The sequence below is a fragment of the Microtus oregoni genome, unplaced genomic scaffold, assembly GCF_018167655.1.
Source record: "Microtus oregoni isolate MIOR12 unplaced genomic scaffold, Mior012 000001F_ref0000356, whole genome shotgun sequence".
NCBI lineage: Eukaryota > Metazoa > Chordata > Mammalia > Rodentia > Cricetidae > Microtus > Microtus oregoni.
Genome location: NW_024543060.1, coordinates 19,536,047 through 19,680,225, shown reverse-complemented (window position 1 = coordinate 19,680,225; position 144,179 = coordinate 19,536,047). Strand labels below are relative to the sequence as shown.

The following is a 144,179-nucleotide window of genomic DNA, read 5'->3' as shown; positions in this document are numbered from 1 at the left end:
GTTCCTAAATATGGACCCGGAGGTCTTTTGCCCTCTGACAGTATGGACAAGCAGATAGCCAATGCATTACATGGTTGCCACTGGCCATTAATTTTCCCTGCTAGGATAACCAAGTGTCTGGCCCATTCTGAAGGCCAGGTCACCATCAGGTCTAAATTTAGGGTTTCTTATGGCTTTCCTATTAACTTCGGGTCTGTAAGTTAGCCCACACCAGAGGTATCCAGCTGAGTGGACAAAGTAAAAACCATGGGCTTTCCCAGGTAAGCTAAAGGCTATTTGTGTGTGTGTGTGTGTGTAATGGTTGAGCAACCGGAATTGAAATAAATGAAAAGAATAATATGAGGTCATTGGTAGACTAGAGGGCAAGGTCCCACATCCTGTGGAGAAGAAAGGGCCAAAGTTCAAGTAGATAGAATAATTTTATGGTGGCATGACATCAGCGTGAGATGAGAGGGAAGAGGGGAGAGCAGAAAAGCAAGAAGGGGGAGGGAAGAAGAAGGGGAAGTGGGCAAGGAGAGCTCCTTTCTGTACTGCACTGCCTGTGTGCCATCTGGAGCAGGGGCACACGTGGGCATTCTGATGTCATGCTTGACCTTATTATCTGCCAGTATAATAACAATAAAATGATTTTCAAATGAACATTGTAATTCCTAATAATTCTACATATACAGTAGACTCAATGGCAGTAAAGAGCTTCTATACTATACATCTTGATCCTAACATGCGTTTTGGAATGGAAGCGTCTTCCATGTTATGTTTGTCAAAATAAATACACTAATATTGATATATTAATACCAAGCCTAGGCAGGGCAATAACACATACAAGCAAAATCAAGCACTTGCAAACCCACAATGAATAAGCAAAATTGTCCAAAACAACCTGTCAGCAGATCCAAAGCATGGTGACTAATGAAACGTAATCCTAGCCAACCATAACATGCCAGCAGTGACCACCAATTTCAAAAGGACCAACCAAAAACTTTACTATGGCAACTTAATTTTCCTAACCATATTAAAAGAAAAAACTGACCCTTTTACAACAAAGATCTTTTATGTTGGATTCATTTGGAGTCAATGTCATCACCTTCATGTGACCTGCCTCCCCACCCTCCACCCCCGGGAAATGGGGATTGCACAACCGGCAGCAACAACAACCCCACAACAACTACAGCAAGTAAACTGCAGACCTTTCAGATATCATCAGTTTTCCTTGAATGCCCTTCTGCCACTCATATTCAGTCTTTAACAGCAGAGAATGATAAACATTTTATTTTTGAATCAGAGAATCACTTATTAATTCAAAATTATATTCTGTACCTAAAGAATGGGGAAAATATTCTCTAACTTCAAAGATACTGTGACAAAAGAGACAAAAGTTATCAGGGCTGAAGGGATGTTTTGGCTATTAAGCCAAATAGTGGGTACTTCTCATTGAAGATCTGAGTTTGGTTCCCCATACTCATGTCAGGCAGCTCAGAACTCTAGCTCCAAGGCACCCACACTCCCATATAAAATAAACACATATGATGGTTTACTTTAATTATTAGATGAGAAGTTAGTCACTGGAGTCAAAGATGCTAGTGAAAGACGCAAATATCTGGATCAGAGATAAAGAATATTTTATTAGAGAAGCAACAATAGTGAGAATGTTAAACTAAGTCGATTTCCCAACTTGAAAAACAAAATAGAGAAGCCCAGACACAAAGTCAGTGGATAGAATCACCAGGAAAATAAAACAATGAACCTAGTGAACTGAATTTTTTAAAATATACGTCTTCTTTGCTATAGCTAGAGACATTCTCTTTATTGTACTTGACCCGAAGAACCATCCAACCCTTGATTCTAAAGAATACTTCATAACCATCAGGCTAATTATTATCTAAATAGTCTTTCAAAGATGATTTCAGAGCAAAAGTATCAATGCATTACTCATAAGAAATTCAAAGACATAAGATCCATGGAGAATTGCCATCCTATAATAATCTTTGCCTGCTGTTTTACTTAATTCTCAAATGCATAAACATATAAATACATAAGCATATATGTGTATATATATATATATATTCCACACACAGTTAAAAGTAAAACAAATCATTTTAAAAATAAATAAATAGCAAAACGTTATCACTGTAGTAATGTGTGATCAATGTGATTGTGAGAGAAGACAGATTGTGCTGTAAGAGCAAATTCAAGCTGCCTACTTAAGGATATAACCATTGTCTGAAACTTCATAGTGGACAGTCTGAGCTAAGAGACAAGTGACTACAGTTGGAGAAGCTGTTCCAGTCCGTGGAAAGGATTTTAGATGAAGAATATTACTAAACATCATTCACATAGGTTAAAAATCTGACCTGGTTCAGTTTCTTAGAAACTATCAAATGTTTTCTCTTCTACTTATGAAAATTCTTCTTTCATTAACCATGGTAGAACTGTTAGTTGGTTTACTCAGTCATGGATATTCTCTTGTCTGCTGTCTCTAAACCACTAATGTGATTGCAGAGTTCTTGTCTGAGTTTCTGTCCTTCCCAGTCCTTGTTCTGCCCAGTTCCCAAAGTCGTTAAGTCCCAAAGAAATCACACAGAAGTCTACATTAGTTAAAAACTGATAGGCCCATTAGCTCAGGCTTCTTATTAACTCTTATAACTTACATTAGCCCATTATTTTTATCTGTGTTAGCCACATGTACCTTTTTCAGCAGCATAGTCACATCTTACTTCTTCTGTGTCTGGATGGAAATGAAGAGGGAGCTTCTCTCTTCCCAGAATTTTCCTGTTCTCATTGACCTGCCTCTATTTTCTGTCTGGTTATCTCGTCTATACTTCCTGCCTGGCTACTGGCCAACCAGCATTTATTTAAAACATAATTGACAGAAAATAGACAATTGTCCCATACCACAGAGTCCTCTGTTATTTAACATGTTTATGTAGTCTTCAAATGTTAATTTCATCACAACAATTTCAAAGATAATTGTAGAAACCTTGTGCACAATAATCTATTGGATATATGCAAGAGACTGATTTAGTTCTGTATATTAGTGATCTTTCATGAACACTATTTAGGTGGCAAGATTTCCCTGTTTCACAAGCATGTTTGCATGTAGTAGAGAAGAGAGAGAGGGAAAGAGGGGGGAGGGAGACACAGAGCAAAGAAGCAAGAGAGGGCTTTATATTCTATTTTTTCTTTGCTCTTCATTTATTTTTTTTAAAAAGCCTACAATATATAGTGACTCAAAAGACAGAATGTGAGTTGATTTAATGGAAAGTTGAAAGAAATTAAGGTCTTGTTCGTGTGCTGCCTTATTAAAGATTCCATGGTTCTATTTAACAAGTTCAAAAGTCAATGAAGCTACATATGGAAAACTTAAGAAGCCATAAGCCTAACTGATATTAGAATGATGCTGTAGTGAAAACACACACATAAAAATTAGACAGATGTACTTCAATAATCTCAAATAACAGCTTATGCATGCATCAGCTAGTCAACAGATATGAACAATTCTCATTTCTCTCCCCTTTGTCTTCATTTCCCATGACAGCTCTACCTATTTGAAGAAATAAACTATCAACAATTCCAACACATATGATGGTTTACTTTAATTATTATTGCCATCCTATAATAATCTTTGCTTGCTGTTTCACTTAATTCTCAAATGCATAAACACAATACTCTCTCTCTGAAAAGGCATATTCCTAAAATCAATGGAAGTGGGCAGGGATCAAAACCTGTGTCCTTTTAGAAGTATATGTATGAGAGGTATTGGGGATTAGTCTAGATATATTCATAGATTGTAATTTTGTATATTTCACAGAGAAGACAAAGTCAACCATTAGAAAGCAGCAGTATTAGATTGTTTCTATTCAAAATTTGGTAACAAAATTGTAATAGTTTTCAAAAACCTCTTAAAATGTTTTGTCTATCAATAACATTGCATATGCATGTAGTTAAAACATCACAGGCATCCATCATCATAACCTTTCAAGGATAGAATGGACTAAAACAGGTAGTATGTTTAGAACCACATCTGTCTAGACACATTAGCTGGCTGTCTCCAAGGATACATCATTCCCATAAATTTGACTTCATCTAATGCCCTCCTATACTACCAGTACATTTTTCTATATTGTTTTTCAGAAATTAGAGATTTTATATGTGTGTGTGCATATATATATGCACACACACACACACACACACACACACACACACGCACACACACATATCAGAACTCAAAAGCCCAGGGAGTAGGGAGTTTGGTTCCTGGAAAGCAAATGTAAAATATATTTGTAAAAGTAAATATAGTATTTGTGATATGTGCCATTCTTTAAAAGAACAACCATCTGCCACAAAAAGAGAAACGAGGTGTTTCAATTTAAACATAAGTGCTGTTTTCTCAGTAATTTGAAAATCTTATTTCTTAATTTAACACAAACTGTTTAAGGTAACTTTAATCATACAGAAAATTATAGTCAATAAAAAAAAACTTTCACCCCACTTGAACAAATATCCAGAGAGTCAATGCTGCTTCATCTATATGCCAAGCTACTTGCCTGCACTATTAATTACATTAAAAATAGAACTGCCACCTGACCCAGCTAAACTACTTCTGGATAGGTAACTAAGGAATCTATGTCAACACACCACAGAAATTCTTGCTTATCCATACTTACTGAAGCCTCATCCAAAATAGCCAAAGAAACTGTCAACTTAATGTGTTGTGTTTTTTTGATACTCATGGGATACCTGCTCTTTCCTAAACAGAAATGGATGAGGAGTGGCTTGGAGTGTGAGAACAAAGTGGGGGATGTGGTAAAACTGTGAGCAGAAACTGTGTCCAGACTGTAAAATACATATATGCGTACATGCATACGTACATACGTACATACATACATACATTCTGTAGGAATTCCTATAGCCAGTAGCCTTGAAGTTACCCACCCACTTTGGCAGCCTCTTATACTATAAATGTAAAGCATGCATCCAACGTCTCTTCTGGTAGCGTGATTTGGTTCCTGTTCCCTGTTCATGCAGAGAATTGTGATCTGTGAGTCTACCCCTAAATAAATAACCTATTATACTCAGTTTTGAGCTAGTGTGGGATTTCTTTGTAGTGTCCTTCTTCATCTGGCATACTTATGGACTGGGACGCCACACCTACTGGGTGAACTGCATTAAAGACCTAACTGGTCCACAACCCAGAAAGTCTCACACCCCTGCCTGCTTGGCTTGCTTTTACCGATGCGGTTTTTGGTGAAAACCTTGCCACAGCAGAGCTATCTGTGTGTGGCGACTTGGAAATTTCCCAAGCTCACGGCACATCCCGTCCCCCCACTGCCCCATTCCCTGCCAAGTGTCAACTTGCACAGATTCCAGTTTGTGATTTCTGCCTCTGAGTTCTGGCCTTCGTGCTCCCTGTACGGAATTGATTTAATTGCTTTTAATTTGTCAAGTGAACCACATTTCTCAGTATTTAACCAGCACCAAGGCGGGGAAACCAAAGTGAATCAGGACTGTCTATCGCACCAGTTTGTGCTGCTAGTTGTGACTCTGCAATCGCGACACCTGTTGGACAATAAAGATTATTACACCTAAAACAATTTACCAGACCTCATACCAGGTAAATATTTTATTAGTTAATAAATCAATAAACTTGAAAGTTATATAATGGCAGACAATATTACAATAGAGAGTTTTAGTAACTTTTTTTCTAATACTATGGATTGTATTCTGCAAGGCTTATATAAAGAGGTACAGAGAGTCATAAAGTTAATGCTTTTAAAAATGGGTAATGTCTTTAAAGGACAGAGTAATAGTAATATAATAATAAATAATAATATAATAATAAATTAAAAAAATAAGCCATGTAAAGATTGAGTCTGGATTATGTATATTATAGTGGTTTTTTTGAAGTTTTTGAATTTGAAGGAGATAAGTACAAACAGACATTTTATTATATTGAATTCTAAGCGAAACCAGCATGTATATTATAAACATATCATGACTTCCAAATTTGAGTCTAAGGATATGTTACTTTGGAAAAAAAGGTTCTTCTTTTGTTTCCACAGAAGATAAGAACCTGTGGATTGCTTCCAGACCAATATGGTTTGATGAAACAAGAACCCCTGAAAGGTTGCTGTGAACACCCCCATAAAGAAACTGTCTTGGCCTGATAGGATAGAACTTAGGTAGGTGGGGAGAACTGGAATGAATGCAGGGAGAAAGAAGGTGGAGTCAGGAGAGATGCCATTGAGCCACTGGAGACAGACACCGGAAATTTTAGCTGGCAAGCCACTGCCACATGGTGATATATAGTTTAATAGAAATGGGATAAATTAAGATGTAAGAGTTAGTCAATAAGAAGTTAGAGCTAATGGGCCAAGCAATGATTTAATTAATACAGATTCTCTGTAATTATTTTTGGGCTGAGCAGCCAGGAACTAGCAAGCGGGCCCCTTCTCTAATATATATATATATATATATATATATATATATATATATATATATATATATATGAATATATAGAGCTGGTTTTGGGGTTGGACAATGACTCTGTCCTTCTTCAAATCCAAGCATGTTGTTAAAATGAAAATTCGCAGTTTCTGTCCCATGTCAGGACCCATGGTAGGGGACAAAAAGAATAAAGAATTTAGAAACACAATTTACTTTTTTTCATACCTATTTTTGTCTTTATTGTACCTTTTATTGAATATATTACTGTATAAATAAAGTTTAAGTTTTACACAATGAACAATGAATTTTCGTGAAGTAATATTTGAAGTTTCCAGGAAGAAGATGGGGCCCCACAACAACTTTACCAGGTTGATATGATGTTATGAGGTTGATAATGCTACTATAAGACCTGTTTTGGGTACCAGCTGCTCAATATGGTTGCAACATTGTTAGCTGAAATGGTGAACTTTTTTACAATGTTCTTGCCAGAACTCCCAATAAGATACTCAGAAAAACCCTACTAAATACTCAAAAAACTATTTGCAATTATATCAGGTTCTTTAGATACATAGAAATTGTATTCTGCATATACATTTGTAATATTCAACCACTTCAAAGAGCTGTAGAATATGGCATTTAAATTACTTAGGTTTCTGTTTGACATGAGACACAATTGCTCCTGTTGGCACTAATCTATTCCCAAGAGAATGTTGAGCACAGAAGACACTACACTTCAAGCTTGTTTTCTTCTTCATAAAACTGAACTTTGGGCAAGGAACAGTCCATGCATAGACCACTGACAAAATGCACTATGTCTGGACAGGACAAGTAGGATACAAGAAAAAAGCCTATCAAATCTTGCCAAGACATGGTAAAACAGGTTTTAAAAATTTCCTGCCTCTGAAAATGGTCTATAGTTACACTAGGCCTTAGCCAAATTTGGTTGCTCCAATGCTGCAAATGAGACTTTGTTTGATTACCCAAATAGCCAGTTTTTCCCTGTCATTTGTTGCACATTTTAGGAGTTGCTTGATTGCACTTCCTGCTTACTCAAGTAATATTATTCCCTTCTCAAGATTTCGATGGGTTTAAGAACTAGAAAGTTGTAGTTACTTTCCTCTCATGACTTGGCCAAATTATTTATAATACAAGACTTAAACTCCTTAGGATAAGATAATTATTGAAACATTTATCACATGTTTCTTGCTTGATATTGTTTATGCAGGTTGTAATTCTAATTTTTATACCTGATATTTGTTCTTATTGTATATAATTTTGTATTAGGCTTAGAACTTTCCTATTTAAACAAAAGGGGGAGTGCTATAGGAATTCCTACAACCAGTAGCCTTTAAGTTACCCACCCACTTGTGTGTGGTTTCTTATACCATAAATGCTTATGTAAAGTGTGTGTCCAGCCTCTCTTCTGGTGGTGTGATTTGGTTCCTGTTCCCATTCCTGCAGAGGATTGCAATCAGTGAGTTTACTAAATAAATAACCCTTTATTATGCTCAATTCTGGGCGAGTGTGTGACTTTTTTTTTAGTGTCTTTCTTCTCATACATACAAAAAATAAATTTATCCAAAAAAAAAGAAAGAATGAAAAGAAATTTTCAGCTTAATGGTATCTAGAATAACCAGAAAAACAGGTGACAGCTGGCATGCTTATGGGAAATTATGTTGATTAGATTAGTTGAGATGAGAAAACCCATTCTAAAAGTAGGAAGCCTCATTCCAATGGGTCTTCTAACGGACTGAATAAAACAGAAATTGTAAGTGAAACACAAGATTCTCCCATTGTCTCCTTTGTGGCTATCCATGAAATGTGATCAAGTACCCCTGTTATTGGGACTTGCTTACTACCCTGATGGACTTTAACCTCAAGTTTTTTGCCAAAATAAATCTTTTCTCCCCAAGGCTGTTTTTTAGGGTGTATAATCACAGCAATGATAAAACTAACTGGAACAGTGTCAATCAACAAACAAAAAATATTGTTGTATATAGAATGGACTTTTATTCATCCATAAGATTGCAAAGAATGTACACAAATAAATATAAAGTTTCATTGTTATATTCTTTGTTTGTAATTTCTCTATTATATTTTGCTTTCTAGTAGCATTTATTTTTCATTCTGTCAAATATAGTTCAGAAAAAGAGCAAAGCACAAGGATAAGATGTGATTATTGCATGATATTCTTATAGGGTACATACAGTCCATTGAGTTGAATTACCCATTCATGGTGTGTGAGTTAAAAATATGTTTTCCCCTTTGATTATACATTCTCACAAAACTAAGTCCAAACAGAATCTGCATAACAACTTATAAAATATAATGTTGTAATGAGTGCTAAGAGTATAAGAAGTAATGGTCAGTTCACAGAAGAGAATAATAAGGCATTTTGCCTTTGTTTGAGAATAGCTTGAACAAGAAGCTACTTAGGAAATGAAAGAAGTACAAAGAACATTATGCACACTGGGTTCTGGGAACTATAGTCTTTCATGTTCTGCTCTATGAACACAAAAGGGATAGAGCCTGCCTAGGCTACAACTGCTCACTGCAGGAAACACAAGTTTAAGTAAATGTATGGGAAGTGCTAGCAGCTAGCTACTAAGCAAACATTAATTCTTAGGAAAGATAATATTCAAGAATAAACATAAAGAGGTGAGAGAAAGAGATACAACTTAAAATATTGATATGTTTCTGGAGAAATGGCTCAGTGTCTAAGTAAATGCCAAGCATATGCAAAATGTTGGGTTCAATTTTAGCACTGGGAAAGCATTACATGTATATAATGCACGTATATGGAAAGATAGATGATAGATAGATAGGTAGATAGATGATAGATAGATAGATAGATAGATAATAGACAGATAGAGATAGATGATAGATACATACATACATTCATACATACATGACAAAGATAGATATAAGTCAATATAGATAAGACAGATAAAAGACAGACAGAGATAGATTATAAATGATAGATCTCTAAATATAACTGCTGAATTGAACATAAAATTTATACTGAACTTTAGAAATATTTTATGTATGGTCTTACTGCTGAAACTGAGGAGCTTCATTAGATCTACAAGAGTCAGGTGCTGATAAAGATAGCACAATGATGCAAGATGTCCTCTGACCTCCATGTGCATGCCATCATATGTGTGCACCCATGGACACACAGAGAGAAAAAAATAAATAAATTTAAATTATAACTTTGTGAGTGTGTATGTTGGTTTGTGTGTGTGTGTGTGTGTGTGTGTGTGTGTGTGTGCCTGCGTGCATGCGTGTGTGAGTAAAATATACAAGTATTCTGGAGGTAGTGGCATTTGTTTCTACAGAGAATGGCATTTTTAAGGACATCTTTGTAAAAATTTGGTAAGGATGTTATATAAAATGAATAGATTCTTTAAATTTCTAAACATGTGACTAGAGAGCTGGCTCAATAATTAGGCATTCTGGATGCTCTTCCAGGGGACCCAGGTTCAATTCCTTGCACCCACGTGGCACAGCATAATTGTTTGTACCTCTAGATCTAAAGAATCTGACATCCTCACACAAACATATATGCAGGCAAAACATCAATCAAAATAAAATCAAAATAGCTAAATCATTAAAAACAGAAGTAAAAACTTAAAAAAAAGTCTTAACAAGAACAAGCAGCATAATAAGTAAAGAAAGAAGAACTAAAACCACAATGAAACTCTCTTCATAGGATATCAGACAATGCCGGGTGATAGCAGAGCACACACACGCAAGAGCACAGGAGAAAACAATGCAAGTAATCACAGAGTACAAAAAGAGCATTTGATAAAGTAGAAAAGAGTTTTAGTTTTATATGATAAACTTTTAATCTGATTAAGCCAATGAATCAAATGACCAAACAGAAGTTTTCCTTATAAAATTTTAAAATTAAAAATTATCAAGATAGGCAAAATAAATAGAAAATAAAAATCACTAGGTAGGCTCCAAAATAAAATTTGTCTCAAAATAAAATATGCCCTATAATTGTTATTTATAATGTTAATTTTTATAAAGAAAGCATTGGTCCTAGAAATTGTTTGACAGTACTTTTTTCATAGTGCTTTTAAAATATTTTCAATACAAGTAGTTCAAGTCAATCTTTCTCTTTCTGTTTTTTTAATTGTTTTTATTAAGCTAATTATTTTTCTCCACTCCCCTCTTCTCCTGCCCTCTCTTATGGTCCCCATGTTCCCAATTTACTCAGGAGATTATTGTATTTCCATGTACATTAGATCTATGTATGTCTCTCTTAGGATTCTCTTTGTTGTCTAGGTTCTCTGTGATTGTTAATTCTACGCTGGTTTATTTTATTTTATTTTTGCTTTATGTCTAACCCACTTATGAGTGAGTACATGATCATATTTCTCTTTCTGGGTCTGGATTACCTCACTCTTGATGTTTTATAATCAATTTGCCTGCAAATTTCAAGATGTCATTTTTTTTTCTGCTGTGTCATACTCCACTGTGTAAATGTACCACATTTTTCTTATCCATTCTTCAATAGAATTGTTTAGGTTGTTTCCAGGTTCTGGCTATGACAGACAATGCTGCTATAAACATAGTTGAGTACATGTCTTTGTGGTATAATTGAGCATCCTTTGGGTATATACTAAAAGGTAGTATTGCTGGGTCTTGAGGAAGGTTGTTTCCTAATTTTTTGGAAAATCATCATACTGATATCCAACAAGGCTGTACCAGTTTGCTTTTCCACGAGCAATAGAGGAGTGTTCTGTAACTTCACATCCTCTTCAGCATAAGCTGGTTTTGACCTTGGTGGTCATTCTTACAAGTGTAAGATGAAATCAAAGAGTTGTTTTGATTTGCATTTCTCTAATGACTAAGGATGTTGAGCATTTCCTTAACTGTCTTTCAGCCATTTTAGATTCCTCTGTTGAGAGCTCTCTGTTTAGGTGCATACTCCATTTTTTTATTGGATGATTTGTTCTTTTGGTGACCAATTTCTTTAGTTATTAATATATTTTGCAGATCAGCCCTCTGTTTGATGTGGGTTTGGTGAAGATCGTTTCCCATTCTGTAAGCTGCTGCTTTGCTTGTTAACCACATCCTTTGTTAAGCCAATCTTAATAATTTGTATTATGCATCAAAGAATAAAGAAAAAGTTTACTCACTTCCAACATTGTATGGTCACTTGGTGTCTTACAAGAAGGGAATCAGTATTCACTGTGGATGTTTTATTAAATTATACAAACATCAAACATAAATATATTAGATGTTTAGATAGAAGGGGGGCAGGGAGAAAAGAAGAGGGAGAAGGAACTTGGGATAGATAGAGGGATAATGATATTGACCGAGGTGTATGTGTGTGTGTGTGTGTGTGTGTGTGTGTGTGTGTGTGATTGTGTGTGTGTATGAGTAGGTGGATGGAGATGGATGGATGGATAAATGGGTAGATGAATAGTGAATGTGTAGAACAACCAGAAAAGAAACAGGACTTTTTCATAACCTCACATAGCATTTATTAATCAAAAGCACTGCTTTAAACACTGCAAAATGATCTCTATATTATTCTGGATGTATTATTAAGCATCCTCTAAAATAAATTTATAAATATGCTATCAGTTTGTTTCACGATATTAAACTGTACAAAGTGTATCATTCATTTAACAGTTACATGTTTCATGATAACAGAACATTTGAGTCAAATGTTATAAACTAAAAGGTCACATCAACTCAGAGTACTAACACTTCTATGGAAAATCAACAAAAATAATAAATATGTAAAGTGCAAATATTACACAAATTCTTCAGAGAATATCTCCCAAGTCTACAAAAAGAAGCAAGAACTGTTGCATTAAGAACATAAAAACAAAAGGGTTACACATACAAGGCTAGTGTAAGAGGACCAAATGATTACAAATAAATCTTTAATGTTAAAATATAGCACATAATATAGACTTATTTACTTACTAAATCAGTTGTTTTACAATGTTAATTTCTCCTTTATATTAAGAAAACACACAACTCAACAAATAATGATTTTAAATGGTGTCAGCAACATGAGATTAATAAATTATCATCTCATAAGTTTATACTGTCCATGAAGATAATACATAGAGTTAAAATTCAAATATTACAATAAACAGACTTCTATAAATGCCAATATTATTGATTAATGAGAAATCAGGTGGCTGAACTTTCCATAACATGCAGAATAAAGGTAATTTACAGAAGGGCTGAATAGAACAAATGAAGATAGGGTTGTGAAAGACACAATTTTTCAAAGCCACATGGCAGTGGATAAATATTCTGGGGATTGCTCTTCTCAATGTAATTTAGACTCCATTCACAAATGTAAACAAATGTTTAAAGCAATGTGCATATATTTTCCACTTTAGAATCAGTTTACAGCTTAAAGATATGTGTGCTCTGAGTTTTGATTCTATAAGTGGGGAAATATCAAAGTTAAGTAATAGAGCCAAAGTCATATGTCACTTTGTTGGGTCATATATTGGTGGGAGTGGAATTGGTCACATTGGTGGAGAATGGTAAATATGAACAAAATGCATTGCCTAAAATTATTAAGAAATGAATAAAAATACCATTAAAAAGAAATTAGATAATGTCTTGGCAAAGATGATATTGCCTTTCAAGTAACTCTACATACTACTCCAGTGTCCTACTGTAGGGTGTTCTCTTACCATCTAGCAATTTAAGAATGGAGTCCATGTATTTACTTGAATAGACTTGGAGAACTACATGAGAGACCACAGGAAATCTAACTAATGTTCATACTTGTTATTGTGGTGATATTTTCTTTGTGCTCTAACAAATAAAACTTGTCTGAAGATTAGAGCGCAGAGCTAGTTACTAACTGACCATAGAAGCACACACTTTTAATCCAAGCACATGGGAGGAGGAGAAAACATAAAATGATTTGGCTGGGCAGAGAAAGGAAGTGATAAGGCAGGGAGGAGATAGGAGATTGGCCCCTTTATGATTGAGAGGTTGGGGAGGTAAGAGGTGGATTTGGCTTGCTCCTTTGTTTCTCTAATCTTTCAAAATTTATTTGGTATCTGACTATGGTGGAATAATGCTCTTGAACAAATCTGTAAAGATTTGTCACAAGTATTAGTTCCATAAAAGTGATTGGCTAGTAGCCAGGCAGGAAGTATAGGAGGAGCAACCAGAATAAGATAATTCTGAGGAGAGGAAAGGTAGAGATGGAGTTGTAATCTAGAGGCAGAGGAAGCAAGATGAGAATACCTTACTGAGAAAAGGTACCAACCTGTATGGTTAATCATAGGTAAGAATTATGGGTTAATTTAAGTTGTAAGAGGCAGTTAGTAATAAGCCTAAACAATATGCCAAACAGTTTATACTTAATGTAAGCCTCTATTTGTTTATTTGGGACTGAATGGCTGTGAGACCATGTGGGATAAAAACTTCTCTCAACAAATGATCCCCAAAAGTATGGCAAGGATTTCTACATAAAGCCTGAGAAAGTTTAATAAAAATGATTCTTAAAAGACAAAAACAGAAGTACGTTACTGTCTTTTCTTTGGTAGGCTCTGATTGCTGAGAGCAAGCACAGGTTTGACTCCTTAAAGAGAGGCCTCCTTAACTAACTCAATGTTAGTGGCAAGAGACTTACAGCTCTTTTAAAAGGCCCTGCAACCAAACACTTAAATGGTGTTTATGAATAGCTAATAGCATGCTTCATGATGGAGGCATGGACCTAGAAACTCCACAGCAATTTGGCAATAAATGCAGGTTCCACCAGTACCTCTGTCATGAAGCTAGACTCTTGGAAAAGTACGGAATGGGGCAGAGCCAGCCACCAAAGCCACAGCTTTAATCTAGGCATGAAACTTAGCAAATTAAAGATTCGTGTGATAGAAATAGATAGATATATACAGTAAAAATAGATCCAGATGGGTAAAAAAAAAACTCTAAATGACTTACAGTATTTTAAAAAATATACATAGGCTTGGAGGAGAAAAGAAAAAGGATAGAGAACGTCCTTTAAAGAAGAAGTAGAGTAACAGGGCTTGGTAGCACACACCTTTTACCCCACCACTTGGAAGTCAGAGGCAGGCAGATCTCTGTTTGTTTGAGGTATGTGTGGTCTACATAGTGAGTTCCAAAACAGCCAAAGATACCCAAAAAAACCCTGTCTCAAAAAAGAAAATTAAAAAATAAAAAATAGAAAAAAGTTACATAACAATAGAAAATACAGAGAATATGGATACTGTATGTTATGTTGTTGTCTTTGAATTGTTTAACTGCTGAGAAAAGAGCAGCAACTGCAAAAATACATTTGATTATGAATGTTACTGGATTACTCTAACCTATATATTTTGAAAATGCCTTACTTCAAAAATTAAGCCAAAAAGTATGTTAATTTGGAAAAGAGATTTTTCTTTTATTTCCACAAGAAATGAGAGGCTCTGGAGTCATTCATGGTTAAGAAAAATCAGGTGTGATAGAGAAAGAAAGCCTGAAATATTTGTAGTGAGAGGGCCTGCTTATTGGTTCCTGACCACCCAGCTAGCTTGGACCTGAAATAGTAACACAAAAACTGTATTAATTAAATAACTCCTTGACTCATTAACTCTAGCTTTTTATTGGATAACACTTACATATTAATTTAAGCCATTTCTATTAATCTGTGCATTACCATGAGGTTGTGGCCTACCAACAAAGTTTCAGCATGTCTGTCTCTGGCAGCTCCATGGCTTCTCTCTGAATTTGCCTCCTTTCTCTCAGCATGATATTTAGTTTTCCTTGCCTATCTAAGTATTGCCCTATCAACAAGCCAAGGCAGTTTCTTTTATTCATTAATGGTAATCACATCATACAGAGGGGACTCCCACATCACCTCCCATTTTCTGTTTAAATAAAAAAGAAGACTTTATATTCAACATAGTAAAATTACATATAACAAAACAGGTACCAAGTTAGAATTACAGTTACAATATTTATATCTACTTTATCTATTATCATACCTAAGGAAAACTATAGCCATCAATTCTTCAACTCCATCAAAAACTCCAGACGGTTATAATATTACCTAAGTAAACAGGAAGTGCATTATAAACAACTTACAAATCTCAAGAATTGACAGAGACATCTCACTGCTTGGACAGTAACCCAATGTTCTTTTGTATCATTGGGGTATCCATCTTCAGCCTAAAGGTCATAGTATCCAGCAGACTTTTCCATGAAGCAGGAAATTTCAAAGACAGTTCTGCCTATATCGGCAGGTTTTTAGTAACATTATCTGTGTCCTACAGAATGTATAGCAGACTCTTTCATGAAGCAGGAACCCGAAAGTATTGTGACACCTTTAGGCACGTTTGTCAGTCATTTCTCTATGGGTCCTACTTGTCCCACTTGTTAAGAAGTCCAGGCAGGAGAAGTTTTTTTGCCCAAATCACTAGCAAAATTCCATAAGGACCTTCTTCAATGCCCATCTTCCTCTTGAAGTAGCTATGTGTTGCCAGGAGCAGGTGTGTCTCATTGTCATGAAAAGTCCTAAGCTATTAACATTTTAAATGTCATATTTTGGAGTCTTTGAAAGGTTTGGAGAATAACTACCTATCTGAAATACATCTCTGTCCACCTAAAAAAAATTTTAACATGACTACAAGTTTGACTATTAGAGATGATTATCTATTAACCTATATTTCTTAATTATACAGTACATTTTTAAATGAATTACACAATCACAATACCTTAATCAAGAGCAGAAATATACGTATAACAAAATTGGCCTTAAATTTGTATCAATAAACCAAGATCTATACCAATGCAAAGTATTAATCTCTATAGCATATCCCCATTTAAATGTAAAGAAACATTTATAAAAAATATTTGGGAATATGAGCATAGTTTCTCAAAACTGCTTCCTGCTGTTTATTAGGCAAAGTATTTGGGCGGGGGGTTCAGAGAAACCATTCAGGGGTTCTTGGTCCATCAAACCATATTGGTCTGTAAACAATTCACAGGTTCTTTTCTTCTGTGGAAAGAAGAGAAGAACTTCTTTTCCTAAGTAACATATCCTTAGACCCAAATGCAGCTAAACTTTGTCTTTTAGTGTGTAGAATTCCTTTGCAAGCCCTCTCAGGTTTTGAAGTGGAATTAGTTCACCACATTGGCATGCCAAATGTAGTGGGACTTGTTGGTTCCCAGCCACCTGGCTAGCTTAGACCTAAAATAATCATGCAGAAATTGTCTTAATTAAATCACTGGCTTGGCCCATTAACTCTAGCTTCTTATTGGCTAACTCTTACATATTAATTTAAGCCATTTCTTTTAATCTGTGAATCACCATGAGGTTGTGGCCTACCAGAAAAATTCAGCATGTCTATCTCCAGTAGCTCCACAGCTTCTCTCTGACTTTGTCTCCTTTCTCCCAGAATGCCATTTATTTTACCCTGCCTACCTAAGTTCTGCCCTATCAACAGGCCAAGGCATTTTTTATTCATTAATGGTAATCACAGCATACAGAATGGACTTCCACAAAAATCTCCAGTGGAAATGGCAGATGATCCAACGTTTCAAAGAACCTATGTTGCAGTTTCCTCTGAGTTTTGCATGCAGAACTGCTTTAAGGCTTTTGGGCTGAAATGATCAAATCTCATTGAATACTCCAATGAGGACATGACCATAATCTTTAATTTTCTTTGTGTTCCCATAGGATTATCACTACTGCCAATCAGCAAGAGATAACTTTAAAAATTGCATCCACATTCCCAAAAAATAAATTATGGATGTTTGTCTTTGTTTAGAGTGTCAATTATAAGTTGTTATGGTTAATAGTCAGGAAAAAGACTAAACAAAAGAAGGTTAGATTCAGGTTTTTGAAAACAGAAATAAGAAAATGTTGTGAAATGTTCTTGAGCACTGTAAAGGTTTGTCACTCATGTTAGTTTAATAAAACACTGATTTGTCAGTAGCCAGGAAAGAAGTATAGGTGGGGTGACCAGACTATGATAATTATGGGAAAAGGAAAGGCAGAGTAAGTCACCAGTAAGATGAGAGTGTCATACTGAGAAAAGGTACCAAGCCATGTGGCTAATCATAGATAACAATTATGGTTTAATTTAAGTGGTAGAGGTAGTAAGTAATAAGCCTAAACAAAGGTCAAACAGATTATAATTAATACAAGCCTCTGTGTGTTTTCTTGGGACTGAATGACTGTGGAACTAGGCAGGGAAGAAATTTCTATCTACATCTGCCTCTAGGTTTTTTATTATTAAAACCAATTAGAATTCAGGCTACATGTTACCATTCTCAAACTTACAATCCTGAAATGCTATGATATCCCTGAAAGCTAGTTGGATCAACACTTTCTTAGGGTAAGAGTTAGAACACCAGAATATCAAAATGTCTATTTTCTGGATACCTGGGCATGCTTTGGTGTCTTTCCATTCATACTCACCACCAAATGACCTTCCAAAAAGCATCATGGTGGTACCTATAAGTAACCATTCACCACATTCATATAATTCAACTCTCAGCAATTTGTTCTAGGATGCCCCTATACAGTTACTGAGAAGAAATGCTGATAGTATATGGAGACATTCTCCATTAAATAGGGTCATTGTAAAAGAAATTTCATAATCAAGAAAATACTAAGAAAGGAAACCCTATAACATCTCTTTCAAATCACTGATTATATGATATACTATCTGTCCTGTAGAACAATAAAAATTTTACCCTTGGGCACACTTGGAAATACATCTACATATATCACTGCCATAATTTTACAGAGAGTAGCAACTGTACAAGCTGTGACCAGCTCAACATGCCAAGGGATTTATGTGATATATGACCAGACTCATTGAACTGGACTGCTTTATTGCATTTTCCAGTACCAGCATGGCTTCTTGTCAGGGGCTGACACTGTGTTAAAGATACTTTAAGCATAAAAGCAGGAAGAAGAAATAGAGTAAAACCTTTATTTAGCCCAGATTGCCTATTTCTTTGTGGTCTATCTGCATACTCCAGTGTACCTTGCTATTAAATTTTTATTCATTGTATCTTTTACTCATTTAATTTGGTTACAGACCAACCCTTCTTTTAACCTGGTTGTAAAGATTTCATTACTACTTTGCAAGATGATTCTTTATCTTTTGTAACACAATGGTTTTATTTTCTCATAATTTACACTTACATTGTTCAGAAACAACAAATATTATGAATATGTCGTACAATAATTACAGGTACTCCCATTCTTAGTATCCTTGAGCTGAACTTTGTACTGATAAGGACTTTATCTTTCTAAATAACACAATTATTGGGATATTTCTTGTCTTTTCTTTAATTAGTATCTGATGAACTTTCTCTGGAAGCCATGGGTTTTGTCGTTTTTCTAACTACTCTTCCTCAAATACAGATCCCTTTTCCTTAACCATTAATGGAGTTAAGTGTTTGGAACATCAATATGAATACATATGGTTATTCTGTTCTTATGATGCTTGCTTTTCTTGGTATATAATTTTTTCATTATTACATAGAACGATTTTCTATACCACAGATATATATATATATAGATATATATATATATCACTATATTATATATTAAATCACTATAGAAAGTGTGTGGTACCATATATACTTTCTATAGTGATTTTCAAATAACTCTCCTTCCAATGCTCTGTGCTCCATATTTTATACAACACTGATGCTTTAGATACTTCTTCCCTGCATTCTACTGTGTAAACAAGCATGCTTCCCAAAGCCCTGTACCCCATCCTGCTCCAACTTACCTAGCATATCTAGCATCCAAAATGTATTTCTGTCAAATTCTCTCTTCTTTCTATTATCTGTATTTATATTCATATCATATATATACATATATATGTATGTATACATATATAAAGCAGTGTATATACAAACAAAGAGATCTACGATTCCTATAAAGTGGAAATCTCGAGAATACTTATGATTTAATTTTAATTAAACAGCTTCAGCCAGTACAAAGCCCCCATATCTCATACAATATGGCCATATGTATGATGAGACTTGGATTGGGAATGTTTCAACAACAATACCAACATAACTACAGCAGAGTTTAGCTTGCTATTTCTTTATTTTGCATGACTATGTTACTTATGCAAGAAATAGAAAATAATTTGCTTTAGTCTTCATAATAATTAAGGGCATAATTTAAAAAATAAATGAAAAAATAGTCATATAATTAAACAACGATTTGCTTTTATTTTATCTTATTTTGTTTTTACTATTATTTTAGATGCCTATTTTCATAATAGGAAAGAGAAAGAGAGTGAATTTGAGTGTTGTGGGGAGGTGCAGAGGATCTTGGCGTAGTTCAGGGAGAAGAAATCATAATCAGAATATATTCTATGAAAATAATCTATTTTCAACAAAAATAAAAGAAATTTACAATGGAAAGACAAGTTTAATAAACGTAGTTACAGCAATCCTATAGCTGAAATCAAATTAAAAGCAGAATAACTCTAAGCAACCCCAATAAAATTGGGAATGAGACAAGGTTCTCCTCTCTCCATACCAATTCAATATAGTACATGAACTCTTAGCTACAGCAATACAATGGCTAAAGGAAATCAAGTAGATACAAATTAGAAAGAAAGAAGTCAAAGTATCATTATTTGCAGATGATATGATAGTATACATAAGTGAGCCCAAAACCTTGACCAGGAAACATCTACAGCTGCTAAACACTTTGAAAAAAAGTAGTGTGATACTGTGGAAGAATATTAATAGGTTCATATTTATCACCCTTCACATAACTCATCTTGAAGCAGATCAAAGGCTTCAACCCAAAACCAGATATATTGACCCTGATAGAAGAAAGAGTGGGGAATAGTCTTGGATGTATCAGCATAACAAATGACTTTCTGAACAGAAAAATAGTAGCACAGGCACTAAGATGAACAATTAATAAATGTAATCACACAAAACTGAAAAGCTTCTGTACAGCAAAGGACACTTGTCATTCAATCAAAATGGCAGCCTACGGAATGGAAAGAGATTTTTACCAACTACACATGATAGAGGGACAATGTCCAAAATACAGAGTTCAAAAAAATACCCACTACATGCAAAGAAAACACCTAATCATATTTTTTAAATGGGGTACAGATCTAAATGGAAAATTCTCAAAAGAGAAAACTCAGATACCTGAGAAATATTTTAAGAAATGTTCAACATTCTTAGTCATCAGAGAGATTCCTTTTACAGCCATCAGAATGGTTAAGATCAATAAAACAAATAACAGCTCATGCTGGTGAGAATGTGGAACACGTGGGGGACACTCAGACATTGCTGATAAGTGTGCTGTCACTAGGAGTGGACTTTGAGGTTTCAAAAGCCAATGCCAGACCTAGTCTCCCTCATGTCTCTATCTGGTTGTTTCTCTGTCTCTGCCTCTCTGTCATCTGCCTGTCTCTCTCTCATTCTCTGTCTGTCTGTCTGTCTGTCTTCCACCTTCCTGTGGATCAGATTGCAAAGCTTTCAGTTATTTCTACAGCCCAAGCCTGCTTGCCTGCCTAATCCTGTGCTCCTCACCATGATGAAAAGTAACTTACCTCTAAAACTGTAAGCAAGCCCTCTATCAAATGCTTTCTTTAATAAGAGTGCCTCAGTCATGGAGTCTATTCACAGAAATAAAATAGTAGGTAAAGGACTAAGATAGTAGGTAAAGTATTTGACTTGCAAGCAAACAGAAGGGCATTTCTTCAACCAATGATATATTTAATGTCACTATTAACAGTATACATATTAATATTTTATATTAAATAATTTATGTGAGAAATACACGATCAGTTTTGTCTTGGTTTTTTAACATATTTAAGCAACAGTTACAGTAGTTGGAATGGTTGTAAAATTCTGAGCTGTACAATAGGAAGTGAATTACGTAGCTGTCCATCTCACTTTGTTCATCTGTAAATTGGGGTTGGTAACTTCCCTCTCCAGTGCTGTCAAGTATAAGAAGTTAATCTTCCATGATCGGCAATTACCACACATGTAGAAAGCACAGCTGTTTCCTGAACTCCTGGCAAACAAGCGGGAGTTCTGAAAGGGAGGTGTTGTTTTGTACTCATGGAATTCACAGAGTGCACACCAACCCAGCTCTCACGGTTCCCAGAGAAAGATGCCAGAGATGTTCTAAAAGCATAAGAAAAACGGAATAAAAAATATCTTTGAAAGAGAATCACAGTCTCCTTATCATCTTCGAAAATTGAGGACTGTGGGGAGTATTGGATTTAAAATTTGAGAGACTCCTAGTCTTTATATTTCAAAAGATATTAGAAATTATAATAAACTCCAGGGGTATTATTCAAATATTATCTGAAAATCCCTTTTTTTAACTATACCTGAGGAAAAAAAAACAACAGAAATTACTATATATAGACAAGTGTATAAAACAAGACAATATAGACATATAAGGGAATATTATTTGACCATGAGATAAAAATCCATCAATATGTGAAAATATGGGTGAACTTTAAGGAAATTAAGGTAATTAAAACAAGTCAGTAGAAGGAGATAGTACTGTATGTATCCATTTTAATAGATGATCAGAAGTAGTTAAGTTCATAGGATAACACAAATTCGCATACTGAAACGAAGTTTTTCAATGCCAGAAGGACAACAAACAGGAAGTTGTTGTGAAATGGTATTTTAAGATGTGCAAGATTTGTTTATGCCGTGGAACATTTATTTCATGATTTAAAAATGTGTTGTATTCTTTTATGTTGCATTTGTTTAACTCTGTGAAGCTCTGTTACACTGCCTGTCTAATCCTCCTGATTGGACTAATAAAGGGCTGAATGGCCAATAGTGAGGCAGGAGAAAGGATAGGCCAGGCTGGCAGGCAGAAAGAATAAAAAGGAGAAAATATCTGGGAAGATAGATCTAGGAGGAAGACGGGGAGGAGGACTCCAGACACTGGCCACCCAGCTACAAAATAAGACATGGAGTTACAAATAAAAAAAAAAAAGTATAAAGGATAAAGATAAAAGCCCAGAGGCAAAAGTTAGACAAGATAAGTTCAGCTGAAAAAATATGGCTAGAAATAAGCCAAGCTAAAACCAGGCATTAATAAGTAATAAGTGTGTGTGTGTGTGTGTGTGTGTGTGTGTGTGTGTGTGTGTGTATTTATTCAGGAGGTGGGTGGCAGGAAACCGGAAAACCCCAAAGAGTCAAAAAGTAAAAGCAATAACAACATTTTGGCATTCTAAGGTGAGGTTCTTGAACATCCCAAGGGCCAGAAAAGTTTAAAAAAAAAAAAAAAGATATGGTTCCTTTATGAGTTTCTGCCTTACAGCAAGCCCTTGAGCAGTCAATACAACAACAACAACAACAACAACAACAACAATAATAATAATAATAACACAAACAAAAAGCCAAGTAGAAAACACCTGCCACCGTGCATGGCAGGACACAGTCCTTCCATAACTGGGTGGTTGATTGCAGTTCTTGGTTAAAGGTGCCTTCAACAGGGCTTCCAGCTTTAGGCTTAGCTCTAACAGGCTGAGAAGCAGGCAGAGCCAGTCAATAGAGCTGCAAGGAGGACCTTGTGCTACTTAGCCATTTAAAGTTTGCTTGCACAGTCAAAAAAGACTAAAAGATGGGCGGTAAAAGAGGTTCAGCTGGGAAAAGACTCTAAACAGGTTCCAGTGTGTTTTACAATGTGCATAAGATCAAGAAAGTAAGGAAAGGGGATATGGACAGCCATAGAAAGAAAGGAATAGTTTTAAAAACAATAAAGTTTTAAAAGAAAGTAAAAATAATATAAAAGAAAAAAATCACAGAATGAGGGAGTCCAGATCTTGTATTGTCATGTGCTGATAATGAATCTTTAAATGCTGATGAGGAAATGGCAGCTGCTGACAGACATGGCATTGAGAGCAGGACTGCACAACTGAACCAACCTAGAAACTTTAGGGCAATCTTACCTTGAAAAAAAGAAGTTAAAAAAAAGTATTTGTCAAATGGAAGTCAAAAATGCTTTGGAAAAGAGGTTTTACTTTTGTTTCCATAGGAAATAAGAGATCGTGGATTCCTTCCAGGTTAACAAGGATAAGGTTTGATAAAGGGAGAAGTCCTGAAACCTGACAGGTGATATCTATCAACAAAGTTTATAGCTTGTCTTCCTAGGACTTGTTCATTATCTCAGATTTTCTGAGGGATCCTTAAATATGCCTCTGCCCACAGACATCAGGAGGCAGTCTAGAGAAAATAACAACACATTTCCAAGAGTTGGTATGTGGAAGGATTTTGGTTATCTGGTGGATCATGGATATTTGTTATAATTTAGGAGAACTTAGGATAAAGAACAACTATTAATTTTAGATATTTTGCATGGGCAGGGATTTTGGTATATTGACACAATACACCAAATTAAAGTTAATTTTAAATACACTGTATATATGTTTCTACTCTTGTTTGGGGTATTGTACTTAATTGAGCTCATTTAAAAGTGCAGTATGTAAATAAGAAATTAAGTTAGTAGTTAATCTACAATAACCAAATTTGTACTCGTATTAGGGATGTTTTCAAAGTTAAATGGATACATTTTAGACAGACAGACAATTTTAAAACACATCAAAGACCTACAGAGTATGGCATTTTAAATGCTTAATACCCTAAGGATTTTCATGACAATGAGACACATCTGCTCCTAGAAGTACCAATTTACTTCATAAAAGGATGATGGACATCAAAAAAACTCTATCTAGAGTTTGCTTTCACTGTGGCCAGGCTAGTCATTTGGGGGAAAAAAAAAACCTGCTTTGCCTTGATTGCTGACAGTATGCTATATAAAGTGGGCTTGAAGGGCCCACAGGAAAATGACTCTTGATTTTTTTTTTTTTTTTTTTTTGCCAAAGCAAGGCAGGAGAGTCCTTCAAATTTCCTGATTCACTGAAAAGTCAGTCAGACACTCTAGGTCTGTAGGTTAAAGATGCATGTCCCAACACTGCTGAGAAACTTTGGGTGGCTGTTGAGGCACCCAGATGTCTTTGTTGGTAGGTAATATTACATCTTTCTGGCATCTTTGATGGAGTTAAAAGCTAAATAGTTAAGAATTATGGCTTTCCTTAGTTATGATAAAAAATAAATTATTATAGAACTTTGGAATCACTAAGATAAGATAGACAATGTAGTATTTACTCTGAATTTTCTAAATACAAATAGAATGAATACTGTATATGGAATCCTTACTTGACAATTGTTCTTATATAATTTTGATATCTTAAAGTTAAAAAACATATTTTTCATTTAGACAAAAAGGGAAAATATGGTGGAATATTATTTTAAGGTGTGTTACATTTGTTTATGCTGTAGAACATTTGTTTGTTTATTGATGCAAAGATATGTTGCATTCTTTTATGATTGATTTGTTTAACTCTGTAAAGTTGTGTTAGTTTGCATTTCAAAAATATGATTGCTTTAATAAAAATCTGAACGAGCAATAGTGAGTCAAGAAAAAGGATTGGTAGGGTTGGCAGACAAGAGGGAATAAATAGGAGAAAACTGAGAAGAGGAGATAGAGAGGGAGAAAAGAAGGGGTCTTCTGCCCAGTTACACAGCCAAACATGGAATAAGAAGGAAAGAACAGGTATACAAAAATAGAGAAAGATAAAAGCCCAGAGACAAGAGGTAGATGGGATAATCTAAGTTTAAAAAAGCTGGCTAGAAACAAGCCGAGCTAAGGCCAGGCATTTAGAAGCAAGAATAAGTCTCTATGTGTGTATTTTTTGGGAGCTGGGTACCACTCCTCCAAAAAGCAAGGAGCCAAAAGAGTAAAGAGTTACACAGAAAAGACCAACAACAGGAAGTACTCATCCAAGAGTGTGAAGTTTCAGTCAAACAAATGAATATGATCTAGGAATGTTGTACAGTAATATAACTACATGGTAGAGCTAGGTTAAATACTCACATTCGTGAAAAACAGAACTCATCATGTCAGGGCTCTTGCAAAAGTACAGGAAAGGTAATAGCAAGATAAATACTTCATGGGGTCTGAAATATAAATACAACTTTTATTATACCTAGAAGTTTTTAGGCACGTATCACATCATTATGAGTCCATGTTTAATTTACAACTATTGTCTTTCTGAATTCGTTGGTCTTTTGTTGCTCATTTTTGAAAATGTGTATTTTTGCCATGTAGGATTTTCCTGTTTCTGAAGGCTGTTGTTATGCTACCTTTAACAAAATTTTACCTTGCTGTTTCCACAAACTGGAGTATCTCTTCTACTGTACTGCCTAGTTTTTTTTTTTTTTTGTCAACTTGACACAAGCTAGAGTCGGTATACAGAACCACAATATAGAAAAATCTTCTACTAGAATGACCTATTAGCAAGGCTGTGGTGCAGTTCTTTGATTTATGATTGATTTGGGAGGCCCCAGTTCACTGTGTGAAGAACCACCACTAGGTATGGCCTGGGAACTATAAGAAAGCAGGTTGAGCAAGTCATGAGGAACGAGCCAGAAAGCAGCACACCTACACTATCTACATTCTATGTCCATGATACTCTAATGGTCTATGTTTTCTGTCAAACCATAATTATTAAGAATTGACTAAAGTAACCACCTGACTGGTTTCTCCTTTGTAATTCTACTCATGAGAACATTGTTTAATATTACGTCCTACCACTGAGCCCATCTCGGTGGATATTTAAGAAGAATGAATGATTGCTTACGAAAACCACCTAGCTTAGGGCTTAGCCCTGTTTAGTCTCAAAACAGCATACTCATATTTATAACAATCAGTATGGTGAGTTGGAAATAACTTAGTAGAACAAAATCCTCCCCGCTCTTTTTTTTTCTATTCTATATAATCTCCTGAAAAATTTGCCCATTGTCATCCAGGTTTGTTTATATTCCCCCTTCACATTCTGTCAAAATTTACAGAAAGAGAAAGAAAACTTCTTGTTATTAGAGAAGTCAAGATGTTCTTCTAGCTGAGAGTAATTTGATCTGTTCTTGAAGATTCTTGAGGTAAAGAAGAGTAAGTAGAAATAAAATTACATTTTTTTAAGAAATGGGAATGAGGGGAACTCTGTACCCTGTAAAACTTCTTCAAAGTTCCAAGGATCTCTTATATAACAAAAGCCACCTGCTCCGTGACCCCCTTTCCTGAATGCCGATCTGACTGCACTGTGGAAGTTTGCTCCTTACTGGTTCTGAAGAGAGAAGTCATTGGCTCCCACACTTAAGCTATTGTCGTCACATTCTCCATTCCTGTGAACAAGCAGATGGACCTCTGGGATTTATTTTAGACATCATTTTAAAAGGTGGACTTAACAAAACTATAAAGCCAATACCTAATCATTAGAGCACTTACCAAAATGAGGGCAGGATTTTCATCTGACAAAATGAATATGAATTCCAGAGCTGTCACTGTAAAACAAAGTTGGTTTTATGATTTTCAACACACTCAAAGAAAATCTTACCATTAAAGTCTAATTTCCTTACCTGAAATTAGCATATTATTAAAAATACAAGACAGGATCAATCTTCTGTTGATTTATATAATTAAGTTACCTTATCTCATTTAATATGAGAGTTTTATGTTCATTTCTAGGGAATATCTTTGAGACGGAAAAAGAATTTTGAACTTACCATAAACGACAATCTCCATCTGCCTGACTATTCTTTACTGTTTACATTTTTTCTTTTATCTCTCTCTTTCTCTTTCTGTCTGTTTGGGTGTATCTGTTTGTCATTCTTTCATAAGCTTTAAGCCGTGAAATCTTAGCAAAAACAGCCAAATTCCTTTTGTTTCTCTCTCTCTTCTCTTGTTCTCCTGTGTGCTCTAGAATACCTGTCAATCAAAAGCTTCTGTCTTAATATACTCTGAAAACATACTTGGTGCTTCCTGAGAGAGTATTTCCTTGTCTGCTACCAAGGAAAATGAATAAACATTAGTAAAAGCCAAACCTCATGAGGTTTAGACAAAGGCAGAAACAATGTTATAGATTGTGTTTAAATCTCTTGGGCCGCAAATTGGTCTGAAACCTTCCTTTTCAATGCTTTATTAGGGTCTGCAAGTAACAGACAGTTTGCTATGGGAGTTTGGCTTGTGGATCTAACCTAAAGTGAGATATATCAGAAATATGAACTAAATTAGATTGAAAGGTTAAACACACTAATTTTAATAATCATAGAATAGATTGTTCCATTTTATTTTCTTGCTTATCATCCAGCACTTGTGGAGAATAGACAATAAAAAGGTAATGAGGCTGACACTTTCACTGCCTAGAGAGCAAACAAATTAAATAGATTAGAGACTTAAAGCAGACTTCTTGGGCTCCCAGATGTGTGCGTCTTTGGGGCAGTAGGAAGAGACGTACATTTGCAGGGAATGGCTGTTTCCTCTGTTACTAGGGAGACTGTTTTATTTTTACGTCACAGTTGGATTCACCACTTTTAACTCACCCACAAGAAAGACAGAGATAAAGCAAAACTATTAAGAATGTTGAAAATCCAACATCCAAGCTTTTGAAATAAATATTTCTGGCACAATAGAGAGGCGAGACTGTGCTGTTCTGGCACAGGGCAAATAATAAGCACCGAGGTAATTTTCTTAAAAACGAAAAAAGGGAGGAGACATCCTGAATTTTGAAATGGTTTGTCTAAAACACACAGAGATCATATAAAATATTTTTTAAAAACAATCTTAAGGTGTTTTAATGCATAATGTGATGAAAGATTCTTAAAAATAAGGCAATTTCAAGGCAATAAGCATATTTCTTAATGATTTGAAATGAGAAATGCTCAAAGTTACTCAATTAATGCAAAAGAACCATAAACCTTGCCAACTATAGTAATGCCTAGCCTGGCAAAACGTGCCACTGGCCCCTGCTGACTTCCATACTAGATTTCAGTGCCGATTGTGCATTGAACAAAAGAATTAACACAAGAACCAACAGCTGACAGACATTTATAGAGTATTGAGAAAGACAGGGTGGAGAGCAGATGACAAACACAATCCTTCTCTGAACAGATAGATGTCCACACATTCTGAGTATACTGCTAAAATGTTTCATCATTATTTAAAATTGGTCATTTTTGTCTTCTCACATTTTCACGACTTGGGTACTTTCTGCAAGATAAAAGGAGGATGGGGAGAGCTTCTGATGAAAAGTCAGGCACGCGTACCTTAAAGGTGCTTTTGGAAGGAGGCTCATTTGAACAGGCAGAAAGCAAGTGAGTGACACTCTGCATGAGGGATTTGAAAGTCAAGGCTTCCCCGTGCCATTCATTAGAAGCCCTATTAGAATAACTGACAGTCGTACCCAGCAGATGCACCAGAGAGATGTTGTGCCAATTCCTTTCCTAAAGAAACATTAAATATTGTGAATTTTAATATGAAATATTCGTCAGCCGAAACTTGTGCTGCTGTCTCTTGTTGACGAGGTAAGAACTTGGCATCAACGCGCGTTTCCAAACTCGTAAAGGTTACCAGTGATGAAAAACATATCAAAGAGTCACAAACCAGATCATTGGAAAACGGAACAGAATGAAGCATTTAAAAGCACATGAGTCCTTTCATTGTAGAAGAACTTCGATGTGAGGAACACACCTTGAAATCAGATTTTAACTTTTACATAAGATTCTTGAAAATGAAAACGTTTTTTTCTTTAACAAAGTGTTGGACTTCTAAAGAACACACAAATATTTCAAATCCACTGTTTCATAAAAAGCATTTACTTCGTTTCAAACACGGAAAGAGTAAAACAAGAAAAAAGTATTTAATCCCTCCCTTACTCACTGGAGTAAAAAATAAATAAATAAATACACTATGCTGAGATGGAGGGAGGAAACCGTAGAGTGAATTTGAAGCAAACAATTTATACATCCTCTGTGATCCATACATTATCATTTCACTCATTTCTACGGTCCACTCACTCAATACTGACAGTCTCTGTGGCTTTGAAGGAGAGTATTTTCAAGAAAAGCCTTTCAAATGTACTGAGCACTAACCTTCTTGAGGAAGGCAGACATGTTGAGCACTGGTACAGCAACAGACGACAGGGAGAGGAGCTTCACTGTTAAGACACACGGCAGCTCTCTTCCATGTGCAACTGCTCTGAGGAGGGCACCCCAAACAGCACCAGGCACTCGAGAGGTTCAGTTAACAAAATTAATGAATGCAGCATAGAATGCCATGCTTTATGCAGAAGTGGGGTGACTGGCTACTATGGCACTTCATTTTTAAGGAAACAGTGTCTTAGGGAAGCAGGGTGGGTGCTAAAACACAGATTTTGCCTTCTATATCTTCTCCACCTAAATGGGTTCCTCGTCCCACCGCAGGGCTCGTGTGTGTGGAATATAAAGTTCTGACTTAATATCATTTCCCATTTGCAGGTACCGATGCATGGATGAGCATCTGCAAGGTCAGTTCATTTTCATTTCATAAGTCCACACAAATGCAGAAAGACAAAAAGAATTCAGAGGCCCTTGTGAGAGCAGTAATTTAAATTGATCCCAGTGATATTGGGAGGAAGGAGTTAGCTAAGGATGACAGCTAGCCTCTCATCTAATTGCAAAAGCCTTTCTGAATGTCTCATTGTGGTTTCCACCTAATGGCTTATTGAAGCCATTATACTCAGGATAAGAATCCTGAGATACTGGCCTCTGGAACATAAGCCTAGAAGGCATGGCTCCTATTGATTCACTGATGAATTAATTAATCCAAAGAGCCTGTGTTCTTTACTAAAGATGTATGTGTCTAGGTTTAGGGGCTGAGTATTTGAAAACAGTAGTAATAAAATTCATCCATTTTACTCCCTGCAAACCTCACTTACAGAGACAAAAACATAAGCTCTTTGCCACAAGATGAAGTAGAGGTGATTTTGAGAACTTCCTTAGGAGCTTAGCTGCTCCCCCATCTGCAAGCCACTTTTTTGGTTAGGGAATTACCTTACAATAGCCCTAATTAATGCTAATTTATGCCCATTGAGTGACCATAAAGATATGTCACCAAACATAATTTCATGGGGAGGGTAGGTAAAGAATTAGTGTGTCATTTACTAAAGAGACCTTTAGGAACAATAAAGACCATCTGCCCTGCCAATCTACATCTCAGGAGACAGCACTACACCTTAGAAATCTAATGATAAATAAAGTTCCCCACCATAGCACTGAGGGTAAATGTTGTCCTTCTTCATTATTCGTGTCAAAATGGGGTAGAAGGGACTTTTCAGGAGACAGCTTACACAAGTGCTGACTGCTCATTTTAAAATTAAGTTTTCCTGGTAGCGGAGAATTTTTTATAGAACAAAGGTGACATCTATTATCCACTTAGGTCTCAAGAGTATATTTTTCATAGGTTGTTAATTAAATAGTTCAGAAGGCAGATTCTGAAATATAGCAGGTGAGTTCTTTATTTATGTATGCCCCAGATTCCCAATATTCATGTACTTAAATGAGAATTCCACGTCAGTAGATTTTGCCGACTGTGGCAATGCTATTTCTGGATATCACCTAAACTTTCCTTTATATTTAACATTCTTGTCTTCACTAGCAACTGACTTCAATATATAACAAGGCTTCAAGACAATTCAGAGGCAATAAAGAGCGCCTTTGGTTCCTTGGAGTCTGGTAAGGAGCCTGACACATGGTGAGGGCTCAATAAATATTTCCCGAGTGAATAAATAAATGGGTCTTATCATCTGCAAGTATGGTTGCAGTAATGACCACCTTTAATTCCTGACAATGTGAAAATTCCTCTTCCAGTTTCCATTAATGTAGGGAAAAGTAACCAATAAAATTTTTAATTAATAACAACTATGTCCAAAAATCTGGTGCGACTTCCAATTAATTCACACTTCAGTTTTATGAAATTGCTATTTTTTTTAGAATACTCACTCTGAGAAGTTTTTATTCTTGGAGTAATTTTTAGTAATTTGTGAATCCCTTTGAGCAACAGCTGAGAGATCCAGCAAATTTCAGATACATAGCCCTAGCCCATAGCCCACTTTGCCCAGTCCAAGTTTCTTAAATACCTTCTCTTGCTCCTATCTCACCAAAATCACTAACTGCAAAAACAGAACTAAAAATGTCCAGCTGAGGATCTTTTCCCAGCCTCCATTATACATCTCTTCTCCTATCTGGGAACCACAGTCTGTACTGGAAAATGTTGAGTCAGGGGAAGTAGGCTTGAAAGCCAGGGTTGTACTTTCAAAGCACAGAAAACAACCGTGCTGTTTCATGCTGGTGTTAGTGACGTCTAATCACAATCTCATCACAGACTGCTTAGGAAATAACTTGCATGGATGTGGAATCAACCATGGAGTCCAAGAAAGGAAAGATAGTGCCTGAACAGCAAGGGCACTAAACCTTTGTGGGGAAGATTTCCAAAGAATAATGAAGACTGAATAACAAAGTTTATTAAAGTATCGTGGATCCAGAGAGATGGCTCAGTGAGTAACATACTTGCTAAACAAGCATGAGTACTGAGTTTGTATCCCCACCTTCCACATGCAAGCCAGACAAGGCAACAAATCTTTGTAACCCCAGAACTGGAGGAGGGGAGCACAGATAGGTAGATCTTTAGATCTCACTTATCAGGGACTCTAGCAAACTGGTGTGTTTCAGGTACAATGAGAGGCCACCCTAAAAAAATATGGAGGAGAATATAAAGGAGAATATTGGAAGTTAACCTCTGGTCTCCTGGCCAGAGTACACTGATCCATACGCACATGCACACACATGCATGCACCACACTTGCAAACATATAAACCAAAGAGATAGTGTACAAATAATATGATGCTCATCCTTGAATAATCTTTCTACCTAAATTCTCCCTACCTGTAGACAAATGCGTGTGAGAGAGAATGTTTTAATTGAAGAAGAAACGACCTTGTACTTCACTGCACACTTGCCCGGCATCACTCCCCTCAGAAACACTAAGTTGTATAGAATCAAGCATGCTTGTGTTTGTTTATATTATATGTTAAGTTCTACTAATTCAGAAAACATTTTTGAAAGCCCTCAAGTTGTGTCATTATTAATCTATTTTTTGGAATGTCAGTCCCACTAATACCAATGCTAAAGCAGGAGCGCTTGTCAAAGGCTAGGGTAAAACCCGTTATTTTCTACAAATGTCTCTGAACCAATGTCTCTTATTTGAGCTCTTTGACACCTGGGCATTTATCAAATGTGCTTTTTTCTAACCATTAAATGTTTGAAACAGACCAGCACCACCAAGTCTGTATAGAAATAAGATTAGAACTATTTTCTCCTTCTCCAGACTTGAATTAATAAAATGGCACAATTGACCGCAGGGATTTTCAGGCCACTTAGTCCATTGTACTGAATCCCTGCAGTTCCACGGAAGCATCAAAAAGATGGCAGAAGCAGAAAATGAATAGGGTGAAACAAAACATGACCAAAGGGATCTCAAAAATAGAAGAGGAAAAGAAAACAAAAGAAAGATTTTCTTTCTGCTTTTAACCAAATTCCCTTGGGCCGAGTCTTCAATGCTTTCCAAGGTCTTAGGAAGGAAGCAAGGTTATGTTATTGGCATGAGGAATGCTATCCTGTGGATTTCATTACAGCGGAAGGAAGAAAGAAGCCCCGATTCTCCATTTCCATCCAGCTCAGGGTCACCTCTGCCTGTGATGTTCGCTATGCTTCAACTGGATCATATAAACATATGGCATCTCAAACTATTTTTGTTAGTTAAGACCACAGATAAAGCTTGGAACATTAAATAGTGAACCTCATACCTAACTGAGTTAGTGAACTACTTAGAGCACATTTCACTCACTTACCTCTTACTCGTAAAATAAAATATTTTCTCTAGATCCATAAAATATTGTTTACCAGTACTCTGATGGCTGATTTTCATTCTATTGTATCTGACCTAAGGTCAGACAATATACTATTTCTCATAAAAAATGAAACAATTCTTCCTTATATATGAAGGGTATAATTAAAATGCATCAAGATATGTCACAGTGAACTTTAAAACACTCAAGCACTGCCTGCCAAGTACCAAACCTAATCTACTCATGAGGAGAGTGACAACTGGGATTTCACAGTTGCGAGCACACAGAGATGGTGCCAAGATGCATGCGAGAATGTGTGTAAGAAAGGAATGACGGGGACTGAGCCTCTGAGCTGAGGCATTCACATAGCTTTCGATTTCTGAAACAGAAATCATATTCATGCCAATATGTTTTTGTGGCTTGAAGGGCATTACTTATGCACTCGTGTCTAATGATGGCATTGGATACAAATACTTGGAAAATTACTTTTGGGCTTCTGAAATTAAAATCGCAAGAAAAAGAAACACCACTAATTGTGTGATGTTGGAGAAGTTTCAACTGGAGAGAGGAAAGGTTATAAAACAGACTGGAATGGCTGTTTAAATGAAAAACAGTCTAAAATTTAAACATGGGCTGGTTCACCTCATGGTGGACTTCACACATTTGGAGCAAAAGTGGATGAAGCAATAGGAAGACACAGCTCAGATTATCTCACCTGACCAGAATGCTAACAGCAGAAAGAAACAATGGGAAGAATCAGTCAAAGACAGGCTATATTGAGCCAAACTATCAAAAATAACAGGTAGGTAGCACAGCCAGATACTAGGAAATACGCCAGGACAGGAAAGAAAAAAGTGTGTATACTAGTTTCTTCTGTATTTCCTTACAGGGCAGTTTACTGATAAAGTCTAATTAACTCATCCAGCTCCCATTCCCTTAGTGCCCATCTCTGTCACAAATGCATACACAATAAAAACAACAACCAAGTAAGAATTAATTATTGTCTTATGTTTCAGTCTACAGATGGTAGAAGTGGAGCAGGTTTGACCCCTAGCAAGTAAAATAAAAAGAAACCAGTAAAGCTCTTCAAAATATTTCAATATGCAGAGCATAAATAGTTCATTCTAAATTAGCATAATAATTCCAAACTTTGATTATGCACAAAGTAAAATTTGAGTTTGTTCAAAAATGCTGTTTCATTATTATTTTAGCATATGTTTCAGGTCTGCAATAAAAGACTCGATGATAAACTTTGGTATCAGGTAAGGCTTAAAAGGAGCAAGGCACATTTTTCCGTCTCTTGTCAAAACCTTTTAGCAACTAAATGTATATAAGAAAACAAAATATCACCTCTCTGATAATACTGTCAAACAACATAAAAAAAAGGCCTTTTATTTCTTTTTGTAACTCTAACTGTTCCTGGGAAGAGCATAATACAGTAACATTTCAAAGATTTGTCCTGCTAGGAGTCAGGCTGGGAAAATAGAAAAGTGACACATAAATGTTAGTTTAGGAAGAATAGCTGATCCTGCCATGAATAAAGCATTATGGTTTTTCATTTTTACTGACCGGGGACTACCACCAACAGATGTATAACAATAAAGATATTATTGGGGTTGTCAAGAACTTCAAACCAGGTAAAGGATTAAGATCATAAATCATTATGTAAGGGAGGAAGCAAGATAAAAGCTAAAATGTAGCCTTCAATTGTAGATATAAAACATATATACAAAGATATAAACTGATCTTAACAAGTAGAGATTAACACAGGGAAGGAGAAGCCCAGCAAAAATATAGGCTGCAGAATGCGTGACAAATTATTAAAAGTCCATGCCGAGAAAAGCCATTGTAATGCATGAGGAAATGGCAGGTAAAAACTCTTACAGTAGACCCGATCATACTGAAGGATCCTATGACAAAAATAACCTCTGCTTTTTTCATATTTCCCTGGCTCCTTACATGTTCGGTTCTCGATTATTTTCTGATTTCCACAAAGTTATTTCCCAGGTTTAATACTCAGGACTTTATAAAGACATAATTTGCTTCATCATTCATGCAAATAAGCTAAAAACCTAATGACCTTTAAATATATTTCAAGTGCCAGGAACCCTGTCCCAAATACCAGAAATCCAAAAGCTTCTCAAATATCCTTGTAAGTATTCTCAAACCAATATCTTGTCACTTGTTTCCTTTCTAGATCTAATACATGATGCTATCAATTTCCTCGTTATCTTTATTGACTATAAATAAACTATTAAGTAGAAAAAATATTTTGGAAAAGGAACATTTATTAAGAAAATGTATCAGACAAAGAAAACAAACCCAAAAGTCATGGTCCTACAGAAGCCAGACAATAATGAAGACCCTAAGAGAGACATACATAGATCTAATCTACATGGGAAGTAGAAAAAGACAAGATCTCCTGAGTAAACTGGGAGCATGCGGACCATGGAAGAGAGCTGAAGGGGAGGGGAGAGGCAAGGAGGTGAGCAGAGAAAAATGTAGAGCTCAATAAATATCAATAAAAAATATATATATGGGTTTGGAGAGAGGGAAGGGTAGGGGGAAAATATTAAATAAGAAACAAATAATTGTCAAATATAGAGGAAAGAAATGAAAGATAAAGCAGTCTGAGCAAGTCACAGAAAGCTGGCCAGTAAGCAGTAATTCCCTATAGCCTCCACTTCACTCCTGCATCCAGGTTCCTGCCTAGAGTTCCTGCTATGATTTCCCTCAGTGATGGAGTATTACCTGAGAGTTATAAGTTAAGCCCTTGCTTCCAAAAGTTGCTTTGGGTGATGGTGTTTCATCACAGCAATAGAGACATGAAGTTTTTATTAAACACACTCTTTGCACAATGACAGAGATCAATGTATTATTTATCCCCATTTATTAATCATGAAAAATCATCTGTATATTGATGTCTCTCACCTCTGAGGGGTGGTGAAACTGATGATTGTCTGATCTAAGATGAGGTGGTCTTCAATCTTCACAGTTACCTATGAGGAGGGCTGAAAAGGCACAGAGAAAGTAAGAATAATATTGACCCAGACAAATAGATGTCCTCACAGGAAGCAGGACTTGTCGTGTGAAGAGTGCCAAGTAATGTCATAAGCAGTGCCAAGAGTCAAGCTGTGGAAGAATACCTGAGATTTGTTAAAGCAACTCACTGAAGTCAGATAAAGTAGTTGTTACAATCTACTACATGTCCGTGAGTGCAGGACAAAGCCAGCTATTCAATAGGAATTGAAAGGGAGTGTGACATCTTCATTTTGAAAGAAATTATATGGCCACTTGTAACAAATTCTAATTGCTCTTCATAATAAAAACTAGCTGGCCATCTGGACAGTCACCCAAGATTCCTCTGCAATGTTCAGCATCCATCTTCATCCTAAAGGCCTAGAATATTTGACAGACTTTTTTATAAAGCAGGATTTTTGAAGGACCATCCTGCCTTGTCTTGATGAGATTTGACAGTCATTCTCTTTTATGTCCTACCTGTATAATTAGGACAGTATACTGTCAGCAGTCAATGCAAGGGCATTTTCTTACCCAGTGGCTTACTTTTGCCACAAAGAAAGTAAACTCCATGTTTACACCTGATGTAAAATATTTAAACTAGAAGTTAATTTTTAAAAGTGGATTCAATAATCTATCTTTTTTATCTTATCATGCATATTTTTCCTTTTTCCTTTTCAGAGTAGAGCGTGAGATTCTTAACCTCATGGTTGTGTGTTTGAGCCCCACATTAGGCACCAGATATAGAATGAATTATAATTAGTCTTATTTAAAAAAAACAGAGTTAGATATAGGGGTTAATACTGAAAGATCAGAGAAGCAGATCAATCAACCACTAGAAACTTCTTACCTCTACCAATGGTCAGACCGAAGAAATGATACTGTCCCTGTGTATTCTGAGACTGAATGCTCAGACTGAATCCTCAGTCTGTATCTGTCTCCTCCTGCCTTATATTCCTGTAAATGGAGGTTGCATGTTGGTTTTCTAGATGCCCAGACCCGAATAATCCCACAGAAATTGTATTAATTAAATGACTGCTTGGCCCATTAGCTCTAGCTTCATATTGGCTAACTCTTAAATCTTAATTTAATATTATCTCCATTAATCTGTGCATCAACACAAGGTCTTGGCCTACCAGCAAAGTTTCAGCACATCTATCTCCAGCAGCAGTTTTATGGCATCTCTCTAACTCCATCTTCCTTCTCTCATGCTATAGGCCAAGCCAGTTTTCTTTATTCATTAACCAATAAAATCAATATATAGACAGAAGGACCTCTCACACTACTCTTATATATTCAATTAACCCATTTATATTAGTCTATGTATTACCATGGAAGGTTGTGGCCTACCAGTAAGATTCCAGAGTCTTTCTCTTTCAGCAGCTACTTAGACTCTCCACAACTCTGCGTACTCTATATATCTTTGTTTGGATTTACTGCTTGTCTTTATTCTGCCCTGCCATAGGCCAAGGAAGCTTCTTTATTAACCAATGGTAATAAAACAAATTCACAGAATACAGAGGGGAATCACGCATTCCTCTCTCCACCCAGTCATATTACTTGTCTCCACCTTTCTAGTGCTGGATTAAAGGCATGTGATCCCAAATGGTAGGATCATCTTTGTGTTAGCTCTGTTTCTTTTTTAGACAGAATCAATCTCATGTACCCAAGGGGGCCCTTGAACTCACAGAGATCCATTTGCCTCTGTCTTCCGAGTATCGGGATTAAAGGTGTATGCCACTGCTGACTGGCCTCCAAGGGTTGCAGTCTCTTAGCTCTGCACTGTCATCTCCAGGCAAGTTTTATTTGTTAGATTACAAACAAAATATTGCTATATCCACTAGAATGCTTGGATTTAATAAGCATAAGTTTGATAAAGGAAGACTAGGAGGAATGGATACTAAATGAGAGAAAAGAATTCTTGAGGATCTGATCTAACATAAGAATCAATACTGGACTAGTTAATATGGTGGAAGTCTTTCAAAACCATTGGAAATCTTGTTCCAACTTGTGTCAATTTCATTTTATTCCCTATTCAATTATTTAAATTACCATGCTTTCGATTTGGTATAGAGACACAAATTTGATCCTTTATTTGTGAAATGAAATAAAATGTTTTTTTTTCAGTTTCATGGTTGTTACTGTTATTAAAATGTAGAAGAGAGAAGGTAGAAGAAGGAAAATGAGGAGGAAAAGAAGGGGTGAGGAGCAGGATAAAGAAGGAAGCAGAAAAATGGAGGAAGGATACAAAAGGACAAGATAAAAGAGTAAAGATACCAATATTGTAGAGGAGATGATGATATTCTTAACAAGGGAAACTAAAGATTTAAATTTGGTAATTAAATTAAATTAATTCATAAAATGTTAACAAATTTTATGTATGTCAGTGTAGCCAAAGAGTGCAATGAAAGACAATATACACACTGCATTTCTGACCTAAGAGCCTGGATAGGTGATGGATAGTTGCCACAAGTTGAACTATTGAAGAGCAGTAAAAGATGGTAATCTTGACATGATAAAAAGAGTTCAGAGAGAAACACCACATGCTTTCTGAGTTCATGGTACCTCCCAGAAAATTAAATTAACAGATGCAGCACAATATTTGAACTTGTTTTAGCTTTGGAAAAGTACTCTAAATATTGCTTTCTCTTGATGCAAGTGCCCCTTTGCAATCTCCTTCCATATTTGATCAGTTCTGGACTGCAAGAAATGATTATGTGTCACTTGAGCCAGAAGATCAAAAAGTTCAGGTGAGTCCCCCACTTTGCTATACACTCCAGAAAAAAAACTATAGCTAAATTTTAAGGGTCCCCAGGAAGCCCCAATAAGAGGTCATATCAAAAGTTTTTATTTTAGAAGTAACCTAACAGTGATTCTAACTCTTGATCCGGAAGCAGTGAACACTTACTTAAAGATCACATACACAGCTAAAGACTTATTTTATCAATGGAAAAGATGTCTGGAATATTGGCTTCAGTGAAGAAATCAACAAAATATATCAGGATGACAAAGACCGTGAATATGTATACACAAAGTTTTGAATTGTAGTAAATTGTTTCAGTAAGTACTGACTAGTAAATATTTCAGTAAAATTTCAAAGATGGAATACAAAAAAATACAAAAGGTTAAAACTAGAGTGGGCCAAAACTGAAAGAGAACTTTAGAAGTCATACTGTGTTGAAACGTGAAAGATAACATATAAAACATTTTTTCTTCCATAATAAAATAGATGAAATATGTAGGGAACAGAATTGAATCAGAGAAATGAAGTGAGAAGTGAACTAGCCATGGAAGAAAATAATATATGACAGCAAGGAAGCTGCAGGTCACCGGGAACATGACTGTAAATGATACTGGGGCGAGTATACCTTACATGGGGGAAGATTAAAGGGCAATAATACTTCATATTACAAAAAAATCAAGCAAAGAAAAGCATACTGAACAATGACTGCATGCTAGGTACTACTTGGATCAAGAATTTAGTGAAGCAAGACTTTACTCATATACACCCTGTATTTCTTCTTCCCTTGCCTTAGTTTTCTATCTCTACATTAAACCGATACTTAGTGATTATTATCTGCTAGGCGGTGTTTGTCAAATGGCTGCAGTCTCCATAGCATACAGAACAGTGCTCCTACAATGCAAATCAGATTACATGTTCCATTAATAAGTACTCTCTTTGGAATTAAATAACACTCTATAATATAAAAGATTAAGTACCTTCTATAACCAAGGGTTTTGGTATTGTTATATTAAATACACAATACCTTGCGTGTTTTACTATTTTAAGTAAACTGCAGGCATTGTTTTCACTTTCTTTCCCCTTCAATGAATTTGTTTTATAATTTATTCCGCCACGGGATATAACACTACAGTCAACTGGGTTCTTACAAACAGATATTTCTCACACATATTAGATATATTGTTACTATTGCCTGTTTCACAGAGTACAGAGATAACTCCACCTGACTTTTTATACTGTCTTGTACTTTAAAAGTTAGTTTTGCCAACGGTATCTTAATGGGTGTACTAGTGCCCTTAAGACTATGTCCAATTGTCCAATAGTAGATGGCCAATAATATTTTTGTAAACTTTTATCCCCTGTTACTTTACCTGAGCCTTTTAAATATTTGAATATTTATTTATGTATTTATGGTTTCTTTGTGGGGTTTTGTTTGTTTGTTTATTTTTGTTTTGAGATAAGGTTTCTCTGTGTAGAATTGGCTGTTCTGGAACTACTTCTGTAGACTAGGCTGGCCTCAAACTCTCAGAAACCCATCAGTCTTCATCTCCCTAGCCCTATGATTAAAGGATGTGCCACTACTTCCCATTACTTAAATCATTTTTGTGTATGTGTTATTGGCCTTTTATTTGTATATTATGGTTTCTGATTTTGTATTTTTATGAATTGGCTGTCTTTCTTGTGTGTGTTTGTGTGTTTGTGTATGTGTGTGTGTATGTGTGTATTTTCCTGTTTATTTCCTATAGACTGAAGGAAATTAATGTCCTGGAGCTGGGGGAGTATGGCAGTGGGGAGGATCTTGGAGAAGTTAGTGAAGAGAAAAGTACAATTTAGATATATTGTATCAAAACTTTTAATTAAAAAAAAGAAATAAAGAAAGGTTGGCTGTAGTGACACATACTTGTAACTGAAGCCCTTGACAGGCAGAGGCTGGAAGACCATGAGTTTGATACCAGCCTGAGTTATAGAGAGTAAGTTGGAAGCCAGGCAGAATTGCATAATTTTTTCTCAAGATAAACAACACAACCACAGATAGCCCGCATTTACTTTCCTGCCTTTACTCTAAAACGCAAGCCTTGGGACCAGACCATATTACTCAGCTCCAGTGTCATGACAATATAAACATTCCAGATATAATAAAAATATTCCTAAAAACCTGTTATCCCAAATGTAACAAATGGCATATTAACTGATTAATTAAAATTATCCAAAAATCATAGCTGGTTTAGATTTGTTAGTGTTGCATTAAAGAACATTACAGGCAAGTGACTATCCAAAGTTCCAGAATAAAGGTATGAAACAAATTTTAATGGCAGCCTTTGACACTGTCTCGTGCCATGACACTCTGGCAAACTTAGCAGATACTCCGCAAGCAAAGAGCTGAGTACCAGAGGATGACAGGTTCTGTTTCCGTGACTATTTCCACGGCTGTTTCTTATTTGATTTGTTTTGTCCTGACAAATTGCAAATTCATGCATACTGATTCCTTACAGATAAAGGGGTTCTGATTGGAAGACTCCATTGAACTATGACTTGTCCCTACAGAAAATTTGCCTTGTTGATGAATTTATCAATTTCTTCTTATGTGCCTTGCAAACACTGCCCCACCCCACCCCAAACTGGGTTTCTAGGAAAAGCAGCAGGCTAGATTCCATTACTGTCCTACAGTAAGTCTCACTTACTTAAATGTAACTGCTTACCTCTGACAACCCCACATATATCTCAAATGGAAGCCATGACAATCAAGAATCAAGCTCAGAGCTACGCTCTGCCTCTGGAACCAGCACAGTTCTATAGCTAAATAGAACTCTCCACTGATCCCATCTGAATCAGTCTGTATTAAATTTGAAAAGTTCTGTGTGATTCAAAGGTGCAACATAAAGTAAAAGACAGCCCCGAGTGGAGAAAAAAAAATAAGGTAACAGAATTAAAGGAGTCTACTCCACTTACTCAAAACTCTCAAATGCCATGAAAAAGTAAATCAAAGAGCCTCGGCAGCACTTCAGTAGACATCAGTGCTTCGGTGTCTTGGCAGCTCAGTTTATCAAAAACAGAGCGATAATGAGGCCTGCTGCGTAGTCCTGAGTGGACCATTTACTTTGGCCGTGCTCCAAGGCCATGGGCTTCACCCCTAACCCAAATCAGTAGCTGTGAAGCATGTGCTGTCAGTTACAGAGGAAACTGCAAGAGAGTTTGACGGAGCAGTGCAAATCCATCACTACTCACTGAAAAGTCAGGTCAAGGTCCAGGTGCTACTGACGGCACAGCAGAGGTTGAGAGATTCATTTTAGGATAGAAACAGTGCTACACGGCTGAAGATTTATCAATTGCTGTGTTTCCCTTACTGTTCTGTGCTGCTCTCGCTCTCTTTATTAATTCAACAGCTAACGTGGCCAGAAGAAGGTCAATGGTAGTCACGAGAGACTTGGCTGACTCAGCCCAGGTCAAAGGAGGCTTGGGGTCTGAATGACCCACAGAAAGTAAGCCATCCTAAATATGTAACCAACCATTGCACATTGTTGCAAATTATTTTTATAATGCCATGATTCTGCTATAAATGGAATTATAATATAAGCTGAATATATAGGTACACTATATGGAAATTATTTTTTGCATTCTTCTTACAAAAAGTGCTTTGATTAAGATTATGATTATGATGTTTTGTGGAGGGTTTTCTGTGAGCTTAATGACCATTTTTCTCAGGTCATTTATATTCCATAAGCCAGACTTCAAATTCTCATTGATTTATTCTTAATTTTTTAACTATTGACAAACAATAATTGTGCAGATTTATGTGATCCAATTTATTTTATAATGTAGAAATTATTAACCCATGGTATAGAACAAATCTATAACCTGACATTCATTTATGTAGTAAAAGATTTACTTTCAATAAAAAGATAATCTTAAATATATTCATTTATAATTTGAAATATACAAAGCATTATTGTTTGTTATAATCATCACATTTTATTTAAAAATGCAAAATCATGAAACATTTCTAATGTCTAAAACTTTGCTTTTACCCTCATTTCTTTTTCCAAGTCTCCCGCATTCCACCACCTGGTAGTCATGGTCCTATTCTTCATTTTTATTAGTTCATCATTTCTAAATTTGATTTAGAGAGATTGTTTACTATTGGATTTTCTGTACCTAGCATATTTACTCAATATAGTGTCCCCAAATTCACCAACATCTTTAAAATGACAATAAACACCTCAGTCCTTCTTAAGAACTGAATGCATTTTGTTGCTCCTATGTCACATTTCCTTTATTGGATTCCATGAACTAAATTGTTTCTAATTTTTTTGTGAATTGTAAATGATGATTTGGTCAACATGAAATTGTAGATAAATGTTTGCCATACTGATGTAAGTTATTTTAGATGCATACCCAGAAATGAACATCAACCACAGTGTATTCTATAGCTACGTTGATTTCCATTCCTTCGGTAGCAACACAATTCCCTTTACTGAACACATCATCAAAGCTGGCTGACTTTCTCTTATAGAAATGGGATGATGTCTCGTCATGATTTCTTTTGCCTGATTAATAATAATGGACAATTTTCATCTATTTGTTGTCATTTTTGAGTCTCCTTTTGAAGTATCAATTGCTTTGAAGTAGTGGATTTCATCTGCCAGTGACCTAAATATAGAATGAAACCTCCATCTACTGACACCTACGACAATTCCAAGCACTGACCACCAAATGCCACCAAGAAAAACATGCATCAAGGACAGGAAGGCAAGCAATGAAAATTACCATTATTGGGTCTCGTAATCATGATCAGTTTGACAGTAACAAATATTGAGCTATGAGTATAAATTAGAAAACGATTATAAATTATGAGATGCCTTAGTTGCAACAAAAGCAATAATGGAAGGATGGAGAAAATTATCATCAACAACTAATTTCTCAACAATTAATTTATTAAAATTTTTTAATAAAACACTAATGGACATGTTTAGATATTTAAAAAAATATACCAGGGGAATTTACAAAATAAAAACGTTTAAGTTTTACATGCAGGATTTGCTTCATGGATAATTAGTCATGCCAACTTGCTTGATTACTGCAGTAGCAAATGCTTGACAAAGAAGCACGTAAGTTAGAAAACAGTGTCATCATTAAGTAAATTATCCAGGCATTTGTTTGAATATAACAAATGATCTCATGAAATAATGTGTAGGCTCAACAAAAATCCTGATTTTTAAGTCAGCAAATATAGATGAAAGTTTATTCACTGTAAACATAAAAAAATCAAGTTAATTGGACAGTAAAACTACCCAGGTAATTAATCTTGATTGATAATTAATGTTAACATATATTAGAAAAATATGGAAACAAAATTAGGAACATTTGGAATACTCAATATTGGGAAAGAAAAAGGCATTCTCAGCAAAAGAACAACAGAAGCAAAAGTGATAGAGTAAGGTATTTATAATAACAAATTTTTAAAAATGGGGAATTCCCAGAAAGACTGTTTGACATTAGGCTCATGACAATAAAAACGATGCTGAATAACTCTGAGAAGGGAACGTGTATAAGGGTAAAATTTTACTTTATCTATTCATATCTTTAATAAAGCTTTTAATCATTTTCAGAACATGTGCTCATAAGAATGTAAGATCCGTTCATTATGCTTTCTGTGAACAGGGGCTGAGAAATATCTCAGTCGGTGAAGGTCTTGCCTTGAGGGCATGAGGCTGAGTTCAGAACTCCAGTTCCTAAATCAAAAGATCACATGGATGAGCGTAGGGGTTCGAGAGGTAGGGAGTGACGACAGATAAAGTCAGGGGGGCTTCCTGATCAACGAATCAGCGAGCTCTGAATTCAGTGAGAGACCTCATTTTGAAAATAAAAATTACAGAGTGATAAAGGAAGATTCCTTCTTGCCAGCCTCCCTCTCCACACACGTGTACACATGTGCACACGCACCTGCTCACACACCCATGCACGGCATAGACATTACATGACTATATTTTTGAAAAAGATAAGAATAAAAATGATTTCTGTGAACAGTCTGAAAAGGTGAAACTCTTAATGTGGGTTAGCATCAAATCCACAGAGAACTAAACTTTCAAAACAATAAAAGCAATAGTTCTTAGGATTGTTCTATTTTACTAAGCAGGTAAGACAATGACTTGGGCAGATTTTGTTCACCCCTTTTATTTCTTCACATGAAGATGCAGTTTGCTCATATTCTTTATGGGAATTCTATATAGACAAAATTGGGGGCAACATTTTTTTTCTGGTTTGTCTCAGGGTCTCTAAGATCACAGTCATCCCTACTCATCCCTTCCTGACAGCCTGAGACCAATGCCTAAGAGCCCCAACCTACCTTCTTAACACAGAAAATGTTACCCTATATGAACTGGTTTTTACAAGGGAGACGCAGGCTATCAGAGAGTTTATGAGACACCATTGCTGCAGTTTGTATGATCCCTTTAGAAGCTGAGCTAAAAGTATTCTGGAAGAACAAGAGTTTTGAATCAGGGCCAGATCCTCTGAGCACCAAGCATCCCTTTATTGAGTCTGGAGGGAAGGATTAAAGCCAGATGGGTGCTGCTAAGAGCAGGTGTGCAGGAGGAGGTGCCTGTTCAGCACTTTAGAATGAAAAGTTATTGGCCTAGGGGCTCCACAGCAACATTTTTAGAACAGCAGAGCCACCGTAAAGTACCACCGATCTGCACTAAGTTCATCCTGTGTGATTTCTCTGCAAACCATGTGAAAGCGACCTACCCCTTTGTTTGATCCCATACTTTGTAATTCTGCCGTTTCCACCTTTCTTTCCAAGTATATTAAAACTCAGTTCACTCTCCTTCGATTTGTGTAAAGATGAGACTGGGATAGAAGTGCCACATAGCTGACAGGTCATACTTTAAATTAAGTTTCCCAAATAAGAATTTAATCTAGTTTCAATAAAAGAGTTATTAACTCCTTTTAATTAGGGAAAGCAAGGCTGAATGAGGGGCACTTTCCTCAGCCTCCCAACGCAAAGAGCTAATCACTAGTCTGTGATTGCAGGGCTTGTCTTCCAAGGCTGTTACACAGAAGACAGAAAATAAATCCCAATGAGAGAAAGGGCCTGTAGTGTATTTGTCTGGGCATATTCCATGGTTTCCTTTTGACTTGACTTACAAAGGCTTTACCATGTTATCAACAAATAGGAAGGCTCTTACTAAATTGATCAAAACCTTTGACATTTACAAAATTAAATCAAGCAAGAACTACATGCCTGGGTATTAGCAAACTAGAAATGCTGTGACCTATTAATTTTAGTTTTCCTTGATATGCAATGACTTGTGCTTCTGAGATAATGGTGTGCCGGAAGCCATCCCTGGCAGTGGGAAGCTCCCAGAAGAGGACATAAGGAGTTGGCAAAGGAAGGAAGTGAGCCAGACCGTGATGGTCAGGAGAATCTTCCAGCCTGACTGACTAACAGCCAGAGTGCTTCTTTATATACAGAGCTTAGTAAATAGGGATACATCTCTGTTGTTCCAAAACATCGTCCATATCAATTTTGTTTTTGTACATGTGTTTCACTTACTCTTTCTCACCTTCTATTCATCATTAATAAACTATGACAGAACAGAGTTATCATTTCTCATCATTTTCCCTCAAGTTTTAACATCATGGATAAACAGAGTTATCATTGTTACTCATTAACCCAATTTTTTAAGAATCTAGAGGCATATGACAGCCTTTTTTCTCAGACTGGTAGCTTTTGTGCTTACAAGGACACTAGATGAAAACAAAATCTCCAAGCTAGTCTGGGCAGTTTGCCATGCCCAAAGCCGTGTGTTATTAACTCTTAAGGGTCAGAGTGCCCAAGAAATTTCCTCACACCAAAACTGCTGCAGTTATTACTCAAATTCAGGCATAATATAATGTTCACATGTATGTCTTTATAGAATTTGTCTATATATCTAATCCTGGTATTCTTTTGTTCTTTAGCGAAATGAAACCATAGTGGCTCTAAGTTAGCACGTGCTAGCTTTTCTAAGAGAGAGAGGTCCTGACATCTCATTCTTTTATCCCCGTTCTACAATCATCCTTTGTTCATCAATATAAGTCTCTGTGTCAGGCAGAGGTATATGCCACATAATTGCCTGAGTGTATCGTGGGAAGCGGCTTACAATCTGATCTATGGCCAACCCCTCAAGCCCATTAAATTTTATTGACCTTTTTAATTTGACTTTGTTTTGACTTGTTCCTGAGTATGTAGAGGGACAGATCTTTCAAGAATATCTCATAGTCTCATAAAGAGACCTTTGTTTTTTTTATGTGTGACACAGCCTTGAAGGAATAAGAAGGACTTTGATCTTAAGGCAGGCTGTCTGAGGACCAGCAACTTTTCTTTCTCTCACTGTAAACTTGTCCCAAAACCCAAAAGGTTAACCAATGAGATCCAGAAATGAGTGAGACCATTTATCAGTAATGGACACATGGGTACTTATCTAATCTCCACATTTCATACAACTTCAGAATGTGCTGTCAGATTAAATAGAGAGAGAATTTAAGACAAATAAAACAGCTAATTTACTTCATGAAAGAGCTTGTAGACCAACAAGAAACTCAATAAAGTTACCATGGTGGCTACTTAAATTGAAGGAAAGAGTGAAGCCCAGGCATTCGTGTTTTAATATTTTCTGTCAGGGAGATGTCACAAACTAAAGAAAGACATCAAGTGGCATGGTCTGTTTGTTCAAAAAATTATATTATACTTTTTGTTGAAACTTTCATATACTAATACAGTGATAAGTGGTCATATCAATCCCCATTCTCCTCCTCCATCTCCCCCATGTATCTCCCAAACATTCCCTCCCTCTCCATTTTGTCTTACTTCTTTTCTTCCTCTTTCTTCAACAGAAGATAAATTTCAAAATAGATCAAAATTTCAAATATGATGTGTTTATCTTCTATGTTTCTACGCATGTAAAAAGATGGTTATAATATCTAAAAGGTAAAGGGAACTGAAAACTGACAGTTTTCTTTGCTCAAGGACTTCATAACAATGACTGTTCTCTTTTAGGATTAAAGGTGATAGTGAAAGTAGGCAAACTGAATTAAAATAAAAGGATAAGTTCCTGCACTCCATAAAGAGCAACAAGAGAAAAGAAGGACCATGGGACTGAAAGCAAGTGTTACAATCCACATATATGTTAGAGGGAATAGGGAATGCTATCAAGGAAAAAAAACTATAATTCTATATAGGATGACAATGAAGAGCCCAATCAAACTGGTACAAAATTCACAAGGAGACCCTGATTACTTTCTAGACATGCCTAGGAGCTTCAGATTTACCTCTTCATCTTCTGACTCTGTAATTTCCTCCACAGGTACTTTGAGAAGGAGACTGCTCATTTGTTTCCCGGCCACACAGACCCATATAATCACAAAAAAACTATATTAATTACAACGCTGTTTGGCCTGTTAGCTCAAGCTTCTTATTAACTAACTCTTATATTCTAAATTAACCCATTTTTATTAATCTGTGTGTCACCACGAGACTCTGGCTTACTGGGTAAGGTTCTGTTCTATCTTTCTTCTTTGGCAGCTACATGGTGTAGTTTTGACTCTGTCTACACTCTCTCTCTATTCTTCCAGTCTGGCTATATTCTACCCTGCCATAGGTCAAGGAAGCTTCTTTATTAACCAACCATAATAAAGCATATTCATGACATACAGAAAGGAATCTCACATCAGATACTAGGTGTAATCTACTAAGCCCTGAAACACACTAAAGAAAATGATGAGATTTTTGAAGACTAATTTCAAAGCTTGCCCCCCAAGGAAAACTATTAACGTTAGTTGAAAAAAAAAAGCTAAACAACAACAACAACAACAAAAACACCACTTTTTGGAGTTGTTCATTTTACTTTTACTTGATTTCCTTGGTAGTTCATAGTTTCTGCCTAAACGATAGGCAATCAATTTTTTTTGCCCCATTCTCTGACCTAATCATTCATAACAATAACTGTTGCTCCCTGTCATTCATGTCAGCCTTAAAGTAACCATCTTTGTTGGCTTTTTGTTTACAATAGAAAAGAAAGTTAGAGTCCTCAGAAGATTCATGTCTCTGTCCCTTGGGTCTTCTTTGAGGTAGAGGCACACGCTTAGGTACCAGAGAAGCTGGCCAGAATCAGTTCGGGCCATGTCATTACTTTGTAGCTCATTAATACAAAACCATAATTTAGCAATTTGCAATTTAAGAAAATAATTTGTTCATAGCAGCATTGTTTGTCACAGCCAGAACCTGGAAACAACCTAGATGCCCTTCAATGGAAGAATGGATGAAGAAAGTATGTAATATATACATATTAGAGTATTACTCAGCAGTAAGAAACAAGGACTTCTTGAATTTTGCATACAAATGGATGGAAATAGAAAACACTATCCTGAGTGAGGTAAGCCAGACCCAAAAAGAGGAACATGGGATGTACTCACTCATATTTGGTTTCTAGCCATAAACCAAGGACATTGAGCCTATAATTAGTGATCCTAGAGAAGCTAAATAAGGAGAACCCAAAGAAAATAATTTAAAGGAAGGCTAAAAAGCATATTCATATAACAATTCAATAACAACCTTGACAGATAATTAATTGTTTATTAATTAAAAAGAATTATAAGATCATGAAGATGAACAACAAACTAATACTTTAAATAGTACTTGTATTGCTAAAATATAATTTTGGTTTAAAAATATTGAAGACTATATAGAAACTCTAAATTAAGTATATAATTTCAACAATAATTACATAGTAACACTCTAGGAATAAATATCAATTAGAAAAAAAATAAAAAATGATACATGTGCAAAATTTGAAATCAATAGCCATAAAAGAATAGCTATCCCCCCCCCGCAAATACTTGGAGACAACCACTCATAAAAAATAAATGAATATTCATGCTTCAAACCAATAGATGAAATGAAATAAGATAAAAGGAAATGACAGAAACCAAAAAGGCACAAATCAAACACAGACAAAGCATATCCATTTTCCTAATAGCCCCAAATTAATTTTAGAAGCCACACTAAAAGTACAGATTCTCAGAGTGTGGTCAAAAATAAATAAATAAATCCTAACCCTGTGCTCTACAAAATGCATACCTAGAATAAGCTGACAAATAAGCTTCATTTGCAAAATAAATGAGGTGCTTGAGTGCTTAGCATAGTGAAATTGGTAATGATAAGTTCTTCTACTCAGTTTGAATAAATCTATAGGACCATGTGAAATAAAGTCATTTCTACATGGAGAGATATTGTTTTTAGCCTAGAATTGAGATTTCAGGTTGCTACAAATACTTCAAAAGGAGATTAAAGCATGACACAGATTTTCTCACCTTTCATAAGTATTTGTATTCCCAGTTTTATTTGGGTTGAGGAGCTAAGGATAACTTAAGACTACTTTCAATATTCTACTTATCTATAAATATATTTACAAAATGACTTATTTTAGCGAATAAAGCTAAAGTGAAGGCACAAACAGAAATCTGTCATTTCATAAAGTAAGAAAGTGCCCAGATAAAATCTCCATATTGAATGATTTTCTTTCTCTTCTGATGACCACTGCTTCAAAGAGAACACACATTAAGGTTTTATTTAGAGGTTTATAGGTTCTGTTTTCATTTCCTTTCTTTTACATTAATGTTATACTTAGCCACTAAAAGTGAATGAAATTGAATAAAGGCAAATTTGAAATATGCAACAGCACACACAAAACAGTTTAAGAGGAACCTTAGAAATTGCTTTGCATAAAAATAAGATGGAACACCTAATTGTCTCTTGCCTCTTAATGTGCAGTTTGTACTATTAAAGTCAATTGTTCCTTATACTCTTGATAAAAACAGAAACGTTGCTTTCTGTTCTCCAAACACAAATCTAATAAAAATTTTCTAACCTTAGAATTCTTTATACCTTTACATTTCATCTTCATAAACCATGTTAGCACTTGCTGCATAAAAGAAATAACAACAAAACAGAATACTAAATCTTTACCAGGCTCTGAAAAGTTCCTGTCCTTGTGTTATTCAAAACACACAGGTGGTGAAGAGAAAAGACAATTCAAAGAAGATAAACAAAGTGATCAAATTAAAAATCTCTCTTCTGCCTAAGACAATGCTGGGAATTAACAAGATAATTGTCTAAATGCTCAGATTTACATGAAACATGTATTATACAATAATTTTCTAGGAGACTTGAAATTCATATGCCCACCTTGTATCATGAAATTTATATCCATCACCAATATTTGCATGAATTAGGATTTCCATTTTCTATTTCCAGCTTTGCATCCCGTGTACAAAAGGATAATTGTTCTAATTGGCCGCACATCTAGGCACATGCGCTCTCTGCCCATCTAAGCCTTTGTCTGTTTTCCTGTTTTCTCAAGCCACTTCATTTTCTCCCTTCTAATTTATGATTACTCTGTAGTTAGAGAATATATTGTCTAAGTGTAAAGTATTCTGCTTAATTGGATTGAGTCTCTCTCTCCAGAGAGGTATAAATTGGGAAGGAAAGACCCACCCTGATTGTGATAGGATCGATCCTATATGTATGGGAGCCAGGATGAATAACAAAGACAAAGGAGACAGCCAGATGAGCACCACCCTTTCTCTCTTCCAGGTCATGATCAAAGACCATGCACTTCTACTCCATGCCTTCTTTATCAGTACAGACTGTTTGTCTCCTTATAAGTAAATTATTTTGCTATATGTTCTTTCTTCATGGGTTATTTGTCAGTAATGAGAAAAGTAACCAAGAATTTACTGTTTTTCATACTCACTGAGATTTGCCTGATGGAAAAACGTTATTGCGTATCTTGTCAAGTGTTTCACGTGATTTGAAACTACTGCTCATTATAAAACCATTGGTGTACTGAGTACAGTGGTTGGATGTCATTCTTTCTAAATGTCTGCTAAGATGCTACTAAATTGGTCTGTCAAATACTGAGCGCGAGATAGTGAAGTCTCAAAAGATGATTTTCCATTTGTCTCTTTCTCTGAGCTCTGTCAGTTTTTGCCTCATCTATTTGAAGCACTCTTAGAAATGAGGAAATGTAAAAGATATCAGTTTTGATATTAGTATATTCACTCTAGCTATTCTATCCTTAATTTGCATGTATGTACTCCAAATCCATATTGATATGATTATTTTTATGCCTACCAAATTTCTGCTTTTAATCCCCATTATAAAGAATATATATTTATTTTCTATTTGTTCTTGAGTCTACACCTTCACTAGGAATATAGAAAATTTATTGAAGGCATAAATAGAAGATACTTGAAATCTTGATGAAACAAATTTCTGAGAGTTTCTATTGGAACATTTTCTAGATACAAATTTGGGGCTTTATAATTTTAAAAAAAGTATTTATTTGAATATATCTGTATGTTGGAGTGCACAAGCCTGCTCGGAAGCCCACTGAGGACAGTGTAAAATCTCATGCAGTTGGAATTCCATGTGCTTGTAATGCACCAGATATAGTACAGGGAACTGAATTTGTATCTTTGATAAGGCAGCAAGCTTTCTTCATTGGCTAGGCAAGTTCTTAGTTATTTCTTCCTCCTCTGCCTTATAACTTTGATTGATTGGCAATTAACCGTGTCAATAACACATTATATTAGCTAAATTCTGTTTCATCCCGAGTATATAAAAATTATTGTAGTGCTGTAGAGATGGTTCAGCCCATTAGAGTTCCTGCTTAAGACTTTAAGGCTCTAGTAGGGTGGCCTGTAACTACAGTTCCAGACATCTAATTCCTTTTTTTCTGGCTGGCTTCTGTGTGTACCTTCACTCCCTTACAAGTAGTCCCAAACAGTCTCCTATACCGACGTATGATTTAAAATAAAAACTATAGCCAATAGTTATTAAAATTAAAAGTTTTCACTCTCGCTCTGTGTACAGCTGTGGAAACATCTAACCTCTCCCTTTGATTTCCATTGCGGCAGTCTTGATATAAGCTCCAGTTTGTTCCTCATCTGCCTAGAATATTCGGCAATCTCCTGTGGAGAGGGGAAGAAATACGACCAAATATTTCCTCCTGATAATATCTAACAATAACTTCCCCATTTCCCAGTTTCTACTGTGACATTTCCAGCTATCAGGCCTCTCTTTTATTCTACTTAGTTGTATACCATAACAAATATAAGAAAAGCAAGAAACCGTACATGTTTCTGGGCAACTTGACCTTCGAATAATCAAGTATTTCCTCTTTCCTCCCTGCTTTTACTTTTATTTTAAATGTAACTCCTATTGAATATTTGCACCCAAATATTTGAAAAGTGTGTTAAGTATGACCTTCCTTGTAATGCTACTATGAAAACTTCATCAAACGTTCATGAGGCTGGAACATGGAACGTGGGGTAATCTAAGACTACATTCCCAGATGAAACTCATATTTGGTTCCACAATGATCTGTCTCTTATCCCTCCTAAGATAACAGTTATTTTCTACAATGATAATGGTGAGTCTGTGTCTTTTATGAAACATATTTTCATTAGGTTTAACCTGGAACTTGGATCACTACTTACACACTGTGCCCATGCTCTTTACCCTTCAACTGCAGATGTTTGAAATTAAACTTTCCTTTGCTGTTGTTTGCTTTGGAAGAGTTTCCAACTATCAAATACCCATATTCCTAATCCATTTGTTAATCTGTCCCTACTGATTTCTAGTAGTGTTTACCTTGTTCTGCTAAAGCAAACCCCTCCCAGCTAGATTTCCATACACTATGTTTTCCAGAATACTACAGCTGCAGAAAACTTGATATCTTGCACCTGCAAAGTATCATACAATTTTTAGTGCTACTCTTACCATTGTGAAATATTATGAAGACTCATAACAAAGAATTTTATTCCAAACTTCACTTTGGAAAATGACCCTGAATTGTAAAACACAACTTAGCCTGGCATGACCTTTTACTGAAGTGTTCTTTTCCTGATTTTTTAGAATGAGGGCTGCTCATAGAAAGAATATCTGAGATGTCTTAAGTAGGTTTAATAGCATCTTTCTTTCAAATACTTACATTCCAGTAAGAATGCCCAACTTTCTTCCCCCAAAAGTGAATATCTTGCATTCAAGACATATGATGTGCCGAAAAGTCAGATGCAGAATTTGATCAAAGACATCCACGGAGAGTATATATGTGATTGCTATCATCTGTATTTGTTCATAGCCTTGTATCATGAGGATGGAGTTGGATTGCCCTACCCAGATAAGGCAGTGTGAGTTTTAGGAGATATATGTGCCTTGGCAGATCACAAACATCTGCACTTAGATTCCAGACCGAAGAGAATTCTTATCAGTTTCCCACTACCATTTCACACTTAACTCTACATTTTCTTTGTCTGTTGGGGACTAGTTACTCCTTTACTAATAGTTGGTAATTTAGAGCAAAAAGAGAATGGAGAAAAAGAAAAACTTAAAAAGGTTGAGGACACAAGAACTTCGAGAACCAGGCCATCTCAAGTCCTTCAGAGTTTGAGCTGAGGAAAGGTGATGACTGGAATAGGTGCAGCTGACATCAGAAACCAAATCTCCTGTGCCGGTTTTATCTCTGCTTCTCTCAGATATTGTATGAAATTTTGTGCATTTTCTCCATTTCCTTCTTTACTGCTCAGATACATAATCATTAAGTTGCTAACGAGAACATCTTTCACCATATCCTCTGTGGCATATATTCTTCTAGAATTATCCTTTAAATTAACCACAAAGGAGGTATAGAAATTTACTCTAATGCTCTACAGGCAAAAGCCATGTGTCCTATCAGAGAACTGAACTAGCCGTCTGCCTGCGTTCACAGGAAACCGTAACATACATGTGAACAAATATCTGCTAATTGAGTAACAGATTTAGAGGTAAGAATCATGTCTTAAAACATTAGTTAGGTATTTTCTTATTGAGATCACTACTATTTACAAATACAGTCACAATTTTTTTAAAGTTAGACAGCATGATTTACACTCCAATTTAATTGGAATTTTTTTCTCAAAATGTAGAGTAATGTCATTTTATTGCTTTCGGTTTACTTGTCTGCTTATTCTTTTATACTTACTTATATCATGCTCTATTATGTAAGACTTTGTAAAACAAAGGCATATTATAAAAATGTGAGAAGCCATTACCATGTACTTACTATGCAAGACTATACAATGCCCAGAGCCCTGAAGGAAAGGGAATTCTCAATGCAGAGCATTTTTTTTTTTTGCTTCTGCAGATACATTTCTCAAATCACAATCATTTCCATGGTAACAGACTGTGATATCTAAGAGACAGTCACTGTCTTCTAAGACAAGGAGAAAAATAATTTGTCTCTGAATGCAGAAGCTGCTTAGTCAAACACAAATATTATCAATAATTAGCAATAACAGCAAGGGAAATTCAATTACAGGCAAAGCAGTTTGTTTTTTATTTAAATATTCTCTCCTTGGTGCATTCCACTCTGAAAATCCCTCTTTAAATTGGGGAAAGCGTGTGTAACCTCAAAACCTCCATTGAGGGTTGTAGCAATGTATGGAGCTGTAATATTTGGCTAAGTGTTTAGAGGCTTATCATATAACTACTACTATAGGTACATTGAAGTGACAGACATGAATAGTAATTTAGATAATTAAATGTATCCTAGCTTTATTTCAATTGTCTTCAGCTTTAAAATTTGTCTATGCTAGCTTAATGGATTTGAATGTAGGCTATGTAAATTTAAATACAATCATATACGCTCTACAGTCATTATCAAAACAGGTTGGGCTATCTCCATTTCATTTTCAAATGCTTTTTAACCTTCTGGAAAAATCCAACAAATGTTTTACTAGAAAAGAGCTGAGAAAACTCATCTCATTTTGGTTCCTGTCAGTTGGGTTTAATTTTTGCAGTAGGTACCATTTTAGTGAAAACAGTAGATAGAGGAAATGCAAAGAATTTATGAGCAGGAACCATGGCATCTGGAGGAAAAACTCAAGATGTTCACCCTTCAGTAAGCTCATTAAAGTGATGAGAATAAAATAATTCAATTTGGGCAACCTGGGAAAATATGCCTTAAGGTCAAAGTTTATCAGCTGATAAGAACTCTTCATTATATACAGCTATGCGTCTCTTCCCAAAACAAGTTGCATCCCTGAAAATGGCTGTTCTGCCCACTGACTTGTTACTTGGCACAGACGTGTGGATGTGCAAATTAGATCACTAACAGAGCTGAGATTGCAAACTACTGGGAAAATAGATTCTATAAGCAACTTTATTCTCTGAAGTGTAAACTCCAATGCTTGCCCTCCATCCACTGCAGAATAACACACTTCCAGCTGATTTAATATATGACCATCCGTCATTGGTCTGTGGCCACATCACAGGCAGTTTTCAGATATGCACTATAAGCACTAAGGCATTTTACATATTTACCTCTGTTATTATAGATTATCCCTGTTTCAACAAGTATAATGATTGTTTTCAAGGGTAGAAAAATGTTACTGAAAAAATTAGTTCTGTAGTGTTCAGTTCTTTATATACAATATTAAAAATGTATGCTAACTAAAAGCTGCCTGCTGATGGCTAGCTACTCCCACCAGAGGAAGTGAAATCCAGTCTCTCTCTCCTCAAAACGGGACTTGAATTTGTGACTTGTTTAAATAATGGCAGGTAAAACATGTGTGAAGCCCTAAAGTTTATGAAGCTTGGCCATAAATAATATTGTATCCTATGTCTCTTGACCCACTGACTTTACCTGTTGTCCTTTACTACAAAGCTTTATCGGTTTAAGAGACGTGCACTGCACTCCTTTTTCCAGCCTGGACTAATTATTAACAGTCTCTGTTTAATTTCACTTCTTCTGCATTCAAAAGTCATAACCAGAAAAAGTTAGAAAACTTCTTTTACCATACAAATGAAAGGGTTTAGAATACACATAAAGATCCCTGAATACATCTTCAAAGTCATAGAAAAGAGAAAGAGATCTTGGAAAAGACAACTGTAAATGGGATGTTTCCATCAAGTTCCTCCCCTCAGAGCTCAGGGACCTTGTGGAAGAGGAAGCAAAGAAAGAGCCCGAGGGAACAGAGGACACTAGGAGAACAAGGCTCTCTGAATCAACTGAGCAAGGTTCATATGAACTCACAGAAACCAAAGCAGTGAGCGCAAGGCCAGCACAGGTCTACACCAGGTCCCCTAAGTATATATTACAGCTTTCAATAAAATGTTTTATGAACTCCTGCATATATAAATCAGTCTCTGATTCTTGTGTCTTCACTTAGGAATCTTTCTGTCTTTTGGTTTGCTTTGATCAACTTTGATATGATGATTTTTGTTTTATATTATTATATTTTATTTTGTTATGTCATCTCACGGAATCCTGTTTTGCTAATGATAGGCAAAAAGGGAATTGCTTCGGAAGGGAGTGGAAATGGGGAGGAATTGAGAGTGTACACGGAGAGGCAAGTCTAATTAGGATATGTTGTATGAAAAGAATCATTTTTCAATAAAAAAGGAAAAATACAAAAAATGCTCTTATGTTTTGTAAGGCTAAATTTTGTTTGGTTAGAGAGTTATAGTGATAAATTTTTAGTCTATTAATGGGCTCTGTCCTTTGAGATAACACATACTTATATCAAAATATATTATAGTTTACAATAAAAATCAAAATAGACTATAGCTTGAAATCATAAAATGAAAGTCAAACAATACTAAAGTGTATAACTGTGAATTCCAGATGACGGTAGATGTGGAAGTGCATAGTCCCTGCAGCAGTGCAGGACACACCATTTTGCACGTGCATTTGCTCACTCATGACTTAGAGGATTAAGGTGCTCTAGACTGAAGGAGAAGTTTTCTAGCACACCATCTAAAAAAGTATTGAGATGTTTAAGAGAAGCACAATTAGAATCAAAAGAAATGAAGAATATATGATAAATAAAGAGCATAAGTAGAGAAAGTGATGCCACCCCTGCTATAACTACAGGAAAATAGCTCTCTAAAAGAAGAGGTGTGGATTTTGGAAAACAGGGAGAACCTGTTTTCCTTGTAACAAAATAGGAGCTGACCATAGAAACAAAAATACAAATAACCATTTGAGATTGTAACACGATGAGTCATAGTTCTACACATGGCTGAGCATCTTGGGCAGTCAGAGAGAAAACAATAAAAATGAATAAACAAACAAACAAACATAAATTGATGGCAAAGTGACACAATTTCAATCTTAGTTTGTCCAATTATCATATGCAAGATGCAGATCAAACTTTAAAACCTTCATGCAATTCAATATTAATTACTACCTCCAAAATGTCAATACTTACTAATTAGTATTATTAATTTTATTAGACATTAATTTTATTATTACTGATTAAACTAATTTAGAATTAATATGTATCTGAGATGGATGGGTGCCTAATGGTACATTAATTCCATTTCCTTTTTTTTTTTTTTTTTTTTGTTTTTGGTTTTTCGAGACAGGGTTTCTCTGTAGCTGAACTACCTCCAAACATGACTTACTCCAGTGCCAAAGTAAACATTTTTTTTAATCCTGAAGAAATTAAATAGAAAAATATGTCTAACTCTTCAAATCAAATTCTATTAGTTTTTTTTCTGCTTGTTCACGTGTCAAAAGGAAAACAAAACAATAGCTTCTATTCGGTATGCATTTACATCTTTAGATTTAATGAGAGTATGAATGATGTTTTTCTTCTTTCAGAAAAAATGCATGACTTTGTGAAGCAATAGAAAATATTCTACATAATCATATGCTCCTATCTTCGAAGGGATGGCTCTAACATTTGTTTTTCAGGAAAGAGGACTTAATTAAATAAGAGACATGAGGAGCAAGATTTTGAGATAGAATAACCAGACATAAAGTAAATATAGCTTTACAGATATCAACAGGTAGAATTAAAGCAGAATTAAAAACAAAGCATTTCTAGTTAATTCTTATGATGATAAATGAATATATCATTAGAAATTGAAATATTAAGTATATAATTTATTATAATTATATTGATTATGATTAAACACTTAAAATAAGGAATTACTTTTTAAAATCAAGACTTACTTCATAATTATTCAATTTTGAGAGTCAGTCTAGAAACTGGGCACTGTTATTATGTCATTTCCTAAAGCAACAAACTGTATTGCTCAGACACTTATTGATGTATCCAAGGCTGTAGAGCTAGATAAAAAAGAATATGAAATTTTCAGGTTGGAAAGTGAAAACATCCCATACATTTTTCTCTGTTTGATGACATGGCACATTAGGTAGAAATGACAAAAACATCCAATTGCAAGGCAACCGCAGAAAATCAGCTTTCTGCTCAAACGTATGTTCCCATTTGATCTTAGCTGAGCACTTTCTCATCCCTACAGTTATGCTTCTAGGAATGACTGAAGTCAGACAAAGTTGTAGATTATTGCATCGTGGCTACAGTTACTTTTAATGTAATTCAGCAGCACTGAAGGTGACATCTGTCACTTGTCTGCTTAGAAGCAAACCACTGTCTCTAATCAGTGTGTTCGTGTTTCTCTTTGTAAAACCACACAACTACTTTCTCAACTCTGTAGCAGTTAGATGGAAATCAGTTCATTAGTTATAGACTGACTTGGAGATATATTACAATAAGAATCCAAGTAATTAAAATAAAGACCCTATTTTCTCATAGGTCCTCAGAAAGAGGCTGTGTCTTTCCCTGACTGGTCACATATGACTTCTGTTTGACAGGTATTCATCTGACATGGGAAAAGCTGGGAGCCCTGTAATTGCTCAGTCCATAAAGTTGAATGCTTCCCAGTCCCAATCTGATGCTGAAGACCTGGAACTTTCCTGGAGTGCCACTGTTCTTCAGTCAACTGGGAGGCTAAAGCAGTTGGATCTGATGTCAATAAGGAACGCAGCAGTAGCTGTAATGGGGCAAATGAACTTGCCAGACAGGGTGAAGGCAAGCAAACAAAGAGAAAACTTAGCTCCCTCCACCTCCCTTTTCTCTGGGCTACCACTACAAGGTGCCACCCACATTTAGGGCAGGTCTTCCCATTTCACACATTTTGACCAAGGAAATCACTCAGAAAAGTTCCCAATGGCTTTTCAGTTGATAACAGACACAGTCAACTTGCTAATCAAAATTAACTATCAGATGCTGCAGAAAAAAAGTCTTGGGGACCTTCATGAACTCATTGAAGTTATGGTTACCCACACAATATCCACACATATGTAAGCCTGTAAACATTTCATCAAGGTAAGTAAAGGGGTTCATGAGGCTCTATACTCCCTCAAGGACAAATAGCAACTAATATTGGTTGGGGAGGGGAGGTCGCTTTCTTCAATGGTGTAGGCACTAATAAATTGCAAATGATCAGTAATGAACTACCTCCCATGCTCATGAATGAAAACCTAATTAAATTCAGTACACACACACACACACACACACACACACACACACACACACACACAAGGTTTTTGTCGAAATGATAAAATGGACTCCAAAGAATCCATGGGGGTTTGAGAGAGGTTAAAAGGGGGGGAGGGTTAAGATGATAAAGACTTTGTATATGTATGTATGAAAGTATTGCCAACAGTTGTCTGTAGAACAGAAGAACCCAGATCGAGAGGTACCCTGGGAGCCCCATATACCTGGTCATCTTTCTACCTACCACGTCAATGATCCTGATGTTCGTTCATGCATGTACCACTGTGGTACCTAAGATAAAACACAAAGTAAGAACCCTTTCCTCGGATGTATTTTTTTTCTCTTTTATTTTTAAGTTGTACAAAGCGAGGAAATAAAGGCTGATTAATTTTATGAAAAGCTTGTGTGTACATTTAAAGAAACAATACTTCGTTTTCTGTGAATAGATAATTATTTTACTATTTTGTACTCAGAATTATGTGTGACCATTTTAAGAGACAGATCTTTGACTAAAGCTGAAATAAATCTAAATTAAAAGATAGGCAAAATTTTAGTAATGTTACCATGTGATCAAATCAAACTAATTCTGAAGCCATCTAGTTTGAGTACTTTATATATAAAAACACAAGAGATTTTGTTTGTGTATTTCATTAATAAACATGCTTGAAATACGTGTCAGACCAGTTAACTGAAACCTATGCTGTCTGAAAGATTCTTCTGTGGAGGAGTGAACATTCCATGTACACACAAACTGGCAGCCAGAATCACATATAGTATTAAATATTCACAATTGGTTCGTAGCTGAGAAACAAAAGGTTTGTAGCTAAGGTTTTTAACATTAACTTCGGATATTTTAAATTTAATATTTAAATAATCCCTATGCTCTCCAAAGCAGATATAGACTCCATTATTTAAAAATAAAAAATGACCATGCAGTCAAACTTGGGTTGTCAGTGACCTCCAGCAATAAAGATGTCTGATAAAACTGCAACTCTCAGATAACTCTACAAATAAAAATATATTCATATCTTGAATGATGAGGTGCAAAATGTAGGTTAACAACAATTTGGCAAATATTAATATTCTAAATAGTGTCATGATTGACATTTTACTGAGCACTGAATGAATCAGCTTCATTTGGACAAATCTGTAGCACAGGTTAGTTTGTTGTATATTTACTAAGAGAAACAGTAGAATGTGGATTGAAAGATTTTTGGATCAAGTGTCCACCACACCCATACTGAGCTGTGGTATTTACCTGTAATTTCCTTGGTGGGTTTCCCAGGCATTAGAAACAATGGATATTACTATCTTATAATTAGAGTTTGTATTCATTCCTCCTTGTAAAATATGCCACATTGGAGTACACAGAGGACCAAAGCCCTTAAGGCCATGCCTATGCTGCCACACTTGGGAACACTTAGAGACAACTACAATGTTGCCCAGCAATCTCCCACATAGCTTGATGCTCCTATGTCTTTTCTGATAGCTCTGTCTATCTCTGCTCAGGAAAAAATTCTAAAAATCATAGTTCTTTGCTATGTCTCATCCATAATATCTTACTTAAACGGATATCTTCTGTGAAGTCAAGAACCGAATTTATCTTGTTCTCAAAATCTACAAACACCGTGTTATCTGCGTTTACTCTCACACTTTTGGGACAAAATGATTAACAGTTGTTGGGCAGAAAATCCTTTAAAAACATTTAATTCACTGAAGTCTCCGAAATAGGTATGTTTGAAGGGCTCAGGTATAAATGCTTGTCTCCTGATTTGTGTTTTCATTAATAAGGAAACTGGATGGGTTGTAGGTAGTGAGGGGCATCCAAGCAGACATGGTATCATTGTAAACTGTGATGCTCAGGATTTTTAACATATAAATGCAAAAACAAGAAGTAAAGTGGAGCAGCCCATAAGCTTTTCATAATGCAAGGCATGTGGTGTTCCCCTGCCTGTAGCATAGTTTAATACACAAAACCACTACAAATACACACAATACACAACAACACACTAGTCACACACCACACACACACACTGTCCACAAACACACATACTGCACAAACATAGCCACATATACCATACCATACCTTACAACCCCCCCACACTGACAACACACACAACACTTGCACACACGCGAGCGCGCACGCGCACACACACACAAAACAAAAAAACAAAAAACAAATAACTACAGTTTTTCTACAACTTAGTGAGTGGCAGCATTTCTGAATCAAACTAAGCCCGCTCTCTCTTCGTAGAAACCATGTACCATAAACTTGGAAGAAAATGTGCCACAGACTGAGTTTATAATCTGTCACATCTTTGGTGCCTTAGTTAAGGAGAGCTGTGATAATCCTTTACAAAATGATTCAAAGAAGGCAATACTAATACCACTGCTGAGAAAATTATTTTTAATTTGCTCAGAAATATGTTGGACGATTTAGAGAGATGATGAGCAAATATTTAGGCTTGAGAAAAACCCGCCAAGGTAAAGGTCTTGGACTGAAAAGGGCATCAGAATTTCTGTCCAGAATGCAATGCTTTGCCAAATGACAGTTTCAAAAGGGAAAGGTTATGTAAAACGTAGCAAAAGGTTTATGATTAATTCTCAGAGGATGCAAGAAGGACTAAAGGAGAGGAAAATAAATGCCTGAGCATCCTAAGGTAAATAAAAATTTAAAAATCTGGTCTTACTCCATAGTACCCACTTTACAAAATATAAATATATAACATCAATGAATAATTTAATAGAGAAAGACAAGAGAGGGTAGAAGCTGCCTGGAGAGGTAAATTCCAAGCTTCAGCTAAGTGTTCTTTCCAGGCTAGTCTCTTTGGAAGTATTTTCTGCCAAAAAATATGCTCCCAGGCTCACCTCGGGAGAGACATTGACATGCTGAAAGCTTTTACCTAAACCAATAAATGAAATTCCCTGATTAGTTCCAAGCCCTGCAGACTTGGTAACTTTCCCTATTAATTAACAAAGAGAGAAGGGAAAGGAAGTTGAGGGAAATGCAGAGATATGTAAATCAAGGAGTGTTGTCATGAAAATCTCAGAAAACAATACTCAAAGAAAACAATTGATTTAGAACCAATCTTTCCTATATGATTTGTTGCAAAGCACAGAATTAAGTTTTAAACAACATATTGCTAATCAATGACATATATATGCATGTATATATATATACACGTGTGTCTGTACGTATGTATATATTCTTGTTTATGAATATGTGCATACTATGGTATTTTACACATAGACATTCAGGATGCTAACTTATAAGTATAAATATTTATGACACATTTGTAAATTCTATTTAGGGAAATGTTAGAGTTTTACTCCGAAAATTGTGATGCTTCAACTTCTAGGAGATTGCAAATATATTTCCTGATAGAAATCAGTCAGTACACATGTGCGGGTAAGATGAAAAGAGACCCAAACAACTTCCCTTTCTGCTCAGAAATTAATGTGATGTCTGGATTTTAAAGATACAGCGGGATAGGCGGCATTGAAATGCTTATTAACTGAACCAGAAATCTCAGACACAGGTAATTTTCCCTCCATAAACAACTGATCTATTTGGATGGGAAAATGTCACATCGAAGCACAAAACACCTGGAGTGCACAGAGAGGGAAGACTGGCTGCAGGGATTCTGCATGAATTTCAAAGGAACAAATCAGCCCTTGGCAAGAGCCACGCAGGAGTGTATAATATAAATATGCTGAGGTGATCCTCTAGTGTAGAGATGTTGAAACCAACACTATCTAAATCTAACTTGCTTTCAGTTTCAGCCATATTTGTTTGCTATATATCTCTTTACAATTAAAAGAGCAAATCCTACCTACTCTAAACTCACGCACACACACACACACACACACACACAAACACACAAACACACAAACACACACACACACACACACACACACAACCTCTGGGGAGGTTTGCAAATACTATTTCTTAAAAATTACCAAGCTGACTCTCCTAGGCATCAGAAATTAAACTACATTTTCTGATTCTAATATAAACCTATGCATATATCAATATTTACATAATAACTAGGAGTAGTATCTAGGCAAATATTCACTAAATATAACACATAGAGAGATGAAATAAATATAAAAAATTAGTTGACTGTCATTAGGATGAAGCCAAGTTCCTTTAATTACAAATATAAAGTCTAATTAAAAATGACTTAAATCCACACATATTTGATCCAGAACAATAGATAAATGTGAGAATTTAAGTTAAAAGTTTTGGTTCTCGTAGCTAAGAGAAGTGGAAAATTTGAGTGTTTAGCAGAGAGCTGCCTGACAGTGATGATAAGTGCTGGATTCTCAATATGAGTTAACAAATCCGCAACGAGCATATTTCATTAACAACCCATTCTTCTATTTGGTAAATACTTACTGAGCAAGTTGTACTTGAGAAATAATAGATGTGTCAGGATTCGCAACTTAAAAGTAAAGTTCCTTCCTTCATGGATCATGTAATCTAGGGGAGAAGAATGACTTTAAATTAAGGATAAATAGTTTTCTGATTACATCTGTGAGAAATGCCGTGAGATGATAATACATATTGTAAGTTGTAAGGAAGGTAGATTAGGACAAGTAATGTCTGTTCACACATAGCAAATTTTTTTTTATATAAATATCCAGCTACTGCTTAATTTACGTAGTCAGCTGAAATTAGAAATTTACAAGTTTTAAGATTCTACAAGATAGCATTTGGATATTTTGTATTTAATGATGATCCACACTAATTCTGACTGTAGGAGTTGATAAAGATAGCCCAGTGGGATGAAATAGAAACAGCTGTCTGAAATGAAATAAGACGTGCTCATCAGATGGGTATGTATGTGTTCACAGCAAGGAAATTAAAGATGGTGTTAAAAACCTATATAAAAAGAACAATAGTCATTTTGGATTTTTAATAGAAAATTTTCTGACTTTCTGGAAGAGGTAGATATTCACAAAAAGCTTATGTAGTGGTCTCATGCATTAGTGGCAATTTTTTTTTAACAGATAATCATCATGATCATCTTCCAGCCATCTCTCAAATATCTAACTGCAAGAAGTGCCGGGCTGAATGCACTGCAAAGCAAAATTAAAACTGCTGCACCTGTTCCATATAGCACACATTAGAATTTGCAGATATTATTGGTGTGTTCGCAGTTTTCCATGAACTGACATGTGGGATTTATCTTTAAGACCTAATACATTACATCTTTGATCCACGGGACTAATAACCATGCTCCTCACTTTTAACCATTCCTATAAGGCCTTCTCGAAGTCTTTGAAGGGGCCATAATGTGAAACAAAAGCTTAAAACTATATTATGCATAACAGCTGGTCTTGGGACTTACCTATCAGAATTTTTCTTACTAAGCAAACATGTGTTTGGTTTCAGGGCTAAAGGTATTTCCATTTGTAAATGCTAAACAGCAAGCAACCATTTTGTTTAGAACACTACCTTTTGAGTTCTGGGAGCTATTCAAACAAACGTCTGTTTACTGATGGCTGACAATGACCTATTAAGGATTTCTCCAATGTAAGCACACCTGACAAAGCCAGATATCACCAAACAATTTATGTGGGTTTTGGCCTTACTACCCACTTTAATCCATACCAGGCTTCAAACTTTTGTAATCTAAAAGAAATTGCTATAGAAATATTTAAGTTTGATTAACAACATGAAAAAAAAAACTAGTTGTATTAAAACAAAACTACCCAAACACTCAGCATATATTTTACAAAATAAGTGATAATAATCCCTAATATTTCTGGTTTGGGGTTGAATTTTATTGACACAGCATTCAAATGTTTAACCCTTAGCCTCTAGTGTGTAAATAGAAAATACAATTTATAAAGCAATTGAGATTAACACTATAAAGGTGAAGGTTTAAGACCTAGCAGACAAGGTTCACAGGACTACTTTTCACAAGAGAAAATTCTGATCAGAATAAAACAAAGGGTATCCATTGTCAAACCAAGGAAAGCAGAATCAGCAAAAACAAACCATGACGGCACCTTGGTCTTAGATTTCTTATTCTGTAGAACTATGGAAATGCACCATTTCTGCTGCTCTAGTGACTGATTGTGTAGTGTGTAATCCACTAATAAATGAATTAATTTCCCAAATGATAAACATTACTATGTGATATGTTTAATGTCATTAACCCAATTGACACATGAAAAGGAACGACTATGGTGAACTATGTATTCCAGTTAGTGTCAACAGTAGTAGGCATCGCAGTTTGGATTGAATGTCGCACATATTTAGAATCCCAGCATCCAGGAAAGTGTGACAAGTGGCTGATGCAAATGTCAACACAGACTGAACTACATCATGAATTCAAAGTCAGTCTGGGATGCAAAGCAAATTCAAGCTCAAAACAATAACCCCAAAACAGAAATTGTGTGTGGCAATATGGCAGTGAGCATATCTGCTTTTCAAGAAATGAACCAAAGCCTGGTGGTAGTGATACATGATCTTAACCCCAGCACTCAGGAGGCAGAAGCAGGCAGATTTCTGTGAGTCCAGGGCCAGCCTGGTCTACAAAGTGAGTTCCAAGACAGCCAAAGCTACACAGAGAAATACTGTCTAGAAAACAAAGCAAATAAACAAACAAAAATAAAACAATAAAAAAAATCAGAAATGAACCAATAAACACAAACAAAATATGCTAGTACTATCACAAAGCACCCTGTGATTAACTAAAGTAATTTATCTATAATTTAAAAATAATTTTATAATTCAAAAACTAAAGAATGTTAATTCTTATAAAACAAGTCTAACTTTTTAGGGTGTTATTTGAAAAGAAAATGAGAAATGCAAATAAATAAGGAGAAGCGTAGAAAATCAAGGATTTCGATAGAGTGTCCTGCTCTATAGAGCTCTTTATAGAAATAGACTTGTATCGGTTTCATACAGTTATTCTTTCTTAAATTTCTTTGCTCTATAATAGACATGTAAGTTATATTTTCAAGTGATTTTTAAAATATAAAACAGAAAAGATTTAAGAGCCCCTTCATCTAGATATGGTTGTATATATACATATACATATCTTTATAAGCCCAAATTTAAATAAGCAATTAGGACTATTCTTACTATTGTAAGAGAATGAAGAAATTCTTTTTTAAAAAATTGTACTGTGTGCAGACACACGTAAGGATTTCTAAATATAACCCTTTCTATATATTTACAGAGAGAAGGGAGGGGTGTTTTGGAGGGGTTGGGGGAGAAAAGGGAAGGAAAAATATAATTAAGTTATAATCACTCATACATTGATTATTATTAATTCATTATTTTTAAAAGTTGTATGTATGTGTTTGTCTGCTTATCTCTATATACTGCACACCACATACAAGCATTGCCTGTTTGGGTCTGCATGAAGAGAGTATTTGAGCCCCTGCAACTGATGTGGTTGTTGGGAATTGAACTACGTCCTTGGAAAGTGCTCTTGCACACTGAGCCCTCTCTCTAGCTCCATGAAACTACAATGTAAACTGGTTGTAGTTAGCTTTGCAGTGATTAAACAGCAAGGCTATCTAAATGCTTGTTATATTTCTTTTCTGAGTTCCTTTCTTTAAGCAATCACTTTTATCTCACAATGCATGAATTCATTATTATTGTACGAATATGATGTTAGAATGTTGACAAAAAGATTAACCTTGATGTTGTCAACCTATGTGAGCACATTCAGATACCGGGAGCTAGGCGTTCCAAGTGGCAGGATAAGCAGACGTCAACATAAACACTTGAACATTCCACTTGACACTTCCTTTTTCTTCTGACATAGATGAACCTTTATTCCTATGAGAGTGAATAATGCAACAATTTTAAAACATTTAAGTCTGATTTTACCTAAAATGGTCAGCCTTGACAAAGGTAATTTGGATTGTCTATTGCTTTACATAAAATTAAGTACGTTGCTTAAAGCATTTGCAATGTCTATACAATGTCTCTCTTGGTGAGTCCCAATAGTTATCAGAGGTTGTTTTACATCTTAGGTCCTATATATGCAATACAAAGACACACTGATTTCTCTGTACCTACACACGGTAATTCAGGCTGAGTGATACGGCTATAAATAAAGAGGACAAATCCTTGCCATTAACACCTAACTAAATGGGAGAAAGTTACCTCTAACGATAAATAAAGGCAGAAATCTATAGATAAATTCAAAACCTCCACCTTTCTCGAGTCTCTCAAAGGACTTGTAATGGGGACATTATATCTTTGTGAGTTGAGCCCCTCACAGCCTCTCTTTTGGTGAAGGTATGAAAACTGCTGCTTATATGCACAGGAGACACTTAACAACAAGCTGAGCTTTCTATACTACGTGTTTAAACAGTTTCCTTAATATTCATCTAAACATAAACTATGGGTAGGTGTTTATGGTTAAGAAATAAACTAGTAACTAAAATCCATTGTTTTTCTTTGACACCCATGTAGACTGTATTCCCCAGGATCTTAGCAAATGAGTGTGGCCTATGGATTTGAATTCTAATAATTATATGGCCAGAGAATTAAGTTCTCACCAGTGGAATATAAACAGAATATTATGTTGCTGCCTGAGGTTTGGGTCACATAATTCTCCAATGTCCACTAGCCAGGATATCCCCTTTTTAGTGTCCATGGAAAGAATTTTAGAAACAGGCATAGAAACCATTGTTCAACAAGCCACCATTTCCACCAGTCAATAGTCCTCAAAGATTCTATCATTAAAATAACCGAGAAATAGACTATTTTATTTCATTTTCCTCATTACAAACTATTTGAGCCAGTATTTACTTTGGGGTTTGTTTTCATTGCATTCATTTTTAGCAGCATTTGTTGGAACTTTTGCAGCTATGTACAAATGTCTATTTAATGATTATAAAGTAAATGGTTTTGGATATTTCTTTTTTAATGAAATTGTCACTATTAAACATATAGCTGATAGTTCCACAAACTGAACAAAAACCTATGAAAAATAGGACACAAACACTCTCTATAAATCTAGAGCCATGATCTCTAAGTAGTTTTGTCTTTTGCCACTGATTTTATAAAAGAATGGCAGATTTACTAACAATTATATCCATACACTAATCCTGTTAACTTAGTTAGGAGCTACCATGCAGTGACAGTGCTCACAATTCATATCCTCAAAATCATACTTTATAACCTTGCATTTTGAATTTTTGTCAAGAGATAGCTCTGAAAATTAAAAAAATGTATTGTGTTTTGCTTTGTAACATCACAATTAATTTATACTAGGGATAAAGGAATCCTGAGTACTACCACATCCTCTTTATTCCTCATTGTCATTTCAATTTTAAATTTTCTTATGAGAAATGTTTGAAGCCACTTGCTCATTTTGTTAGGTGACTTCACTGAAATAAAATAATACAATCTATAAATCTACTCAAATGATCTTATGTGAATTGTAGTAGGTAGCAATAGAATGAGATAAAAGAGAATGAATAAGTGTAATGGTGTCAATCATTCTTCATTTTTTTAAAAAAAATTCGCTTCCCACAGTATTATTACGCTGCTATATGACAGGTGACTATCTTACCTAAGAAGCTTTGAATATGGCAGAGGTTATCAATATATTCACGCTTAATTTGTTTCACATATTTTAGAGGCTAAAGGATTAGAATAGTTTAGTATTCTCTTACTGTGAGCATTTGGATGATCCCTCCTCGAGTCTAGAGTCCTGTGTCTTTGACTATTTGGTACCTGAACAAACTAAAAAATAAATAAATAAAACAAAAGGAGGCATTAGCTTAATTCCTTCTCAGTTCTTTGTTGTCAACCATGCAATTTTCAGTCTTAAAAATCGTTTTCACACCTACTTCAATTCTATATTTCCAAATATCCAGCCCCATTATTCTCTCCTATTTCTCTAATCCAATTTCTAAAATAAGTCCAGGGCAACAGCTAAGCATAGATGTCAGACCTTTCTTATTAATATGACCTGTATCCCCTATTCTGATGTCTGCCTGAAACCACTCCATTCCTGCCTGAGTGTATCCTTCAGACAACATTTTTAAAAGATAATTAATCATAACACATACAGATATACAGCTGTCTACTTAACTGAGTCTTTCAGGCAGGCAATCATTTGTACATTTGTTTCCTTTAACTTTGTCATATTCTAAAAATATTTAGACTAAAAAGTAAATAGGTATTCTCTGCTTTTTTGTCATGTATATGTATATGTGTGTGTGTTATGATTAATTATATATATCTGAGAACACTGGTGTTTTTGTAGTCACACTAAATGCAATGAACCAGGGAGAAGAAGAACATAGGTTTTTATGTAGCAATAATAATCACAAAGGAAAAAGGCCTTGAATTTAAGAGGGAATGTGGCAGTGGACATGTGGACCTGGAAACAGTTGAAGAGAAAGAACAAAGAAGGTGTTATAAGAAAGAAAGGAAAGGATAGATGGTACAATTATTTTAATTTAAATAAAAATATGAAAAGGAAAAGAAAAAAGAAACCGAAATTCGTTATCCCCACAGCCACTTTCCCTCTATAGACGAGAAAAAAAGTGGTCAATTGGCAGTATTTTACAGATCAGCACTAAGGATATATGTTATTCTCTGCCCCATAGGATGTCCACCTTAACTATAAAGGATCATGAAGAATGTATTCAAGTAGGGAGTTCAAAAACAACGGAAAAGCATTTGGAAAACAATAGCACTCAGCAGACAGCTGGAATGTCTCTTTCTCCTTTCCAGGTCTGTAATTACTTGCATTCTCAAAACAACAGCAGACAGTTTCCCTTAAAGATAAGTGAGTTTCACAGTGTTGTTGCAAACTCCACCATAATGTCCCGTTTTATTTGTCGGAAAGACTAAGTCTTTACAAAGGCCTGCTGCTTCACTACATCATTGTCCTCATCTCCAACTGTCTCACTTAATCTGCTCTGGTCACAGGGGCTGCTCAAATGACCTCACATAGGACAGGCGAAACTAGCCTTATGGTATTTGCACTGGCTTATTCGCTGTGTCTTAAATACTAACCTTTACTGAAAAATTGACATGCCTAAATATATATTTCCTTCAGTGTGTTGCTCTCACGGCACCATTCCACACGCTTGGGAGGCACCCATGCATAAATCAAGTAGAGACTAAACTGAACCCTGCACACACACACACACACACACACACACACGCTGGTTAGCATTCCTAGTGTATGAAAACAAAAACACTACTGAGGCTAGTGGGGACCAAAGGGTGCCACTGGCTTCCCCAGTCATGGATTTCAACTAGGGAAACACGGATCTGCCATGCAAGCTGGTTCTGCTGACATAATAATTGAAGAGATTTGGGGGCGGTGATGGTGGTTAACAGACCACTTTCTGATTTGAACTGAGGACTATTTCATAGGAAGAAATAAGTACCTGATAGTATAAACCTTGGACAAAACTTTTAGCTGGGAGTCCCAGGCCCGAGGGCAGATGTTTTTAGTGATGTTACTGAAGAAGTATGTAGGCAAACTGTTTTCTAATTATTTGTGTGTATGCCTTAGATAGCTCTTCTGGACACATTGGCCACAGAAGAGTCTTTCTGCAGTGGCCAGGGGTTAATCCAGAGACTTATACTCGGTGAAACTGTTCTAGGTTAATGAGGAGTGCTCAGCCTTAAGTGTGACATCTGTATTACTTGCCTTAAGACCCAGTGGGTACCATAGAAAGGGAAGAGAAAGATATAAGAACTGGGGGATAGAAAGGTGCTTCGGGAAACACTTTTCTGGATATACCAAGGTGATATAGTCATGAACACACAACAGATCATCTAGTGGCTATGGCTCTCTGCAGAAGATGTGTGCTAACACATACACATGTGAGCACACACACAGACACACACACACACACACACACACACACACACATGCACACAGTGTGACAGGCAGAAAGGAGCTATTTGGAAAGAAGGGCGTCAATGGAAGAAGGGGAGTTAAAATGAGGTAACGGCTGAGTGTATTCACAATATATACACTTATTTAAAAAATAAATCAAAAATTTAAAACTAACACCTACTATTTCTTCAAAAATTTTCTGCGAATGCTACATTATAATACTTGCAAATGTAGGGAGAAAAGCATAAAGTGTATTTTATACAGTTGTCTATTTAACTGAGTCTTTCAGGGAGGCAATCATTTGTACATTTGTTTCCTTTAACCTTGTCATATTCTAAAATTATTTAGACTAAAAAGTGAATAGGTATTCTCTGCTCTTTTGTAAATTGGTTTTACTGGTTCTAATTGGACATCTGCAAACTATATTCTTATTTCTTGTACATCCCATCAACCATGTCATCCCTGCATTTGTGATGAAGCATGTAAACAGAACTAGTGGAGAGTTTATGCCATTTTAACAAATGCCCTTTGAAGGGTGATATAAGAAAGTAAATACCCTAATTTATTTTATGGTCTCTTTATTGTAGCAGTTGAACTGTTAGCTAAAATACCAATAAACTCATGATGAAGGAACAAAATGGAATTCATATAAAGTACATGCACTTACATTGTTTCTCACCAAAGACCAACACAAGACATCTGCACACCATAGTTTCTTTATTACAAGTGAGTCACGTTAAGGAAGAAAGATAATTTTACATAAAATACTTTTTTTGTTACACTTTCACACAACATAGGAAGCTGTATATGGGTATGTTTTGTGAGAACACAGAAAATCTGTATTTTATATGGTTGCTCATCTTTATTTTCGATCAGTTTCCTCTAAATTAGTCTCCTTTGTATGGGACAGGTATGATTAAATTTGTCTGGTTTCAGAAATGCACAGCTTCATTTATTTCCTGAACTCTGTCTGTAATGATTTGCATTCTATTGTTCTTGCAGTTAGCTGACACTTAGCCTAATATAATCACGTCCCTCTAGTTTTGTTCTATTTCTCTTCTTACCTCCTCTTAATTACCCCTTTTGTACCTCTAGTCTATGGTCTCTGTGTCTCTAATACATAAAGGTACCAGTTTCACAACCCCCAAGGCTTGTCAAGTTAAAGATTAATGAGCAGAGCGTACCCAGAGGCTTTGCAAAGGTTAAGCATAATTACAAATGGGTATTTTATGCAATGCTGGAGATGTGCAAAGCTGTTTTTTAAAAAAGGACAAGAAAAAAGGTAATGAAACTTAGGGGATCCGTGTCAACTATTGTATCTCAGGTGAAAAGTTATGCTTTAAAGTGGAAATTAACATGCTAACAGAAAAATGATGTTAATTTCTGCTTTGTTTTATTCATAATTAGAACATACATATGAGCTCATGATAGGCATTAGGTACAATCAGAACCTGTATTTCCTTGACCTTTAATTTTACCTTTATTTCTTCACTATTAAAAAGTACTTTGTGTACTTAAAATAAACAACAAGCGGTATGGTTTGAAATGAATACAACTAAACATAATTGTGGAAAAATGGAACCGCGTTCAAGGTAGGAAAGAGTGGTTTCCACTTAACATCTTACGTTTCCCCATGTAAAGATTGCCTGTCCAGGAAAACATAGCATGAAGCTTCTATAGCGATTCAGTTACACAGTTACTGTAAAATCTAAGTTGAACATCTGGCCATCTAAGCACCATGGGGCTGTATTAGAATTACAGTAATTAAAAGAAATCCATCCAATGTTTTACTAATTATCAAGTGTTACCAGGGTTAAAATCTTAATGTTTAAAAGTGAAAAAGTTGTTGACCTAAATGGAGGTGCTTTCTCTCAAAATGTTTCAGAATAAGAAAATATGTTTGAATTAACTTTTCTCAAAAGTTAAAAAAAAAAAACAGTATCGATCTCTAAGTGATCTGTTGAAAAGTAAGTTGTTCTTCTTATGTAAAGGAAGAGATTAGTAATTCAGAGAGTTAATTTCTCTTCTTAAAATGTGTTGCCCATTAACAGACATAATTTCTCTCTTGTTGAGCAAGCCTTAAATCCAATTACAGAATTGTTGCCTCCTGCCAAATATGAGTGCTATTATAGCACCCTTAGAGTTATTGTGCCATGATGGTGGTTGTTGTGGTTCATAGAATTCATAGCTAATTATGACTGATGGTTTCTTTCCTTCTACGGAAAACTGTTTTGTGCCTTCTGATACCATGAATGATAGTCCTTAGAAAGGAAGTGTTCAGATCAGAACAAGCTTGAATTCTGAGTCCTCATTCTAAATTGCATGATGCCTTCAGCCATAGGGAGTGACCTTCAATTTTTGGTAGGCAATCAAGAGGAACAGCAATAGCCTATGTTTTGGGAACCTTTAAGAAAACCATGACCACCGGGCGATGGTGGCACACGCCTTTAATCCCAGCACTCGGGAGGCAGAGGCTGGCGGATCTCTGTGAGTTCGAGACCAGCCTGATCTACAGAGCTAGTTCCAGGACAGGCTCCAAAGCCACAGAGAAACCCTGTCTCGAAAAACCAAAAAAAGCCTGGTGTTAGAGTTTTGGTTGCATGGTTCTTTAGGAAAGCATTATTAACCCAGATGAAAAACCTGTTTAAAGTATGTATGTATGTTTTAAAATATACATATATACTTTAAACTTGGAGGTAATAAAGTCATGGATCTTGGAAGAAAACATACAACTACCCTTTACCAAACCAGCATAATGCCTAACTACATTCTAAATATGTATTTTCAATACCCACAGGTATGTATAAGTCTCATCACTTATCAATGAAATGTGTCCATACAACACAAAGGGACCATTATAAAAACCACAACTAATCAAACTGAAGAGACCAGATGACTATATTGTGTCCAGCTCCAACTAATACATCTACAACAAAACTCCAGTACCTAAGATTCAGGGATCAAAATGGATGGTGGAAGGCATAATGAGCATAATAGACAAAGGAACTAGAAGCAGAAGTTTGCTGATATTTTTGTTTCCTTAGAATGGCTAAAAAACTACATCTGTGAAGTCTCAACAATATGGTCATCAAAAGAAGACCTGAACAAGGATTAACACCAATAGGGTAAAGTGCCATCTCAGTTTTACAGAAAACACTAGCCAACTTGAATGGTGAGAAGGGGGGGGGGAGCTTCCAAAGGTAAGAGGCACCAAATTGATTATCCAATATGAATTAGTTAGCCCTGCAACCATATAAATACAAGCAACATACAGAATGAGCAAGTTGTATTTATATGTTTAGGAATATATCTATTTATCTATCTATCTGTTTCTATACAGATAGACACATGTGAGTGTGAATGCATTGTGGGGCAAAAATTAAAGAAATAATGTTAATTAATTTTAGAGTGAGCTAGGGTGTATGTGGGAAAAGTTGGAAGGAAGGAAGAAAGAAAAGAGGAAAATGATTTAATTATATTTAAGTTCAAAAACACATTTAAAAACCATTATTCATATATATACTAAGAGAAGAACCTTTGTTTGTTTACATAATTATCCCATTGACTCCATTTAGTGGGATGGAATGATCTTACAAATTATTTTTCTCTCATCAATGATTTCCATCACCATACATACATGAAGTTTTTTCATCTAGTTTAAAAGAAAATTACTTATATACATTCATATGTACACATGCATGCATATGTGTGTATGTACACCTGTATGCATGTCTTTATATCTATATGCATGCTTATATAGAAATATATGTATATGTGTGTACGTGCATCTCTATGTATGTCTGTATTTACATCTATATGTATTGACATAACAAAATTTTTTGAGACATTTGTTCATCTTTGTGTCTCTTGATCACTTCTAAATTCACTTCAACCAGGTTTTCAAGTAACTTTTCTATTGTCAAGGTTATCAATGGTGTCATTATATCTACCATACTCGTTGGATTATCATCAGCAGTTGCCATGTTACTCTTCCTTAATCTATGTGCTGGAATTTTTCCCAAAGTACTTCTGTAACATTGGAGCGTCCGTCTTCAGACTTAGAGTCTGGCAGACTTTTCATGTGAAGAACTGTTTTCCCTTGTACTGGCAAAGTTCATCAGTTGCTTTCTTCTGTGTTCTACAGATTGTCTGGCAGTTTTCTTCTGTGAAGCAGAAATTCTAAAGGACCATCTTTAGATATTCACAGCATAGAGAGGGGAATCCCACATCAGCTCATCACCTGTGGACCTAAACTTTTGGCCAGTCAAGCCCTTGCCCCTAAAGCATTCACAGTAATCCTTCCAAAAAACCACCAGCAGCAGACAAGAGATAAGCTTGAAAACCTGAGTCAGAGTAGCAATTTAGATCCAAAGCACAACTAATATCTGTCTACCCAGGGAAAGCTCGGGTTCTTTCCTCATAAAACACTTGAAGAATTAAAATAGATAATAACAATAATTGAGCTTTGCAATGGTGAATGTAGTCCAGAAAACAGAGAATACATTTCTTCTACACCCTTCTGGAAAGTGGCTATCTAAGCTGATATCGGAGGTCTGGCTGCTTCATCTCTCCCCAAAAAAGAAAACTTTTTTTCCCACTCCAGTTTATCCTGCAGGAGTTATCAACTACTGAAATCCATGGTTATCCAATATAAGTTGTTAACATTTTCCTAGTGCTTAATTAACCAATTTAATAGAAAGCTCTAATCCAATATATAAAGATACCCATGTTTTTAAGTCATGGATATTTAATAATCATTTAACTAGTGATGTAGGAGGAAATTCTAACCTTGAAACTTGAAAGCTGTTTCACAAGACTACTAACTATCCTAAATATACAGTAGCTTTGCTTATCAGTAACATTTATTCAACTTAACCTTATTCTGTTGAGCCTAGCAGATACAAATAAAGGTTTGTGATGATATCTCATCATTTCAAAACTGATTATTAAACTAGAATATGTTTGTTTCCATTTGTAATGACCAAAAATTATTCAGAACAAATACTTTGAAATAGACCTTTTATCTGGAAGAAATAGGTTAATAAATTATATTATTTTCTCTTCATAATTTATTAAAATACGTGGCAGTCAGAATCTCTTTATTACTCATTGTATTGGTTTGCTTATTATTTTTGGTATTGTTATTATTTAAGAAAAAAACATTTTAAATATTGTGAATGTAAAAGGATGTGGACACTTTTGTCTAACTTGTTTTCAGGAAGGATCACATTTATTAAGAATTTCTTTGATGAATGACATTTTTTGTTGTTAGTGAACAGTCTTACAGCACACAAAACACACAAATACACAATCAGCCTTGAGAAAAAAATCAGTTAAGAAACTAATTTGGAATTCTTATTTTTATGGACCTGGAAATCAAACCCAAAGCTTTGTATATGCTAAGTAAGTACTCTGAGTTTTATCCCTAAACCAAGAAAATGGTGTTTCCCAAGGTTTATACAGTTTTTGTCTTCAGACTAAATAAATAAATAAATACATAAAAATAAAGTGTTAGCATTGCCTACAGTTGGTTTTTTTTTGCTGTTTTCTTAAGAATGCTTCCATTAATAACAAGACTTTTCAATTGAATAGACTTTAGAGATAAATACATTAGAAATAATTTGGGATGCATTATGGTATAAAAAATATGAACAGTTAAAAATGGATAAACAAAGATGAAGGAGACTGAAAAGCATGTGAGAGGGAGGAGTGTACTATGACTTCCATGCAGTTTGAATGTACTTAATATATTTGATGGTCACTTTCAGGCTAAGGGTAAAATAAAATGGTGCACATAAATATTTAAACTTGTTTTATACATGTTATTGCATGTGATAGTCTCAGCAATATCATCTTCCTAAAAATAATAAGGCTCACAGAACTTTAGGAACTTTGCACAATCATTTGTATCAAACTCATGGGCAACAGCGTAGTCACAGTGTTACTATTAAAACTGCAAGTGCCATTAATTAGTTTCAATATTTCAAGTTCAGTGTTTAATAATCACCTTTCAACTTCTCAGTTTTTACAGAAATGAGATACATTGATTTGAACAACCAATAGCAAGGCCAGGAACCCTATGTCCACATTTAAGCCCTCCAAGTCCCAGCCCAAGGTAGCACTGGACAGATCCATATTAACATAATTTATGATATGGTTATTTGAGAACCAACATTGGAACTGCCAGTACTTAACTTTGCACACTAGGCCATTGTTCCTTTCAAGTGACAGAAAATTTCTCCGAGGTCCAGTTCTCATTGCAGGATTCTACTCTGCATGAACACCACCTACACTGATATGTTTCGTTACTATTTAGCTATAATTTAAATTTTGTAAAGTCGAGAGTTCGTTTTTTTGCAGTGCTAAAGATGAGTAGATAAGATGTCTTGTTTACTCCAAGGAAGCCAGCATGCCATCCATATGATGATTTGTACCAAAGAGGCTCACAGCTGCTGAAGCTTTGAGGTTTTATGGGTTTACCTATTCCCTCTTCACACATATTGAATTCATTAGCACATAGATTTAGAGGCTTGGTTAATCATTAAGCATAATCTGTGGATGCAATTTGGTCAACGAAATTCTACTGCCAGAGGTTTCTCTTCACAGAGAAATTATTTATTAAATTGTAATAATACCTTGTCACTTTCAAATGAGAGTATCAATATGTACTTTTCAAAACGTTTAAATTCCAAAAAATACTAGAAAATCTAATGATCCCAATGTTATCCACACAAAATATATAAAGTCTACTAATTTTAAATTAAAAGCAAAAATAAAAATAAATTCATCAACACATTCTTATTTTGTTTCTATTGTTTTACTTTATTTAATAATGTTTTAGATTTGTACCTGTCTATTTTAGCATTTCTTTGTTTTATTCTTTGATATTCCATACATATGCATATTGAATTTTAGGCATTTTACACAGTCACTGTTTCCGTCTCTTATCTTCCTCTCTTCTGCTGAAACAATTCTCCCTATCAAGAGCCACCCCTACTTTGATGTCCTTTTATATTGTTTTTTAACCCATTGAGTTTAATTGTACTTTTATTCATGAACGTAAGTAGAAAGTTATTTACTAGAACATGTCAAATAGCTTTTGTAATACTATGTCCATACAAATTCACGAATGCTGCAGCTCTCAGTCTCTATCAGAGAAGTTTCTTTTGGCAGTGAGCTGTGGTTAAAATGCTGAGACATACAACTAATTGAAGTTTAGAAAATAAGTTACTGTGGATTTCTTCATCCACAAATAGAACATCTATGCCACACATCTTCTAAGGCTCAGCGCACATCATGGAAGAGATGGTATGGAGATTTGAAATGGCCCCTTTATGGTCATAAAGAGTGCTGCTATTAGGGGTGTGGACTCGTTAGAGTAGGTATAGCTTTGTTGGAAGAAGTATGTCAGTGGGAGAGGACATTGAGGTTTTGAAGTTCAAGCCAGGCCCAGTGGCTCACTGTCTCTTCCTGCTGCCTGTGATCCAGCTATAGAACTCTTAATTCCTTATTCAGCACCATGTCTGCCTGCATGCATCCATGCTTACCACCATAATGAAAATGGACTTAACTTCTAAAACCTGTAAATCATTCCCAATTAAATAATTTCTTTTATAAGAGTTACCATGGCCATGGTGTGTCTTTACAGCAATAAAACACACTAAGTAAGACAGAAGTTGGTACCAGGGACTGGGGTATTACTATGGCAGGCCTGATCATGTATCTTTTGTTTAGAGGAAGGGGACTTTGGGACTTTGGATTAAGAAAGGACTTAATGGCCCAGACTAGTAGAAACATGAAAGACAGTGTTGCTAAGAGTAATGTAGATTATGACGGCCTTGCTGAAGAGGTTTTAGCGTAGAGGAATATTAGTAAGTAGCCTATGGGTTATTCTTGTGATATTTTAGCAAAGAATTTGGCTGATGGATGCTCTTGCCCACAAAAATCTGCCTGAGGTCAAATTGATGTGTTTTGTATTAACAGCATTGCCACAGGATATTTCAAAGCAGCCTAGTTTTGACTGTGTTGTGTTGTTACTAGCCACCAGACTTATTTAGTCTTATCCAGATCTACAGTGTAAAGGAACAATCTATACAAAGAAAAATACAAAATGTACACTTTGAGGAGAAAAGGGACATCAGGAAGGATAATGGAAACAAGTCCTGTGCTCAAGCAGTTAAACCTAATGTAAAAAGTCCCAAAATAAATGGAATAAAGGCAGTAGCGATGTACGGGCAATACCCCACCCAGCTGAGCTTCCAACTAATTCAAAAGAATTAAAGAAACAGCTTAAGGCTGATCATGGTAGAGAAGCCCTGTAATCCTAGCATTCTAAAGGCAGAGGCATGCAGATATTTTAATTCAAGGCCATCCTAAGAAAAGGTGCTGTGGCCAGGTGTCTGGCAGGGGTGTTCCTGTTTGGAGGCCCAAAAGGCCTTTGCATGGAGCTGTGAAGGTGAAGCCTAGATTGATTAGGAGACCCTAAAATGTTGGAGATGCCATAAGATGTTATGGGACAACTGCCAAGGAAAGTGGCTAAAAGGGAGTGGAACCAGCCCATGAGAAAGAAATATGTTGCAGTCAACAAGGCTGAAAAGAGTTGGAAATCTGAAGAGCATTTTGACAAAAGACAAGAAAATGCAGACTTCAGAGTTTACCCAGCTAGTTTTTGTTCTTGTTTTGATCCAGTATTTCCTCACTCTGCTCTTTCCTTTCACTTGGAATAGTAATGTTTATCCTGTGCCATTGTATGTTGAAAGTATGTGATCTGCTTTTACATTTTGATTTTATAGGTGATTATAAATTGCCATGTGTATCAGAGACTTTGAACTATGGACTATTAAACCATGTTGAGTGTTGTTTGACTTTCTTTTGGGGCAACCAGCTCACAAATAACAACATGGAGATTTCTTATTAATTATGAAAGCTTGGCTTTTAGCCTAGGCTTGTCTCCAGCTAACTCTTATAATAACTGATTTTTATTAATCTATGTTCTGCTATGCTGTGTGACTTTTTTTTAACCTCTCCTCCATTCTGTATGTCTGAGTTACCGTTTATTCCACCAGCTCTTTTATGAGTAGTAACATACTCAAAATTTTAGTGACTCAAAAGCTCCAAATCCTTGTGAGTGTTTATAATATGGATTTTGGATAGCTGATGCATCACTTTCAACATCATATAGTATAACTTGTAGCTCCCAAAGTATTGGGTCAAACAAAACCAGAAAAATGTATTTTAGCCCAAGTGGCATATATGGAAATTACGTTATTTTAATGGTGACAAAAGAAATTGTTGGGCAAATAATTATTATAAAAATATAAAAAGTTAAAATACAAAATAAAAAAAAAACACAACTATGTTCATGGAAAATGTGTTTAGTTACTTTTCTATTGCTCTAATAAAAAGCCCTAACCATGACACCTCATAGAACGAAAGGTTTATTTGGGGATTATAGGTCCAGAATGGTAGAATCTCAGGACCAAACATAGCAAGAAAGTACATCAGCAGCCACTGTGTATGGTGGCAGGAACAGCTGAGTACTGATCTCTGGAAGGACATGCAGGAACCAGAGAGAGCCAATTCAAGATGTTGGAAATATTTAGGATTTCAAAACTTTTCCCCATAACATACTTCCTCCAGTTAGGCTGTCCTCTTAACCCTCCCCAAACAGACATCTACTGTTGCCCAAGCATTCAAATGCCAGGTACAATGGTAGTACATTGCACTCATTCAAAAAAAAAAACACATAAAAAGATAAAGGTTTCCATCCAAAATCTTATCATATGATAGACTCATATTAGAATAAATGTTGCTACCAACATCCTGGGGGTGGGGCACACATAAAATACATCACAATTTTTGGAGGGAATGGCCATTTTTGCAATGACTTTTGATGTTATGTTTTTAGTTTACTTTTATAAAGAAAAGAAGAAAAATAAACAAAACACAGTTTTGCTAACTCCATTGAATAGATAACTTATAGGATACTGAGGAAGAGAAACCTCAAAGAGGGAAAGAGCATGAGAGGCATATCTAAGGCTGAGTAATATTTGGGTTTGAACTTTTCTATGGCTGTATCTATAATTTAGGGTATGCTAAAGGCTTGGTTCTCAGTCCATAGTGCTATGGAAAGATGGGAGAAGCTTTAGCAGTGAGAACAGAAGGGAGTTAGGTCACTGGGGGTACGCCCTTGATGGGAATGTTCAGTCCCTGGATCCTCCGTCTTGTTTTTCACCATCTCATGTCACGGCCTCCTATTCCCTGCCCTAATAAACTGTGCTGCCACAGACAAAACTAAGTTCAAACAACTAGGATCTGAGTTCTTGATGCTAGGAAGCCAAACAAATATTTGACTCCTTTCAAGTTGCTTATTTTATTTCTTCTGTGACAGCCAGAGAAAACCGATAAACATCTGAGATAACCTACATGGTCAACCTATCACCATTTCCAGCATAGAGCTCTGAGCCAAGCAGCCTGCCTACAACGGGTCTAAATGGGCTACAGTCTAAGCCCATTTAAATGCTGTCAGCTTCTAGAGATGCAAGATCATTGATAACAAAATTGTAGACTATATTTGAAAATTAAATTATAGCAAGAATGACATGAAGCAGCCTGGCGGTGGTGGCGCACGCCTTTAATCCCAGCACTCGGGAGGCAGAGGCAGGCGGATCTCTGTGAGTTCGAGACCAGCCTGGTCTACAGAGTGAGTTCCAGGACAGGCTCCAAAGCCACAGAGAAACCCTGTCTCGAAAAATCCCCCCCCCCAAAAAAAGAATGACATGAAGCAAGTTATGAGTCATGAGGTAAGGAACTGCAAATGTGAGGAGTGTGGAAGGATGTGAAGGCAGGAGCAACTCTATTAACTCCATCACCTGCAGTGAGAGCTAGGGAAGGGAACTGAGGCTCTGGCAGGACTCTAAGAAATCTACCAAGAATATGTGAAGGCAAAAAGTGCCAAGCAGAGGAAAACAGTGAGGGAAGTAGATGGTGGTACACGCAATGAAGACTTGAGGGTGTGGGTACAGATAGGACTCTGTATGAGGGACTGGAACAGGCTGGAAGAAAGACGTGCCTTTTAGATAAGAGGAAAACAATCATCAAAGTTAGAAATCGGCTACTGTTTGTAAAAGACGAGGAAACTGAAACCTGAAAAACAATCTTGTCCTTGAATGGAGAAGAAAGTTACCTTACCTAACAAATTGGAGACCAAGAGGGAATATTCCATAATCTCTTTGCTGTCACCCCAGGCTTAAAGGCCTTCCATTTCTACTAACATACGTGAAGGTTTACAGAGAAGCAGCAGCCTTGTTTAAGCAGTATAAAAAATCATGGGGCAATAAAAGAGCCAGTCTAAGACAGAAGGAGTAGAGGAATATCCATGCAAGAAATGTTCTCCCAATTTCAGTCTGGCCTATCACATAGCTTTCAATAATGCAGCAGATAGTAGCACTTTTGCCTGCTAAGTGAAATTTTTACGAAGTCATGCTTTGGGAAAGGATTTATACCGTGCTGATGAGTCATAATTATGTCAGAGGAAATAAAAATTTTCTGACCTGTTTTGGGTCTTGTTTTATATTAATCCTTACAATGTACAAGAAACTGCTGCCCAATGACCACACTAGAATCAGAACGTAGCATTATTGACATAGAAAACAAAGTTGATTTATTCATGTTCCAGGAATTTCTTCAATTTACGAAGAAAAAGGGGAGATCACTCTATGTGAATGAGAGCTTGTAAAGCAAAAGTATTCACTGTAGGCAAGGGACTATCCTTACATTCAATATACTGATTTTTTAAAATAATTATGCTCAATTTAACTCTAGAAAAAGACACACTGTGTCCATAATTTTACATTAATTTTAAACTCCATTATTTGAGCTGGTTTTGTTACCAGATCATCAAATAAAGGAATAAAAACAAGTAAAAAGTATCATTGAGGAACCTTAATTAATGTGGTTCCTGGTTATGCTCAAATATCAGTGTCCCAAACTTTCATCTTGTGCCTTCTGTTAAACAAATACAGCATGAGAACTTAGCTCCATCACACAGATGTTTGTATTTAAATATGATTCAAACACAAATGATAAGGTTTCAAAGGGATTATAATTATACACCCATGATAAACTACCTTCATTTTGATCACTGTTATAGAAGGTAAACTATAGTTGGTCTCTTTATAGTGGAAAATGAGCAAATGAGTTTGAATTCTACTTTCTAAAGCAAGGTCCTCACAGCTGAATAACAATTCAGGATTTATAATGGTCAAACAGAGACAGTTGGTTTTTGATTGTCTGTAAACTTCGGGTATTAATTTTGTAGGATAACTGCTTTTAATTCTCAGTTTTAATATAATTGTGTTTACTCGATCAGCATTGTTGGAAATTGTATTTTCTGAGTTCTAATACATTGTTTGAAAAGGGAGAGCAAGCACTGATTGTCCTCATTAAAGTTTGAACAGCCTCTGTAAAAACAGCATTACGGAGCCGAGCTTAAGGAACAAATGGAGAGAAAATGATGGAGACAGGCAGTGGAATGGGAGGGGAGCTGCAATTGTTGCACCTGTTTTTTGTACTGTTTGGGGCAGGCTATCAGGGTCTACAAAACGGACACATAAGGTAAGGAAGCATGGCAAACTGCTGACTGCTAGAACTTACTCTCAGTAGTTCAAAGGCAGCACCAGGGAGCACAGAACTTACCAGGGGAGTGAAAGCAGCAGAAATAAGAACATAGGAAATGCACTGAACAAGTTTAGAAAACCAAAGCTCACTCACTTCAAAATACACCAACAAGGAAAAGTAAGCACGGTATAGAGAAAAGAACCTAAGTACTGTGAAATAAATTGCTAACTTTTCTTCCTTACTTCGCTCTCAAACATAGGTGTTTTTTTTTTTTAATTTTATTCCATTGACCTGGTAATTGACTATTTATCACCCTTTAATAAATGTAAATTTCAATTTATCAAGTGGATTAACAACTGCTTTTTCTTACTGGGTTACCCCACCATTGGGCATATTATTAGTCAATGGCTCAGAAATGGATTACTGTAACTCATAATAACTTTGAGCTTTCCTGGACAGTTAATTGCCTTTGGAGAGAAATACTACTCCAGCTTCAATTTCCAGCGAAACTCTGCATGGTGTAAGGGCAAGAGAACTCAGAGCAGATGAGTCCCTTTCACAAACCCTTGTCATGCTGAGCAGATCCGGCTGTGGAAGCAGTTTGCCAGTCTTATCTTCAGAAACACATAGTCAGTGCTCAGAAAGCAATGAATGTCAAAATAATACTTAGTTTCCCTTTGGGTGATTCAAAGGATTGTGGCCAGAAAAGAGGCATAATAACCTTTCTGGTAGAGTCTCATTAATTGTCCTTCAAACTGAGAGAGGTATTTTCAGAAGCTTGTTTGTTTGTCCTAGAAGATCAAGGAGCAGTGAACAGTGTGAAAACTACAGGTCAGACAAAGTCATTAGCAGTGATATACTGCATGCAGGGAAATGAAGGCCAGTCTTGGCACTGGGCTTTGTAGAAGTGTTCTGTGTACCCATGACCATGGGAGACAATGGCAAAGCATTTTTAGGCATCTGTGTACATAACCAAGATTTATATATGATATATGTTTGCTTTTTTCCTCTCAATTAAATCACAGTTTATCCCTGACTGGAAGTCAGAAGGAAAGACCTTACTGTCTATGAAGAGAACAACAGTTCAGTGGGAAAGGGGCAACTTCAGTAGGAATATTGAAAAAGTCACATGGAGAAAACTGCCAAGAAGTCCCTCCCAATTTTTCTCTCTAATCTAATCTGTCTAACAGTAATAATGATAATTTAATGAAGGAACGGTTGTAATGAAATGTTCCATAAAGGAAAATAGATGCAAGCTCCTAAAGGCACCTTTTTGACTTCTTGAACAAGGCAATAAGTAATAAATGGTAGCCAACTTCAAGGAAAATGAACACGGTGGAAGACGAGTCAGGGTAGAACTGAACCAATAGATAATAATCTGGTCTTGGTACAGAATCTTTCCAAACTCCTTTTGTAAAGATACCCCCCCAAAGCATAGCGCTAATCCCTCTGGCTTCTCTGAATGTTTCTGAGTGTTTCCCTATAGATTCCCTATATATAGATATATAGATTTCCTATAGACTACAGTATTCCTTTTTCTTTTCACTATTGGGATTTTGATGATTGTAGGAAACTTAAAGTTTGTTATGATCATTTTGCAAAATTGTGAATCAGGTCAAATCCTTTTTGCTGGAGAATGGCTCTGGTGGAAGTTATTATACAATAAAAATCTTATGTGATATTGGTAGACTTTATAACTTCTAAGATGCGAAAGATAGAGATGAGAGTAAATGTACATAGTAATTATGTTTTCACAAATCCAATTTATATATCAATATTTATGCAAATATATTTATATACAGTTAAATATAAACTATGCCAGGTAGAGGATGGTTTAGTAACTCATAAGACCAAGACTGTTTTGAGTTTGGGATTTAAGGCTTGAATTTTCCTCCACATGAATATTTTTGTACATGAGTTTGTATAATAAAAGCATGCAATAGATTCAAAACTAACTGGATATTTTACAATGATTTTTATCATTAATTATAATATCACAACAGAAAGTTAAAAATTGAACATAAGAATATTAAGATGAAAGCGATGTTCTTGACTCTTTCTGATATCTTTAAACAGTTTTGAGAGAAAAATGGCATGTTGCTCTTTGAAATTATGTAGAGAAAAATATACTGTTCTTTGTTAAGGTAGAAATTAATAAGAATTAAACTCAATGTGTGAAATATTCATGATAAGAAATCTAGAGTTAGTCACACTATAGCACTATACGTTTTGTATAGCAAAACTCACTACAGACAAGCCTTCCCCTCAGCTTTCCTGAATTGCTCTCTCCATCAGTCACTTGTCTGATGGCAAACTCAGGAGTAGGCTAGTTGTCACAGGTTGTTCTTCTCATCTGTGACAGACTTAACCATTAAACTCCTGCTCTCTAAAGTATTCATCATAAAAATACTTGAAAAAAATAAGTGAATGGGAAAACATACAGCCGGAGAAGTCTTTCTTTTTCTGATAAATTCTATGAGTGGAAAACCTTATGGAGAAAACAACGTTGAACATATCATGAGTGAAATGTATGGTTATTGGGCTTTTAGGGGTATCTAGTTTATGAATCGTTATTCTTCAAATATCTGATATGCCTAAGACAACTTGCCTACCTACTAGAGAAACCTTCTGGCAGTATTCTCATGCTTCCAGGCCAAAAATAGATGAGATAGATAGATAGATAGATAGATAGATAGATAGATAGATAATAGATAGATAGATAGATGATAGATAGATAGATAGATAGATAGATAGATAGATAGATAGATAGAGGCATGTATGAATGGGCAGAAGGATGGGCAGATGAACAGACTGATGGGCAGACAAATGGATAGACAGATAGATAGACAGAGAGACAGAGACAGACAGACATATATGTAGATTTAACTTGACCTGGCTTGCCTTTAGCAGCACTCCTGTGTATCTCAAGATGTAGGAGTTAGTTAATAAAAATGCCTGAGCTGGTAGGTACACCAGTTTATAATTAATGAAGACCTCTCTGTATTTTCTTCAGACTGAATGGCTGTGGGAACAGGCAGGACATAAACCTCCATCAAGAAAATAATATTAGGATATTCAGAACAGAAAACAATATGCTTGAATATATTGTGTGAGGTAACATAATAAATTATATATATATATTAATATGTAGAATGTTTTTCATTTATTGGCTAATGATAATTGCTACAATAAAAAATGAAAGACAAAAAAATGAATATTTCATATATTTTTTCTAGCATGAGTCCTGACTAGGAACCACATGAAGATAAGTGTGTTATAGATATATGATGGATTTTTAATAAGCTATTATATGTCACATATAATACATAATTTTCAAATCTAAATATAATCTAGAATATCAGAAGATATTTAAGGTTGAAATACTAACTTTCTATAAAACCAACATTCTTACTTCACAAAAGTACTGAAGCACCCTACAAAATTATTTCACTAAAAGAAGATAAAATGGGAAGTTAAGGGAGTCATTTCAAAGGGGAAATAATAAACTCAGGGGGTGAATAAGCACAATAAAGACACATGCTGCATTGTATTACAGAGTAGCAGAGAATGAGAATTTTCAAATACATTTCCTAGTGACCAACGCATGATCCATGGTCAGAATCACAGGGACCATAATAGAAAATCAAATCACTTTTTCAGTAGAAGCAGAGCTGTTCTCTATTGGAAAACCTAGGGGAAATTTCTTTGTTGGTTTCTTGTAAGAAGAGCTCTGGGTGATAGAGAGTTCAATGTTTTCCTGTACCTCATTGCATTGCCCATAACACACTGGCATCACTGCTTCAAATAAAGTCTTTCAATGCGGGTCCGTGACCTAATGCTAAAGCATAGTTCAGGAAAATAAGTATAAGAGGGGTCAAAATAATACAGATCCACAAGCTACATAGAACATTGATGATCAAACTTGACCCAAAGGTAATAGTCATATCATGAGAAGAATATGCTGCACAGACTATAAGAAGTTCTCCATAAACACCATCTCTCAAATGGGCACTTAATAACCATGATACAACAAGAACACTCAGTTGATATTACTGGACGATAATCAAGAAAAGCAACTTCAATTCTTCACCTAAGTAAAACAATCACATCTCTTACAAGCCAGTTGAGAATAAGGAAGAAGTTATCTGTCTCCTGGATAGTCTGGAGGTAACTCAGAGAGTAAGAACTATTGTCCCACAAGCATGTGGATCTGAGTTAGAATCTCCAGCTTCTTATATTTTTTCCATGTCTCAAAATAAGTGAATGAAGATATATACATATATGTTTGACATGAAACTTAAAAATCCCTTAATGCCTTGTAGATATAGGTCATAAACACATTTTAATCAAAACATGTAATTCTCGGTTTTCTTGTATTTTTCTTGTACTATAGGTGCTAAAATTTTCTTCTTGTTTTACTCCGCAGCTAAACATCACTTGCTGAATCATTACCCTATTTCCAGAAAGGCTATGAGTAATCCAGGAAGACATATAATATACCAAAATGGTCAAGCTTTGGCACTCAATATATCACTACACGTGTTCCTTTGAAATAGAAGAGTCCTTGTCACCTGGAGGACCTCACACCTAAGGCAGCATCAGGTTACCTTCATTTATAGTCAAATCATGAACAGTATCTTCATCTTTCTTCAGAGCATATTAGTAGTTGTGCTATAGCATTTCTCTTTTCTGACCATAGTCAGAATACAGCTAACAACACACAGTTGTTCATAAATTGTCTGGGGTGCATTAGAGCACAAACTGATATCATACAGGTGGTAAATGTTGAGAGCCAATCTATTTTAAAAATCATGTCATTCACAGTGACAACTGGAAAACTCTAGATATAAAGTATTATACTATTTCCCCTTTCTCTCATGAACCCTGAAAATTATGTTAGATATATTGCAAGGAAAATCTAAAGTTGGCTATCTTTATGAAGCTATGTTTACCACTAGAAGACTAAATAGTCCCAGTATACTGTCTATAAAATGACAAGAAACCAAAGAAAATTTAAAATAAAGGCATTACCAGAGATAATCTACCCAAGTGACTAATAATTCCATAAAAATTTATAAAATATAATGCATATAAACAAAGATGAAACAAGACACCGTAAGCTATTTTGAGCATAACAATAGGCTACTATTAAAGCAGACTGCATAAGTCATCCAAGTGCATATTTCTTCATTAAATAGTTTTGTGATTAGTGATTTCTAGAATTTATATTCCAAAGTGCTTCATGAAGCACCAAATTAAAATATGGTAGCAATGGAATAATTTTATGGCAGAAAACTGCTACACATGGTCATGAATTAGTTGCAAGTGTGTCAATTAACTGGCAGTAACTGTCCGGGAAGAAACAAAGTCTAATAAAGCAAATATATTTAAAGACTATGAGAAAATGTTAAAATTAATATGTAATATGTTGTGTATTATGAATAAATTTATTTATTCTGAAGCTCACAGTTGCTAATATATTTCACCATAATAAAGACCATTTATTTTGGTGAAAGGTTCAAGATCCTGGAAATCAAAGGTAAAGCATATTTCTATATTCTTATACATTGTCTTGTATGTGGTTTTGTTCTTTATATGGAACATGATTGTTCAAATAGCCCCCTCAAGAGAACTCTGTTTTCACTCTGATTCTTAAATTCTTAATGTGAAAAAACACATGGCTAGTTTCTAGATATGCAGCTACATAACTAAATGGAAGAAATATTACAATTAGTTCTTAATTTTTAATGACTTTTGAGAATTCCATATGTATATATGAAATACCATCATATCTACCCTAATTTCTTCTCTTTAACGCCTCCCATACTTCCCCAAATATGTCTCTCACTTTATTTGTGCTCTTTTGGGTTTTTTTTTGATAATCCACTAAAATCACTTACCCAGTCTAAATGGATACGGAACCAATCGTTCAATCAAATCTAACAGTAGACACATCAACAAAAGGGAGTGATTCTCCCTCCCCTGGCAACTCTCAACTGACACTAGTAAGGGATGGGGCTAGAAGGTTCTTTGTCCCATTTATGCCAGAATTTTAGCTGACTTGATCTTATATAGGTCTTATATGAGTTACTACAGTAGCTATGAGTTCATCATTGATTGAATTAGCCATATCAAGAGGACAACATGTTATCACTATTTCCTATCCCCTGCTCTTAGGTTTTATATATCTCTTCTTCCACAATGTTCTCTGAACTACGGTGGTAGGGGGTTGAGAAAGATGTTCTATTTAGGACTGAAACACACTCTCTTAATCTCAACACCTTGACCAGTTATGCATCTCTCCAGTAACTTTTGATCACTGCAAAGGAATCTTTTTTGACTTAGGATGAGAGAAGTTCAGGTCTTTGGATATGAGCATAGATGTTTAGGAGATCTTATGACAATATAACTATGTAGCAGGTTAACAACCACAGGTTCTACTACAGGGCCATTGACATCCTCAGTATGGGCTTTTGACTGGAATTACAGTACCAGGCATGCAATCCCCTCATGTGTAGAACACCATAAATCCCATCAGAAAGTTAATTACCTCATTATACTCATGTCATCCGTACTAAGGAATCAGATAAAACTAATGAATTCATCAAACATAACTTTGAAATAGTAAAACAATTAGTAAACCAAATATTTACTCTTTAAAATTTCCCATAATATTTTGAAGTACAATGATGATTGTAATTGATAAATTACATATAAATTCATACTATTCTTATTTTTACAGTTCAGCCCCTGATAAGTTAATATTTCACTGCATACAAATCCAAGAGGCAAACCAGTTTCTACAAATCCCTGAATATCATCAAGCTCTCTGCTTATTTGTTTTGTTGTAGTATATCTTGAATTACTTATTTAAAAACTAATAGTGATTTGATGAATCGAACTGTGTTCTAAGTGTTGTTTTAAAATCATTTACTTGATTAAGGAGGAAAAATGAATTAATGACTTTTTGGTTTTAGGAAATGGGATTTGTATAATTTCTAATACAGCCTAGCAACAACATTGATAATAAAAAGATGTATAGTGGGGCTAGAATGATGATTTCAGTGAGTTATATGACAGCTCACAAATGTCTGTACCTCCATTTGTTTCAGGAGATTCTATGCTGTCTTCAATTTATTCTTGTAATGTTTTGTTTCATGTTACTATAATTTCTTTTCAGTTTCACCAAAACAACAATCATCGGTACTCCTTCAATGCCAGAATATTATAAGAAAAAAAAAAAAACACTACCAAACTCATGATATGTAACCCCATCACAAAATAGTTCCAGGTCTGGCAAGCTGACTGAGGGGGGAAAGTGCTTTGTTACAGAAGCATAGCGACCTGAGTTCAGTCCCCAGAACCTACATAAGGACATAAAGAGAGAACTGGCTCCACACATTTATGCCTCAGCCTCCAAATACTGGCTATGCACATGCCACCCCCACAATAATGACTTTTAACAGAAAAGGGAAACAAATTGAATGAGCTCTTTGCACATGTATGACAATGTCCTTATCAACACTGCCGCAATCTCCTATGCTTAAAGATAAAAGAAGTAATTCACAAATTGCAAATCAAAAATACATTTTACAAGTCTTGCTCATTTTTCAATGTAGTCAGTGAACCATAAGACCCGATTCACCCCGTTCCTTTTTATCCCATTTCCTCATGCTCCATTATGAAACTATTAAGATTATTACCAAATTCAGAGAATAGAAGTCTGAAAAGTAAAAATATAATATCCCTCTTACTTCATGTTCTATAACTAAGCCTTGCCAGACATTTATAGTGTTTCTGGAAATTGTCATACTCAAACAAATTTGAAAATTATTTATAGTTACAGAGACCTCATTCCAGGGTTAATGATGAAAGTTTTACTAAAATAGAAATAAGGACATAGCAAACTAAAGGTCTCTGAGGTTTCCTTCTTAATTTTATGACAAATAGGTATAAGATGAATTATTTCCTCTGTTCCCAAGTTCATGGTTTTTGTTTCTGATCATTGCTAAGGATCAGTGACTTTAATAAAATAGTGTTTGCACAACATGGAGCCCCATATTCATCATTCAGTAAGATAAAGCCTTTTCATCAGCTGTTTAGATTCATAGATGGTGGACATGTTACTCCTTTCTGACCAGATATGTCAGATCCACGATGCCTGTTTCTTAGTAGAACAATGATCTGTCTTATAAAACCATTCCAAATTTATTCAGATCTAAGACACAATTTGCCAAACTATCTGCTGAGAATTTAAGTTATTTCCTACAAGATGATTTCTACTCGACTTCCTTTCAATCCTGAACTTTTGGCTTGGGTGTTTGTGCCCAAATTACATTTTTCTTGGGCTTCATGTACGTGAAATATGTTAATAGTGTTCTATCTCTTACTGAAGTATTCTTGGCATAAACCAAAATCATTCTTTACAATTTTCCCCAAGAATCTCATATTGAGTAGCTCTGAAAATTGTGATACAGATGGAAAAAGTTAAGATAGCAAATGATATAAAAAAAAATCACAGCAAACTGTAGTGGATAAACAACTATTTTATAAACCATGCATGACAAACATCCTAGCACAAAATTAGAGAAATGTTTGGATAGCAAAATTTCCAAAATTTTATTTATTTATAGCATAGTAGTATATGCTCCATTTATTAACAAGTTAAATTAATAAACACTGACCACAGGAACAAAAGGTACATAACTCAAATTGAAATGCACAGCTGTTTACGTAGATATAAAACATATATATTGATCTTATTGATGCATAATCATCTTTTTAATCACTGAACACTCATATTTCATAAGAACAATTTATAAATATTATATCATTTTTAGATTTTTAAATCATAGTGCTTTCTATCATGTGTTAGAGTCATTTACATTCACAGCAGCCCAGGAGGTTCACGTGCTCTTATGCCTGTGCTTCGATTATGTTTGCTCCAGAGGAATGCAATAAATATGTCTAGAGACAAGGGACAAAGTTAATAAAAGGCTGTCCTTTCCTTTTCCTAAGACCCTGGCTTAAAATGAGCTATTTTCCCTGAACACCATATATTAATTGGATGGCTACATCCTCAGTCACAGACAAAAGCCATTCTGATCATGATAATTTGCAATATAATTCTTCTTGATATAATGAGCAATATCTGAACAGTGAGAATCAAGAGAAAACTTTTTTTTCTGTGATAATAAAATGACCTTAGAATGTAGTCACATAGTAGGCCAATTAAAGGAGAGTTCATGCCATCATGTCTTGTACTGTGTGCTCTGCCCAAAGATTCATGTCTGTTTTTTAATCCTGACATTCAAAAGGATTTGATATCAAACAGGAACACATTCTTTTAAAAATGAGTTGCTTCAATAAATATGTTGCTAGTGTTTTTACAATGTATTTATTATCATCCTTCCGTTGTGATAACTATCAGGCATTATGCATAGGAACCTTGTAAGAAGACAGAGTTTAATAAACATTAAACCTTCTCTCAAGAGCTGTTTCTCATTTTGATTAGAAAGACAAATGTTTTCTAAAAATATTTTGTTATTATTGGTCAATTATAAAACACCAACCCAGTTTTTCATGGTATATGAAGGTGATGTTTTCAGGACTGCTGTCTGAATTGTTAACTACTAATATCCAGTCCTGATTCAAAGTCAGACATACATCTGTAGTACTGGATTTCGAAAAAGGGATTACATACCTGCACTGGATAGTTTTATGTCAACTTGACATAAACTAGAATATTCTGAGAAGAGTTAAGAAAATGACTTTTTAAGAACTAATTGCATGGAAACCAATAGATCATTTTCTTAATTGTGACTGTGGGTGTAGCCATCCCTGGCTGGTGGTCATAGGTTCTGTAAGAAAACAGGCTAAGTTACCCCAAGATATTTTATGCTGTTTGTGGCTATCGTGAAAGGTGAAGCTTCTCTGATTTCCCTCTCTGCTTCCATATCCTTTGTGTATAAGAGGGCAACTGATTTTTTGGAGTTGATCTTGTATCCTGCCACATTACTAAAGCTGTTTATCAGCTGTAAAAGTTCTTTGGTGGAGTTTTGGGGGTCGCTTATGTACACTATCATATCATCTGCAAATAACGAAAGTTTAACTTCTTCCTTTCCAATTCGAATCCCCTTGATCCCCTTATGTTGTCTTATTGCTATTGCTAGAACTTCAAGCACTATATTGAAGAGGTATGGCGAGAGTGGAAAGCCTTGTCGTGTTCCTGAGTTTAGTGGGATGGCTTTGAGTTTCTCTCCATTTAATTTGATGTTAGCTGTCGGCTTGCTGTATATAGCTTTTATTATATTTAGGTATGACCCTTGTATCCCTAATCTCTCCAATACTTTTATCATAAAGGGATGTTGAATTTTGTCAAATGCTTTTTCAGCATCTAATGAAATGATCATATGGTTTTTTTCTTTCAGTTTATTTATATGATGGATTACATTGATAGATTTTCATATGTTGAACCAGCCCTGCATCCCTGGGATGAAGCCTACTTGATCATAATGGATAATTTTTCTAATGTGTTCTTGGATTCGGTTTGCCAGTATTTTGTTGAGGATTTTTGCATCGATGTTCATGAGTGAGATTGGTCTATAATTCTCTTTCTTGGTTGAGTCTTTGTGCGGTTTTGGTATCAGAGTAACTGTAGCTTTATAAAAGGAATTTGGCAATGCCTCTTCTGTTTCTATATTGTGAAATACATTAAGGAGTATAGGTATTAGGTCTTCTTGGAAGTTCTGGTAGAATTCCGCATTGAAACCATCTGGTCCTAGGCTTTTTTTGGTAGGGAGGTTTTTGATAACCTCTTCTAATTCTTTGCGACTAACAGGTCTATTTAGATTGTTCATCTGGTCCTGGTTTAACTTTGGTATATGGTATTTATCTAAAAAAAGTGTCCATTTCCTTTACATTTTCCAGTTTTGTGGCATATAGGCTTTTGTAGTAAGATCTAATGATTCTCTGAATTTCCTCTGTGTCTGTGGTTATGTCCCCCTTTTCATTCTGATCTTATTAATTTGCGTGTTCTCTCTCTGCCGTTTGATTAGTTTGGATAGGGGTTTGTCAATCTCATTTATTTTCTCCAGGAACCAGCTTTTTGTTTCATTGATTCTTTGTATTGTTTTCTGTGTTTCTATTTTGTTGATTTCAGTCCTAGTTTGATTATTTCCAGTCTTCTATTCCTCCTAGGTGAGTCTGTTTCTTTTTTTTCTAGAGCTTTCAGGTGGGCTGTTAAGTCTCCAATGTGAGCTTTCTCTGTTTTCTTTAAGTGGGTAACTCTAACCAAGGAAGTGAAAGATCTATTTGACAAGAACTTTAAGGCACTGAAGAAAGAAACTGAGGAGTATACCAGAAAATGGAAGGACCTCCCTTGCTCTTGGATTGGGAGGATCAACATAGTAAAAATGGCAATTCTACCAAAGGCAATTTATAGATTCAATGCAATCCCCATCAAGGTCCCATCAAAATTCTTCACAGATCTTGAGAGGACAATAATCAACTTTATATAGAAAAATAAAAACCCAGGATAGCCAAAACAATCCTATACAATAAAGGATCTGCTGGAGGCATTACCATCCCTGACTTCAAACTCTATTACAGAGCTAAAGTGATGAAAACAGTGTGGTACTGGCATAAAAACAGAGAAGTCGACCAATGGAATTGTATAGAAGACCCGAATTTTAACCCACAAACCTATGAACACCTCATTTTTGATAAAGGAGCTAAAAGTATACAATGGAAGAAAGAAAGCATCTTCAACAAATGGTGCTGGCATAACTGAATGTCAACCTGTAGAAGAATGAAAATAGACCCATATATATCACCATGCACAAAACTCATGTCCAAATGGATTAAAGACCTCACTATTAGTCATAACACATTCAACCTGATAGAAGAGAAAGTGGGAAGTACCCTACAGCAGATGGGCACAGGAGATCGCTTCCTATGTGTAACCCCAACAGCCCAGACATTAAGGGCAACATTGAATAAATGGGACCTACTAAAACTGAGAAGCTTCTGTAAAGCAAAGGACACTGTCATTAAGACAAAAAGGCAACCTACTGACTGGGAGAAGATCTTCACCAACCCCGCAACAGACAAAGGTCTGATCTCCAAAATATATAGAGAACTCAAGAAAGTAGACTTTAAAATGCTAATTAACCCAATTAAAAAATGGGGCACTGAACTGAACAGAGAATTCTCAGCAGAGGAAGTTCAAATGGCCAAAAGACACTTAAGGTCATGCTCAACCTCCTTAGCGATCAGGGAAATGCAAATCAAAACAACTTTGAGATATCATCTTACACCTGTCAGAATGGCTAAAATAAAAAACTCCAATGATAGCCTTTGCTGGAGAGGCTGTGGAGGAAGGGGTACCCTCATCCATTGCTGATGGGAATGCAATCTTGTGCAACCACTTTGTAAATCTGTGTTTCGGTTTCTCAGGAAATTCAGGATCAACCTACCCCTGGACCCAGCAATACCACTCCTGGGAATATACCCAAGAGATGCCCTATCATATGACAAGAGCATTTGTTCAACTATGTTCATAGCAGTATTATTTGTAATAGCCAGAACCTGGAAACAACCTAGATGCCCTTCAATGGAAGAATGGATGAAGAAAGTGTGGAATATATACACATTAGAGTACTATGCTGTGGTAAAAAACAATGACTTCTCGAATTTTGCATGCAAATGGATGGAAATAGAAAACACTATCCTGAGTGAGGTAACCCAGACCCAGACCCAAAAAGATGAATATCCGATGTACTCACTCATAATTGGTTTCTAGCCATAAATAAGGGTCACAGAGTCTACAATTGGTGATCCTAAAGAAGCTAAGTAAGAAGGTGAACCAAAGGAAAAACATATAGTTGTCCTCTTGGCTATGGAAAGTAGACAAAATTGCCGGGGAGAAAATTGGGATCTTGGGGGTGGGTGGGATTGGGATAAGGGGAGATGAGGAGAGAAAAGTGAGAAGGGGAGAAAGGGGGAACTTGGGGAAAAAGGAGGATTGGGATAAAGGAAGTTTGGATAGGGGAGCACGGAAGCACAATTCTTAGTTAAGGAAGCCACCTTTGTATAGGCGTAAATAAATGCAATGCAGATACTAAAGAATATTCACACTTTAATGATAAACTTACAGAACCGAAGTTCCCGCGTGGCACAGGAGGTAGGAAGGAAAAGGGCTGGAGCCGCCTCCCATGCACCCATTTATCTGTAGGCATTCGCCCGAGGCAAACCCTGCCCCCTAAAGGGGCTGTCTTAACCCTACATCTCCCCGTTATGTCTAAATAAGACAGAACTAAATGAAATATAACTATAAACAATAATAACCAATGATAAATATAACAAACAATATTGAGAACAAAAGTTTTGCTAGGCATTCTATCTCAAGGAGTCTAAATAATGTAGAGAGTAACTACTATTAAATAATATTCAACTCTATCAAAGATCTGAGAAGGGAATAAATATTACTTAACAAATGAGAGATATCCAAAATGTGCAAGAAATGACAGAGACAACTGACTACCTGGGCAATCACCCAAAGTCTCGTTTGCAATGTTGAGTCAACCAACTTTGACTAAGGCCTAACATAACTGACATACCATTATCAAATGCAAGGAACTTTCTTAGAATTATCCTACCCTGTCTTGGCAAGATAAGACAATCCTGTTTCATATCTTAGTCAGTAGTTGAGGTATGGGTTTTTCTTAACCCAAAGGCCAGTTCTGCCAAGAAGACAAGCTCCCAGTGGAGTGTCTTTGGTGCTCAACGTTCTCTTGGGAGTAGAGTGGTGTTGCCAGGAATAATTGTGTCTCGATGGCACAGAATTCTAGGTTAGATTAAAGGCCATTTTCTACAGCTCTTCAAAGAGGCTGAAGATTATACTATCTATAATAAAAATAATCTCTAATGATGGAGGAAGGTCATTGGTTAAATAAAAAGAAACTGCTTGGCTCTCATTTGTTAGAGATAGGTGGGAGGAGTAAACATAACAGAATGCTGGGAGAAAGAGGAAGTGAGCTCAGACTCCACAGCTCTCCTCTCAGGAGCAGACGCCTCAGAGAGAGAGACGACATGCCCCGCTCCTGGGCAGACACATGCCATGAAGCTCCGACCCAGGATGGACTAGGCTAGAATCTTCCCGGTAAGACCGGTTCTCATAGATTATTAGAGATGGGTTGATTGGGATGTGAGAATTAGCCTGTAAGTGCTAGAGCTAAAGGGCCAAGCAGTGTTTAAAAGAATACAGTGTCCATGTAATTATTTCGGGGCATAAGCTAGCCAAGCAGGCAGCCGGGGTGCTGGGGACGCAGCCCCACCGCTCTTATTACTACACTCTATGTATCTAAAAGACCTGATTAACCTAAAAATAAATATGACAAACATATAATTCTCAATAACTATCTAATTTGAAAACTAAGAGAATAAACAACTGAGCAATATATGAAGACAATGATCTTCACCTCTAAACAATGTCATTACATATCAAAATGTAAACAATGTTATTACATAAATAGTACCAGAGGTAGAAATGTACATTGTGATATGATAGATGTATCCATACAATATAAGCATACACTTATACAAAAATATAGGTAGGAACACTCACATTCAATATTCAATATATCAATATACAAGAAACAGTACCAATATAATTTTCTAAAAACAGTAAGTCACAAATACCAATCATCCCATCAAACCAGTTAATCCCCCCCTTTTTTGTATATATACCCCTAATTCCATACAATATCTCACCATCCCCTCAACCCTAAACCAACCACTAAAAGATGTCCCTAACCCTGTGGGCAAACTCTGTTGGGAGAGGGGACGTCATCCTCTTAGATTGCTTCTAGCTGACATGGGGGCGACGTTCTTCTTAGGGGCCCCTGTGAAAGCAAATGATGGTAAAATTCCCAAATTAACCTTTGACTTAAGAAAATTATAACTAGTCTCTGAGCGTTTTGAGAAGGTCCGGCCAGAGTGTTGTCAAAAATGTGCATCATTCGAAATTGTCTCTTGCAGTTGGTACCAAAAAACAGGTCTAATATTAGCGCTTAAAAAAAAAAAAAAGAAAAATTCATGACGTCATAAAAGCCAGATTGAATTGATGTTGTGGGGCCCCATCTTCATCCTGGAAACTTCAAAGATTACTGTAGAAAAATATGTTGCTTGTTATGGGAAATGTAAACATTAACAACAAGGACATATACTGACATATAAAGAAAGACACAGATATGAGGAAAGGCAAAGAAAGTTTATCAAATATAAAATTATTCTTATTCTGTCCCATTTCATGGCTCCTGACCTGAGACAGAAACTCTGAAATATCTCTTATCAACAGGCTTGGAATTGAAGAGGAACTGAGCCATAGTCCAACTCCAAAACCAGCTCTACACATTTATAAAGAAGTGTTCAATAAAACATACAAATATATATAAAAAATCAATACTTACAATATGTATAGAATTTTATTGTTGATGTTTAGTGGGTCGTAACTATTTTCCATCCATCAGTAATTAAATATTCAGAGTCCCTTAAATTCTTTGGAGATGAATATTTTCCTGTAGAGATAAGAAAAGAACCCTGGCCCCATCCTATCTGTAATCCTTACCATCTGAATGCCGGTCATCCTTGTGAATGAATTGTTATTTATCTTTTCCAAGTGACTTCTCTTCCTCAAACCGAATCTTTATTAATTTTGACGGTATCCATAAATTTTCCTCACCTGTGGAGATAAGAGCAAAACCCCTTCCCCAACGCAGCACATCTCCTGGCTTCCATTGTGAGGTCAGCACATCCTTGAAATAAACTGGTTGATTTAGTTCAGCAGACTTTTCCATGATCCAATGTCTTTCTGCAGCTGTCATTCCCTTCTCATTAGCGTTGAGAAAATTCAAGGTTAACAAAGCATTATGTAACCTATTTCTGGGGGTGTTTTCCACCCCTTTCTGTTTGTTCAACATATCCTTTATAGTTCGATTTGATCTTTCTATGACTGCTTGACCTGTAGGATTGTATGGTATACCTGTAACATGCTTGATATTGTAATAATCAAAAAACTGTTTCATTTTCCTAGAGACATAAGCAGGACCATTATCTGTCTTTATTTGTGTAGGTATACCCATGATAGCCACGACTTCTAATAAATGAGTGATTACTGAATCAGCTTTTTCTGAACTTAAAGCAGTTGCCCACTGAAAGCCTGAATAAGTGTCAATGGTGTGAAGAACATACTTCAATTTGCCAAATTCTGCAAAGTGGAACACATCCATCTGCCAGATTTCATTCCTATGGGTGCCCTTTGGATTAGCCCCTGCTGGCAGTGGCATTTGGTTATAGAAAGAGCAAGTAGGGCATTTCTTTACAATCTCCTTAGCTTGTTGCCATGTAATAGAAAACTCTTTCTTCAAACCTTTGCTATTAACATGATGTTTTTTATGGAATTCAGAGGCTTGTAGCACACTACCAATCAATAATTGATCAATTTCTGCATTACCTTGTGCTAGAGGACCTGGCAGACCCGTATGGGATCGGATGTGTGTTATGTACATAGGGCAAAGCCTGTTCCTGATCAAATCTTGAACCTGGATAAACAATGAAGTTAGTTCTGTATCATCAGGTATAAATTCAGCAGTTTCAATATGTAAAATAACTCTTTCTGCGTATTGTGAATCAGTAACTATATTAATAGGTTCTTTAAAATCTCTTAGTACCATAAGAATGGCATATAATTCTGCCTTTTGGACAGAATCATAAGGACTTTGTTCCACCTTACCCAAGTCTTCTGATTTGTAACCTGCCTTCCCCGATTTATTGGCATCAGTATAGAATGTACAGGCTCCAGTTATTGGAGCATCACGGACGATTCGAGGAAGGATCCAAGAAGTTCTCTTTATGAAGTTAAGACGCTTGATTTTTGGATAGTTGTTATTAATGTCTCCCAAAAAATTAGCAAAAGCTCTTTGCCAGGGTTCATTATCTTCCCATAATTTCTTTAGTTCATCAGCAGTGAAAGGCACTATAATTTCTGATGGGTCTATGCCTGCTAGTTGACGAAGTCTCAGCTTGCCTTTTATAATTAACTCAGAGACTTTTTCCACATAAGTTTTCAGTTTCTTACTTGGTTTATGTGGTAAAAAGATCCATTCCAAGATAATATCATCTCTCTGCATTAAAATTCCTGTAGGAGAAATTTTTGATGGTAATATGACAAGAATACAATCGAGCTCTCGATTCACTCTGTCCACTTGTGCCTGTTGTAATTTCTCCTCAATCATTGTCAGTTCCTTTTCTGCTTCAGCTGTTAATTCTCTGGGACTGTTCAAATCTTTATCACCATTCAAGGACTTGTTCAAATGAATTATTAGATCAGGTGTTATCCCAATAGCTGGTCGTAAACTGGAAATATCTCCTAACAGTCTTTGAAAGTCATTAAGAGTCCGTAGGCAATCTCTCCGAATTTGTGCCTTCTGTGTCTTAATTTTTTGCAAACGTATTTTATAACCTAAATAATTAACAGAATCTCCCTTCTGAATATTTTCAGGAGCAATTTGCAATCCCCATTTAGGTAACAGTATCTGTATTTCTTCAAACAGTCTGTTCAAGGTATCTATGTTTGAATCAGATAACAATATGTCGTCCATGTAATGGTATACTATAGATTTGGGAAATTTCTTGCGTATTATTTGTAATTGTTTGTTCACAAAATATTGGCACAGGGAGGGGCTATTTAACATACCCTGGGGGAGGACGGTCCAGTGGTACCTCCTTGAAGGTTGAGAATTGTTATAAGTAGGCACTGTGAAGGCAAATTTTTCTCTATCTTCTTTTTGCAAAGGTATAGTGAAAAAACAATCCTTTAAATCAAAAACTATGAGAAGCCATCCTTTTGGTAATAAAGAGGGCAAAGGAATTCCAGATTGCAGAGGGCCCATAGGTTGAATAACCTTGTTGATGGCCCTGAGATCTGTCACCATTTTCCATTTACCTGATTTTTTCTTAACCACAAATACAGGAGAATTCCAAGGGCTGGTAGATTCTTCTATATGTCCAGCATCTAGTTGTTCTTGTACCAGCTGTTCTAAAGCCTGTAACTTTTCCTCAGCTAAAGGCCATTGCTTTATCCATATTGGTTTCTCAGTCAACCATTTTAGAGACAAGGCTGTTGGCATTTCTGAAGGGACATCAATTGCTTGTTCTTGCACAGCCCTAATGGCCGGTTTTCTCCGTTTGTAATGACTTTTAATATTATTTTCAGAAATATGGGCTCTAGAAGTAGCAGGAATGTTAATTTGGGTATTTCATTGTTGTAATAGGTCAGACCCCATAAATTCATTGCAATATTGGCTACATATTGCCTTAATTTTCCTATTTGTCCCTCAGGCCCTATACATTCAACCCATCTCGTACTCTGCCTTACTCGAGAGAGGGTTCCAATTCCCAGGAGCTAAACATTTACATTCTGAAGAGGCCAATATGGATGCCAAGATTCTGGGGTAATGATACTTACATCAGCACCTGTGTCCAGCAGGCCAGTAATAAAAATGCCATTTACACACACTCTCAGCCTAGGTCTTTGATCATTTATAGAAGTTTGCCAAAACACACGTAACTCATCTTTCTGATTACTATTGCTTGTAACAGTAGGCATGTGGCTTTCTAATTGTCCTGATGAGGCATGTTCTCTGCAGAAACTGGAAATGACTGAACCATGTTTGCCATGGGGGCCTGAGAGGCCCCCCTCTCACGTTTCCCGTCTGTATCAGGTTGCCTTGTCTATCTCTTGTAGACCTGCATTCATTCGTCCAGTGTCTGCCCTTTTCACATCTTCTACATAAACCTGAAGGCTGAGTCCTTCTATTCCTGTTATTTCTAGAAGATGCATTATTATTATTTCTGAAAACCCGTTGTTTACAATTCCTTTTCATATGACCCATTTTGCCACAATTAAAACATTTGGTATTCTGGTGTCTCCTTTTACCATTGGAAATTGCTTCTTCTACCCATGCTTCAGTGCCATAGTCAAATGTGTCAACATTTAGTGTACGCAAGACCCATTCTTCCAAGGACGCTGATCTGAACTTTAAAGGCCCCAAGATCTTTTTGCATTCCACATTAGCATTTTCGTAAGCCAAAGACTCAATTATTATACGTCTTGCTTCTGGGTCAGATATCCCTATTTGTACAGCCTTAGTTAATCTTTGTAAAAAGTCACTAAAGGGTTCTCTCTGACCCTGTTTAACTGCGACAAATGATTCCATTCTCTGTCCTGGGTCTTGTACTCTGTCCCAAGCCCTTAAGGCTGCTGTAGTACACATGGAGAGTATGTTTTCATCCAAATTAGCTTGTTCCTGAGGGTCAGAAAAGAGCCCTTCACCTAGAATTTTATCTAGGGAAATGTCAATTCCCTTCACCTTTTCCTGCTGCTCTAAAAGTCTAGCCTCTTGCCTGAATAAGCATTTCCATTTTAATTGCAGTCCACTCTCAAGGACCGCGGAGCTCAGCTGGAGCCAGTCCGAGGGGGTTGCTCGGCTTGTTGTGGCCCAAGATTTTAGCATCTCTTTGACAAAAGAGGCGTGCATCCCAAAAGTCATGACGGCCTGTTTAATTTCTTTGAGATCATTCATATGGACAGGCTCCCATGTTTCTTCCTTGATGACCCTAGGGTTTCTGGAACCAATCACCTTTTCTGTTGTTATTATTGGAAAGGCATGTAGAGCTGTAGGTAGAGCTTTGTGGAAATTGTCCCTAAGGGATTTATCCACAGATGTAGTTAAAATTGACTTTCTACCCTTTGCTCTTCTTCATCAGAATTTAGAAATTCCTCAATCTTTTCAATTCTATTCACCATTGCTTTTTGTAATGTCTGAATCTCCTGTCCAGAATTATGTTCCAAAGCCTTCATTGAGGATTCTAAAGTATGAAATTTGTCCATTAGAGATAACTTGTCATCTTTGGACATAATTTTATGGCATAAACCGTGCCTCTTGTATTGATAATCTTTCCGCCAATCTGTCATAAGCTTTAGACAAAATTCGATTGTCACATTCAGCAGTTTTGATTCTCTCAGTTAATGTTTCAGTTCCTACAGAAAGGGACTGCTGGAACTTACGATCTAATTCAGCTGTTCCTTCTTCCATAGTAATGAATTTCTCCTTAACATCAGCCTGTACCTTTTCTAGATTTTGCTCAGTTAACCGAGTCATGTTAAACAAAGATCTGTTTTCTTCCTGGAGAACTTCAAACTGATTTTTGAGAAGCTTGTTGTCATTCTCAATAGTTTTTAAACGTTCAACCTCTGCCTTAAGAGATTTGATCATTTTCCTATTATCAAACCAAATAGTGCTAAGGAAAATTAAGAATCCCAAAAATATCCATAGATGTGGGGTGATAGACACCTCTTGAAAATCTCCAAAATGGTACACTCAAAAAAAGCTGTTGAAATCTGAAACTGTTACGTTCTCAGACATTTTATGTATAAAAGAAAAAATTCTTTTACCTTAATGACTGGTTTCTGCCAGTGGTGGCGAAAGAGTCCACTTGAGTCCACGTGGCCTAAGTCTGAAATGAATGACTCAAAAACAAAATTGAAACAGTCACCAGACTGATAAGTAGCAATTGGGCCAGAATGGCAACAGAGAGAAAAGCCTCCAAAGTGAACAAATCAGAGGGATGCTGGTGTGCCAGGGCTCACAGGGCTGCTGTCACGTGACCCGAGCGCAGGCTGAGGTGGGCGGGAAAGAGAGACTAATTAAGCTGTTACAGAGGTGCTGCTGATTTCAAAATGCCTGGAGTGCTAGCTCTCCCGTACTGCTTGATTCTCTAGCAAGCAGCAGGGAAAATCGGGTCACTCAGAATCTCAGCTGTTTCCGCACGCCCAGGGAGACCACTGCTAGGAGCAGTGGCTCCGATTTGGGCCGGGTCTCGGCAAAGTCCCAGGGTAGGGTGCTAAATGTATCGGCGTAAATAAATGCAATGCAGATACAAAAGAATATTCACACTTTAATAATAAACTTACAGAACCGAAGTTCCCGCGTGGCACAGGAGGTAGGAAGGAAAAGGGCCGGAGCCGCCTCCTGCGTGCCCATTTATCTGTAGGCATTCGCCCGAGGCAAACCCCGCCCCCTAAAGGGGCTGTCTGAGAAAGGGAGGATGGGGGGAACTTGGGGGAAAAGGAGGATTGGGATAAAGGAAGGTTGGATAGGGGAGCACGGAACCACAATTCTTAGTTAAGGGAGCCATCTTAGGGTTGGCAAGAGACTTGAACCTAGAGTGGCTCCCAGGTGCCCAAGCCGAGGTCCCCAGTTAGTTCCTTGGGCAGCTGAGGATAGGGAACCTGAAATGACCCTATCCTAGAGCAATACTGACAAATATCTTGCATATCATCATAGAACCTTCATCTGGTGATGGATGGAGATAGAGACAGAGACCCACACTGGAGCACTGGACTGAGCTCCCAAGGTCCCGATGAGGAGCAGAAGGAGGGAGAACATGAGCAAAGAAGTCGGGACCACGAGGGGTGCACCCACCCACTGACACAGTGGAGCTGACCTTTTGGGAGCTCACCAAGGCCAGCTGGACTGTGACTGAAAAAGCATGGGATAAAACCGGACTCTCTGAACATGGCGAACAATGAGGGCTGATGAGAAGCCAAGGACAATGGCACGGGGTTTTGATCCTACTTAATGTGCTGGCTTTGTGGGAGCCTAGCCAGTTTGGATGTTCACCTTCCTAGATATGGACAGAGGGGAGAGGACCTAGGACTTTCCACAGGGCAGGGAACCCTGACTGCTCTTTGGACTGGAGAGGGAGGGGGAGAGGAGTGGGGGGAGGGGGAGAAGGATGGGAGGAGGGGGAGAAGGGTGGGAGGAGGGGGAGGGAAATGGGAGGCTGGAAGGAGGTGTAAACTTGTTTTTTTTTCGCCTTTTCTCAATAAAAAAAAAGTTAAAAAACAAACAAAAAAGAAAAAAAAGAAAAAGAAAACAGGCTAAGTAAGCCAGGGGAGCACCAGTAAGCAGCACCCTTCCATGGCCTTTGGGTCAGCTTTGCCTCCAGGTTTCTGTTCTGTCTGAACTCCTGTCCTGACTTCCCTGATGATGAATAGTGATGCTTCAGTGTAACCGCCTTTCCTGAACAAGTTTTGGTCATGGTGTTTTTTTCACAGCAATAGAAACTCAAATTAAAACACCCATCCTTAAAAGGATGGGTAGGGTCACCATAGGAACTTAGCCATTCTGCTTTGAAGAAGGTCATTTTATTCTCCTGAGTTGTGTTGTTAAATCATCAAAGATTTCATCAATTAATTAACTGTTACAATGTAATCCTTCTGTTAGCATATTTTGCCTTTCCTTACATTGTTTTATTGCATATAAACTACTATAATACTTATTTTTCATGTGTGTCTTCTACCTAATGTGCCAGTGCCCATGGAGGACAGAAGACAGTACTGGATCTCAAGTATTGGAGTTATAAATGGCTGTGAATTTCCTAAAGTGGGTCCTGTAACTAGAACTCTAGTCCTCTGGAACAAGAGTCAGTACCCTTAACCAACCAAAAATATTGTCCTGTGATCTTATCTGGAAGAGAGTTTGCCCTCCAGGGAAACTGGAGACATCTTTGATTTGGGAAAGCTAATGGAAAGAGGCAAGAATTGTTGTTAAATATCTGAAATGCTCAGAATAGCAGCTTCCCACAGCCCGAAGAAGTAGTAGTACTAAGACTGGGCTGTCCTGACACAGGCAGATAAGAAGGAGAAACAACAATCATAGAATATTTTATATTGTTAAATTCTGATCTTCATGTCTTAAATAATGATCCAATTAGCTTTCTCTTTGTCTAAATTCTAATAACCCCAATTACAAATATTCACACATACTTTCAGCTATTTATTTTTTAGATAAAAGAAAAGAAAAAAAATCCCAGAGCACATAAAGTAACTTTTAAACCCAGATCAACCTATATATATATATGATAGGTAAGTCAAGGCAGTTGTTTAAAAAATGTTTCTAACATTCAAATATATAGATAAATATATATACAAAACTCATAAAAGGTAATTGTCTAATCATTGTGTGAATGCTACCACCAACTTCATCTACATATAACCTCAGCCTAAACCACATGTTTAATATATATTCCCACAGAAAACCTAAATATGTATACATTTTAAAAAAATAATTAACATTACCTACAAACCAGACTTGCACTCCCTAATGATTCTAGATGTGCATCAAACAGAATAAAGCATAATAAAAAAGATGTTTCTATGTGATTGTCTGATTTAAAAGTTACACATTTAAAATGTTTTTTATGAACATGTATATGTTAAGTCAATCAGTGCTCTCAATAGTAATGACAGCCCACAGCTGATAATGAATTTTTAATAGGTTTCCATAATGGAGACATCCTTTTCTATTTTATTATAATAAATGTATATTTTCAGATGACATTGTTTGTCAATTTTAATATCCAAAGATTGCCTTCTTGGAGTAAGCAATTATGAGGTAAAGGAACATTCACATGTGCTCTGGTTTCAGTGCCACCGTTCCTCAAATAAAGTTGGTAATGACCCCAGGACTGCCAGGGATTCATCAGTGCCAGAGGGCAAGTCACCTCATAGCAGATGCAGGAAGTTGACTGCATTCTGTCCAATCAGTCCATGAGGACACAGATCGAGAGGGAGATGCCCGAGGAGGGATGGGTAAGGAAGTAAAAGCATGGTGAATAGAGACTGTGTGTGTCAGTCTTGGAAGGAGGTGGTTTACAAAGTCCTTTCTGTCTTAAGTATGAAGTATGCTGCAAGTCAAGTCTATGGCAAGGAAGACTTTGAGTCACTTGGGCCATGCACATTCTGGTGTGGTCAAGATCATATAAGGAACTGTTTAGAGTTAATATGCCACCGTCATAGACTGTCCTTATAAACTACAAGACCAAAACAAAAAGCAATTTTTCACTTGGTAACTTTACTTTGTGTTTGGGAAAATGAGAATTAAAATGTGCTATTCTTTTATGACATCCTCTCTGTCAGCCTGTTTCTCGGAGTTGAGCTTCACTGCTTCAAGTGAATCTCCTGCCAAAGGGACTCCTGAGGGAAAACACAAATCCTTGGTTAAGCTTGCTGCACAGCTTCCACAACAAGCACAGGGACCTCCTCATCCAGTCTCACCCTGCTTGCACAGTTCCGAACTGAACCCCGATCTCCATCCCAGCAGCATTTCCCTGGTGACTTGAGCAAGCCTTGTTAACAGTTTCATCTAACAGCCTCAGCAGGTTCAACATTTGATTATCTTTCCCCCAGGTTCACGATCAAGTCTCTCTCCTTCGTTACGCATTGACAGCAACACTGTGTAGGGGGGATATGTGTGGGGATAGTCTCACAGACCGAACGTGAAGAAAATGTAGAGTCGACAATCTGGATAAATCTTGCATTCAAGGAATTTAATTATATTATTGAAATGCAGGCCTGTGCCCCTGAGACATTGATCCGGAATCGTTGGTTTCAAATACTGGGTGTGCTACCAGCATGGCGATGTTTTCATGGAATTTGCAATTGAGATAATGAGGAATCAAAGCTTGTGACAGGATCGCTAACTGACAAAAAACAGGGGAACCAAAGCAAATCAATATGGGCCGGTCCTCCTGGCAGCCTGCAAGGTTGGCAAGCTACTCTGCTTCCAATTTAAGAACAGGATCAGTACTTGGGAGAGGGGCACAGTTGGGTGTGCACACTGGGGTGACGCTTTTGCTTTCCAAAGCACAGAGAATGTTTGTTCATAAGCTTTTATTGCCAAAGGCAAGGCGCTCTGGCTCCAGTAGCCAAATAAAACAAAGGGGGATTGGAACAAAACAGTGAATACAAAATGTGAAGAGAAAGACTTTAACAAATGATTGCTTTTTGCTTTGCAAAGACTTAGATGTGAGCTTCTCTTCCATCTGCTGGGGGATTTCTACCCAATACTTTTTTTTTTTTTAAGGTGAAGGTCTATCTCCTTTGTTTATGGACAAAAATCACTCATGAAGTTAGAGTTTCCCACAGAGCTATTTGCCTCAGAATTTAGAAATAACAATGTTCACTTTAGAGTGACGAGATCAAGTTCAAAGCATCTCTTAGGCACAAACAAAATAAATCCTTGCCCAAACTAACTTGCATCTGAGATGATAAATAATCTTCTGATAAAACAAGAAGGTGGGGGAATTGGTTTTAATATTATAGCCAATCTGCGTATTTTCTCTGGTGCAATAATTATTAAGTCACTTGACAAGTTCTTTGTCGACAAAACATAGGGTAGGCTAGAGGTCTGATTCTAACAGTCTCCTGTCTAAGCTCTCTAGCCTCCCATCATTGTGAAAGGACTCTCCTGTATTCTGGGAATACCCTGGCTTGAGTAATAAGTTATGTGACAACATGTCTACGCTGAAAATCGAAAGGGCACATCAGTTCAAAAAAGAAAATTTTTCATTAACCACATTTAACATAACATGGGGTTCTCACTAAATATCATAGGTAGATGATAAATTCATATCACTCCCTCTGATTTCCTTGAAGTTTAATAAGAAAGGCTGCTTAAATGATTTTGAGAAGAAAAAAATCATTTTTGTTTAGCTACTGGTCCTGGTACCAGAGCACATCCTTAAATACCTTAGCTCCTTAGACAGTTCAAGGACATATTTAAAATGCCAAGCTAAGCCATCATTGCCTGAAAAACTGCTGGGCTGGGTGATTTGAGGAGCAACTTGTCCCTAAATCACCACAGGGGAGTGATGTTACCGCTAAGTGAAAATAAAAACCAATAAGTGCTCACCCAAAAGTGTTCACAGACAGCCGACTGGATACATTAGTGATGAGGTACATTTTTGAAAAACCTTTCTCATAAAAAATATTTCTGAAATATGAAAAATTTCCTGCCTTGGTTATTAAAACGTACTTGAACATAAAATCATTTCCCCCAGTGGAATGGAAACACGGCCGAGAACAACACCCATTTTCCACTGCCATCTTACATTGATCTCACATCACTTTGAGAATACTTGTACATATTTTTTTCTACTAAAGATAGTGCAAACTTTGAAACAGACTTTATTAGAAAGCAAAGTAAGTCATTGAATAAAGCACACTGTTTAGGAAAGGATAAGGGAGGTTTTTCTCAACTATTACTTATCCCTATTTACTTTTAGACTTTTAACAGATGTTTACAAAAAGAGGTGGTTCATCTTCACAGAGGAATTTTATTTAACCATAAGGAAAATAAAACTATGAAATTTGTAGAAAAATCAGTGGAATTAGAAAATGTATTTTTAAGTGAGCTAACCCAGGTTCAGAAATACAAATACTGAATATCATCTTTAATTTGTAGATCATATCCTTTCTAACTCTTTAATGTGTGGATATAGGTAGGAGGAATTATGGGTAAAGACCTAGAATCTAGAATGTGTCCTTTGTGACTGGGGGAAAAGGCCTTAAGGGAGAGGATGGGAAAGACAGTAGATCAAAGTGGAAGGAATGGGAAAGAACAGACAAAGCATTCATGAGGAAAAGGATAGGCAAGTGAGAGAAGGGGATGATCATCCAAGGGAAAGGTGCATAAACACTCCATATAGAAACTTCCTTACTTTCTAAATTAATTTATTAAATGAATACAAAGTGATATTTAAGAAATATTTTCAGGTTCGTATTTTACTACCTCCAGATCTACCTGTCACCTAGAATGAGACCTGGCACATGTTCACAGTCATATCCGCTAGCTTTAGTGACAAGCGCATAGGTTGTAAAACCAACATCTAATAAGTAGACTTAGCAATAGCCCACTTCCCTATAATCTCACCAAAGTGGCTCATCAATCTTTCTATCAAAAAGAGCTAAACTGATTTTTGTTATGAAAGTAAAACTAAGGTATTCTGCATTTTGGTAAGATTTATAAGTAGTTGTTCACATGCAAATTTCATTTTTCTTTATGTTTGGAGAATGCATATTCTAATAGAGTATAAGAATGACTGATTGATTTGTGGTCTACTTGTTGGTACAACACTCGGGAACACCTGACAGAGACAGAGGGAACTGTGGTAGAGTGGTCCCTGTTCTTATCTCCATTACATTCTTCCCATTTGGGAGGCAAAACATACAAAAAACAAAAGCAGATATGACTATAACCTTTCTGCAATGTCGCCCACTCCATCTCCACCTTAACATTCTGAACTTAAATCTTAAAACTTTCAGAAATCTTCACCCTTGATATAAACATCTAAGAGTTTCTCCCAAATGTTAATAGCACCAAAAAATTAAGTAAAAAATAAAACCTTGATCCCCTCTCTTGTCTCTCTTTTATTTTTTTCCAGCTCCACACCCAATCCTGGTTTAATATTCACTCTGCTATGAAGAAATTATCCCATTGCAGAAATTACCCTCACTCCAGAACGACATGATTAGACATTTTCAGCTAATCAGAACAGGTTTGCAGCTTGATTCCCATTCGTCAGTGCTGCAGAAGGAGGTGATGTCAAGGAACGGCAAGCACCGTCCTATTAAGCACTCTCTATTAGGAAATGAACACTGAAATTGATTAATAATTGAAGAAATGATTACATTTCTATTCTCTCTGTCATATTATAGAAAAGAGATTACTACATTTAATAGCAATTATCTGAGATAGTCAGGGTAATGAAGCAACTTAAATAAACTTTGCAGCCACACTCATCAATAGAAAAGAATGCCAATTTGAGTAGAAGATAGAAATCTGTATTGAAGATCTTTAGGAAACTCATTGCATGGACTAGCTCAGTCTATTAGGTTACAATATTTTCAGTGATAATAAGTGTTATGTTTAAAATAACTAACATTTTCTGCTTTATTTTCTTTAAGTAGTATGGTTTACAAGTATAATCCCAAAGTTTATTTCTTGGAATTCCTAAGGAGGCATAGATACCATACAGTAATGAGGACTTGGGTGTTTTAGAATGTTGCTATTTTCCCCCTTAAATCATCTCTCCTGTAGTATCGTTCGGCATGGCAATTAGTTCACTAATTTGTTTTCTGCATAAGATTATAATCTCTGATACTTTGCACATAATACAGGTATTACCAGTGTCATGGTTGACTCTATCCATATATATACTTCCTGAATTCTTAGCTTCTGAGTTTTATCAAAGGCCTACTCACTAACAGCTAGCAGGAAGGGATGGTGAGAAATACCAACTACAGCAAGCTCTCAGGAGCTTCCCCAGGGACCATCAATGACTTGATAAGTTCACAGAATGTTAGCAGTCTGGGATAAAAATTTAAAGAGTAAAAGTACTGTGTGTCCATAAAGTCAATATCAAAATACCAGCCATTCATTCATTCAGGGTTATCCTCTTCTCCATGAACTATAAGTAAGAAGGTTTTCAAAAGAGATTTTGGTCCACACACAAAGTCTTAAGAAAAATGTTCAGTGTTGCATGAAAATATACCCAAGGAAATAAAAATAGCTCAAAATAACTCAAGGAAAAAAATAAATATATTTTTCTTGTCTTAGTGGCACAATTATGTTTCATTTGTTTTCTAAACCATAAAAATATCTATTTTTTGCCAAAGTCATCTTTGTGGAAATGATTTAGCAGTGCATATGCACTTTCTTCTTTTATTTATAAATATCTAGTGTTTATTTTCACTTATCTCCATGTTATGAATAAAGTTTGACCCACTGTTTAGGGACTGTATTCCCTAAACAGTCTTAATAAACAAAGTGAATATACTTTGCTAGTGGTCACTGTCCATGGTCTTGCCATCAAAATTACTTTCTTTCTTCAACTAATAAACACAGAAAAGAAAGATGAACCAGGAATTTTGCTAATTTAAACATACAAGAACTTTCTGCTGATGATGGCCACAGGTATTTATCAATGGTATCCTCCAAAAGTACAGACTATTTCCTCACAACTCCCTAAACAGAGATGAGGAAAAGAGGGCACTCGATGAACATAATCTGGAGCAGAATCATCTCCAGTTCTGTACACACTTTAGTTTTTATGATGTTCCTTGGTACATTTTGTAATTTAGCTTTTTTGTCAATGATCCATTCAGATCTAGCACTCCTACTGCTGATCTGGAGAGAAAAATGGCTCCTTGCATTTGTTTTGTCATGGCAGTAGACAGACTACCTCAAGAGAGGTTTAAGCGTTGGGTTAGAAATACAACTCAATTTGTAGACCACATGCCTATCGTGATCCAAAAGCTGGCTCAATCCTCAACACTGCATAAACCTAGGCGCAGTGGCAAATACCTGCAACCCCAGCACTCGATGGGTAAAATAGGAGGATCAGATAGTCAGGATCATATGTGGCTACATATCAATTCAAGGAGAGATATCAATATATGATTCTATGTAAAAATATAAATAAACATATATATATATATATATAAATGAAAGTGCAGGATTTAGACATCTAATGTGATCTATCAGGCTCTGATTATAATTTTGCCTTACTAAATCCTCCAAGTGAAGAATCAGAATTCCTAATGGTTTTATGCCAAAGGAATGAAAGTGAAAATATATTTGGCTATTTATGTAACAGGTTAGTTGCAAGATTTATTTTATGAAGGTAATTTGATTTTATGAAAGTACTTTGATTAAATAAAGTATGAAAATCATATGTGAATTAGTACAGACACTATGGAAATCAGTTTGGAGTTTCTCAGAAAACAAGAAATTAGAGTTATCACGTGATCCAACCACATCACTCTTGAGACTACACCTAAAGAAATTTACATCCTACTACACAGACACTTGGACAACCATGTTCATTGCTGCTCTAGTAACAATAGCTAGGACATGAAATCAGCCTGCATGTCCACCGATCAATGACTATATAATGGAAATGTGGTAGACACTGGAATTTTCTACAGCTATTAAAAAATAATGAAATTTACAGATAATAAATGAAATTGGACAAATTATACTCAGTAAAGATATAATCCAAGTTCAGAGAGATGAGTTCCTTGTGTCTTCTTTCATTTGCAGGTTCTAGATTTGATTCTGCATTTTTGCATGGACGCACCTGGAAAAAGCTAGCAACCTCAAAAGATGTGAATGGAAGGTTGTAGCCTTACAGAGAAGTAGCACATAGATAAAAATGAGGGTATAAAGAGGAAATACTGAGATAAAGTTTCAAAGCAGGCAAGAGTGGGAGATTAGGCAAGGGTATGATCAAAAGATTACATCAAAATGAAGTATGAGAAAGGCACTCAGAACTTATCTAATAGTCCAATTAAAAATATAAAAGAAATTTTGAAGAAAGATACCTTGCAAAACTAAACTATAAGTAATAGCCCAATAATCACTAAACCGTACCAGGTATGGGATGCCTTCATAGGAGATCTTGGTTGAGAAGACCATAGAGGGCCCCAAAGCAATACAGGATCTTCATGAATACTATTGGTTGCACACAAAAATAACTGATAAGACCCTATTTCTGAAGGCACCATCCCTAATATGCAAAATATAGAGAAATCAAGCTGAAACTGAGCTGGAGTTTCCTGCCTTTGGACTGGGATTCACACTGCTGTAGAGTGTTAATGTAAGCTGGGAAGTAAGCTATGGCATCTGTGGTCTTACCCAGATATGAAATCACTGAAGTAAAGGAGGAAACTGCAAGAGATTCTGGGCCTGGTTGGTGCAATAATGGCATAATAGTTATAGGGTAAGCAGCCCTTCCTCGTTTGAGAGGTTCCACAAGAGGGAAGCCAAGCCTACCCCTATAAAATTGCTCTAAATCCTTTTTCTTAAGCACTAGGGAAAATCTACTACATCGACTTAGCTAAGTCAGCTATATATATGTATGCCTTCTAAATATTTAAGAACATATTCTACTATTATCAGCCTTAACATATAAGTATCGTTTTACAGTAGATAAGTAAATCCAGCTCTTAATTCTTTTTCAACATTGCAAAAGAAGTTACAGAAAGAATATAAGAGCCAGAAGAATGGACCATGAATCAAAATAAAATGAAAAGTCATCAACACTATGAAGATATATCTGAGGAAAAGGACCATTAGCAGAGGGAGAATAAAAATGTATGGAGGACCATGACCAGAATTCATCATATACAAGTATAAAATTGTTAAAGAAAATTATTAATAAAATAAATAACAAAAATAACAAGACTATATCTACAGACATACATAAGAGGTTAGAAGACTTAAGCATGTATGAGAAAGAACCTCAGATTTCCCTTACCTATGAATAACTCAGCGACGTAAAATATAAGTCCGGCCTGTTATAATTTTGTATTTATATCTTGGCCTTACAAGTAGCAAGATGTAAGGGGATTAATCCTCTAGCCATGTCTAAGAAACGTGAAGAAAACATTCTCATTACCCTGCTTTAGCATTCTCTCAGCAACCTAAATTGACTGACTCCCTTGGCCACGGTTGCTCCAGCTTCCTGCTAGCATCACCTGGGTGGACTACAGTGTCATGCTTGCCGCTGCTTTCTCCATGCTTCTCCAGAGTTGCACTGCTCTGAATCTGCAGCAGCGTAGCTTCTCCTCTGGAGCTCAGTTCGAACAGATACTGAGACTGAGATCACCAAGAACCTCCTAGTTGTCATGTCCAACTCGGCCATTGTACTTTAGGAGAGAAGACCAAATGGAAGGAAATTGGAGTATTTGCAGTGTACTCTCTCAGGAGATACGGGATTAGGAGAGCAGCCCCATTCATTCTCCCCCTCTTTGCTTCAAACATAAAGTAAGCAGGTTTGCTCTACCTATGTCTCCCACCATAATGATCTGTCTGACCTTACCAGAGAGACCCAAAGACAATCCAGCCAACTGACCAGAAACAGTAACCTCTGAATCTATGAGAGATGATATTCACAGAAATTTTGTCACAGCAATGGAACTATGACTGACATCATAAGAAAACATGCTCGGATCTAAGTCTTGATTCACTAAGGACAAGATTTTTATGTTCTTAATATCTTTTATATTTAATAATTTACAGAAGACATTTTGAGTCAAGAATTCCCCTATATAGAAAAATCTTACATAAACTCTTGTAAATTAACTGTTTATTATCTCTTCCTTCCAAAAGGCAGGATGGAATCATTTACTCAAAAGTTGAAATATATTGTTAACTTTTAGCATAAATTTAAAGTGTTTTTATTCTGATTAATTGTGCCATTTCAGGTCCTAATAGCTTAGGTAAGCCACTCAGTGTTCATTGTTGATATTTTTCCATTCTTCTAAAGTAAGAGTTGAATGTAACATAATACTCAGAATTTTTCAAGGCTTGTAATTTCATAAAACTAAATAAATTACAAACATGAATATAGATAAAATGATTCTTGTTTCATTACTACCAGCCTTTTGATTCCAATATTAAATGTCTCCAACGTAGTGGCAATGAGAAAAACCTGCCATTACACATTGCCAATTAAATCAGTATTTGTTACTGGAGAACATGAATACTTAGTTCATAAGCCTGGCAGGGGAGCTACATATACATTCTGTTCTGACTACTGAAATTTTCAGAAATAATTGGGACATACCTGTCTCGAGTGAATATATTAGCCAATTAATATCACTGCTAAAGAATCTGCATAAAGTTTACATGGATAAGTATACATCCACACATGTACAAACAAAGCACTTGTTGGAGATTGTATACATCTTCATGGACAAATTAAATTAGAAATTATGAGCATAGTGTTGAAAGAATAATGGAGAAAGATGCCTTTTCTCGTTTCTATATTTTAAGCCATTTTAAATATCTCAGTCTACTCTTAATTTTCTTTTATAACCTCTTGACTTCAACTTAACATTGTCCTGTGGAGATTCATTCATGTCCTAAAGGATCCCGGGGCTTAATTAATAGAAGAACCAGCCAAAAGGATAAAGCCAGAGATATCAGAAGTAATTACATTTTAATGAAGCAATGATGAACAAATTACCACCAAAGCCCAGTAGCCTAATAGTGACCTAAAATGAAAATTTGGCCATCAAACGGATAACCCCTCTTTTTTTGTCTGCCTTTCATATAGAAACACCAGCTTATCCCCATTCAATAATCTTAATGCTTTCAGAAATATTTTATCAAGCTATTTACCACTAATAATAATGGTCATAATAATAAATACAGCATCATACCTCCCTTCCGCAGCATAAGTTCACACATTGTATGATCACCATAGGTAGAGTCTGCGCTATGGAATTGAAGCTGAACTCCAGTGAGGACATTGATACTAACAGTTAACAAAATTTTAGTTTGCATGGATATTCAATTTTAGTTTGTAAATGTTAAAGTGTTTTGTGGGTTTTGTTCATATGATGAGGCCCACATGGAAGTCATTAATGCCTCCTAAGCATAGTTTCTAGGGAAATATTCAGCCAGCCAAAATGCTGCAGCAGTTACAGACACCCAGCTTCAGACAATATCTGGAATAGAGGAATGTTTTCAGTCCCATGCTGTTTGTTTTGACAAACACCATCTCTTTTTACACTGCAGGAAAATCTCTTTTTACACTGCAGGAGGAACAGACAAGAGGAGCATACGCACTCATACATGGATGCACGGCAGCGCATTGTACGTCAGTGTTTTAAGTAAGTTACTCTGAGACGTTTACAACAGAAAAAAGGAAAATTAACTCCCATTCCTCTCTGGAGGAGCAACAGCTTGCGAAATTAGCCGAGAAGGCAATCACTATCCTATTCATCCTTTTCCTGGGGCTGAAACCAAAGCTTCTCCAGTGTCCATCTTGAATCCCTCTCCCACCAAGATACCTTGCTTTATTATGTACTATGAAAAATGTCAATTTGAGGCAGAGAAAGGGGCACAGATGGGCCAAGCATGGTTGTTAGGAGAAACACTTGCCAATGCAGCCGTGGCATTCTTTCTTATTCCTGATTCAGGTGATTCTGATTCCCTACCTTCAACAAGCACCAGGTAAATTTAAACTTGCTGTTTCTAATGTCCAGAAGACAACTGCCTCTGTCCATCTATTTTCTTTCGCAGGGAAAGAAACGAAGGCAATGAATTAACAGTTAAGTGTTAGAGCAATTTTCTAAAGTAATTCTAGACAGTATCTCTAAATGGACAAAATGACTGGCTCAAATTTCATTATTTTCTTTAGAAGGTAGCTAGCTTTAGAAATATATTAAAGGTCGCCTTATCTAATCATATTCTTAGAAAATCATGTTTATTAGACAAATGATGCTGTTTTGGAAAGGTTTGATAACTAACAGCAAGGAAGGGAATTAGGTTTAATTGAATCAAAAAGGTACTCAATAAATAAATGAAATACAAAGGTAAGAAAATTAAAATCAATTTGTCTAAGAAGCAATGTATTATGACTAGAACACAGTGTGATGTCTAGATAAAAGAATAATACAGTACTTTATTCATTTATTAATCCTCTTTAAAACAGATTAAGATTGAATATTAAATTCATCTAAAGATCTGACATATTAACACAGTGATGGACATACCTAGAACCTAGAGTAAGGCACCTAAGAGCAATTCTAAGTTATCTATGTGGATATGTGTTAGCATGTAACCTTTTAAAGTATTTTATTTGAAATATAATTACATGGTTTCTCCTCCCTTCTACACCTCCCATGTTTGAACCTATCCACAAATCTATGGTCTCCACTTCTTTAGTCATTGTTGTTACCTATACATGCAAACAAATCAGCATTATCAATCAAATGTTCTTATTCTTTTCAGTGGTGCCTGTATATGTATAATTTTCGAGTGACCACTCCACAATGGATAACTAAAAATAGTTCATTTTGTAGAAGGAGATCATTACAGAAAGCCACGGCTAGCATATATTTTTAAACAGGAATTGCAATGAATCAATTATTCTGTCAATGGAAAATCTGTGTAAAACTACATATTAAGATGTGTTTTCAAAATTCAAATAAATTATCCGTGCTACACAGGCATAAAATCAGATGTAAGCTTACACCTGCTGTGTCAGTCAATACCTTCAGAACATGGATTTCTTCTTATCCCAAATAGAGCTATTCCATAGACAATTAACACCGGACTCACAGGACACATTTATAGATTTATATTTATACATTGCATTAAAACAGTTGAAATTATTTTATGGTATCTGAAAAAGAGGAGTTCAGTGTATATCCCAAAATTGTTTTTTCTCTGATTAATCTGAGTACATGCACATGTATGGGGAAATTGTTAAAAAAAACATATTTTTATTTCTTAAATTTCTTTTTTGTTATTTTTTTTAAATAAAACATGGTTACGTCACTCCTCCCCTTACTTGTACTCCCTGCATCGCCTCTCTTGTCCCATCCATCCAACCCCTCCCATGCCTTCTTGTCACTCTCTCTCAAAATGATGGTCTCTTTGGGATTATTATTGTAGCCTATATGTGTGTGCAATGTATATGTATAGATGTAACAATTATATTTAATACAGAATACAAGTATATATGGTAGTTTAAGTGAAAATGACTGCATAGGTCCATATATTTGAATGCATGGCCCTCAGTGGAACACTTTGGAAGTGTTGGTAGTGTGGGCTTAAAAATGAAGTATATCACTAGGTGGGTTTTAAGATTTCAAAGGTCGAGGACATTCCTAGTTATTTTGTGTTCTTCTCTTCTCTTCTCTCCTCTCCTCTCCTCTCCTCCCTCTCCTCTCCTCTCCTCTCCTCCCCTCCCCGCCCCTCCCCTCCCCTCCCCTCTCCTCTCCTTTCCTCTTTCCTTCCTCACTATTTCCCTCCATCACTTCCTCCTTTTTTTGTCTATTCCTGACTCTGTCTTCTTGTTTCTTTCCATATATCTTACTGTGTCTATCTCTGTGACTGTCTCTCTTTCACTTCATGTACAAAAGGCATGAAGAATTTTATTTCCTAATTCTTTGGCACTGGAGATTAAGGTCCTAACACACGCTTTAGGGAGGGCCTTACTCAAACCTTAGTCAGGAAACGCTTTGCTTAAAAACACTTCAGTTTCATTGGAATGCAGTATTTCTCAAGTACTAGCTTCAATCCTGTGTCTTCCTCCTGCTGAGCAGATTGTGTGAGGGTCTCATGGGCTAAAGGTAGTAAATATTGGTAAACATTTCTCTTCAGATGTTACTCTGTCCAGGTTCTTTAAAAATAGCTAATAATTGTGTTCCTTTCTAAATGGCTGAACACAACGTTCTGACCTGAGTTTTTGTTGTTTTCTCAGACAGTCTTTAGAAGGAGCACATGTGGCTGGCACAGAGGCCAAAGGGTTGGTGTGAACAGGAGCTCAGAAGTTCTCATGCTAAGGTCCTCCAATCCACCATTTACTTTTGTTGCTAATAATGCAGTGTTTAGATCATCAGCTTGCTGAGTTGTTTTCCTATTTCTGTATTTATTCCCCAGACCACAAGGAAACAAAATACTCTTAATTTGACCCTATACCCAGTGAAAATGTAGTCAATATAGAACAAGCAACCTATGTTTTTCTATGAATTTGGATAATTTTAGATTACATCATCTCAAAAACAAATTCAGCAATATGTTAAAAGAATAACCTCATGACTAATTAATCTACAAAGATATCAAAAATTATTTAAAGAATCAACAGAAGTTTATTCATAATTACTTGAAATAGATACTCCATAACATTTGGTGTAGTCAAACACAAAGCCACATTTAAGTCCAGAATTATGAAGTGATTAATAATTAAAGGATTATGTACCTAGGAAAGATATATATAAGGCAGCAGATGACTTTTTCAGGCAATTAAACATCTAAATGATGTTTTGCACTGGAAAAGGAAGAAAATTTATTATTACTGTATTCCTTAGCCTGAGTAACACTCCCCAACACAATAAGAACATAATTCAGTGAAACTAAAATAGTGGGACAATGAAGTTCCCCATGCTCACACGCTTTGAATGGCTGCCTCACTGCTTCCTTCAAGTTACTAGGGATGTTACTACAGCAAGAAAGAGGCTAGGAGGAAAACGACGTGACAGCAGTTATGAAACTGGGATAATTATGAAGGCTGTATATAAAAAAAGTCAAGAGTTTCCATTCAAAATGATCTGTACGAGAGAGGCAGTGATATAATTAGACATTTTAAAGCCAAGAAGAATTCCAGCTTAAATGTAAATGGGAGAGTATCTGGAATGTAGAAGCCAGCACTGACTGGACTCTTCTCTGGACCTGTAATTACTAATGAATGCAAATGTTCTTCTCAATAATGAAATGCTTTCACAGACAGAGAACGAAGGAAACGTGAAAGGTACTTTCATCGCCTCTGAATAGACACAGCCAAAGATAATGTGCGCCATACAAAAGATTTGAAAAGAACTACTTCAGTAGAGTGATCATAAAGGGTCAGTTATAGATTTTTTTAAAAAGGGCCCTTTTTATTGTGACATGTAAGAAAATTGTATGGAACAAACAATAAACATACATTACTGCTTTGCATGGCAGCACGAATGCTGAACAAATGCATTCTATTTATTTTAATACTTTTATGTAAAAATATCAGTAGCTACAAAATCATACCTTGATTAATAAAGACCTCCTAATAGGTAATAAAATTGAATGATGACTTTTTTCAGTGTCAATAAATCTTTTATAAAAGTATACTTAATTGATTTATAATTTTCATTATACCACCTACGTATTCTCTGAAAGGACAATACAGGTAGTCTAAAAACTGGTGTCTGGATGTCTTTGGTTCACAGCCCTGATTCTTCACTGTCTCCTAACCCTTTGTGCACTCTCTTTTCACAGTCAGTTGAACCTGTAATCACACCCTGCTCTAAGGGCTATAGCTCCGAGAGGCATTTGCATTGCTCGGTGCAAGCACAGGGCCCTGTGCTCTGGAGCCTCTCTGACATGATGACAAGAGATGAATTTGCTGCACTCACCCAGCCCTGTGTACTCTTCACACACAAAAAAAAGAAGAAGAAGAAGAAAGAAACACAAATAAAAATCAGAGTTCAGAAGACAGGCCATTTTCAACATTTAAACTTTATGTCACTAGCTACTTCTATTTGAAATACCATTTTTTATAACACATTCTACCAGCTTCAGAAATAATCTCCATCCATAGCCACTGTCTTTCTGCTTTCTGTGTTACTTCAACCAAAGAACAGTGTTACCCACTCAGAAGGGAAGGAAACTCGGAAAAGATCACAAGTCCGTGGAGAGTCTTATCAGAGCAGCCCAGCAATTTTGAGCTTGGTCCTTCCAATCATGCAAAACTTTCTACAGTTATTGGTTCTAACCTTTGCATGGTGAGGGTTTTGAAGCATGTAGTTTTTATGGTGAGCAGGAATTCTTATGCGAATTTAATTAAAAGTCAGTAAATAATCCAAACATATAGTTACCCCTTTAGATTTGCCTGATAAAGAGTAGACAGCCTTACGGTGACTGTTCATAACTGCCCATTATTCCATTGTCAGGGATGCTTTAAGTATTTTATGCTAGTGATGGAATTGCAAAATAGAAACACAGAAAACAATCCAAAGAATCAATGAAACAAAAAGCTGGTTCTTGGAGAAAATCAACAAGATTGATAAACCCCTATCCAATCTAATCAAACGGCGGAGAGAGAACACACAAATTAACAAGATCAGAAATGAAAAGGGAGACATAACCACAGACACAGAGGAAATTCAGACAATCATTAGATCTTACTACAAAAGCTTATATGCCACAAAATTGGAAAATTTTAAAGAAATGGACACTTTTTTAGATAAGTACCATATACCAAAGTTAGACCAGGACCAGGTGAACAATCTAAATAGACCTGTTAGTTGCGAAGAATTAGACGTTGTATTTCCCATCTTTATGTGGCTTTTTCTTTCTATATTACTTCATTCTCTCTTTACAGAATTTATTACTTTTAAACATTTAATTTTTCTTTTTTCGGGGTATTCAATTTATATTTTGTTCAAAACTTAAACTATATACCCACTGAACATAACAACATTTATCTTACCTTATTTTAAAATCTTATAAGACTTGCATTTATGTATACTAGGGGTACTCACACTATAACATATTTCCCTAATATGATAATCAGTTTGACTTATCAATTTAGCAGAACCTATACTCAACTGGGGAGGCAGTCTCAGTGAAGGGTTGTCTAGATTGTGTTGGCCTGTGAGCCTGCTTGTGAAGGAACTGTCTTGACTGCCTTAACTGATGTGGGAGACACATCCAGAAAGTGAACATAATCCTTCCCTAGTTTGGGGCCATGGATTGTGTGAAGATAAAGAATCTCGCTGAGGTGTGATGTTATTAGCTACTTTGATTTTCTGCCTTGATCTTCCTAGCATGATGAATTATAACCTGAAGTCTATACATCAAATAAATCCTTCCTCCTCTTAAAAAAAAAACAACTAAAATTCAAAACACTCATCAGCAAAATCCTTACCCAAATCTATCCCTATTTGGGAATTGAGTATTTGTATAACTGAATATCATCATATTATAATAAGGTATGAATATTTACTACATACTGTCTTTGAGCAGGAACTTTCCATCCTGGATGTCAATGAGTGTTGAAATAAGGAGCCGACACCCGGCCGCCCCCACTGCTAGCTTTACCCAAAATAATTACACGGAAACTGTATTCTTTTAAACACCGCTTGGCCCATTATATCTAGCCTTTTCTGGGCTAACTCTCTCACCTGGACTAGCCCATTTCTAATAATGTATGTAGCCCATGAGCTGGCTTACCAGGAATGATCTTAACCTGTATCTGTCTGCAGTGGGAGAACCATGGCGACTCCTGACTCAGCTTCTTTCTCCCAGCCTTCTGTTCTGTTTACTCCTCCCACCTATGTTTTAACCTATGAGGACCAAGCAGTTTCTTTATTGCTTAACCAATGAAATCAACAGATTGATATATGACACTCCCACATCAAATGAGAGCACATAAATGAAACAGACAAACCTCCATCTTCTCCCTGAGCATGTAAAGGGTGTGGATATAAGAACTGTGCATGTGCTAAAAGTTTTATTTTATTTCCACAATACATTTTGTAATGCACTTTGATACAAAAACCTAAGATTCTGGTGAAATTTTCAGCACTGTTTCTATTTCCAGAGACAAGGAGCTCATGTCTTCAGCCCTCATGCTTCTCTACACTCCCAGCACCAGTCAGGCAGGCCTTCTTTTTAGTATGAGTCTCAGGATCACATGTTCATTTCTACGGGTTCCAAACTCTGCCCAGGAGAGAAGCGAGGTCCTGAGGCTGTGTTTAACTGAGTATAGGTTGGATCTTACTTTATTTTCTAACCCCCAAGAGCAAATTGAGTTTCATCTAATAGATCCGAGGAAGTAGAGGTTCTCATAAGTAACTTGTGATTATATTTTAAGAAGACAGAGAGACATGTGAGATAAGTCTTCCTCTCATACATAGTTATTCTTTCTACTTTTCTTTGTCTCCTATACGCCTTCAACCCATTCTTTCTACTAATGCTTTACCATTCTCCCTACAGTCCAAGATAAATGCCATCTCTTTTTATTTCTAAATTGAGAAAATTTTGCTTTCTTCCTGATGTTTCCTTGGTTTTCTCTTATGTACAACTTCCTCTCTATAGTGAGTGAAAACATGTACAAATATATGCCACTATCAAGATATGTTCTCTAATCTATGTCTGGAGACCATGACACATCCAGTCGACCTAGTCCTGCAAAACTGAAGGAAAGTAGCAAAATATTAAAACATGCAGTTTGTAAAATGATCCTTTCTCCTAAAAGAGTCATGTAAAAAGTAACATGAGAACAAATCATGAGTTTCTTTCTGATGAATTACTGCTAATAAAACAAAATTAAATATCCAACTAAAAATTAATCCATGGGAATGTCACATTAGTCTTAAAAGTAATACTGACCACCTTAAAATTAACAGACCATCATAATACCATCTCAGTGTATATCTATTTGAAGTGAACACAGTTTGTAAAATATGAATTCATATAGCACCATGGATACACATATTCTAAGAGATTTTCTTCAACTGTGTTCTAGATCTTGACTGTGTGACTCAAAGGTGATAGACTGGCTTTAGACAGGAGCTTGGGCAACTTCTCTGTAGAGATGGAGAACTATGATGTGGGCAGTTGTACATATCCCTGAGTTCTGAGATGGAAAACTAATTTCATCTAATCTGATGTCTCAGTTCAACAGTGGTAGGCATTTTGAGAAAGATCATGTTAGCTATTTCTTAAGTATCATGCTTTTTCTTCAACACTGGCAATTTCAATACTCCACACACTATGAATACTTAACAAATAACCTATGCTTTTCAGGACCTTTCATTATTCTTTGTCACAGAATAAGAAACCAACAACTATAAATTAATATGACATCTCCACAGTTCTTAAGTGTATTCTAAGCCTGTTGGAGCTTTTTTAAAAAGAGGAACAGAATGTTTCTACCACTTTACTGACATCAAAGTATTCCACTGACTTTGGAAGAAAAACTCAACTTTACGGAAGATATAAGCAAGAAATATGTATCTTACAGTGTGATGATTTGTGTCTCAGAAAGTCGCAGATTAAAATAACATTTGAACATGATCTGGATTCAATATCTATTCACCTTATTCAATTTTTGATTTTTATTATTCTTATCTATTTAAAGTCATCCTTTAAAGTGTCCACAGTCTTTGAAGCATTTTGTTTAGTTTTGAAAGATACAAAAGCTTTGAAAATAAAACCAAATAATCTGACATATTTCACAAGAATATTTTCTGTTAAAGGATATATTTTTAGAAAGTATTATATTTTTCTATTTCTTTCAGAAATGAAAATAGTTTAAGGTAGAATTTGGCTTTCCCTAAAATTAACTTATCTTTATCCCTTATTAGAATCTCACATTTATTTCTACAGCCTATTGTAAACTTCAGTTCCATGAGGCACAGTTGGCAGCATGTAGTAAGCCAAGGAGACATTTAAAATAGTCTCTCTATATTAGCAGTTTTCAACCTGTGTGTCACAAACCCATGGGAGTCAAACGACCATTTCATGGGAGCTGCTGAAGACCACTGGAAGCCACGAATACATTACTATTCCTTACAGAAGAGAAATTGTAATAGTGAAGTAAAAATAATTTTATGGTTGGGGGCTCACCACAACATGAGGAACTGTGTTAAAGGGTCTCATCATTTAGAAAGTTGAGAGCCAATTCTCTATATGAATTTACTGTACATAATGCCAAACACAAACTTGGGGGAAAAACAAGCATCTAAACTTTTTTTTTTCTTTTTTTTTTTTTTTTTAGGAAAACAGTATGGCTGTGTTTTCATCGGCCTTAACAGCAAGAAGATGACAAAGCAATCTCACTGACACAGAAACATGCCAGGAAACAAGGCTGTGTGGATATTCCAAATGTGCCATTTGGTGAGGTTAACTTAAGACTTTCTGAGCTATTTATTCTGATTTTACTAGGAATGCGACTTCAGTGATCCATAGAGCCAAGGCCACAGCACTGTTCATTGAGATGAAGCATGCCACTCCCAGGTTAGTATTACTGCCTTACACCAAGTGTCTCTAGAAAGAGACAGAGGCTTTGAAGCTCACTAAAGATATGCCTGCTCATCTTTAAAGTGGCAAGGCTGACACCTGCCCCTGGCAGACAGCGTTTTACAAAAATGTCACAGCAATATTTCTGGACTTCCATGCCCTTTTGGAATCTTTCTTCTAATGAGACGGGAATCTACTTAGCCTCCCCTTGAATCTGTACAGGAGTTCATGCCTTCAACACAAAGTATGGGACAGTAATTATCATAGGATTTTAAGGTCATTTCATGAAAGGTGTTACAACTGCCTATTGGCTCTCTCCTTTAGCTATGTCAACTTTTGACTACATGAGGCACACCATGAGAAGTGCTTGAACCTGCTCATAAAAGGTCTCTGATATGAAACCCTAATCCCAAACCATCGGACCAAGCAGCTTTTGAATTCCCAATCCCTAGAGACACGGAGAGAAAATAATAGATTATTAATAGTTATTAGGCATTAGTGATGTTTTATTATATATCAATAGACAACTAATTTACTACTTTGTAATTTATAAAGTCTATTTCACTTTTCAGAGTCTACTGCCAATAATGAGCAGATCTCTATTAATGTGATACCATGTGTTTTGCATTTCAATTCATTTACTCATCCACTGCCTCTAATATTTCCTAATAAAAAAAACCCACACTTCTCTATAATGAAATGTTCAAGTGTCTGTTTCAGATTCTCTTTTAAGAATAATTTTTGTAAAGCAAAATAAAACATTTAGAGAGGAAAGGTGAAGGGTGCATATTTCATTTATTTTTTATAAACCGGTGACAAGATCTCCAGATGAATAAACTGTGCCACCTTTGCATTGACTGGTAGAATAACACAGTAACCATGGCCACACAATAAAATTAAATTAGCTGTGCTATTTGTTTATGTGTTTGTGTGTATGTATGTTTATGGTGTCTTATAGATATGCATGTATACTTGCTTATTTGTGTTTGTATATGGGAAAGATGGGGTTTGCTATTCTGTGCATTTATCAGTAGTAGTCCATTTGGAGACAGGCACTATCACGGAACCTGGAGCCCAAAAATTTGCTTAAGCTGAGTGGCCTATTTGGCTTCAGGGAGGCATCTGTGTTTGCTCCTCCCCCAGCACTGTGGCTATATATGCACTGCTTTGTTGGGCTGTTAGTGGAAGTAGGGAATCCCAACTCAGGTACACATGTTTGTGCAGCAAGTACATTGCCTACTAAGTCACCTCTTCAATTCAACTAATTGTCATATTTTAACAAACAAAACTTATAATATTTTATATCTAACCCAGTCATTTTTTTTTTTACTGCTGGGGATTGAACGTTGGACCACATGCAGTATATGTAGGCACTCTGTCACCGAGATATAAATAATTCCAGGCCCAGTAATCATTTTTGACACAATAGATAATATACCAAATGTTGCATAAACTACAAAAGGATGCAAAGATATAAACAAAATTATAAAAGATTTTCCTTTTCTGCTATTCTAATTACTCTTCCTTTGCTGTGACAAGATATCAGGCAAGAGCAGCCTAAGGAAAGAATGCTGTAATTTGGCTCACATTACAAAGGTGTAGGCTATCATGGCAGGGCAGTCCCGGAAGCAGAAACTTGAGGTAGTTGGTCACACTGTGTTCATTCAGGAAGCAAAGAGTTTAACTTCAGCTTGCTTTATCCTTTAAAAACAGTACCCAAGTCCAAGGAATGGTACTTTCTCCACTGGGGCTGTCTTCGACTTCGGTCATCCTAATCAAGAAAATCCCTCTCAGGTATGCCAGGAAGCCCAGTTCCTAAGTGATTTGAGGCTTGGTAAAGCTGACAATACATATTAATCATCATGCCTGTCTTGTACCATATGTGGCCATTTAGGGAAGATGTCAATCTCCATGTCCTGGCCATGATAAATCAAGTTGTAGACAAAGTGTGCATGAGAAATGGAAGAATTATGAGCTCTTGTTCCTGAGGGAACCAAGAATGAACATGAGGTGACAAGTCAGAATGATTCAAAGCATAAAATAATAAAAATACTAATCTCTGACGAATTATGCATCTAAGAGTGGTGTTGCTGTCTAGAAAACGTCAATGACAAGGAGAAAATACTAATGGTCCTTAAGTATAAAAGTTTCTCTCCCCTCTCATGTGGCATTTTGAGAATTAATACTTATGAAATTGTTCTGTCTGCAGTTGAACTGCATTGAAGATTATAGCAACCTTCTTATGATTTTATTAGAAATACTTTTATTCTCTCAGTGCTAGGGACAAGACAGTAATTTAGCCTGAAGTATTGTGTATTTCACCTCAACTCTCAAATGGAATAAGGACAGCATCTTTTCTCATATGCATGACTATTTCTGTTTGAAAGGAAGAATGTAATAATAATAATAATAACAATAATATATTTTATAAAATAATTTAGATTAAAATTTTTAAAGAAAATGCAAATAAAAAGCATTGAGCAATCTTCTGTTCAAGGTGGGCACTTTAAACATGTGACTTCTGGTGGGTCAACCATGTGTACAAACATGGGCAGCCCAAAATGGCTTCATCCCTGCAAGTGGCTAACTCTTGATCAATAGTTGCCTACTGTTATTTATCTAGGGCTGGACCCCATGAAAATTTCCCCTTCCTCTATTAACACACCTATTGCTATTGTTTTAGTCTTCTGTATGTAGCCATTTCTAGGAGAGGTATTTTTACAACAGACTTACTGGTATTCTGTATTTTTCTGCTCCCTTGTCTGAAATGTTCTTTGGGTTTTAGACCTAGAAGTTGTCACCTATCAGTGACAAACAACTACAGTCTAAATGGACTTAAGACTCACTCAACAGGAGAAGAATCATACCTCATAAGGGAAACTTAGCCAGCTTTTCAGGACTACTAAGGTATGAGCCTTAAAAAAGAATCTGCTATCATCACCTTGCTAGGCCAACATAATTCCCTATTATATTTTAAATATTATCATTATACCTAAAGATAAGTATAACTACCTCATCTCACCTCATTCGAAAAAGCTCAACTTTAAAAAAAATGGAGACCATCACACACACAAAAACCCACAACTAAACACAATTCCAAGATCATCCACTCATAAAGAGCCCAACTCCAGTGAATATAACTAACTCAATATTTTTATTGAAAAATTGAAGCTAAGAATTGATATGAATTTACCGTAGTCAGAGAGTTAGTGACAGAACTGGAAATATAGTGAACAAGTAAGTAAGTAAACAAATAACTTCAAACATTGTTGACTGAGTTTTCTGTCCTGCCCAGTTCCCGTAATTGTCAAGTCCCAAAGAAATCACATAGAGGTCTAATTAACTATAAACTGATTGGCCCATTAGCTCAGGCTTCTTATTAACTCTTATAACTTATATTAGTCCATTATTCTTGTCTAGGTTAGCCATGTGGCTCAGTACCTTATTCTGCTTCTCCTGTGGCTGGGCCAGAACTGCAGAGAAGTGGGCTTCCTTCTTCCCAAAATTCTCCTGTTCTCCCTGACTTGCCTCTAATTCCTGTCTGGTTGTCCCGCCTACACTTCCTGCTTGGCTACTGGCCATGATGGAATACAGACCATTGTCCCACAGCATAACATCTTCACTTAAAATGCCATATCTCATCATGTTGATTTGACTTTCAAGCCCTATATCTTGATTATCATCAATATCAATCCCAATACTCAGGGATACATCAACATTTCTCACATGTTCGTCATTTCTTAACCTCCTTTCTCAGAAATTGTTCTCCTTTTTTTTTTCAATCCATCATTGGTGCATAATACACACAGCCCTGTCTTTCCACCTTGCTTAGTTCAGTACACTGGAATCCTACATGTTAGTTTTACACAGAACGACCATATCTTACAAGTGGCAAAAGGTGGCTATGATAAGCCCTCAGAGACAACCAGGAGCCCACGATGTGTTCAGGCGGACCCTGGAATACAGTAACAAGTAGTGACAAAAGAGTGTTCTCCATCAGAGTCTTCAGCACAGTGTGTACTGATGAAAGGCAGCTCGCATGTGTGCGTGAAACACGAGCTTAGCAGTAGGAATGGCAACAGCTGGGGGCGTTCTAACAAATTTGTACACCTAAGACACAGAGAAAAAAAAAACACAATTTTTGAGCACGAGCATCAGTTTCCTCTTCTTGGTTGTATGTTTTGCTTTTCTTAAGCTTCTTTAATGGTGGAATCAGCTCATTGGCTGACCTCTGTCTTCTCCATCCTGACAATTTCATCTGAAAGGCTAGACAGATTTTCACAAAGATCCATAATGTAAAGCCGAGTTGAAAAGGCAAAGAGTCAAGGGTCCATGAGAAATTTTGAGTAGGACAGTCAAGTAACGGGGACACTGACGCTACAATTAAATAGCCTTGAGGAACTGTCCATAGCCGATGTGAACAGCAGGCTAAGAGAGCTGTCCTTCAGAGAGTGGCAGCTGCAGTGCACAGGGCTTTGTTCTGGATGACTTTCTACTTCTCAGAGCTGCTTGTACATGTGTTTTGTGAGTCCTTATGAATTCATGATCTAATGTCCTTGACTCTCATTGTATCTAGAAAGTTAAAGAAAGTCCTTCTAACCAGAGATGAGGCACCCATAGTATGACAAAAATATCTAAAATAATTAATCATGATAAAATAAATCATTTGCTAATCAATTATCTGCCATACATGGAACAAAGTGTTTTTTTTTTTTAGAAAAAGGTGTGAATGATCAAAGAATCTTAAATTTGTCTTCTGATAAATATTCTTACTATATAATCAAGATAGAAAGTAAGTGTTATATTTTTTTTCTAGACAATAAGTTAAAAGTTGAAAGGGAAAAGTCTTAATTCTTCATCACCTATTAATTTCTTAAAATTCTTTCCAATGTACCTCCAAATAAATTCCAATTCACTCTTTCACTAGTGCTCATATCTTCTGTCTCCACTGCCATTTCTGGCCTGGATTGGTACAGTCTGCCCTCTTCATTTATTGCCACCACCCCAATTCCCCACAATGTCTAGCATTATCATTAAAAGCCACATGCTATCATATTGTCTTAACCTTTCCCCATTTGGTCTCTTTCTTAGTCTACAGTTCAATTTAGTGCCTTGCCAGAGCAAAATGACTTTTCCTCCCTGTCTTCTCTTTACACTTTAAATCACTTTTCCCCTAGTAGTTTCCAGCATTCCTAGAATCACACAATGTAAGTTCTTCCATTCATGTAGTTCTGCTTAAAATCATCTTCCTTGAAGACCAATCATGAGCTGCAAACTCATTCTAAGTGGCTCTCCATTACTGACTTTTTCTAGTCATTGCATCTATGTCTGACACGATCTATTTCATTTGGTTATTATCGCCTCCATTTTCTAGGGTATAACTCTACAGAAGAAGGGAGTTTGGTTTGTTTACTTGGTATCACTATTATTAGTACCTATGACTGCTCACAGTTTGCAGTTATAGTCTATGGCTTTTAGATAAGTGAATGAATTAAAAGGACTTACAAAATGGAGATACTAAAGAGATGTAAATAAAAGAACAAATACCATAAGCTTATAGTACATTTTATTTTAGAACAAATGTATTGGCAATACTTTATAAACCATGCACATATTATACAAATATTGCATTAGTTATTTTTGATACTCTGTTCTATGTAGTCATGCAGAATAAAGGTATAGTATTTTTCCAAACATTGATTTATATTTATTTATGAATTGTTAGAAAAGATGTAAAATTTGATTATATTATCAAAAGAAAGGGCTGGTTGAGCTTGGCTTCCTTTGTATCATTAAATTAATTTTATTTTATATCCTAAACACAGTTTCCCCTACCTCCTCTCTGCCTCCATGGGAAGCCTGCCCCTTTCTGAGTTTGACTTTTTAAAATAAGAACTGACACTGGCCATAATAACATCAGTCCTTTATGAAGGTGAAGAAAACATGATGTAATCCTTCCTAATTGTCGCTTAGGACTGCTGTCTCTGGATTAAGTTTTCAGTACATAAACTTTGAGAAACATTTACAAACTACAGTAGACATTCCACTTGATTTTGTATAGCTCTTACAACATACTCTATTCTCAAGTGTGGACATTAAGTATAGAACTGCCGGATCTGGTAAGCAGCCTTATGGCATGAAATACTCTTCTTTATGAAGCTGAATGGACCTTAGTATCATTTAATGTCTTTGGGACTTCACGATTGCACTTCTGTAGACCTTAGATTCTCCCTAAGAAACAATATTGACTGATAAGAGTATTGGGATGCTCAATAAAATAGCATCTGTAGAGGTGGCACAATGTTCAGCATTCTGTTCTCTTCATCTCCATTTCGAACTCAGTTCTGACCCTAGTCAAGGCGTCTTGTTGATTAATTCATCATGTTTGGGCTTTAGCTTTACAAGTCTAATAATAGTACAATCATCAATGTGAGCTTCAAAAGATTTGTAAGAACAAAGTCAGTTTCCTGTTTACATCAGACTGTTTACTTCAGTGTTTCTGAGAATTCTGTCTTTAGCTACTTCATCAGAAGCAAATGGTTGTTACTTTGGCAACATCCTTAAATGAACATGTGCAAGGGCTTTAGCAAATAGTTAAAGACATTTTTTTTCTAAAATGTTTTGAATATGATGTAGAAATATGCGTTTGAAAAGTAAATTTGGAAAACTCTTACCATCCTGAAGGGCCAGCCCACTCCCGTAGACCCCAGTCCTTCCCCATGGCCAGACAAATCACATTAATTTCATTTCTAGAATATTAGAGCCTAACTTTCTTTGATTCTTCTCATATTTTGTCAGGGAAGAAAAAAGGCATAGCTAAGGAAACATGCAGTTGAAGTTGCAGTTTGGTTTTAATGGAGAGCTATGTATTCACGAATTATCACTCATGCAAACAGGGAAGGTCATCCATTCCACGGGCTCCTGCATATCTGCAGCAACGTATCACAGAGGAAAGAGGGATTTCTGCATTCTGAGAAATTTGCTGTCAGAAACACTACAGGAAACTCTTTTCCATTTTTATTTTCCTGCATCCTTCTGAAAGGAAAAATGACATACAGGAGATGTTTTTTCCTTTTGTTGTATCCCGAGACTAGAAAAGAACAGACAATAAACTGCAAACCTGCTACTTCAATCAAAATCTGGAAATGATACCAACAATTGCTTGTATTCTTGACTATTAATAATCACAGAAAATGGCATGCAGGTTTATGAATATGTACATATGTGCAAATATAAACTATAAATAAAATTTTATTCGTGCTAAAAATATTACATTTTGCTTTTGATTAAAAGAATACCAGGACATTGGGACAGGAACTCTGAGGCTCCAACCATAGCCTCACAATATTTTTATTTTATTCTGTAATCTATTTTATAGTAGAAATAGTCAGATGAATTGAAAGAAGACTTTATAATGCAAGGTATTTGAATACTTTATGGAATACTTTATTTGAATACTATATGGAAGCATATACTGTGGTGATTTGAATAAAGGGGTCATCATAGGCTCACATAGTTGAAGGCTCAGTCATCAGGGAGTTCCACTACTTGAGAAGGATTTAAAGTTCCTCCTTGTTGGAGGAAGTGTACCATGGGGCTGTGTTTTGAGATTTCAAAAGGCTAAGCCAGGCCCAGGGTTTCTCTCTCTTCCTGCTGCCTGTGAATCCAGATATAGATAATTCGCAAATACCATGCTTGCCTTCATGTTGCCATGTTTGCTACCATGTTCCCAACCAAGATGTTAATGGACTAAACCTCTGGACCCGTAACCAAGCCCCATTTAGATGCTCTCTTTCCCAAGAGTTGCCGTGGTCACATTGTCTCTCCACAGCAATAGAACATTGACTAAAACATACACCCATATCACAAATAAAATCAAATAATCAAGATTTTGATTTATTTTGGGAATCTCTAAAGATATATTTAGTATTCTACAGAAACATTTAATTTCTACTTTCTATATTTAAATGATGAACTTTTCAAATATACCTTAATTTAAAATTTCATATAAAATGAGCCCTGATGATAATCTATAAGACACTTTGTAAATGTTTCAAAATCTCTCCACACTTCTACCTTATTTCATATGTGAATATTTCTTATTTGTTAATCATATTTTAAGATATTTTTTATGTGCATGTGTACTTGTATGCATACATGTGAGTATGCCACATGCATGCCTTAAGCCTTCTAAGGCCAGGAGTTGGTGACAGATCTCTCAAAACTGGAGATGCCTAGGCCTGTGGGCTTCCTTGTAGTTGTGTGGGAAATGAACTGAGTCCTTTACATGAAACTTTACGCAACCCTTTATAGAAACCATCTCTCCAGCCTCACAACCATTTTTATGGTCTTTCAAAAATAAAATCTGTGGTAAATATTGAGATAGGAATCTAAATGAATTTCGCAGCAGCATATTAATTGTTTCCATCGTCTCACATTTTAAACCCAAAGATCAAGACAAAGAAAGCTATTGTTTCAATAGTGTTCCCTCCTTAATTAGAAACAATGCTTGCATTTGTAGCAACCAAAACAAGAACAGTGTCTACAGGAAGGGCCCCACCAGCTTTTATCCTTATGTAACGTATGGAAGGCATGGCATAACCATCAAGTTGACCAGCCTTTAAGGGGGAGATGGTTGTATGTTTGCTTCCGAAAGTCAGAGAATTCTAGGTTCACATTCAAATGTTCTTTGGTGAGCTTAAGTAATTCAGTGTAGCTACCTAGGCATCAGTCTCTGCACTTACGAAACTGTAACAATACCAATATTCTTGTTGGGTATGTTTGGTAAGTATTTAAGTTACTTGTTAATTAATTCATGCTAATAATCAGGGAAACATAAATCAAAAACACCATGAGGTGATATATATATGACCTGATGTTCTCATAATCCCTCTATGTGTGGTAGGGTTTATTAATTATAGCTTCATCATCATTGACTCCTCTGTTGATCCTGTGATTTTAACCACTATCTATTCAACAAATATTTGGTATTGATTATGCCATATATATATATATATATTGCACCTATTAGAATGGTTATTAGAAAAAAAGATCAGTATCATCTAGATGGAGAAGAAAAGAGAAGTTTTGTTCACCAGTCAGTGGGGATTTAAATTAATACAGCCCCTTGGGACAGGGTACAGAGGTTTCTTTTAAAAAATTAGAAGCTACAATATGATACAGCAATCCCACCTCTGAGTATATATTTAAAGGAGACACAATCAATTTCTAAACAGATGTTTGCTTTCTCATGTTCATTACAATAGACAATATATAAAAATCATCCTAAATAAATGCTGACAGATTTATAAGTGCGGAGTGATACATATAAATTATATAGTACTATGTGTCCTTACATAGTGAAACCCTCTTATTTGCAAATATGGAAAAATGTGAAGCATTTCGTGTTTATGAGTATGCCAGGCAAAGAAGAGCAAATACCATGTGATCTTCCTTGCTTGCAGAATCTAATAAAAGTTGTACTCATAGTAGCTGAGAGTATAATGTTGGTTGCCAGAGAATGATTGGAGAGTGAGACATCAGAAAACATGGCCAAAGGGTAAAAAAAACTTTACAGAGAATAAAAATGCTCTTTAGATTTATTATAAATCACTGTGCAAGTAATTAATAGTATTAAAGTACATTCTTGAAAATATCTAAATAAATAAACCTTAAACATGCTTGGTTTGAAGATAAATAAAGGAGCCAATTAAAATGTTAGTTTAGGTATTTATAATGATCACATACATAACAAAAATAACATGATATAAAATAATATATAATATCAGCATGTTTGCCTTAATAAAGCAATAAAATATAAAAATTAGCGTATGTGAATTTTTTTGACCTGATGTTCTCATAATCCCTCTATGTGTGGTAGGGTTTATTAATTATAGCTTCATCATCATTGACTCCTCTGTTGATCCTGTGATTTTAACCACTATCTATTCAACAAATATTTGGTATTGATTATGCCATAAGCATTGTCTCAAGAGAAAGGCACACATCAGCACAGCTCTGCACAATGGGATTTTATAATTATTCAATATTTACTAATGCATTAAACATGATTTTTATTGTATCACATTTTGTATTATATTGCTTAGTATCATTTTCCAATGATCACAGATACACGTAAAAGTTTGACCGATAAGTAATTGCCAAAATAATGGATCAGTATCATAAGAATCTCATTTCTTTTCTATACTGAAGAACAAACCTGATACAACTATTATTCATAAACTCTCTAGTTTGCCAAGAATTGAAAGATACTCAAGCAAGTTAGTGTTTGTATACAATTTGTTTTCCCTGTCCATTTTCCATTACTTTATCTAGAGTTTATTCTCCCCATTCCCTGTCACCTACTCAACTTGCAATGATGTAAGACAATTATTACCAAAAATAAGGTTGGGATACAAACAAGAAAACAATATAGCAGAACCTTGTTAATCCAAGGCAACTTCATTCAAAATAACATTCAAATTGAATCAACAATTATTCCCCAGTCAAATAGATATGGTTTCTCATTAAAATTGTTCATTTAATACAAAGCATGCATTATGAATTATTTAAGGGAGAAATTAGGTCCCAAGAGTACCTTGCATTATTAAAAAGGTACGGATAATTCCAAGAGATGGCACAAAATTGCTGTACATCAGCCACAAGAGAAACTGCATCTGTGAGCCACAGGGGGCTGCAGGGTTGAAACATGAGATAATCATTTATTCACCTCTTCTCTTTAATACAAACATACAGGACCGTCTTTACAAGTCTGTAACATTATCCAGAGAAAGAACTTCGCTGATAATGGGAGCCTTCAGAATCTGGTACAGAATTATTTAATTTTAATAATTAACAAAAATAAATTTAAGAAGTTCGATCTTAACTATGATCTAATAAATCAGTGGTAGACTTTGTGGGTCTTGAATTTTTAAAAGCTGAAAGTTTCCCATTGTCATGGCTACGGTTTCAGCCTACAACATTCAGAGTCTTGCTGTCACGACAAGGTTCTGAGATTATTGAGTGAGAGAAGTTGAAGTTGCGGTGTTGCATTTTCTGGAGACAGGAGCCCTCGCTCTGGCCTCTGAAAGAGAGCTACAGCAACTGGATGCTCATAGGATTCAGATACTTGCTTCCAAACGATACACTGAGAGTGCCTAAGAATCTGAGCACTGTGTCTTAGAGTTATAAAGGGACAAATCAGGATTATTCAGAAATACTCTCTGTCTCATTTCTGTCGAAAAGTAAATCTTATTTTAGTAAGGCTCTTGAGGAATACAAGGAGTATCTCACTTTTAAAAATATCAAGCAAGTGAAGAACTGACAGTACAGTAAGTACGGCGAGAGTCACTGCTTGCTACCGGGCATAGTACTACCGTGACATCCCCCTCTGCTACAGCCTGTGGAACAGTGGAGAACAATTCTTCCCCACTCTAGCCTGAGCAGTGTCAATATGACAATTCATTTGGGAGATTTGTAAATCATTAGAAAAGGTTTGTAGTATCTTATCCCCTAAGGACCATGATGTGCTATGTCACCATGGTGATTTGTAGCCTCCTTCTAAATTTTCTTGGAATAGATAAACCATGGGCAGCTTAACATCTTATACTCTTTAAATTAACCAGCATAACTATCTCTACATGATCCATTTACAACACAGAGAGGGGTAGATTTGAAGGTTAAATCAAAACCGCATGCTAGCAGAATCCGTTGCATGGTAATAATTCATATTGTGAAAACTACAATTTTGAGGAGAGCCAATTCAGTTCATGCAGGAGGCGTGATAACACCAACTTTGGAAATATAATTTGTTAACAGCCATACTTAAGACAAATATTTATTTAGACTATATCGTGTGTAATTTCTTAACTTCAGCAGGAAACAAAGATATTCAAGAAGGTCTCCTATTCTAAAAGTGAATACAGAAGTCTATGACTTTCCTATTCTTCCATCTTGAGTCCATCTTACCAAAGTCAAAAACAAACAAATCATACCAGCATCCCCAAAGGCTTTCTGCCTCCGTTATAGGCATCACTTTGAGCAGAACTAATGCAATAGCTCTTAAACCTAAGTGTATTTCAGACAGCAAGCTGTCTGTGGTCCTCAATTCTGCGGGTATATTTCAGAAGTCGAAGGAAGCAGAGTTGGTATTTAGTCCTTGGTAATATCTTGGTGCTTTTCCCTGTAGAAAAGTAATTGAGAAACAAGCGTTCATCTCTCCTATGGGAGCAAAGTCACTTATCCCTCCCTCCCATCATCTTTCCTAATCTCCTACTCGCCTTCCATGTGCTGGGATTTTTCGGCAGAATCTCAGCTTCAGGTGTTCTTGCACTCCAGACTGCATTTGTCCCCTGTGGTTGTTGACAATCCTGCATCCCATGACAGATAGATGTCTATCTCCAGAACAAAACTTCAGATTGTGTAAGCTCTGTTACCTGCGATGAATGAACCGCATGCTTCTACAGTATAGGGCAGGCCTGTTATTCATGAGGTACTTATTGAGTAAATGATGGGCGCCAAGCCTGTGTTTCAGTTACACATGATGGTGTGATAGGCTTGCCCTTATGGTTCTAGGTTCGAAGCAAAACTTTGTGTGCAGAAACTCTGAGATTACCTAGCATAACATAAGGCAATAGGGCCACTGGTTAGAAATTGTCGATGATTGTAAAGTGTTGGAAATTGTTTGTAGTTGGGTGTCCACAGGGAGGGGGACTTGATCGGGGTAGGGGGAGGGATATGTCAGGCTTTTTTTCCACTTGTCCTAGCATCCCTTGGAAAACTAGCAATCATGGAATTCTTAGAATATTGGACAGATGCTGCACCTTCTCTCAGTATGATAGGTAAGGGCACAGTGGGACCATACACTTGACAATATCAGCCTCCATTGACTTTTCACGTTTACACGTGACTAATTTCTCTTACACAGATCCGATCCAACTGCAGAGAGGATGGATACTTATCCCTCACAGTTCTGACACTGCCGGTTCCAAATCCTTTGTCTGCATCTGTTTCTCTGTGTTGTTAGACTTGTGTCTCCCACTTATCTTTGGAAGTTTTGACTCTTCACACCATCTGCAACTTCGCATCCACTGCTTCCACCTCACCACTATTCCTAACCGAGCACAAACCTTTACCACTCCAATCCCCTGCCTCAAACCACTTCAGCCCTGTCTGATCAGACCCAGCATACGACAGTCAAAAGTTTTCTAGTACCTTATTTAATCTGTGAAATACCTTCGGCTCAGTTCGCTTTATATTAAAAAAAGAAAGAGAGAACAGACTCAGTTTGAGACGAGATTCAATTTATATGCTGTGGAAACAGTAGCAGAAGAAATATATTCTGCTGGTTCCCACTATCACAGTCATGATCATCATTGTGTTCGCTTTCTTAGTTCTGGGTCAAGAAGCTATAGTAGGGGAGGGAAAGGAAGTTGGTTTGCTTTGATTTTTTGGTTTGCTTGCTTGTTTTGTTTTTAAGTTAAAAGGAATTCAGCTCTATGTGTTTGCATAAGAAGAGCCCTCCCAATGCTCAGAACTTTGTCATGTGAACTCAGAATGCAGAGCCACCCATGTACAGGATGAAAATCATTGCCTAACAATACCCCAGATTATGGATCCGACAGGTGGGACAAGGCGGTGACAGCCATGTTAGTGGCCCCTTACTGCTGTGTGCTTGCAGGGTTATGCACAAACGTAATTAAGGGGCTGTGCTCCTGGTCTCAAGGTTAATTAAGCCCAGGAAAACGACACCTTCATGTGTCTTCTATCATAAAAGCACTTGCCAGGAGAATCATGGTCTTAAATTGACAGCAACGACACAGCCAGACAGGACGATCACAGTGAGCAGAGGTGAAAACAAAGACGGGCACAGGTTGCTGCACTGCCAGCCAGATGGACAAAGGGCACATCCGTCCTCCCTCTATTAGACACAGTGCTGTAGCAGAAAACTCACCCCTGATGTCTCACTGGTGGATGTGAGGTCATCTCCTGGCCACACCCTCAGCCTTGCTCCTTCCATTCGAACAGACAGCAGACATAAAGGCTGATGGGCCCATGCCCCAGACTGCACTCAGCAGGCAAGCAAATGCTCGAGATTGCCCACTTCATTTAGTGGGCCCATGCCCCAGACTGCACTCAGCAGGCAAGCAAATGCTCGAGATTGCCCACTTCGTTTAGTGAGCTCACAAGCCTGGTTTGGTGACACTAAAGCCTCAAGTATTCACTGCTAATTGTCTTTCAGGCATCTCCTTCCTTCTTGGAGGCTCAATTCCTCTCCTTTAAAATCCCATTTTGGTTCTGTATCATTTCTTGATTCCTGTTCTCAGGCTACGTCCCCAGTGAGTTTCTTTGTATCTTGAAAACTCGTAAGACCTAGAAGAGATTGATTCAGACAGAGAGTCTTCTGCCCTCAACATCAAAGCTTGGTGTTCCCACCAGGGAGATTTATGTACCTTATAGACCTGGGCCTGTGCAAACTGCTAAGATACACTGCGGTGATAATAAAAGAAATTCCTTTTCTAGGGTGACTGGAACCCCATCAGACAGTGCAGACACCACTTGGGCTGTGCAGAACACTGAATGCAGTGCGCAAGACTCCCTTACCAAATCCCCTCTGCTATCAATTTGTAAACAACACAGTTCTGCCTGCATTTGTGAGCAGGCAATGCCAGCGCCACACTGCGCCCTTCTCTGTCTCCAGCCAAGTGCACCTGCAGCCCAGGGCTCTGGCTGCTCCTGCAACTACTGCTGTTATTATGCCCTGCTGTAGCCTGCCCTGCTGCCTGTAGGACTGGAGACACATCCACGGTGAGGGGAGGCATGTTTATTAGTTTTAATTGGTGAACACTGGCTAGACCGTGACATTTGGGGGGCTGCTGTGTGCCATTCACCCTGCATCGGGTGCTGGCTGTGGCGGCAGACGTAGGCGGATCAGTTTAGAATAGATCATACTGATTATTGTCTTCTCAGAAAAATGCATTGCTGCAAACCTCCCTGTTCGGGTCGATAGGAACCCCCTTTCCATTCTTCTCATCCTTCATAAGCCCTATTCTCTCCCAAGAGGAGAGTTATATTTATTTTGGAATACAAAGGCCTCGTTAACAATACATTCCCAGATTTCCTCCACAACACAGTAACACATATTCTACAAATGTGAGTGTCTGTTTGATACAAGCACTTTTCTGACTTCACCATTCCAGTTCCCCAAGTTGCAGGAGGTCCTAGCTCCCAAACCACGTCGTGGAGATGCAGTTAGCAAATCCCTTTAACAATTTTTGTTTTCCAACCAGATTCTTCTCCCGTTTTAACTCACTATAATTATCCTCTCACTGTTCCAAATCCTCAAAACCGCACGAATTTTCAACCCAGCCGATTTAGTTTTGTGTGCTGTTTCTCCCTCCCTTTGCTTTTGTTGCCACAATAACCCCTCTGCAGCAGGCAGGGGAACATCCCAGGAGCAAAGCTAGGTGGAGCGCCCAGGGTCTTTCCAAGAAGCAGTGTATGCGTGGGCTGCCAATTGTCTCTCTTTTATGCACTAGTCCTGTCCCCTGGTTCAAAATCACACACAAATGTAACCTGGGGCAGAGGGAACGTCAGAAAAAACAGTCTTCATTTCAGGATTCTTTGCTCTCAACCCATTAACAAAGCAGTGGCTTCACCGGACCTTTTAAAGTTAAGAGCTTGGCTCAAAGTTGTTGCATTGTGCTTTATTAATGGCGTTGGATGTCACATATAGCATCTGCTCCTTCATACATTTATATCGGATTCAGCGACTGGAGGAAGACACTGAGACAGTGCTCAAGCAACCAACGTGCACAAACAGGAACTGCAAAGCTCGTCTGCCACCTAGCGGTCAAACAAGAGAGGCCATCGCTGGGGAATGTACATATGTCTACAGGGCCTGGAATAGCAACTTGTTAAACTTTGGCTACAGTCTAAAAACAAACAATTAAAACATATACCCCATGTCCCCGAGTGTAGTAATTAAAAGAGACCTAGAAGTAATGATTTAAAGATTCCCGATCTTTAAACACTAAGCAGCTGAACACAATGCCCCGTGCTGATCACTAATTACAGCACTCCCAAATGTTGATTTATCAAGCAGTGACCCAAGCAAATAAAATCATTGTGTGGAATTTCTTCCCAAAATTCTCAGGGCTTTTTAAGACTACCTGTTGCTTACTGGGCTGCCATTTCAAAGTCGAAGAAAGGCTTATGGTGTCCTTACAGGATGGAGATTATCTTTCAAACAAATACAGCTTGTGTAGTAGCAGATAATGCATGGCCACAGAAAACAGAAAAACAACAGAAAAATATTTAAAAAAAAATCAAGATCCAAGGAACTCACACATGATCACAGCACAACCACTATATACTATATACAGAATGTGTTAAATGGTGCCATTAACTATAGCAAGATAAATTAACAAATTATCAAATAACATCCCAAACTCCAGTCTTATTGTTTTGACACAGAGTCTAATGGATTCCTCTATTGAAATCGGCAGTTGATGTGCCTTCTAAAGACAAAATTACGTGAGAAGGAATGAGCACTCTGAGAAGATCTTAGGAAATACTCTGCAGAGCAGATGGCATGTTTCCTCATGAATGCTCACCATTCAACACGGAGGTCTAACTAAGGCTAAAGGGGTAGAAATTGTCGAAACAAATTTTTCTTTCTTTCTTCTAAAACTGTACAATAAGGAAACAAAACCTATGCATATTTATGGGCGCCCCGGGACAGTTTTAAATTATGCAGTCCACATATCCATGAAAAGTTACTTAATATATCCCTTAGCTACTTCATGATGATGACTGTCCCACTAAAACACACACAGACACATACACACAGAGACACGTACACGCACACATGCATGCTCATCTA

The 144,179-nt window shown here is 36.3% G+C and overlaps 1 long non-coding RNA gene across 1 annotated transcript; it reads right to left on the bottom strand.

The window, feature by feature from the left end:
• Window positions 1–26,782: 26,782 nt before the first annotated feature.
• On the bottom strand, window positions 26,783–141,275 carry LOC121457161. The gene is made up of 3 exons (XR_005975682.1): window positions 141,249–141,275; window positions 36,135–36,214; window positions 26,783–26,826 (listed from the first exon to the last, which is right to left on the bottom strand). It is a non-coding gene; the product is annotated as an uncharacterized LOC121457161 (long non-coding RNA).
• Between the last annotated feature and the right edge of the window lie 2,904 nt (window positions 141,276–144,179).